This window comes from Artibeus jamaicensis, unplaced genomic scaffold (assembly GCF_021234435.1).
Source record: "Artibeus jamaicensis isolate MK-2021 breed Jamaican fruit bat unplaced genomic scaffold, CSHL_Jam_final contig_332, whole genome shotgun sequence".
Lineage (NCBI taxonomy): Eukaryota > Metazoa > Chordata > Mammalia > Chiroptera > Phyllostomidae > Artibeus > Artibeus jamaicensis.
Window position 1 is genome coordinate 30,510,133 of NW_026521788.1, and position 143,686 is coordinate 30,653,818.

General features: G+C 49.4%; 1 protein-coding gene and 1 non-coding gene across 2 annotated transcripts; one reads left to right on the top strand and one right to left on the bottom strand.

Moving 5' to 3' along the window:
- Positions 1-15,492: 15,492 nt before the first annotated feature.
- On the bottom strand, positions 15,493-73,739 carry ZCCHC24 (zinc finger CCHC-type containing 24). The gene is made up of 4 exons (XM_037155539.2): positions 73,218-73,739; positions 61,597-61,797; positions 27,167-27,331; positions 15,493-19,604 (listed from the first exon to the last, which is right to left on the bottom strand). Exons 1-4 carry the CDS (start codon positions 73,461-73,463, stop codon positions 19,491-19,493), a joined length of 726 nt encoding a protein of 241 aa, XP_037011434.2. The 5' UTR covers positions 73,464-73,739; the 3' UTR covers positions 15,493-19,490.
- Positions 73,740-89,053: 15,314 nt separating this feature from the next.
- Positions 89,054-89,157, top strand: LOC119056941 (U6 spliceosomal RNA). Its single transcript, XR_005083976.1, has one exon. It is a non-coding gene; the product is annotated as a U6 spliceosomal RNA (small nuclear RNA).
- Positions 89,158-143,686: the final 54,529 nt, after the last annotated feature.

Sequence of the window (143,686 nt, forward strand, 5' to 3'; positions counted from 1 at the left end):
GGAAATCCGGGAAAAGAGGACAAAAGTATGGAAAGATGAAACAGTAATAAAGTTTAAAAGAAATAACAGATTACTTTAAAAAAGCAAAAAGATATAGAAAAGGAATGGAGAAGGGAGAAAGGTAAATAAAAAAAAAAGAAAGAATAAAAATAAAATAAAGTAAAAACAAAAAACGCATCAAAATAATCTCTCAAAAACAACCTCAGAAAAAGGAATGTCACTTGTTGGCTTCAAACTAGCCGAACCGGTTTTTCTGGTTGCAGTTGACTGAGGGTCGATTGTTGTGATTTTTTCAGCCAGCCCCTCTCAGGATCCAGACACTTGGCACCTCTCCCCCAGCTCCCTACAATGGGGAGCTAGGACTTTCTCGCAGCGCTCCCCTCCCAGGAGTTACTGCCATAGTCTGGTTTGCTGTGTTTGCAGGCACCTGCACCGGACTAGTTGCCTGGTTCCCTCGGGATTGAGCACAGGCCTGTCCCCGTTCAGTTGGGAGGCCCCAGACCCTCTGCCCAATCCTGGGCTCGCTGCCAAGCTGGGTGTGAAGCAGACCAGGCTGCCGTGTCTACTGGATTCAGAGCCCCAGGCTGCACCTCTGAGTTCTCCTGGGCTGGCAACCACAGAGTCTTTGGTTGGGGCCCTTTGTCCTCCGCACCCTCTCTGTAAACTCTATCAATCAAGTCTCTCCTGGCCCCCCACCTTGCTTGGCCAGAAAGGGAGGGGGTTGAGGGTCTCAGCTCTTTTCCCAGGACCCCTCAGCCTCCCGGGCTTCCAGATAGTCTGAGGGGGTAGACTGGAAGCCGGGAGCCGATCTGAGGACTGGGCGCAGACCTAAAAACTCTGTGTGCTCGTCATGGCACGCTGCGTGGTGTGTATCCCTTCTGCTCCTGTGTTTGTCTGGGTCCCCTGGCCAAGCTCTGGCAAAACAAAAAAACAAACAAACAAAAAAAACAAAACCCAAATAAACAATAACAACAACAACAACAGAGAAACCTTTCCCTTGTTGGTTTCAAACTGTCCAGACTGGTTTTTCTCGTTGTAGCAGGATCTCCCTGTGTGCTGGGATGACGGCGCAAGTGCGCGCACCAGCCGGGCTACCAGCTTGGGGTGTGGGCGCCTGCACACTTGCTGGGAGCACCAGCCAGGCTACCGGATTGGGGTGTGGGCGCCTGTGCACCCGCCGCGCACACCAGCCAGGCTACCGGATTGGGGTGTGGGTGCCTGCGCACTTGCCGGGCACACTCCCGGGCTGTCCGGGACTGCGCAACCAGTGCTTCCTGGTCCGCGCCGGCCCCGAGCACTTCCCGATCCTAGTGGCATCAGCCTAGAGTTCTCTGCGCCCCCCCCCCCCATCCTAGTGGCGTCAGCCTAGAGTTCTCTGCGCCCCCGCTCGCTCGGGAAACCGTCTGGCGCTTCTAGGACCAGTAGCCCCGGCTCAAAGATCCCTGCGCCAGTGCGCACCAGAGTCCGGCTATGCGTGCGAGCAGGAAACCGTCAGGGAGCGTCCTTGTCCTGCGGCGCCTCTCTGAACTCTCTGTGCCCACAAGCTCGTCCTTCTGGGACTGGCGCAACCGGCAGCGGGCTTCCCAGTCCCCTGGTGGTGGCTCAGAGGCCTCCGCTTCCAACAGACCTTCTGGGACCCAGAGTAACCGGCAGGGCGCTTCCCATTCGTGTGGCTAGTCCCCAAATGCCTCCACTTTCCCCCTGGCTCACTGCAAGGCCGGATAGGAAACAAGCCAATCTGCCTTGGCAGGAGAACACCTCAGTCCACTTTCAATAAAACAAAACAAAACAAAACTTTCCGGACATCCTGTCTCTCATTCCTGCTCAGTCCCCAACCAAACCCGTGAGGCTAATGCGTCTCTGGATTCCTCCCAGGCTTGCAATCACAGAGTCTGCAGTTGAACCGGGCCCTGTGTCTTTGTACCCCTCCCCAAAAATGCAAGCCGGCAAGCAGACGGGTCTCTGCCTGGTGTTGTCCAGTTTTGCTTATACAGGATGCAGGGGGAGCTGCTGGCCCACGCTGGTGGCCACTGGAGCCGCTGGGTGCCCAAGCTCCTGTGGTAGACCTCTCTGGTGTTGGTCTCAGACCGATGGTTCTGGACCCCGGCTGTAGATGCAGCACCCGGGCCACCTGGCCTGGGGCGCCAGCCCCCGCCGCTGCTTTGTCTTTACTCTGGTCCCCAAAGCCCCACTGACCTGCTGCTTTCTGGTGTTTCAGCGTCCAACAGAGTCTCTGTTCTTTCAATTTCACAAATGCTGGATAACTGATGGATTAGTGCGCTGCTTTTCTATAGATCTGCCAGGATTTTCACCCACGAGTGCGGGAGCTAGAATCCGCTCCCTCTTACTCCGACGCCATCTTCCCCGGTCCCCCCAGATTTAATTCTTTATGTTAAGTTTTTAGTAGTTTCTCTGGGGTTTACAATACATAGCTTAATTGACAACAGGTTACCTACGAATGATATCATACCACTTTACACGGAATGTAAGAATTAGTGGGTCAAATGGCAACTCTATATTTAGTGTTTTGAGGAAATTTCAAATTGTTATCCGAAGTAGCTACAAATGTTTACGTTCCCAACAGCAATACATGAGAGTTTCAATTTCTCTACAACTATCTATCTTTTTTATTTTCGTCAGTGTAGCAGGTATGAGGTGGTGTCTCGTTACAGTTTTGATTTGTGTTTCTCTATGACTAATGATGTTAAGCATCTTCTCTTGTGTTTATTGGCCATTTGTATGTTTTCTTTGAAGAATGTCTATTCAGATCTTTTTGCCCATTTTTAAATTGGGTTGTCTATTGTTGAATTGTAAGAGCTCTTTATATATTCTAGATACAAGTCCCTTATCAGTACATGATCTGCAAATATTTTTCCCATTGTGTGAGTTAACTTTTCACTTATTAGTGTCCTTTGAAGCATAAAACTTGTAAATTTTGATGAAGTCCAATTGATCTATTTTTGAAATGACCATAGGCTTGAATAGCTCCACACTCTGTTTCAAAAATAAATCAGTGTCTTTGTGGCAAGTGGGAGCTCTCTTCTTTTATCTCTGGATAAAATCTATGAGCCACTACTCTGGAAGCTGGGCAGGGTGGTCGCCTCTGGTGCTCTGGGCTTACTTCTCCTGGTGTGGACCCTGTGCCTGAGAGTGAGCTGGGGGAGGGGAGATCAGGGCCCAGTATTCCTGACCTGCTCCACCTGGAGTTGAGCCTCCATCTTATGGGTGAGGGCTGGGTGTGTAGGAAAGAGCCACCACTCTCTCAGCCATAAACCTGCAGAATTTAGCCTCCTCAGCTTGAGGATCTTAGAAATTCCTTGGCCTGCCTCTCCCACTCATATGAGAGCTGCAGGGACAGAAAGCCTCATCTCCTTGGCCACTGCCCCCTGCAGAGAAGCCTCCACCAAGCCGAGCTGCAAGTAGGGGAGAAGGAAGCATATGCTAAATGCCGCAGATTCTTGTTGTTCTTACTGAATTAGTTTAGTGAATTTTTCTGAGTAACTGTTTCTTCATTTGCTGTGTGCTCTCAGGAAAAATTCCAGAGACGGTAAATGGTTTGGCTTTTAAAAATAGTTTTTATCATTTTCGCTTATTTCACAGGGAAGTAGGTGCGTGGAGCTCTTTGCCCTGCCTCTCCCGTGGAATGTCCCCTTTTTACTGTTAAGTTATTTGTATCTTTACAAATAAAGTGAGTGACTTGTACACAGTATATGATTGGCTCTTGGATTTTTCATTTAGTCTTTGCCTTTTAATTGGGATGTTTAGACCACTTATATTTAATGTAATTATACTGATATAATTGTGTATTTGCCATCTTGATATTTGTTATTTCTATTCATCCCATAGTTCTGTGATTCCCTTTTCCTCTTCTTTTGCCTCATTTTGAATTAATTGTGTTTTTATTGTTCCATTTTACCTCCTGTGTTAGGTTGTTAGCTATACTTTTGTTGTGTTGCTTTAGGTTTTCAGTATCCATCTTGTTTATTTTATTTTATTTATTTTTAGAGTGAGGGGAAGAGAGGGAGAGAAAAATCGATGCATGGTTGCCTCTCATGTGGCCCCCACTGGGGACCTGGCCTGCAACCCTGGCATGTGCCCTGACCAGGAATCGAACCAGCGATGCTTTGGTTCACAGGCCACACTCAATCCACTGAGCTACACCAGCCAAGGCGTAGTATACGTCTTAAACTGAACATAGTTGTCCTGCACGTGACATGGTGCCGCTTTGCATATAGTTTAGGGGTCTCACCACACATGCTTCTGTTTCTTCCCTTCATGGTCTTAGTGCTACTGCTGTCATGCCATTGCCATGTCATAACATAGACTGTGATTTTATCTTCTAAATAAATTTAAATTACAATTTAAAAACATATTTTGTATTTACTCACATTGTAACTATTTTTCCAACATCTTCATTCTTTTTTGCAGATGCAGATTACTATGGTATCATTTTTTTTCTGACCAAAAGACTTTCCTTTATATTTCTGATAAACATTTCCTTTACATGTCTGCTGCTAATGAATTATTTAATTCTTGAATATCTAAAATTTCTTCACTTTGCCTTCACTTCTGAAAAACTACTTTTGCTGAGTCGGAATTCCAGGTTGACAGTTTCTCCTTTCAGTACTTTAAAGATGGTGTTCCACGGTCTTCTGCCTTGAATTTCTTTTATCCTGCAGAGCAGAGTGTCACTGTTTTCATCTTCGTTCTTTCGGATGTAAGGTGTCCTTTTCTCCCCAATCTTCTCTTATCACTGATTTTTAAGCATTTTGATTCTGATGTTATGTGATGTGGTTTTCTTTGTTTCTTGTGTTTGGGTTCATTGAATTTCTGGGCTTATAGTTTTCATCAAGTTTTATCGATTATTTTTTGAATTATCTTTTTCTTGTATCTTACTCTATTTCCTCTCTGTTGGGGACTCCTAGCTCACTGACGCCCTGTTCTTTTGAGAGATTCTCTTTAGTCTTTTCATATTTGTGTGTTTCATTTTAAATAGTTTCTAGAACTACTTATTTAAGTTCATTAATCTTTTCATTTCCTGTTAATCTCATCCAGTGTATTTTTCATATTGAAAAAATTTTCTTCACCAATAAAGGTTTGATTTAGATCTTTAAAAAATAATTTCCAGGTTTCTTTTTAACATGTTCATGCTTCCCTCTACCTTCTTGAACCTATGAAATAGTTACAATGACTGTTTTAATATCCTCGTCTGTTTTTATTCATCTTTTCCTCCTCGTTATGGGTCTTACATTCTGTTTCTCCAGACACCTAACTTACATTTTAACTGGAGTACCGAACATTTTTTTTGTATTCCTATAAATATTCTTAAGCTTTGTTCTGGAAGGTAGATAAGTTCTTTGGAAAGCTCTTTTGTGGCTTCCTTTTGAGCTTTGTTAGAAGAGGCTGGAACACGTGAGTCCAGGACCAGTTCTGTCCCCCTGCAGAGCCCAGTTCGTCCTAAGTGCTCTCCCCTGTGCATTACCAGGCTTTGCTTTCGGGCTGGTGGGGACACACACCGTTTCTGGTCCCCGTGGGTTCTGGGGCGTTAGTCCTGCTTGTGCCTTTTTGAGGTCTCATCACCAGCTGTAGGTGATTTCCTCCCACAGGTGCTCATCAGTTCCCAGCCCAGCAGCTGAAGGAACCGCGAGCGCATGCCTGGAGCCTCTCTCTGGCTCTCCCTCCTCTCTGAGCCCTTCCTTATTCTTGACTCTGCTCTCCCCTTTCCTGTACTCTGTTCTGCAAAGTCTACCCAACCTTTGCCTTCCTAAATTCCCAACTCCGCCGCTGCTTTACTGGGCTCTGTGGCTTTCCCTTCCCTGCACGGTGACCTGGAAACTCTGTCCCGGCAGGACATCTGCAACTGTAGGGCTCACCTCATTGGTTTTCCTTTTCTCAAGAATTTCTCCTGTATGCTGTCATGCCCAATGTCTGCAAACCATTGTATCATGCATTTTGTCCATCAATTTAATTGTTCAAACAGGAGGGTAAACCCAGTCTCTTTTACACCATCTTAGCCAGAGCAGAAATCGCCTTCTGTATTGTTTAAGTGTTTGCAAGGAGAATACATTCTTTTATTACTTGGCATACACCGTCTTCACGGGGTTGGGGAGCCAGATATAGATGCCCCCATTCCCTTCCTAGGGGGGCAGCAAGCCCAGGGACCTCAGGGAGCACTGAAAGAGGAAGACAGGTCAGACCGCAGCCTCCCCCTCAGAGGCAGCCTCACTCCTGAGGGGCGGCAGGCCTTCTGGGGTCTGAACAGGCTGCAGTGCAGATGGTTTCTCTCCACATTTGTCCAAGTGCTCACAGGGCTCCAGGCCTCAAACAAGTCTTGGGGCTCACAAATCCGCTCCCTGCACCAGCCCCCAAACTGTATGGACGACCCCAGGGTAGCCTGTAGTCTCTGCCAACCCCACAGGAATCACAGATCAGAGGAGTTGCCAGGGCGAGGGATTCTGGATGACACCCAATGCCCCAGTGTGTGAATGGGGAAACTGAGGCCTGGGGGGCACAAGGATGTCATCAAAGACAGTGGCCTGAGCCCTGTCAACTTAGTCCCTGGCTTTCCTGACTCCAGATCTTCCTACTGCATTAAAGAAAAAAGTAATTTAAAAAAAAAGAGATTGCCTTTAAAAACAACAATGCCTCAGTAGAGAATTGACAAATATGTTACTCAGCAGAGGAATATAGCCAGCTGTTAGAGAAATGAGGGAGACTGATTTGCTAACGGGGAAAGATGATGAAAAAAGAGGTCACCAAACAGCATGTCAAGTGTAATCCTGTTACCATATATGAAGTTTGTCTGGAAAACGTCCAGCCATTGTTGATATAATGAGAACAGTTTGTACAGCATTGATGTAACCTGGCAGCCAAGCAGAATAGACTGGAATGTGCACGTGTGAAAAATGACTTTACTGTACTAGTCAGAGTGAGCATGTGCACTGTGTGGCTGCTGCGTTCTAAATGACTGAGCATGAAGAGCAACGAATCTGCATCATATTTTGTGTTAAGCTTAGTATTCCTATAGGCAGAAACTACCCAGATGATTCAGAAGGCTGCAGCTGTAGGTAACTGGTGACTGGCAGCTCCGTCACGACAACACGCCCACTCAGGCATCACGTCTCATGCAGAGTTTTTTGATGAAACATCAAATCGCCCAGGTGACTCAGCCCCCCACAGCATGGGTTTGGTGCCCTGTGACTTCTGGCTTTTCCCAAAACTAAAATCACCTTTGAAAGGAAAGAGATTTCAGGCTGACCATGATATTGAGGAAAATACAACAGTGCAGCTGATGGTGACTGGGAGAACTGTGTGAGGTTCCAAGGCGTCTACTTTGAGGGGACTGAGGCATCACTGCCTTATGTACAGTGGTTCTTGTATCTTGTTCAATAAGTGCCTTTACTTTTCACATTCCATGACTAGATACCTTCTGGACAGACTTTGTGTGTGTGTGTGAGTATGTAAGTTACACACACATCTATTTCGAATTATATTTTATTGATTATGCTATTATAGTTGTCCCAATTTTCCCTCACTTGCCCCCCACATCCCCCTACTCCCTCAGGCAATCCCCACACCACTGTTCATGTCCATGGGCCATGTGTATAAGTTCTTTGGCTGCTCCATTTCCTATACTGATTTACATCCCCATGGCTTTTCTGTAACTGTCTACTTGTACTTCTTAATTCCCTCACATCTTCATCCATTCCCCCACAACCCCCTCCTACTTGGCAACCATCAAAACACTCTTCATATCCATGATTCTGTCTCTGTTCTTCCGGTTTGCTCAGTTTGTTTTTTACCTTCAATTGTTCATAGCTATGTACTTATTGCCATTTCATTATTCCTAGTTTTGACTTTCTTCTTCTTAGATAAGTCCTTTTAACATTTCATATAATAATGGTTTGGTGATAATGAACTCCTTCAGGTTTTTCTTGTCTGGGAAGTTCTTTATCTGCCCTTTAATTCTAAATGATAGATTCACTGGGTAGAGCAATCTTGGCTGTAGGTCCCTATTTTTCATGACTTTGAATATTTCTTGCCAATCCCTTCTAGACTGTGAAGTTTCTTTTGAGACATCAGTTGACGGTCTTATAGAAACTCTTGTGTAGGTAACTAACCACTTTTCTCTTGATGCTTTTTAAGATTCTCTTTTTATCTTTAGCCTTTGGCATTTTAATTATGATGTGTTTTGAATTGGGCCTCTTTGCATCCATCTTGTTTGGAACTCTCTGTGCTTCCTGGACTTGCATATCTATTTTCTTCACCAAATTAGAGAAGTTTTATTATTTTTTTTAAATAGATTTTCAATGTCTTGTTCATTCTCTTCTCCTCCTGGCACCCCTCTGATGTGAATGTTGGACCTCTTGAATCTGTCCCAAAGGCTGCTTACACTTTCCTTGTTTTTTTATTCTTTTTTCTTCTTGTTGTTCTGATTGGTTGTGTTTTGCTTCTTTATGTTCCAAATCATTGATTTGATTCTTGACTTCATCCACTCTATTGTTGTTTCCCTGCAAATTGTTCTTTGTTTCAACTAGTGTGTCCTTCATTTCTGACTGGATCTTTTTAATGCTGTTGTTGTCCTCACTAAGTTCCTTGAACATCCTTAGAGCCACTGTTTTGAACTCTGCATCTGATAGATTGCTTATCTCCATTTTGTTTAGTTCTTTCTCTGGAGTTTTGTTCTATTCTTTTGTTTGGACCATGTTTCTTTGTCTCCACACTTTGGCAGCCTCCCTGTGTTTGTTTCTATGCAGGAAGAGCTGCTATGACTCCCTGTCTTAGTGTGGCCTAATGTAGTAGGTGTCCTGCAGGTTCCAGTGGCACAGCCTCCCCTATCACCCAAGCTGGGTACTCAGGATCGACCCCTCTTGTGGGCTGAGTACACTCTCCTCATATTGAGCCTTGATTGCTGTTGGCAGGTCCATGGGAGGGATTTGTCCAGGCCAGTCAGCTGCAATGACTGGCTTTCACCACTGACCACCATCCTCTGCCTTCCATGAAGGATCAACTGTGCAGTGCCAGGTGGTGATGCTCTGATGTAGCCTCTAACTGTCCACCAGGTGCACATTCTCTGGGGTTTCCCTGGTGGTGCAGGCCACGGTCAGCCCCACCTGTCTTTTTAACAGGGCCATCCTGCCTGGGCTGCACAGCAGTCTGAGATGGCTGCAACTTGTGCTGGACTTGGAGGTCCCCAGGCAAAGCCAAGCTGTGAATGGAGGCTGCCTACTGCCAGTGTCCTAGTGCTGGGCCTGGGGCCACTTGGCAAAAGGTGGGGGGCTGGGGACTCACTGAGTCCGGATGTTGATTGTTTTTGAGGATTTAGGAACTTGTGAAGCATAAGCCACGACCAGCCGTTCAAATGGAAAAGCAGCTTGGGTGGGCCAGTAATTCTGGTGGGTTGGAGTCTCTGAGGATGTCCAGGGCGGGGCACACACACACATATATTTACACAATCAAGAAGACTATGGAAGGATATTGCCAAACTCTGGACAGTAGTGATCTCTGGGTGGGGGGAGTTGGGCTGCTAGGAGTTTTTATATCCTACTTGTTTTTCTGTGTTGTTTCCACTTTATGTCGTGCATGCATTTTTTTTATAATTGGGTGAAGGGATCCAGATTCTACAATGTGACAGTTTTACCCAGAATAGGTGTATGGATGCCTGGGTAGCCCTGTGCTGCGAATGTCAGGACTCATCTGGGATCAGGGAGAAAAATACTTCTCTTTTGTCCACCCTACATACAAGTTTGTTGCCTACAGGAAAGTTGCAGTTCTCAGCTTCAGCCACCAGGGGGCAGCAGGGGATCAGCCAATCCCTGAAAGTGGGGAATTGCTGAGCTGGCAAGGATGTGGCTGAAGAGCGTGGCCACACTGAAGCAGTCTCCACTGTGGGGCAGGGCTGGGATCAGGTTCCCAGGGACGGGAGACCCAGTGAGGATCTTTTGCTTCAGCACAAGAGGGAAACTGAAGCAGAAGCCAGACAGATCTGAATAAACACAGCGTGGGTACCTGGGGAAGGAAGGGGAGTGGCCTACAGGCCAATCACCAGACAGATCCAAGTGTGTGTGTGGGGGGGAGAGGCTCCTCATCTTCTGCCACCTGGTCAGCGCGAAGGTTTCAGAATACATAGCTCACGGGGCTGACAGCTAAGAGGCTAAAGCAGAGGGGAAATCGTGGGGGGCAATTTCAGAGGCAGCACAGGCCCAGGTGACTTTACCACCTCTGTAACCAGAGCTGTAGCTAATAAGCTCTTGAGCATGTCCCAGGTGCCAAGTGCTTTGCTTCATAGTGTTTAGTCCTGACAACAACACTCAGGTAGATAGGTGGGCATTATCACACCCATTTCACAAGGGAGGGAACCTCAGCCTAGAGAGGGGAGGCAACTGGCTTAGGATGGCAGCTGGTAAGTAGTGAAGGTGTAGTTCAGTGTCCAGTCCATACGACCCCATAGTCCTCGCCAGGGTGAGAATGCTACTCAGCTCTCAGCATGGAGTGCTCAGGGTGGGGAGAAAGACCCCCTTCACTTCCCAGACCAGGATGGAGGACAGGGGAGCATGACTGACCTGGGTCCGGGGCTCCTGGAGGCCATGGGCCAGGCAAGGAGGGCAAGGACGAGCGAGTGCCCAGGAGAGAAGCCCAGGTGCTGGCCTGGTTCTCCCAGGAGGCAGTGGAGGCAGGAGCAGGTTCCCCCTACAACCGGGAAAGGGGCCCCTCTGGGAAGTTTCCAGGGACAGAGGTGGAGACAGGATTGGGGGCTGTGCTGGCGGCTTGGCGTGAGTTCCAGCTTCCATGCAGGCCTGCAGTAACTACCGTGGGGGCCTGTACTACTTGGTTATTGGCTCTGAGCAACAGCAGGAAGCTGGCAGGCCAGCTGGGCTGGTGTGAGGGGCCCAGGCAGAGTGCAGGGGCTGAGGGCAGGCACAGTGGCAGGAGGCAGGGAGTAAGCCCTGGGCCTGCCTTTCCCTGGGGGTGAGGGGTGAGAAGTGGCTCTGGGAGGGGGGTCCAAGGAGGGGCTGTGCGGTTGCTAGCTTGTATGACCTTGGACAGTCACTCCACCTGTTTGAACCTCAGCTTCCCATCTGTAAAATGGTACTCACTGTACCCCCACCTCACAGGGCTGTGTCAGGGATCAAAAACGGTGATGCATGCAAATCACATAGTGTGTCGGCTGGCACACAGAGGGCACCATGGATGCTCGGCTGGATGTTACCTACTGGTTTATTCCACATTGGACCTGCCACGTGCCAGACCACAGCAGCACTGTTGATGCACGGACAAAGGCTGAGCAGCCCCCCGAGGAATGTGGGGGCTCTGGGTGTGTCTGAGGACACATCTGGGGATCCCCACTTTGCCTGGTACATCTCCTAGGCCTGGCTCCCCCGTGAGCCCACCTCCTGCCCAGGAGTGGAGCACACACAGAAGTAGGGGTGCAACTGGTCTCCAGGTCCTGTCTCCCCTAAGCCATTGTCATCATTTTGCCGGTCCCATTTAAACCCCCCTCCCCATCCCACATTCTGGATTACTTGGAAACAGAGCACAGGCATTTTCACTTCTCTCATAAACACACAGGTGTCTAAACGACGAGGACATCTTCGCATGACCTCAGTGCTCCCATCACACCTGGCAAAACACGGATTCTCTCACTGCGTGAGCCACAAGGACTCGCTGTGTAGAGCCAAGTGGTGGGCGGATTCTCCCACCACTCAAGGGGTTCGGAGCCCCAGCTGTGGTAAGACTCACGGCCTATGGGAAGGAGGTGGGCAGGTTTGCAGAAGTCCACACCCTCCAGAGGGCTGGAGCTCCCTCCTCTGTAAAAGTGACTCTTAGCTAATAGGGGTGAGAGAGCGGTACCCAGGGTGTGTGGGCTTGTGGACACTGCACTGTTCTAGCTGGAGAGGGCGTCCCAGAGCTTCCCACCCCACAGGTGTTTGTGTGTGTGAAGGTGTGTATGTTTGAGTGTGTGTGTGAATATGCGAATGTATCAGTGTGTGTATGAGTGTGTTTGTATGAGTGTGTCTGTGTGAGACTGTGAGCATATGTGTGATGAGTGTGTATGTGCAAGTGTGTATGAGTATGTCTCTGTGTGTGTATGTGAGTATACATATGTGCATGTGTCTGTGTGACTGTGTAATGAGTGTGTCTGTGTATGATAAGTGTGTCTGCATGTGCAAGTATATGAAGTGTGTGTGCATGTGTGTGACTGTGATGAGTGTGTGTGAGTGTGTCTAAGTGTGTGTGGCAGAGGCAGCACGGGGCCTCTCACATCTCTGGATAAATGGGGAAGGGGGTTGTTTAGAAGGCCTTTGTCCCAAGAACAGGCTGTTCCTGGCTCCAGCCGGAGCTCTGGGGAACAGAAAGAGGCCTGACTGCAGGGGCAGCGAGCCTTCCCCAGCCCGTGTCCCTCTTTGTGTCAGCTCCTCCTGTCCCTTCTCCCCCTCCCAGGCCCTGGGGAACTAGGGTCAGGGCACCTGGCAGCAGAGGTGGCCGACGCCGCAGCCCACTGTGGGGCCCAGCCCTGGGCTGGCCCCAAGAAATGTCATAACGTGTTGCTAAAGGCCTGCACAGGCTCCCGGAAATCCTCTTGGAGTCATTGGGATCAAAATGGCCCAGCGTTTGAAGGCTGGAGGGTGCGGCAGAGGGCCCCACTGAGCACCAGGGCCCTCCTGGGCCTTAGTTTCTCCACCTATCACGTTGGCATATTGTTCCCTGCCCTGGCTCCTATGAGGACTGTTAGAAGGACACAGGGGAGACCTGGGCCTGTGGGTGGGACCCAGCACTCAAGGCAGATGGCCACCTGAGCTCAGCCTCAGGGTGTGAGGCTCAGGGTGGGCGGGCAGGGATGCAGCCACCATGGAATATGTGTTGGGCGCAGGAGATGCCCAGCATCCACTTCAGCTGGCAGGTGGGTCCTGACTGCCCCAGATTACAGATAAGGACACAGAGTAGGACACACAGCCTCCACATCACACATGCTGAGAAGGGGTGGTGCTAGGAGCCTTGCCTGGGTCACAGAAAGGGCCCTGAGCTCCAGCTGTTCTGGAGCTGAGGTGGGGAGGAGAGGGATTTGAGCACCGAGTCCTCTCTCCCTCCAGGCTTGGGACACTGGGGTGGTCTTCCTCCCCTGTGTCTGGAGTAAGTGCCAAGGGGGCTCCATATACCAAGGCCTCTGTGAATTGGAGCTGCCCGTCCCTCGGACCACCTCAGCCCCTGGGGCTTTCACTCCTTGCCTCACCTTTGCAAGTCTGGGTGCAGGTGCTGCCTGGGGCTCACCCCAGGTCTGCCTCTGAAGCACTGTACTGTGAGGGTTCAGAGCCTCTGCCACCTGCCCGCTGGCTGACCTCTGTGAGCCCTCCCTCACTGCGGACCTCAGCTTCAGTCCAGACAGAAATATGGGTGTGGGTGTCAGTTTAGAAGGAAGGCAGGGGTGGAGCCAGAGCTGGGCCGTCCTGTCTGGGTCCCCTGACACCCTTTTCTGCAGTGGACTTTGCTCCCTCTCAGCCCTCAGAAGCTGGCAGCCTCTGGACATGGACATTAAGTCCAACCGGAAATCCTTCCTGTCCAGGGGAATTACTGGTTTCCACGGCTCTGGGAGATGTCGAAAGGCAGACTATGTTTGCCTTGGGTTTATTTTCCTTCCACGGAAAACAAAACAAACACACAGGCGCATGCACACTAACACACAAGGACAGATGATGGAGTGTGTGCCTGGGCCTCCGCTGCAGCGCACAGAGGGCGCTTAGTGAGTCCCTGCCAGGGGCCCAAGTGGACATGGGTGCCAGGGTGGGGGCTGGCTTCCCCCCACCCCACTTCCTGTGTGACCTCTGGCAAGGCATTTATGCCTGAGACACAAACAGTGGGAGCAAGAGATCCACAGCCCTTGGGTCCTCAGGGTGCCAAGCCGTGCCCTGGGCCTCCTGTTCACTGGGCCTTCTCATCTGCGTGTTAACCCTGTAGAAGCTGGGGCTCAGAGAGGTAAGGATCTGTCCAACCTCACACAGCCCGGGGGCGGCAGGTCTTTGGGGGTCGGGGGCACTCTGAGACAGACCCGGCCCTGCGCCCCTTAGGTCTGCCAGGGAAGGGCAGCCTCCTCTATGGGCTGCTGGCAGAGTGTCTGCTGGGGAGCAAGCAGTCGCAGATCTCTCTTCCTTCCACTCTGTTCGGGCAGGGCCCCCACCCCCCTTCACCGGCTTGGTCAGCTGACATCCAGCTGTGTTCAGACGGAACCTGGCCCTGCTGCTTCTTCACACGCCCTGGGGAAAGGCATCAGAGGTGAATTCTCCCTTTGTGCCAGTAGTCAGGAAAGGGCTCGGTGGCTTCCCAGGATTCACTGTGCACCCCAAAGAAGACTCCTGCTTCTGGAGTAGGGGGCCTCGGTTCCTGCCTGTCCCTCTCCCCTCCTCCACCCATGGTCCCCGATCCCAAACACTCACATCTGATTTTCTCTGCCCTTGCTGCTTGCCGTCCAGAGCTGGGCCACAGATACATGGTGTACAAACATTCAAACATTTAGTAAACTAGTTGGCAAGATTTAAAAATTGGAATATTTCACATAAGAACCCGGATGTCCAAGCCCCCCAACTCGTGCCGCCCCCCCCCTGCACACACTCAGGCAGTGCACTCTCTCCAGTCACTGGCTGGAGCTGAGAACGTGGTGACGCCCTTGCAGCAGGGCTGGAGCCCCCAGCCCCCGGCCTCCTCACCGATGTCACTGTCACCACCACAAGGACCTCAAGGGACCATTGCAAAGTCCAGTGCTTCTCAACCTTGCACATGGGACTAATCTGGGGGCTTTAAGAACCTGAGGACACACCCAGGCCAACACTGCAAGCACCTTTGGGTGTGACTGGGCTCCCATAGGTGATCCTGGTGAGCAGCGAGGTTGAGGAGCAGAGTACCTGTCCCCCGCTGAGGGCTCCCATGCAGGTCCCTGTGCCACGGCTCCCTGGCCCTGCGAGCCCTGTCTCCTGTCTGTGGCCCTCAGCGAGCCCCACCATGTGACAGCCCAGGCCCACCCTGGGCTTGCTCAGAAGACAGACCCTCCGCTGCATTGCCTGGAGACTCGCCAGGACGCCCTGGACACTTTGCTTTGTTGACTGTGTGATGCCCAAACCCCAGCCTTGGCCAGAGAGCCAAGTGTAAGCAGGGGCAGCAAGGCCCGGGCTGCCGGCCCTGAGGAAGATTCACTGCTATATATGGTCACCCGGGAGTCCCATCGCTGAGCTAACGTGTGACCTAATGTGCTGACAATCTCGCCCAGTCTGGGCCCAACTTGGGGAAGGCTGTCACCCTGGAGAGAGTGCCCACTTGGGGGGGCACAGGGGCTGCGAAGAGGCCAGTTAACGATGTGGAAGCAGGGTGTGGACAGGCCGACCTAGGCCCCGGAGATCAGACGGGCACCCCGAGTCCCTCCCTTCTCGGTCAGCCCCGTGGATCTGTGAGAGAGTCCAGCTCCCACTGACGCTCTGTGTGAACAAGGAAAAACACGAGCCTCTCTTGTGTTTAAAGTCCTTTTAATACAGCATGAAAAGACTATACGTCTATAGGCAAGCCGTATACAGGTTCTCCAGGAATAAGGCACACAGCGGAATGCCATCCCTAGGGCCACACTCTGGAGAGGTCAGGAGCCTTTCCGTGCACCCTCCAAGCTGGGCCCACGGGCTGTTTGTCTCTTTAGCTGGACACACACACATTAACAGATACGGACATGGACAGGTCACCCCATAGGAGTGGAGGAGGTCAAACAGCGAGGTTGGCAGCAGATGGCAACCAGCCTGCTGCCACCAGCCCCCGGGGACGCCTCCCCTGCACACATACTTCAGTTAGTTGTTGGCGCTGGGCTACAATGTAGTGATGTTGGGTTAAACAGTCATTCAGGATAGATTCAAGTCCATAGATGCTGGAGGGCAGGTGAGGACTCTGGTTGACAAATCCAAGTTCAAAGAGCCTGGGGCCCGGAGGCATGGCTCAGACGGCATGTGCAGAGGGGTGCGAGGACCTCCGATTCCTCTTCCCCTCCTTGGGCCCTGCTGATGGGCCCCTTCACCAGGCCAAGGAGGCCATCCTTGGAGCTGGCCGGCCACAGAGGGGCTGGTCACAGTCCCCTTCTTCCCCTGGCCCACCTCCTTGCCTCCTGCAAAACTAATAACTACAATAAGATAAGAAGAAGGTGCGAGAGAGTAGATGACAATGCCGTGTTTGTTCTGATCCTCCGCTGAAGAGGCTCAGGGTTCACCATTCCCTTTTCACTATGTAGCCAATAACAGCTTCCCGTAGAAAGGCAATACTTTCCAAATACACACGTGTATAAATACAGGACAGAAACATATTAATAAGTCTAAGTACTTGAATAATATGCTGGCTACTTAATATTGATATTCTCATCCAAGGAAAAAACAACACAGAATAATATGGCTTAAAGAATTGTGAAGTTTTTTTTTTCCTCATCAGAATTATGTACCAACTTCATATAATATTCTATGTAGACAATATTTCCTTCTTAATGTAGTTCAGTTGCATACTTTTTACAGACCAAAGTATAGTAAAAAAAAAAAAAATCAAACCAAAAAAACCCCAAAAGAGAAAATTCTCACCATAAATATTTTCTTGCAGCTCAAGAAGATTTGCAAAATACTTCCAGAAATTCTCATTTGATATTCTATTGTCCTCCCGAAAGCTCTGAAGTTTTGAAAATGCCTCTGTTTGTTTTTTAATCTCAAAAATCAAACAATTCTCTTTTTCTTTTTCTTTTACTTTTTTTTAAAAAAGGCCTTCATATATATACAGACAAAAATCACTGTGAAGATTTTTCGGGAGAAGGTAACAAATTCAGTGTCATGAGAGTAATTGACAACCATGCAGAAATTTTAACATCCATGATTTTTTTCAAAATACACAAATAGTATTTTTCTTTAAAAAAAAAAGGAATTCTGTGTCAAGTATAACTCAAAATAAATACAAACTCACAAGTAGAACTACTGAATACTCCACACAGGGTAAACACTGCCACCTCCCAGCTAGACCCCCCGGTCTGCTGACTGCAGGCGACCGTCCCTTTCAACACGACTAACGCCACACCTGCTAGTCCCCCCCAGGCCCTCTGAGCACTTAGTTCTCACAGCATCCAGCCTGGACATCACTGGCTTTTGCCCACCACAGAGCACTCCCAATTCAGACAGAATACTACAGGAGTGGGGTGTACATAGGGGCTGCCTCGGGCAGAGGGCCCGGCCCCCGTGGCGGCCAGCTCTGCACACATGGCAGGGGCGATGGCTGCCAGCTGGACATGCCACTGAACATGTCACTGTGGGGCGACAGCCCATCTCCTGTTGGCCTGTGGAGGGCCTGGCCTCCAGCAGCCTGAGTCTGGGTTCTCTGTCGGGTCTGGGCTTCCCCCACCATTGCAGCACCACCGGCAGGCCCAGGGCATGCTGGGGCCAATGCCCCACGGCGGGGCGAGGTCTCTGGGAGGGTTGGGGCCTCATCCTGGCAGCCGGGCCAGGCACGCTGCCCAGCACTGAGCACAGGTATCTTGAGCCGCTCCCTAGGATGACAGACAGTAACAGCTTCTCCTCAGGAACAGAGTGTCTTCGGTCAGGGCGACTCCTGCTCACCTCGACACTGTGGAGAAGGCAGGGAACAGCCGGCCTAGGACTCCTCAGCAGCATCCCCAGGGGGTGGAGAGGGTGCTCACAGTCAGCAGCCAGGCGTCGCTGCTGCGGGCAGAGGGGGCGGCTCTAGGGCTCAGGCTGGGGGGCCAACACCTTCTTCTCAAGTGCTCAGAGCGCACGAGCCCCTGAAACCTACACCGCAGCACCCAGAACACTCACTCTGTCTTTTTGACTCGCTCCCTGGACCCCTAGCTAACACTTTACTGTAACTCCTCAGTTGTACAAACATTTTCATTTGAAAACAAAAGGCCACTAGGCACCGGGTGGGTGTCCTTGAGCCGTGGTAAACACTGAATTTCAGGCCCATTCATGGTCTGATTTTTTTTTTTTCCACAGAGGCATAATATCGGGGCAAAAATCAAGTGACTCAGTCCTGACAACCAGTTCTCTCCCTGTCCCTGGGAGAAAGGAAGAATGGTGTGAAGAGAAAACTAAGGCTTCTCACTGGGAAGACGGACGAGGAGAACGTGATCCCTCCCACCCGCCAGGACAGCGTCTCCCTGACCAATGTGACGAGCCAAGAGGCCTCCCCACTCCCTCAGGAGGTAGGAAATCATAGTCCCCGGTTTGCAAACGAGAGGTTCTGCAGCTTGTCTGGGGTTGCCCTGTGTGAGGTGGAGGGGGCTTCCTTCTCCTTCACTTTTGCAGGGGTGGGAGATGCCAGGCAGAGCTGGCACTGCAGGGGGGACATGGGAAGACTGGCTCCCTCAGCTTGACTTCTTAGGTGACCTGCTGACGGGTGACGGTGTGGAGTACAGAACCTAGTGGAACGCTCCAGACTGAGCCCTGTGCTCCAGGAGAGGGTGGCCGGCCAGGCTGAGTTCCAGATGAGACTTGAAACAGGCCTCTGCTCTCCAGTGTCACTCTCTCGCTTAACTAGTGGGGAAAGCGAGGCCCAGAGATGACAAGTCCTTCCCAAGTTCCACAGCCCGTCAGCGGCAGGGCCAGCCTTTGAACCCAGGACTCCGGTCCAACACGCCTGCATCCTTCCTGCCAGAGCAGCTCCCATGATGGGCCCAAAAACTCGACCAGGGACAGAGCGTGGGTGGGAGGCGAAGGAGAAGGGAAGGGAATGGGCCTGACAAGATCCAAACCAGTGGGGAAGTGTGTGGGGGTGGGTTGGGGGAGGAGATGCCCGATGTGCCCAGGTCACGCCGGGGGACACTGTCCGACATTCACCGCCTCCCCGTCCCTGACCTCTGGGTCTACAAGGAGAGGGGACAGGGACGTCAGAGGCGATCAGGTTTAGGGCTCAAAGAGGGGCGGGCAGAGATGCCCACTCCCAGCAGCTGCTCGGACAGGTGTCAGCTCCCCATGACCGCCAACTTAAACGGGACAGAAAAACAGGGCTTTCCGAGGGTGGCTGGGCACGCCAGGCAAGTTAGGTTCTGGGAGAAGGCGGCCTGGCTGGTCTCGGGGAAATAATCCCCCACAGGCTTTGGGATTCACAGTCAATTTAGTGCACTTGTGGCCAATAGAAGGCTGCTCAGCCCAAAGGGAGTCTTAGAGGAGGAGAGTCTGCAGAGGACCCCAAGGGCTTTGTGGGACCAGTCCTCAACCTCTGCTCACCCCCGTCCTCTCCACAGAGACACCAGGCCCGCCGAGAGAGTCTGAGACCCAGCCTTCGGCAGGGCAGCTACGTCAGTAACACTGTTTGTCAACGCACGTGAAGACAAGAACCTAGGACCCCCCCTGCCCTGCCAGATCCACATGCCTGTGAGGACACCCCCACGCACATGAGGACATGCGGCAACCCGGATGAACACGGGGAGGCGGCATCTTCTCTGGCTGGCAGGAGGGAGGCAGGCGCGGAGGATGGGCCAGTCATTGCACTCGGCGGCAGTAGTAGCCCAGCACTTTGCACTTCTCGCACAGGTGCTGGGGGTGCTCCTTGCTCTGGTCGGACACGTCCAGGCCGTCGGGCTTCTCCAGGGGTCTCTGCAGAGAGGAAGGAGGAAGAGGGCTCAAGGTGGGGAGAGGAGGGCGCAGCGAGAAAGACAGAAACGTGGAGTGAAGCACGGAGAGTGACAGACGCAGGGAGAGAAGGAGGGAGAGGGGAGGAGGGGCCAGACAGACACACAGGAAGGGCCCCAAGAGTGTGCACTACGTCACAGAGGTTGTTCCCAAGGCACCAGGGCCCTTCCTGCCTCTCACAGTCCCTCTCACAGCTGAGGCCTTGGGGTGAGGCCGGGGCTGAGGGAGGGGGCCCTATACCCACAGCCTGGGTCTGGACGCCACTTAGCCATCCCCAGCTCTCCATGAGCAGCCACCACCGACAGTTCACGAAAGCCCAGGGTAGAGACAGACAGGAGCTCAGACTTAGCCGGGTGAGGAATCCAAGGCCCAGAGCAAAGAAGACCCAAGACCACACCTCCCGACTCGCAGGACGCAGTACTGCTTCCCCGGGTACAGTTACGCCCATGCCTGTTTGTGTGGCCTCGGGACCCAAGGAGAGTCTAACCTAGACACGGTCACAGCTCCTCAGGCTTGTGGGAAGTGAGCCATCAGTTCTGTGAGGGGTTAGCAGCTGGTACTCTGAATGCCCCACTTGTCAGGGCGAGGCACACCGCCTGCCATGTTTGGTGAGTGGCCACGTGAGCAAAACCTCACTGTTACCTAATAGGAAACTGAGGCCGAGAGCAGGGAGGTGACTGGCCAGACCTGCGCTGCTGCTCTCTCACTGCGTGACCTCAGGGAGCATCAGTTTCCACAGCTATAAAGCCGGTCAAAATCACAACACGTCTGCAGAGCCCTGGGAGGATCTGGAGGTCTAGGAAACTGTAAACTGTTAGGCATGTTTCTGTTATAAAGGGAACTTGTTCCCTCTTTTTTTCCTCCCTGGCTCTCAAAAGCCAGCAAAGCCTTGTCCCCTTAGAAAACACAGGGATGCTATTAGGCACATGTCCTGAGGTGGTTAGCACAGCCCCAGCCCCGAATCCCTGCCTGTAGAAGGGTCCCCCGCAGGGACTCGAGGGACTCAGGGGAGGCTGGTCTGGGCCGGCAGGGAGCCTCAGTGCCAGTGACCATGACCCAGGATGGTCCTGGAAGGACACTAACAGGAAGCACTATCTCCCTGACTAAACCGCATGCTGCTCCAAAGTTGAATAGCAGCTTTTCTGCCCAGTGATGCAGCGCCTGGCCCAAGGCGACACTCAGAGGCCGCACTCTGGGAGTGCGGAGGCAGAGGGCTCTGGGACAGACGGGCAGTAGGGACTGTGCGCGGCGAGCCCGTGGCCCATCCCTGTGCTTCCAGGCCTGAAACCACACAGGGACAGACTGGAAGAAGGACAGCAGCCACAGCCTTGCCTCAAGGGGCTGGCAGAGGACCGGCCTTCCCGGCCGGAGGAGAGATAACAGCCTGGCTCCCTGTCAGACCTGGGCTGGAACGTCAGCTCTGCGACCACGAGCTGTGCGACCTTGGGCATGCCACCTGACCTCCAGGCCTCCATTTCCCTGTCTGTAAAAGGGGATGTTGATAACATTTTCCTCATGAGACTGCTGTTCCAACTCAATGAAGATCGGGAATAGAATGAGACAGCACGTAAATGGTACTCATGTTGATGGTGATGATTAATGGGAGGAGACATCAGCTGGTGTAGAATCAATAAAAGCTGAAGCCAGGATTCCCTGCTGGAAGGCCTAGGAAGGCCACACCCCCTGCTCTCCCAGACATCTCAGCAGACACCTGCAACATCCAAGGGCATGACCTACCAGCCCCAAGGCTGGGGAGCTAGCTCCCTGCCGGCCTGCCGAGCTCACTGGCTCAGCTCACCGCCTGAGCCGTACGAAGGGCTTCCCGGTCTGGACTGACATCCAGGTGTCTGTACCCCCATCCTACTGATCCCAGCCACACGGGGGGTCACATAGAAGCCTCCCCTCCACTGACTAAGCCCAGCCTACTTTCCACTCTCCTCCCACCTCTTCACGCTGGCCAGGGCCCCTTCCCTGAACCAGTCTTCCAGGTGGGGGCCAAAGAGCCAGAGTAAGCAGGCCTGGTACCCGGTTGCCCCCCCAGGGTTTATACTTTGTAAACTGCTGCCACATAAATCATAGCACCTAAACTCACACCTTCCTGAGAGGGATATAGTACTATCTGCCTTAGAGATGCGGCAACTGAGACTCTAAGACATGAAAGGTCTTACCCAGGGGGCTGCAGCTTCACTTATCTGCTGAAGGCTGGTGGGCAAGAACTTTCTCCTCTAGAACTTCAACATGCCCCTCTGTAACCTGGGTGGAAGGCTAATAACATTTGCTGTACATGTGACAGAGAAAGAACTAAATGAGATGACTGTCTTAAAATATTTTATAACCATAAAGAGCTCTGCAAGACTTATCATTGCTGTGTGGCCTTTAGCAAGTCACTTAACCTCTCTATGCCTCGATTTTCTCCTCTGTAAAACTAGGCTAATACCTCCTTGACAGAGTTGTTGTGAAGAGTAAATAAGCTAATATATGCAAAGTTGTTAAGACAGTGCCTGGCACATAAAAAGCAAAGTACTGGCTAGTATTAATACCATATATTATTACTATTAGTGTCATGTAGGGCTGGGGGCAGGCTGGGAGCAGGCGAACCAGCCGAGTCCCTGTGGAACCGCCTCTGCAACATCCTCTCCATCCCTTTTGGCTGTGACCCTATCAGTGCCTCTCCTCCCCGCCCTCCCATGGGCCCTGCCTCAGCTCTGCCTGCTCCTGGATGAAGCAGCTGGGGGAAGCTGTCAAGATGACTCCCCTCCTTGGAGGGAAAACAAGCAGCAGCTGGGACTGATCACCCCAGGGCCATCCCCACCCCTGCAGTGAGGCAAAGCCCTGTAGTGTTTTCTTCTGTGGGGGGCAGGGCCGGCGGGGGTGGGGCACTCAGCTGGAGCCTGACAGAAAACAGATGTGGCAGGGAAGGAAGGAGAGGGGCCGAGGAGGGTTCTCAGGAGATGGCCGCCCCAGAGGTCAGAGCTCGGGGGGCAGAAGAAATAAAGCAGCCTCTCCTCTCGGCCCTTCAAAAGCTCCTGACGCCATCCTCTCGCCCCTCCGCCCAGTGGGCTGCCCCCCCCCGAGGGAGAAGACCCCTGTGAAAGGAGACCGGGGGGCCGGCGCGGGGCGATGGGAGCTCTGGGTCCTGGGGGCCCTGCGTGCTGGCTGGCTGAATGACCTTGTTCAAGTTCTATGTCCTGTCTGGGCCTCAGTCTCCCTGCTACACACAGCAAGTGCTCAACGAACAAGGGCCGAGTGACTTGCCTGTGTGTGTGTGTGTGGGGGAGGGCAGCAGTGTCACGTGGTCTCAGAAGACCTTCCCAGACTGGGTCTGGGGGAATCTGATCTTGGGCACGCAGGTCGGGGAAGGGTGGTCAGGGAGGCTGTGCTGGGACTGAGGGTGGTGGTACAAGTCAGGGGTGGCCTGGCATTGAGGAAGGGGTGCTGAGGCTATATAGGGCCAGGGCCCCACGCCCGTCTGCTTAGGTCAAAGAGGGTGTGAAAGTCACAGCAACTAAGCCTCCCAGACCCCCAGCACAGAACCAAGCGCCTGTCCATCTGAGCCCCTATAGGAACTGGGCCATTCCAGAACCCTCTCATCCCCACCCAGGCCACTCCCCTGCCCCCTTCAGCCCCAAACTCGATCCCTGTTCATGATTCCCAGCTGCTCTACTAAACCTTGGGTAAAGTCACTTACACTCCTTGCCTCAAATTTCCTCCTCTGTAAAATGGAGAAGTAATAGCGCTGTCCTCGTGGGGCGGCTGAGAGGATGAAGGTATAAAATACTCAGAGGAGGGCCTAGCCACCACTCACTGCTGCCATAATTTCCGCTGCTGTCTTCTCTGGTCACTGAAATCTACCTGAGACCCCTCCTCTTCTCTCCCGCACCAGGAACATAGGACTTCGGTTCAGCACACGGGTCCCATTTGTGGGAGGCCAAGCTGGGACACCAGCGGGGCCCGTGTGCCGCAGGACCAGCATCCTGCCAGTGTCTCCAAACAGCAGCAAGTTCCACTCGGGGGCACACTTCCACCTGGGGGGCTGGGGAGGCTGCACGGCTCCTCGGCACCGCGGTCTGCCTCCCCGTTCAGTGGGGATGAACGGAACAGCTGTGGAGGGCACAGCGCACCCGAAGGGTGGGCGGGGCTTGGTGAATGGTACCTGGAGGGTGGCCACGCTTCTGATTTGAGCCAGGACTTCTCCGAATGCCAGTTGCTAACCTGTCTGATTGGATTCTGTCTGGGTGGAGGGGAAGCTCCTGGAACATCTAGCAGCCCCCCAACCTTATGTTCCCTCAGTGTCTGCACGGACCTGGAGTGAGCCCTCACGGAAGGCTCCAGGGAGGAGAAGAATGAACCCTTTGAACAGCACCAGCCACGCCCAAGGGCTGGGGAGAGCAGAGTTCAATGTGAAGGGTGAGTGTGCTGACCATCAGACATGGTGGGCTGGTATTTCTGGACTGAGGTACCAGACTTCTTCCTAGGAAAACTCCAGGAACTGGGACACAGTCTCCTTAAGATGGCCCACCAGCCTCACCCCAGGACACTGTGGTCCCGAAACACTGTGTGCATGCCACGTGCCCCGTGGCCCCCCACCCGCCGGGTCATCAGGCCCCTCTCGGCACTCCAGGGCCCTGGCCTCTCCCTCACCGCCATCAGCACGTGGGCCAGACCCTGCTCCGCGGGGCCGCCATGGCCACTTTCATGTCTCTGCCTGCGTGTGGCAGTGTGGGCGACCGGAACCATTCGAGTCTTTGCGGGTGGGGGAGCGGGAAGTCTGCGTGAGAGGAGGTGGAGGCCAGCACGAGGGGCATGAAATCACAGGACCTTTCAGCCACGAGGACCCTCTCCTCACTCTTCTAGTCCGGTAGAGACCAAAGTCTCCGCCGCGGCCTCCAACCAGCCTGATGCGGCCCCGTGCTCCATGCTCTGCCTCGCCGCCCTGTCCCCTACTCCACACAGGTTGTCCCCATACCAGCAGCGGCCCCCTCTGCCACTCCCACCCGGCCCCGTAGTCCAGGACCCTCCGCTCCCCCTCAGAGCCCGGCCTGACGGCACTGCCTGAGCAGAGCATTCATTCCCGAGTGCCCAGCGCTGCCGCCCCGCCTTCCCCTGCCCTGGGCCTCCCCCGCCCCTGCAGCTGCCTCTTCCTGTGACTCGGCCTACACTGGGAGACCCGCCCACCCCTGCTCCTCGGTGCCCCCACCACCTCATCAACGGTGACCTCCTCCCCTGTCAGCCCCTGCACTGGGTCCTCTTCAAAAATTCCTCTCTGTCCAGCTCACTGGCTCCCCGACCTCCACCCAGTCCCAGCCCCACTCTCCATCAGGGCCCTCTTGGCTCCCCTTCCTGCCATGTAGGGGAAGGACACCCCAGGATTGTGCATTAACACGTTTGTCCAAATATGCCCGACTCCTTGACCTCCTTCCCTCTGAAACACTCTGCCCACCCGCAAACCGCTGCCCTGTAGCACCGTTCACCGTCTCCTGCCCACTCTGCCCAGTGAGCTGGAGAGAGTCACGGGACTGGGCGGGCTGGTGGCTCTGGCTACAGGTATGAGGATGCTGTTTGGCAATCCAGCAGGCTTCTCTGGTAGGCCCACCCCTCAAACCCACCACACTCCTCCTCACCCTCATTCTCAGCTGAAAACCTTGTGTCCCATTTCACTGAGAAAACAGAAGCCTTAGAAGCGAAGTTCCTTACCTCTGCACTATCAGACCATCCGCCTTCCTTGTGGTCCCCACCCCCTCCGTCCCTCCTGTGCCCCGGCATCGTCAGCCTGTTGTTTTTCTCTGGGCCCCTCTCGTTTGCCTGAAACGTGCTCCAGGCTCTCCATCTCTGGAACAGCCACCCCAACGCCACCTCACAACTCCAGCCACTGTCCCATTTGTCTGCCTCTCTCCACGATCAAACCCCCTCCAGAGAGTGGACCAAGAAGTTACTCCCTCTGCAGGCCAGGCCAGCCCAGGAAGCCTCCCCCCGATGGCCCAGTGGCCTCAACCCTGCCAGCAGGTCCGCTGTTGGCCGTCATCCCCACTCTGCCTGAGCCTGACCTGCAGGACACCAGCTTCAGTGGGTCTCAAACCTTGGCTGTCATTCAAGTCCCCACGTAAAAGGGATGCCCCATGAAGCTTGAGGACCACCTCCCCATAGCCAAATCTCAAGGGCACCTTTCCATGGTCATTACACCTGACATCTCAGCACTGATCACCACTTGTCCCCTCGAACAGTGCTCCCCCTGATCCCCAGGACTCCACCTTCTCTGTCCCTCCCCCCCGGCTGGGTCCTTCTCCTGCACCCGAGCCCCGAACACTGTGGGGTTGCTGCATGTGGCCTGGGGGATCCCTTCTCCACTCTGCACATTCTCTGGGAAATCTCACCCGGTCCTTAACACCCGTAGGCCAGTGATCCCCAGTTACGCAGGGGCCACCCTGGCTTCTCCGCTGAGCTCCAGAATGACATGGCCAAAGGCCTTAACATTTCGGCTTGGATTTTTAGTAGCATCTCAAACGTGACATGTGCATCAGAGAACTCTTGTTTTTATCTCGAACACCTATGTCCCACCCCGGCCCACCCAAGCCCAGGCCACTCACCTCAGTCACGACCACGTCCACCCACTCAGGTGCTCAAGCCCAAAATGTGGCTGTTCTGGGTCCCCGCCCCTCCCGCCCCTCCCACGCCCAGTCCACTGACACTTTGTGTTGAACCCAGATCCAGAGCCACCTCCCCGACTCAGACCCCTCCCAGCTCACACAGGACATGACCATGGCTTTCCCACTCGCTTCCCCATTTTCAATCCTTTAGTATCCCTCCCCCTGCCCAAAACTCATCTCTACGCACGACCAGAGTAATTGTCTCAAAATGAAGCGGGGGCATGTTACTCAGGAGTTTCCTCCTGTGCCCCCGGGACTCCAGGAGCGCCATCCAGCTTCCGCTCCTTTCTTCCCCCTCCCCCCACCCCTCCCTCACTGAGCTTCAGGCCTGGAGCACCCCAAGTCCGTATGGCCTCAGGGCACCTGTACCTGCTATGGCCTCCCTCTTCCTAGGGAGGCGCCCCTACTGTGAGAGGTCTGGCTTCCTGCCCTCCCCCAGGTCCCCCCTTGCAGCCTGCAGTGAGTGAGGTCCTCCCTGGACCGGCTGCCTCAAGCCCTCCCTACCAGGCAGGCCTGTGGGCACCCGGGCCCCTAGCCCTGTGCACAGTGCCCGGCACAGCAGCTGCCGCGTACACAGGAGTCAACCCGGTGAACGGATGAACAAAATGCACACTTCCTACAGCAGCCCATCACCCTCCCGCCCCCCTCCGTCTTCCAGTAGCACCCAGCTCCTAACTTCCAAACTTCACCCGGGGTCTGCAGTCTCGGGGTCTTGGTACAGTTGCCTCTTTACCCTCCTCCCCTTCTCTCACTCCCATTTCAGACGAGACAAGAAAAGAGCTAATTCGGAGGGACCCGGTCTCATCCTTGTAAGAAGGACTGAAAGGGCAGATGTCACCCTCCCCGTCCCTTCAGGGGCCGCCGCCCGCCCTGCCCGCTCACCTGCTTGTGCGGGTACACGTTGATGTGGCACTTGATGCACTCCTGCCCCATGTTGGCCCAGGAGTTCCCGCTCATCCACTTTCTCTTGCACTTGGGGCACTTGTACTCGCCGAAGCAGCGCTTTTTGCCCTGGTATGGGGTCAGACCCTCGCCTTTGGGGCGTGCCTAGGGGACAGGAGGCAAACACAGGATTTGGGGTCAACCAGGCTAAAATGCTGCCCCCGCAGGGTCCCCACGGTCGCCCTCTTCAGCTTTCACGCCCGCTGTCCCTGAGGGCAAGCACTCTGTCCCCAATCCGGAGAACGCCAGGGTCCCTGCGGAGCACACACGGGAATCCAAGGCTGGGAGACAGAGAACAGAGGAGGCGGCAGGGCGGGGGTGCCCCTCTTTTCCAGATTTAAGGGACCAAAGTACTGGACGGTGGCTAAGAATTACTTCTTTAACAGATGTCACAGAGAGGTGGCAGGTGGCTGCAGGGACCCGTGCACAGGAGCCCGCTGGTCCACACCGTGGGGTGGTTTAAGTGGTTACTGAAGAGGCAGCACAGCCACCAGACGGCCGGTGCCCGTGCGGAGGAGGCGGGCCCCGCCTCACCCCGGCCCAGCCGGCCGCCCCCACCCGGAGGCAACCCTGGCCTCTTTTCCGCGCACCACCCTGAAGACACGCTCCGAGCTGACAAACACACGCAATGCACACACATGCACGCTTTCTTCCCCTCGCTCACGCAGCAACAGTATCCTGGCGCTGCACGTTTCTGCTTTTCTTTTTACTTAATAATGTATTTGGGACATAGTATCGTAAGGTAACTATAATAAATATCCTGTTCCTACACCAGTACAAACAGAGCTCTTGTCTTCTGTCCAACAGTTGCGAGTCCCAGTGTTCGCCAGTCACTGCTGCAGAACATCCCGGTGGTCTCCACGCTGCCACCGTCACAAACGACGCTCCAGGGGCTAACTCTGAGTGTGCACATGTGTGTGCACACACGTGTGTGTGTGTATGAGAGAGAGAGAGAGAAAACATGGGTGGGACAAATTCCTAGAAATAACATTGGTATGCGAAATTTTAATTTTAAAGGCAATGGCAAATTGCCACTGCCCTCCCCCAGGGGCACCAACTTAACATCCCCTCCCCTCCCCGAGAGAGCTTTCACGGTCACCAGTCTGAGAGGCAGTGGCCCGCTCAGAGGAGCTTCCACTTGTACGTCTTCCATTATGAGCACGAGAGATGTTCCCCATGCATTTAAGGACCATTTGTACTTCCTTTATGAACTGTTAGTTCGAATCCTTTGGAAAAATTTTCCCTGCTGGGGTCTGGGGTTTTTCTTGGTGATTTGTAACTGCGCTTTATATATTAAAGAGACAGGCTTTCTCCTACATGGTGTTTTATTTATTTATTTATTTTTAGACAGAGGGGAAGGGAGGGAGGAAGAGAAAGAAACATTAATGTGTGGTTGTCTCTCGCAAGCCCCTCCACTGGGGACCTGGCCCAAAGCCCTGGGATGAGCCCTGACTGCAGATAGAACCATCGACACGTTGGTTCACAGGCTGGCGCTCAATCCACTAAACCTCATCAGCCAGGGCCTCCTACATGGTGTTTTTAAATATAGTTTTACTGAGATACGGTTCTACATTTACCAATTTAAGGTGTGCAATTCAGTGTGTTCCAGTATAGTCACAGAGTTATACAACCATTACCACAATCTAATTTTAGAACACTTTTGTCACCTGCCCCCAAGAAACCTGCACCCATTAACAGTCACTCCCCACCCTGCCCCCAGCCCCTCATCCCACCCCGGCCTGGGCAACCCCTGGCCTGCTCTCTGACTCTCAAGGTCTCCCTGTCCTAAATATTTCATATCAGTGTCGTCCTTTTGTGTCTGAATTCTTTTAGTTAGTGTGATGTCTTTAAGGTTCAGTCGTATTGCAGCATGTATCAGTACATCATTCATTTTTGTTGCTGAAAAATATTCCCTTGTATGGACATGCCATGTTGTATGTAAATTCACTCATCAGATGACAGAGATTTGAGTTGTTTCAAATATTTGGCTGCATAGTGTCTTATAAAGTTGATTTAGTTGCCCCAGTACTTAAAAAATGAGAGATTTCACACAGAAACCTGACCACATTGGTGTCTATCAGCTGAGGTGGCAGTCGCCACCCCACCAGATGGATGCCACCTCTGCTCTGACCAGCCACTCCCTGCTGCGGTTTCTGTCACCTACCTGGCACGTGCAGGCTTTGAGTCCAAGACGGGCGGTAACACAGGTCCTACATGGTGGCCATTGAACTGGGGCCCCTAGACTGGCCTCAGCAGTATCCCTGGGAGCTTATGAGAAACGCAAAATCGCAGGCCCCATCTCAGATCTACGGGTTCAGAATCTGCATTTTAACAAGAGGCCCAGAGAATTCGCATGCCATTAAGTTTAAGAAACATTCGTTTCCATAGTACTGTTTGCCTGGGTAGTTGCCCGTTTGTGAAGCAAGGTTAAGAGCACAGACTCTGGATCCAAATCCTAGCTCTGGGATCTTGAGTGAGTCGCTTCACCAGGATAACAACAGGACTCCACGTAAGACTGTCATCAGGATTAAATGAGATAATGCATGCAAAACACTTGAAACAGCTCGCAAGTCACTCCACCTCTCTGTGCCTTGGTTTCCTCCTACGGAAAACCCAGGACGAGGACCAGGGGCCCGCCTCTCGGGGCAGCTGGAAGGGTGGGACGCATTCATGCACATTAAGGTCTCAGCTCCTCGGGGGGACACTGCACCTACTCAGTGCCCAACGGTGATTTCAGTGTGGTTCTCTCCCTGGGCCTTACCCAGGGAGAGGGAGCTGATGTGATCTAGCTGATGGGGAGGTTAGGACTGAGACCAGCGGGTGTACATTGTAAGAAGAAAGTTCCAAAGATGGGAGGGAGGCCCGGGTAGAGGTAGGCTTGCTATCCTTGGGTTGCAGGGGACGTGGCAAGTGAGAAAGGAACAGCATTAGGTATGTTCAGCTTCTGGAATTCCAGGCAAGGACAGAGATAGAGAAGGGCCGTGGAAACTGCAGATTCTGCTGGCAGAGGAAAGAGCAAAGAGAACAGAAGAGAACAGTCATTCATGAAGCACTGGGCTCTGTGTTGGCTTTGTGCTCAGGGCTCCATGTCCTGTCAGATCCCCATTCACCTTTTCCTACAACCCTGTGGGGCAGGGAATATCATCAACCCATTGGCCAGATGATAAAACGGAGGCCAGGGAAAGGAGCAGAGCTTGCCAAAGAGTTTCCAGTGTGTGAGGAGCAAGAGGCTAGGCCCAGCAGGCTTTTCCACAAGGTTACACTTGGCTCACCTTTTCCATCAACTCCCAAGTGTGTCCCCATCATGAAACTGAAGTCTGTGCTCAGGAGAAATTTCCCAGGTCCCCAGGCCCCCAGCTTAGTCCAGCCCAGCCCAGTGGCTTTGCCCTCCTGCAGGTCAAAGGAGCTGTGGCTGGCAGGCAGGAGTGATGGAGGCAAGGGGCCGCTTCCTGGAAGGGCTCAGTCCCCACACTGTTTACACTTACAAACCAGGGCAGGGCCAAAGAGAGCAGGAATTTTTGACAGAACAAAAGCTTCTCTACCCCCTACAGTGTTCCTCTGTCTCCTCACAGAAAGGCACAGCCTCTTCTCATAAACTTGAGCATGAAACACAGTTATTGCCCAAGGCTCTGCAGGGGCCACCCGCCTCTGCGGGGAAGGATGCCAGGCCCAGCCAGCTTCTCCTGACCCAGGCCCCTGCCACGTACCCCTCTGGGGAATCAGATCTGCCCGGAGCTTGGGCAAAGCTCACTGAGGTTCAGAAACCAGCTCTAATAGCACAGATGGGCCCTCTGGGGACCAGAGGGTCAAGAGACTTGCTGAAGGATACACAACAAATCGAGGACTGAGCAGGGAGGAGGGATTGGCCTCCAAAACTGGGCTAGAATTGCCATGGAGGGCAGCCTGGGAAGTGGGAGGCGGCAGCTGGCATGGGAGCAGGATGGAGGCCCTGTGCCAAGGAGCAGTGAAAGCAGAGCTGGGTGGGGAGGCAGGAGGAGCCATCCAGGCGAGTAAGCATCTGGGGAAGAGATGCAGGTAATGCTGACACGATCTGATCACTTCTTCAGAGTTTTCTTTCCACCAACTCATGAGATTTGTGGCCATTGGCTGTTAGGTAGTAAGCTCCACGTCACCGGGGGTATGTAAGCAGATGCTAGGTAGTTAGCTGTTCACTAACTACCAAGGAGGTTGCCAAGGGGACTTATGCCCTGGTCAGGCAGTTGAACCAGGTAACCTTGAGGGCACTTCTAACCCTATAGTCCTTCTAACTCTTGTTGCTGGTGAAAGCCAGGTGGGCAGATATGGGGAGGCAGCACTCTCAGATGGTGCTGGAGGTAAGGGCCAAACCGGTATACTTCCTACATATTTCTATAGTGCAACTTGGCAGTCAGCCTTCAAAGTTAAAAAAAAAGAAACAAAGAAAAAGGAAAAAAGTCCATTCCTTCTCCTCAGCAAATCTATTTCTGAGTGACCATCCTAAAAATGATCAGAGATTGAACCAAAGGGCTGTCCAAGGACACTCATTATAGCATTGTTCATGTCAGTGAAAAATTGGAACCAGCCAAACATTCGACACTGATGCTCTGATTCTCTAAATGGTGTTACACCCATTGGATGAATGACAACAGAGCCATTAAAATATTTATGAGGTTTTTTTTTTAAGGGTTTGGGAAAATGCTTATAAAGAAAGCAGGATAAGTGATCAAAAATAGACTACTTCCAGAGCAAAACTGTAAAAAAGAAAAACTGCAAGAAAAGGGTTGGCAGGAAATCAGCCAGAAGTGTTCAGAGGTTGCCTCCAGGACTCAGCTTGCTCTAATCTAATTAATGAACTGGCTTTAATGAGTATGACTCCCTGGCATGCAAGGCTCCGTCTGTCCACAAGGGGGCACCCTGCACTTTCCCAAAAGGGATGGTGGTTCTGTCCATACTCTTTCATGCTCCCCGCCCCTTGCTGCACCCCCCACCCCCAGCCCTTTACCCTTTGCTTATTGCGGTTGTGAAAACTGAGACCTGGGGTTGCTGATTCTGTTGGAATATGTTCGTGTCCAAAGAGCTGCTCCGCCCCCAGTCATGGACTGAGCTTCCTACCTCCTGGATCCCATCTATTTCCCTAATTTTGAGGATAGCCAGAGACATATCCACACCCGTCACAGGGCACTAGAGCCTAGCTATTCACTCTGCCCATTAATGTCCCTGCCCTGCTTCCCACAGTCCCGGCAGGAATGATCACGCTCTCCTCTTGGCCCCTTTTAGAGTGAGTCCCTTTTGCAGGGAGATGACGCTGTCACCTTTCGTAGCTTGAGCAAGCACCCCAGGAACCCTGGGCTCAGGAGGTGGCGGCCCAGCAGGGTTGCGGAGGACCTGCGGCTGTGCCCTGCACAGCACAGCTCCAGGCCAGCTCTGTCCGGGATGCACAGACTCTGCTCTTAGGGTCCTGCATCCCAGCTGTGCGCCCCAGAGGCAGGCCTCATCCTAGCCCTGGCCACACCACTTCTGCCTGTCCAGTAGAGCAGGCCATGCCTGGGCAAGCTCTGGCATAAACGGACAGACACATGAATTAGGTGTCTAGTCAGGGCCAGACCCTTTTTGAGTCACTTTATGAACCAGAGAGCATTAGGCCCAGGTTTCAGATGAGAATACTGCGGCATGAAGAGGTTAAATGACTTGCCCAAAGCTACACCACCCAGCAAGTAGGTTGGAACCCAGGCCATCGGACTCAAGTCCACTCTCTCAATTGTCCTGTAATGCCAGGATCGCACAGAGATGAGGAACCTGCCTGGCCAGGACGATGAGAAATGGGAAACTCTAGGCTGGCCCCACAGCGGGTCCAGCTGACAGGCACTGGCTGGAGCCAGAGGAGCAGGGGGAGGAAATAAGGAACAGATGGGCCCCTTGCTGGCTCACTGTCCTGCCTGCTCTGCCTGCTCTCCTGCAGCTGGGCCACTGAGGTGGTCCTGGCCACAAGGAAAGATAAGAAGAGCCTTGGGTCTCAGGAGTCTGTGATGCCCTCCATACAGATGACGACATGAAGGCTGAGAGGCAGGGGTATCTGGCCCACAGGCCCAGGACTCTTTGTGTGGCCTTGCCGGCCTTTCCTAGAGTGTCCAAGAGGGTTTTGAGGACCTTTCTGGAGGCTAGGGGCTCTCCCTTGGGGAGGTACTGCCCCGCACTCTTTGGAGGGACAATTAATCTTTTTGAGCGCCCTTTCTCGGCCCACAGGTGCCCCTCCGCCCTCCCTGTTGTGTCTCCTTGGGGCTGGGCCAGTGGAGAGGCTACGGCCAGAGCCCCAGATTTGGGCCCTGGTTGTCCTATGCTTGTCTCAGAGACTCCGTTTCTTCAGCGTCCAAGTGCGGGAGCTGCTCTGGAAGAGCTGGGATGCTGACCTTTAATAAGCACTTACTACGTGCCGTCCACTTCCCAGCCTCCCACCCCACAGCCCCTCCCTTGACGAGGGGGTAAACTGGGGCCCGGAGAAGCCAAGGGTCCCGCGTAGGGCCCCACAGCTGTGGGGCCCAGACCTGAATCCTATCTGCTGACTCCACAGCGACATTTCCCACCTCGGGCACGGCCTCTCCATGAAATAGTTACGAGGAAATTAGAGAACAAGCCTGCTCCTAGAACATGACTCACTTCTGACATCTGACCCCGACCCCTGATCACCACCTCAATTATTCCTTTGTTCAATTAACATTTATTGAGCACCCGCTCTGCACAAGACTCTGCGAAACGTTCCAGGAATAGGGAAATAAACAAGACAGATAAGGAGTGCTCCCAGGGCCCAGGGCCTCCCACAGGGACCGGTCCTCTGACCCTTCTGCCAGCCGTGCCCAAGCCGGGCACGAATGCCGCTGGCCGAGCACTCCCAGCGCCGGGCCAGAGGCAGACTCCCGCCTGCAGAAGCACGCGGACCCATGGCCTCAGGCAGAGGCTGTTCCTCACCCAGTCCTGCCCGGTGACAGGCGTGGGGCCAACGTGTAACACATGAAATGATCTCTAATCAGTGTAACAGCCCCAGGAAATGAACATTCTCAACCCTAATGGCAGATGAGGAAACCGAGGCTTGGGACAGGGGCAGTGACGTGTGGAAGTCACGAATTAGTGAACAGCAGGGCCAGTTTCTGAGCTCAAGTCTGTCCAGTGCCCAAACCCATGCTTTTTCTCCTCCTGTCCTCTGTGACACTGACTTAGGGGACACTCCAAACACTCCCACACTCGAGTGTCCACAGAGGTGGCCTCAGAAGACAGGCGGCAGGGCTGCCTCTGCCTCTGCAGCCTGGTCCAGGCAGCTGCAGACTCCACGGAGGCCCAGAGGAAGCAGGCGATCACAGGACAGGTGGGCTGGGCCTGGAGGCCTGCGGGCTGCTGGGAGGGCGGGAGGGCGCTGCACCAGGCCCCCCTGGGTCTCCTTCAGAGCCTCAAGGGCCCCCCTGTCTGACACAGACATCCTTGTCGTCTGCCCCTGGCCCCCTTCCCTCTTCTGGGTTCCTGCCGCAGCCCAGCATCGGCCCAGAAGGTCCAGCCTCCCGGGCACCCCTCCCACCCACTTCCCAGGCCAAAGCCACCGCAGAAATGCCATCCTGATTCCACAACACTGGGATTTGTCAAAGTGCAGGGAACAATGGAAGCTTTCACAGTGCCAGGAAAAGGTCTCAGGAAAACCCTGGGGAGGGGGCACAGAGTGGGGGTGTGAAGAGGAGGAAAAGGGCCAGTTAGGAGAGAACAAGGGGAGACAGAGAGATAGCGTGGAGAGGCAGAAGACGCCAGGAATGAGGGACAGGGAGGGAGGGGTGCGGGGAGAGCCAAGGGCGTGAGCAGGACCGAGGACAGTGTGGAAGACTGGGCACCACCACTGCGACAGGGGAGGTGAGAGAGAAGGTGGGCAGTGAAGCACAGGGAAAGAGGGACAGGCACAGTGAGACCAGAGAGGCCAAGGGAGCCCTTCCAGGGCCCCGAAGGAACCCTGGCCCAGGGGTCCAAAGAAACCCCTCTCTCCAAACCCTGCCCCGAGGCCAGACAATTTGAAGTTCTCTCTGGCAAAACTTTTTGGAAAGCAAAGACTTTTGAATCACGCGAACAGCCACTCCCTAAGTTATCTGTTTCCTGCTTCTGGCTTTTCCTCCATTAGCGAACCACACAGATCAGAGCTAAGGGGCGGGGAGGGAAAGAGGGGCCAGTCCGAAGGGGTGGAAAACATCCGAACCATAGTGATTGCAAAAGGCCTGGGTTTTCCTCTCCTCCGGGGACTGCTGCTGCTGGCCTAGGGGATGGACGTAAGATTTGTAACCCCCTGCGGCCGGCACACAGCTGGATGCTACTCCAAGTCTCAACACCATTTGTTGTCCCCGGTGGGACTCCAGGTCCCTGTTTGGGGGCCCGTTAGCTCAGTTAGCCCCCTCTTCTGACTGTGGTCCCTGTCTTGCTACAGCCAAGCAGAGTCTCCCCCACACATATGTCAGTGACCACTTTGGGCTCGAGGGCCCCTACCATCTACTGGACAGAGGCAAACGCTCAAGGCTCTGGCGCCGCTGCGCCGTCTGGCCCAGCTGAATTCTAACAGTTGCTGCTACTCCCTCCTATAAAACTGATACTCGAACTACAATAACAACAAAATTAACTCCTACAAAAATGCATCCCACCCCCCCTTTTGCTCTTGCTCTTCTCCATGTCCCCAAACACTTCCCAACGATGTAGGTCCACACAGCCGTCAAGGCCACACTCGAAGCATACCCTTCTGGCCCCCCACACCTCAGTCGAAATTAACTGCTCTTCTTTGGGTGTTCGCCTCATGCACTAGCTGTGAACCCCCCTGCTGCCTCCCCAGAGAAAGCCCTGGCTCCCCAAATGCCCAGGGGACTTTGTGGTCTGCACCAGTCACTCGGCTTTGGGTCATGTCCTGCTCTGACCCTGCCTCTGCCTGCCAGGGATTTCATCCCCAATTTACAGATTTCCACAAACTGCTGTCTCTGCCGTCCGGTTTCCTCTCAGCGTCTACGCGTGCGGTGGGCACACGAGGCCCTCCACACCCCCTGCTTGCCTTGGAGCACATCGGCGGCTGGAGGAGACACAGGCGTGAGTTCCCATGGTGGGTGAGGTGTGCAGGCCAGGGCCGGGGACATACGTGCAGGAGGTGATAATGACGTCCCTCCTGGGCTGCGCTGACAGGAGGGCCGCCTGAGGCCGGCATTTTCATTGGTAGGCTGGTCCCTGGCTCTGCATCTGAGGCCATCCCGGGCGAGGCCTGGTCAGACGTGCCCTGGCTAGATGTGGCCGTGACCAGCCCAACGCTACCTGGCTGGAGGGAGGCTCTGCCCAAATCCTGAGGGCAGGGCTGGGGGTAGGAAGGTGGTGAGTTAGGAGGAAGAAAGTCCTCAACCTGGGGTGAAACTATGGGTGTGAGAGCCAGGGCCCCAGGAAGAGGGGACAGGGGAACTCAGCTCAAAATAGCAATGGGGGAAGGGTATGGAGAGTGGCTAAGTGCCAGAAAAGAAATCTGATCTGCCCTGGCCGGTAAAACACTGAAGTCAGCAGTTTGGGGCCACTCTGGCAGGAGCCAGGGGCTGGGGCGGGGAGGCTGCAGGCCTGATTCCAGCTTGGGCTCTCTTCTCACATTAATCCCTCCCCTCTCGGGCCTTGAGTTCCTCATCTGGCCACTGAGGGAGCAGGAGATGCAAGCAATCTATTTTGGAGAACTTGCAGCAGGTGAGTGTCGGAACCACAGACACGATGCTGCATGCCATGCACCTGCCTTGTAGGTAGCTTCCTTGGGATCCACTCTCCAGATGAGAAAAAGAGGCCCAGAGAGGTTCAGTCACCTGTCCAAGGTCACAAAGCTGGTAAGTGGCAGGGCCTGACCCCTGGGCTTTCTGGCTGTGGTCCGATACCTTCATGGCTGAATGAGGTCCAGAAGGCTGTGGACCGGTTTCAAGGTCACCTGTGGCAAATGTAACGGGGGGCAGGGGTTAAGAGGTTCCTGGAGGTCAGTCCAGGCATCTGCCAGCTTTCACTGTCTTTCCACAGTGTCGACAGCTTTGGAAATCAGAGAGTGAGTCACAGGGAAGAAGGGGTGTGTGTGTGCGTGAACATGCAGGTGTATTTGTGGGTGTACATGTGCATGTGCGTGCCTCTCATGGTCACGGCAGGGCATCAGAGGCAGCACAAACCTCCCCACGTTCTTCCCCTTGGTTGGGGGTGGGGGCTGGTCTGGCAGTGTTAGAGCCATTCTGATGTGACTTTTCAGGGGGTCACAGGAAACCTGACACTTCCCACCGCCACAGCCCAGGCTGCAGCTGAGCTTGCCTCTCCACCCAGGGACTGGAAAAGTCTGCAAACTGTCCCTTCCACACTGTTCCAAAGGGTGAGGGTGCCCAGTGTGGCTCTGCAGCAGGCAGGATGATGGCGCCTTACTGGGTGCCCCAGATGCTCCATTCCCCTCCCTGGGCCCCGGGTTCCCCAGCCAGAAAATCCTCACAGCTGTTGCTATGTGCAGCATTACATCCATGCTTGATATAGCTTCTACAGATGAGAAATCCGAGGCACAGAGAGGCTGGGATTTGCCTGAGGTCACACAGCCAGAAAGTAGAAGAGCTGGGATCCAAACCCAGGCCTGGCTGACGGTCACAGGACCACATGCCTTCCACGTGGCCAGCAGCTCCCATCCTCTGGGGTGTCCTTGCTCTTGTCCATGGGCAGCCCCACAAGACTATAACCCTGCTGGCACCCTAAGAAGGGAGAACAGGGAGTGTGCGACCACTGCAGAATCGGGGGCTGGCGGGTGGTGCTCATTCTCACATGCACCCCACTGCCCGGCAGGCACTAGTCTCAGAGTGGAAGCCGCACTTTCCCCTGGAAGCTTCCCTTGACTGCTCCTGCCTGCAGGGGCCCTTCTGGTCTCTGTTCCCTACTGGGCTCGCCTTGTCGCTCTCTGTGCCTCAGGCCCCTCGGGCAGCACCGGGACCCTACATGCCAGTGGAGGGAAAGCCGCGTACACGCACCCTGTAACCTTGCACACAGCCCCTCAGCCAGGGTTCCCAGCCAGGTCCTTCAAAGTGGTGACACCGTGGCCAGAGCCAGACAGACCTGGGACCTGCCCTCATGGTGCATCTGTCCCAGAAGAGCTCTGGCACGGGTGCTGGGCTGACCAGGCTGTGTGCTGTCTCATTTACTCAGCACAGTGACCCTGCCACACACAGTGCTAGGAATACCAATCCATTTTCCTTACCAGAAAACTAAGGCTCATTTCCAAAGCCACACAGTTGCAAAGTCTGCATTCTCTTTTTCTGACTCCAGATGCCAAGGCTCTTAGTTCTAGAGCCCAGGCTGTTTCTCACTGCCCACTCCCCGAATGCTCATTCTACAGCCCAGGAAACAAAGACACAGAGAAGGCCAGGGGCCTAGTGCAAGCCATGGAGTTAGGGTCAGAGCCTGGAGTGGAACCCAGGGCTCCTCACTCCAGGAGCCGGGCTGGATGCAGGACCGTGAGGCTCCTAGGCTCGGGCGGGGCAACAGCCTGTGGTGGGAGGAGGAGCCGTTTCTTTAAAAGCCGGGGTGGTGGAGGTGAGGCAGGGTGCTGGGGGAGGACTGGCCTGGCTCTCCTGGACCAGCCCCAACCTGTGACTCCTCGGCATCTGGAAACTATCATGGCGAACAATGAAGGGAGCGGGGAGCCTGGCTGCTCAGGGATCGGGGCTCTCACCTTGTCTGTTCAGAGAGCAAAGAAACCTGCGGCCCGCAGGCATCTCCTGCCCATGCCTCCACCCCCACTTTTTGCCTTGGCACTGTATATACATATACGCTGGACATGCGTACAGGCCCCAAGGGGCCAGCTGTCAGGAAAGCCAGCCCCTGAGCTACAGTGGGGGCCGGTGGCGAGGTTGGGTGCCCAGAAGCCTGTCCAGAAGTCAGAAGATCCCAGCCGGCTTGGCTTCCTGCTTAGCCTGTAACACTCCAGGCTGATTATTGGGCCTCCTTAGGCCTTAGTTTCCCAAAAGGAAGCTCGGGTACCACCCCACATGAGCTGGCCGCTGACCAGGTACCAGCGTGTATCTGACCAGCTTGCTGCCTGGGCCCATGTTGCTGCCAGGGGTCCCACTGTCCTCTGAAGGTGGGCGTGTGGGGGGTGGGGGGTTCAAACAACCAGCCGAGGAGCAAGAAAGGGACTGAGAGATAGTCACCATGTAGACAGCACTCACACTGCCTGCCACCAGGTCCCCCACTTGTGCCCGGTACTCATGTACTGAGTACCTACTATCCACGAGGCATTGGAGCAGGGCAATGAACAAGACGGATGGGACCCCAGCCCCCAAGAACTTGCAGTCAGGTGAAAAAGAAAAAACAGTGTTTCATTCACATGAAGTTGTGACGAGCGCTACAAAGGAACGGGGCACGGCAACAGACACTAAGGGGGGTCCTTTCTTCAGAGAGGGCAGCCACGTGGCCGGGTCTGTCCCAGCCTCTGAAGTGTTACAACTGCTTTAAAGTAGGTGTTTCCGAACAGCCCCCCGCTCCCGACCCCCAGCCACAGCGCACTGTGGCCGAGACAGGTCCTTTCCCTGCCTGGACCAGTTTCCCCAGGTGTCGGCGAGGGGAGGGAATAGAACCAGGAAAGGCAGGTACTTCATCTTGAGTGTCCACACCAGTCACCTGCTACCAGAGCACTGTGCTGAGATTTCTGTAGCTGTGTCCTAGCTCAACAGGCCCAAAGGGTGTGATTTTGGTGATGTACGCCTCACCGTGGCTCTGGGCGGGGGTGGCAGGCACACGTGACCTGTGTTAGCCTCCTGGCCTAGGTGACTCCTAAAGATCCTCTGGTGCAAATGCTCCCCAAGTCGACAGCACACGGGCTGGAGATGCCGAGTTCCTGGCATGAGCCCTGGCTCGCCGTGAGAAAGGGGCCATCGCGTCCTTCACCTCTGGGCCTATCACAGGAGCTAATCCTTCCCTGCGTGTGTCACGTGACTGCTGTGCCTTCCAAACACGATCCTGGCTGCAGAAGCACTCTACAATCCTGACTCTTCCTCCAGGAAGCCTTCCCTCCCAGCCCTCCCAGCTGACATCCCCCAGGCCCCATGCGTCCCCGGTACTTTGTATGTCTCTGCAGGAAGCACACAGGATGCCCTACTCAGTTTGTCAGTGTTTTGCCTCCTCCCCGAGCCACTCCCCAGGAACAGAGGCCAGGCAGGACTCCCCTCGGAGCCCCAGGACCAGAACGGGTCTGGCACAGAGCAGGGGGCCTCTGGGGAGGAGGTGAAGGACAAAGTGACCATTCTGGACATTACTATCAGCATGAACTAAGTAGCTAGAGGATAAAGTCAGATAGAGTTGGGGTGGCATGGGGAGGGGGCAGGCAGCAGCCTGGTGACTTCCTGGACGAGCATGCCAGCCCATGTTCCTGGTCCTCAGTGTGGCTATTGTCCCTGCTGGTCCAGAGAGCAGGCTCAATAGGCCCTCTGTCCCTCCTTGGGCATGCCAGCCCGCTCCGTGGCGTCCCACCCAGGCAGCTGGGAAGCAAGGGCCGACACTTCCTGTCCCCACTGCTAGTGTTCAAGTGTTCTGAGGGGTGGGGGAGGGGAGGGGGCTCTCCACACAAGGCCCATCTATGTCCCCAGGAAGAGGGCTGCCCAGCTGGGGGCTGAACCAGGAGAAGGGACAGCGGCCCGGAAGATGTGCTGAGCCCTGAGCCTCCACCCCTCTCTCCCAACCAGCTCCCTCTCTGAGCTGGTGCTGTCGAGAGGGTTGCTCTGGCCCTCTCGCTCTTCCTCGAGCAGGCCCAGCACATCCTTGCCTCACACCTCAGGGCCTTTGCACTTGCTGTTCCCTCGGCCAGGAATTCCTTTCCCCCAGATCTCCACATCATCTGTTCCCTGCTTCATGTGTCTCTATTCAAGCTGCATTTCTTCAGAGAGGCCTGCCTGGCAACTCTGTCTGAAGATGACCTAACACCACAGCATACCTGTTTTTATTTCTTTGTTGTCTGTCGGACAACAGAACGCGAGCTGAATTCTCCCCTTCTCTTTCATGTTCACTATGGTACGTCCCCAGTGCCCAGAACAGTAGTATCTGGCAATTAGTAGGTGCTCAATAAATACATACTGAATGAACAGATACAGTAACACACTCAAACACTTCTCTACACACCCCACCCCTGTCCTCCAGTGATCGATTACCAGGGGCTCCGGGAGGTGAGGTGACTGCCCGCGTCACACAGCCTGTGCAGGGCAGGACCGAGCTCAGACCACCTGAAGCCAAGCCCGGTGCTCGGGGCCAGTCCGAAGCACATGGAGAGGGGAAGGAAGGGTGGCCCACCTCCACACAACTCTCCCCCTGCCTTCTGGAGCCACCTGCTCAGCCTGGGGAGACTGCCATGCTCCCTCAGAGTGTCTTCCAACCTCAGAGGGCTGCCTTGCTCCAGGAGAGGGCTATTCAACCCGACACACGTCATCGGGGGAGCACAATCCCCTCTCCAGGGGCAGTACTTGGTACAGGGGCCCAAGGCAAGCCCCTGGAAGCCCCCCATCCCCGGTCGTGGAGTCCGTCCACATGCACTCCTTCCTGGTCCCCAGCCACCTCTCCCATCCTCGCCTCGCTCCCAGCAGCCCAGAAGGCCACCACAGCAGGAGTGGAAGAAACTACCTGGATGGTGTGGGCAACCTGGGCTTGTGGAGGCCCCGGAGCAAAGCCTCCTTCTCTTGCCCACAAAGGGGCTCTGAACACAGCTGCAGACACACGCACTGGGCGGGCGAGACCCACGAGGAACGACGCACAGCCCCATTTTAGATGAACTGCCGGCCCCATTTTAAGTCAACCAACAGGGAAAGAAGTGGCCCAGAAGGCAGCAGAGGCTCCTCCTTACACCTGTTCCGCGGCCCTACGGGGGGCGTGTTGGCCGGGCTTCGCGGCTCCCTGGGGCTCCGCAGCATCGCGCGGTGGCATGGGCCCCTGTGCGCGTGCGCACCACTCATCAGACAGGGGTGTGCGTGCCCGCGTGCACACTCGGGGCTCCTTGTACAGGTGTGCCAGCCCTGGAGTTCTCAGAACGATTAAGAACAACTGAACGAAAAATTGGGAGAATCATGAGGAGGGAAGGAAAAATGCAACCACACGTATCTCTTCCAGAAAACGCCTTTCCATTCCCCCGCTGCGTGAGAAGGTGCCTGGTGCCCACCTCCTGACCTGCAGCCTCCCAGCTGCCCGAAAGCAAAGTGAAAGAGAGCGGCGGTGTGCAGCTCTGAGACCTGGGTCGAATCCTGACTCTGCCATTAGCAGCAGTTAGAGCTCGGGGTAGTTTCTGAATCTCTCTGAACCTCGGCTTCCCACCCCTCAAGTGGGGATAATACGATCTGTTGAGTGGGGAATTGAGAAGATTTAATGTGCCCATGAGTGCAAAGCACCTGGCACATGGTTGTAACTCAGTAAATAGAAGACCTCAGCCCTCATCATCAGTATGTGCACACTTGCCTGAAATTTCAGATGTCCAAGGCCTCTCTTTACGCTCTTTCTTCCCTAACTTGCCAGCCTTCTGAAAACCCAAGGAAGTCTCTGAAATCCAAAATGTCACCCTCTCAATACATATAAAGCCCACTGAGTCTCCGTCAACAAACATGAGGTGCCGGTCAGAGCTGGGCTCTGTGCTAGTGTGAGAAGCTGGCCCCTCCCAGCTTCTCAGGTGTAGGGTCTCATTTAATTCCCACAGTACCTGGGAGTCACAGTCCACCAGCAAGGAGGAGAAACTTTGTCCAGGTCTCCCAGGGAGTAAGTGGCGGGCCTCTCCCCACACCTGACTGTGCACAGCCCACCCTGGTCTCCTGATCTTCGAGCCTCGTGTGCACCGGCACCTGCAGCACCAGTCCTGGGGCAGTGAAACGGGAGCCTGTGGTGTGGCAAGCAGGGAATGGCCGGGGAGGTCACATGGGGCAGGGAGAGCTGTTCCTAGGCTTGGTGAAATCCAGCAGGCTACGGGCTTCTGTAACCCTGAGTCACAGGGCTGGTCCCTGTCACCTCGGGGAGGCCTAAGAGTCAGCTCAGTCCTATAGAAAGTTCTGTGCAAACAGCAAGGCCTGAGAAGGACTCTCTGGAAGACACCATGGTGTAGCCGGACACTCCGGCGACCTGGGTTTGGTCACCAGCTCTATCAGGCACATCCCTGTCTCCTTGTGGGCCTCGCTTTTCCCGTCTGGAACTGGGGTGTGTGTTTAGGGGAGATGCTTTGGATGCCATAGGCTCCCACGTCTAAGAGCCAGCACTGACACTCTGGGAACTGACAGTTCTGCTGTGAGTCGGGCCAGTGAACTGAGTGAGAGATGCTGCCCCACGTCTGGGCCGCTGCCCTTCCTTCCTGCTGTGCGGGCCGGCACGGCCCTCACACTGGCTCTGCCTTCCGCTCCTCTAGCGGCAGTGATGGAGCAAGAGTGAGCTCCAGTGATAGCGGCAGAGTGAGCTCTGGGGGGTCTCTGTTCTCCCCATCCCTGCTCTGCCGCCCAGGAGAGGCTGTCCGGGCCAAGCAGGGGAGGGGCGCGCATCCAAGCTCACACAATTGCCACCTTGTCTCCGGGAGACAAAGGCCGGGCTCCAGGCCTTGGTGGCCAATTGCCCAGATGGAATGAAGATCACAGAGTCACTGAATTTAGATTTTTAAGAATGTTAGCATCATAATAGCTTAGATTCATAGAATCTCTAAAATCCAAAATAATAATATGTTAGAATCATAGATGTGGAGAATCATCATTTCAAAGAATAAAGCACGTTGCAACTGAAATATGTGGAAGAGTTCAAAATCACAGAATTTAGATGTGGAATGATTACAGACCCTCGGACTCAAAAAACTCAGAGCAACCACCTGTCAGAACAGTCCAGTGTGAACCGTTTCTGATAAAATAGTTTCTCATAAAAATAAAACACTGTAATCCCAGGATTGAACATCGAACGCTGTCAGGCGGGGGATGCCGGAAGACCGGTTTTCAGGTCCCGTGCAACCTGTAACCTGGCATCCGCAGGCCCTCGGAGGGACAATGATGGTTTGCTGACCTGCAGGGGCTCTCTCCACACCTGCCTGAGCTCCACACCCTTCGGACATGGACAAGGGTGTATGAGAATCACCAGGAGAGCCAAAAAAGTGCTCAAGGCCAGGCTTACCTTGGATCTACTGAATCAGAACTTCTAGCACCAAGCTAAGAAAAAAAAAAATTCCTAGGAGAGTCTAATGTGAAGCCCCAGGCAAGAATCACTGCTCTGGTGACCCTCTCTTCTCGGGAGGAAGAAGGGGATGCGTGGACCTGGCCAAGGACACGCATGGTGGGCGCCAGCCTCTAGACCAAGGTCAGCCCCCTCAGACCTTTCTCTACTTGTTCCCCCTCCTTGGACCCCTCTGGGTCCAGGAGCACTTTCTCTTACTGCATCTGCCTCCGAAACCCCCTGCTCCAGGGGTATTGCCAGTGGTCTCGGGCACCATTCAGGCCGGGCCAGAGCGAGACGTCTGGGGGCTACTAAGCTCACAAAGCCACCCTCCCTCCCCCCACCCACATGCCCAAAGCCCTTCAGGTCATTTCAAAGCAGGGCTGAAGGGGCACTACGAAGGTCATCAAAATCAACCCCCAGCCTCTAAGGAGGCCTTCAGTGAAGAAAGAACCAAGGCCTCGGGAGTCATGAGCCGGCTGTCACTAGCTTTCTGTGTGGCCTTAGACAAATCACTCTGCCTCTCTGGGTCTAAACAGCCTCCAGGCAGAGGCTGGACAGGGAAACTCTGGGAGTCCCTTCCAGCTGTCTCCTGACTTCACACAGCAGAGCCACACATTTAAGGCAGTGGGGCACACAGCATCCTTTGCTGGCTTATTCCCAATCACTTAGGAAGTTCCTTCTTATGTCTAATGTGAAACACTCCAGCTGTAGTTTCAGCCCTTTGCCTTCCTGAATAAAGACAGAAACTACCTAGGCACAAACGCCCTTACTCGCTCAGAGGGACTCTCCAGCTCCTGCACCCTGGCTGAGGGACGATGGCCCTCTCTCCTGCCCTTGTTACCGGTCTGGTTGGCCTCGATGACTCCAGTAGGAGCTTCACTCCCAAACAGATGGGGCGGGGCCTCAGCAGGGGCTGCCACGGAGGCTGTCAGAGCCATGCCTGACCCTGGTTTTCATCCGATGTTCTCACAGCTCCTAAGCAGGGCAGGGGTCCTGCTGGGCTGGAGTGTTTCCTCCAGAGAGATGGGAATTTCCAGCCAAGAACCATCCGGGCTGTGGAAAGAAGGCCTAAGAGGTAGCGTCAGGAGTGGAGAAATAGAAGCCCAGATAGCCCTTAGACCAGCATTTCCCAAATTTCAGCGTGCCCACGAGTCACCTGGGAGTTTGTGGAAGTGCTGATTCTGATTCGGCAGGTCTGAGGTGGGGCCCGGGGATCTGCATTTCTGATAAGCTTCTGGTGATGTAGCTGCTGGCCCACGGACCACATTCTGGGAGCCTTTAGATGTTCATAAATAACAATCTATTTATCCCTAAGGACACGTACTTTCGTTCAGTTTGGCCTACAAGTCATTTCCAGCTCCGTTAGATCATGAGATCCACCCAGCAACCCCGAGGGGCAGACAAAATGCATGTTGCAGGGCCCACTGCACAGAAGAGCAAACTGAGATGGAGCAAGGGCAAGGGGCTTGTTCAAGACTACCCACCTGGCCGTGCTCCCTCCTCTAAACTACTCTTCTGTGGCTGGTTAGAGCCACACACCTTGGCAATGACTCAGCTAGCGACTCCGGGTCCTGCCTCCCACTCAACTTTGCAGGCAGGCCCGGAGGTATGGGCCAGCTCCTCTGCCCTGAGGCCTCCCAGGGGTCTCCAGGAAACCTGGCTGAACTGTACTGACCTGGCTCCCGGAGGGCCGAGTAGGTGAAATCAGCCAGGCTCATTGAGCTTAAATCCCGGTGGTGCCCTTGGCTCCTACGTGACCCTGGGGGAATTCCTTGATGTCTCTGAGAGCATCGGTGATGTGCGAGGACTCAGCGTGGACCCTGGCACACAGGGTACCCAGCCAGCGTCAGCTCCCTGCCTTCCTTCCCTTCCCCACATCCCATTTAGCCCTTGTTCATTTTTTCCTTCCTTCTTTACATATTCGGTATTTATGATCGCATGGCCTCTGAAGCGAGACTGCTGGGGGTTATATCTGAGCTGTGTGACCCTGGTCAAGTCACTCACCTTCTCTGTGCCTCAGTTTCTTCCTCTATGCAGTGGGGGGTAATAGTGCACAGAGGGCTGTTGTGAGGATCCGATGAGTCAATATGTATAAAGTGCTCGGAGCAGTACGGGAACTCGGCCAACCCTCCCGGAGAGTGTGAGCTGCTGCGCTGTTAACACCTCCTCCACACGATGGCCCAGCTCTGCAGCAGGTGCCGCAGCAGACACTGGGGCTACAGTATCGAAGCAGCAGCACTAGCTCACATCTGCCGAGCACTCGAGATGCGCCAGGCACTGTGCTAGTGATTTTGTGGACTTCCTGGCCCCACCCCGACCCTGCCCCAAGATCATAGTCAAAGAAAAATACCAAATACTCAGCTGGTTGTGCAAGTTTCTTTTGGGAACACAGAGTGACTGACAGCGGGGAGAGCTCGGAAGGCCTGTGGGGGGAGAGGACGCACAGCCTTCTGACTCAAGGCTCAAGTCTGAGCCTCAAGTTCCCAAGCAAGAAGCAGAGGAACTTGGGTTCCTATCAGCTTTTACCCCTTATCATCATGTCTACTGCCTTGGGGGCAGCCCCATCCTACCACTACCCTAACCTGTGAAATGAGAGACCCAAAGTTTCTGCACAAAGCCTCCCTCCCTAGCCTAAGCCAGGGACGCACTTTCTCCTGCAGCCTGATATTTGCCTGGGCCAGAGCACAGCAGGTGCAGTGTGTCCTGGTGGATGGATCTGTCCCTGTGGGCAGAGAGGGGTGGTGGGAAATGCCTGATATTAACAGTTATGGGACCACGGGCAAGATGCTTAACCTCTCTGTGCTACTTTGTGGCGGAAGAAAAGAAGAAAGGAAGCCAGGGAGAGATGAATAGAGAGAAAGTGGGTATGAGAGGGAGCTGCTTCACAGGTCACGTATGAGGGAGGTCTCATTTCTCTGGCCTCTCCACACCATGGGAGCCCCTTCCCTGTGTCTGTGCTCTGATTTCTCTGCAGCCTCAACCTTAGAATGGGGGGACCTGAGGGAAAGGAAGCCCGGCTCTTACAGGCAGGGCAGGGTGGTGGTGCCAAGTTTTCAAACCAGGAGGCTGCACCACCTCCTGCTCCAAAGCCATAAGATACGGGGGGGGCTTGGTGCAGGCTTCAGTCCCGTCCTGGGAAGGGGGGCACCTCAGATGCTGTGAGTGGTTTCTCTAAACACTGCCATCACAACTGTGCTTTGGAGAACCCCTGGTGGACAAGGGCAGGGGCCGAGGCAGCCCCCTGGCTCACACGCACCCAGAAGCCCATAAACCTTCCCTTGCTCCCCTCATTTCAGCAAACGCTTTGTGAGCACCTACTGCATGCAGGCCTGCACCCGGCTGCTCACTGGACAGTGGGGCACACAGTACAACTGGATGGTTTTCAAAGCTCATTTGCTCGTCTGGTCACCTCTGGTATCACAGAGGCCCTGAGAGATGGGTGTCCTGGGTGACCCCACTTCACACACTAGGGGACATGGGGCTCAGGGCCAAGGTCGACTTGACCAAGCTACTGAGGAGCAGGCCTTGGACAAGAACTTGGGTCTTCTGACTCCTAGGCCCAGGCCCCCTCTGCCAGCTGAGTGAACACAGACCCGACCAGAGACGGGCCCTCGGGAAGTAGGAGAAAGGATCAGCCCCAGGCGAGGCCGGGCTGAGCAAGATGGTGTGGGAGCGCAGGGGACCCTCCACGGGAGAGCGTGCCTTTGAGCTGGGCTTGGAGGAGGTGCAGACGACACTGAATTACTGGCTAAGGGCGCAGCACAGGCGAAGTCCTGGGGCTCGAGGAGGCTCGGCCGAACTCAAATGGCAAACAGCTGAGAGCAGCTCCCGACGCCTGGGCTGGGGCCACAGTCCAGGACCAGGGCAGAGCGGAGCGGAAATCACATAATGAGGGGGGAACTCCTGTCCTTCAGGTTTTAGATGGGGAGGTAGGAGAGGTGAGAAGCCATGAAAGGGGAACTGGGTCGGGGTGCTAGTCATGAAAGTGGGGTTCAGAGAGGAGAGCCCACGGGCCTGGGATGGCTGGGGAAGGTGTCTTGAAGGTGGGGGTTGGGGGGGTTCAAGCTGGGCTCTGAAGGTGGGTAAGGAGGGAAAAGAGTAGGGGAAGGCACTGCAGGCCAGAGGGGTTGATTGAGCAAAGGCCCGGAGGCTGGAAAGGCCCGGTGTGCGTGCTGCTGCGTGTGCACCTGTGTGTGGGGGTAAGCTGCCTGGCCGGGATGGGGCAGGGGAAAGGAAAGGGGAGGCTTCAGTGCCCTGGTGTCTCAGGCAGATTCTCACCTACCTCACACCAACCCTGCAAAGCCAAGCTCCAGGTTCTCACTTTACAAACATGGCAGATGAGGCTCAGGGACCCAGCAACCTGACAAGTATTGCTATGTTAACCAGAGAGCGGCCACTTACTGAGTGCTATTGGGCACCAAGCACTGAATCAGCTGCTCTGCCCACCCACTGCACACAAACACCCACGAGGTGGTGAGCCCATGTCACAGATGCCGAGGTGGAACTGTGCAATGTTCCCAGGACACAGGTACGACAGGGCAGAAGTAAGGTCTCAAGGAGACTTGGCTGCCCTGTACTCTCACATCCTTTGAGGTTGAGGGGAGCAGAAACTGACCCTGTCAGAACCTTCCATGGGGCCTACAGAAAAGAACCGCCCTGGCTACTCCAAGAGAAAAACAAGTGAGAGGTTCAGGTCAGGAGTGTGGCCTGCAGGAGGCCATGGGCAGGGGTTGTTAACAAGTGCGTGAGTGAATGGGGTCCTTCCAGCGTTCAGAGGAGGGCAATCCTTTCGAGCTTGAGGACAGGTGAAATCAGAGAAGGCTGCCAGAAGAAAGTGACACCAGGCAGCTACTCAGCGCAAGGATGCAAGTGCTCCCCTCCAGGTCTCCATCCACTAAGCCTTGCAGGTGGCTCAAGAAGCAGGGATAGGTCCTAGCTCCCAGGCTCTGCCGATATCCCTGTCCCTCGAGGCCCACGGGCAGAGGGTTAAGAAGGTGAAGCCAACTGATACGGCAAGATTCCTGGGGGCTCCAGTAAGTATGGGGAGACAGCAGCCCCGAGTCACCAGCTATGGTCTATTTAAAAGGAGAACTGGCAGCGAGGATGTGAAACTGGCCCTCGGGGCTCTTTCCTGCTCATTTGGGGCAGCAGGAAGGATATCCAAGTGACTGTCCTGTATGCCCCCATGGCCTGTGCCCCGCCCTCCACCCCCCACAGCTGCTCTCACTCGTCTGTGCCAGGGTGAGCACTTGGCAAGCCCATCCCTCTGCCTGGCCGGAGGGGAGCTGACAGCCCACAGGTGGCAATGGGCATCTTCCAGCCGTGCCCACCACCCCTCCTCCTGGAGCACCCGCACGCGGAGCATCCAGAACCCAGTCCCTGCCTGTCCACCCTTCCAGCCAACGTGGGTGACCCAAAGTCACTGGAGCCTCCCCCTACCTCCACCCTAAGGCGCCTGAGAAAGCACAGCCTTGCCACATGGCCTCCCTGCAGTCCATCGCCACGACAGCCCTCCTCTGTGGGATGAGGGTGGGATGAAGGACCAGACCCCCCTCTGGTGACCCCCCACAGCCCCGAAGCACCTCTGGAATGCCTCAGACCAGCTGAGCTGAGGTATAATAATAATGATGACGGTCATTAACATAGTCACAACAGCATATAGCAGTGCCAGGGCGCACAGGAGGTGCCAGGCTCTCTGTTCCGCATTTTGTATAAAATAACTCATTTATCCTCACAACTTCCCACGGGGAAGGTTATTATTATTTTCATCTTACAAAGGAGAGAACTGAGGCCTAGAGACAATTAATTTTCCCAAAGGCCCCCAGCTGGTCCGAGGCAGAGGAGGGGGTTCAACCCAGGTGGGCTGGCTTCTGAGGCCGTGCTCCCCTCAGTGAGGCACAGGGAGAAGGCCTTGGTTTGGGGACTTCGCCAGTGTCAGCAGTCGTCACACCATCCCCGGCAACAACCACCCCAGCTAACATTCTCTGGGCACTCGCGACATTCCAGGGTCCGTGCCAAGCCCTGGAACGGCAGGGCGCAGGCCGCTCCGCCGTGCGCCAGCCCAGGTTCCCGAGGAAGGAAGGCCCTCGCAGGGACCCTTGTCCTGCACACAGGCGCTGGCCCAGGTCCCCCTCAGTGCAGTCATGTCACCACGCTGTTAGTCTTCGCACCCTGCCTTCTTCTCTCCCCATCTGTTCCCTTCCTCCCTCTATTGATCTTTCATAACACGTAATCCTTGCCCTGTGCAGTGAGAAAACATGTTTCCCCAACCAGTACACTGATGGGTCTGAGCCAACCAATGGCCCTGGGCTCCAGGTTCTACGGGGAAAGTCTTACATAGTCTCAGCCCCTCTGCCTGACCCCTCCCCAGGACTCAGCCACTCAGGCCCGATGAAACCAGGCCTGCAGTGAGGTCAGCACCCGAATGGCGGATCGGAAGCCCCGGGCAGGGGTCAGACACTGGCTGGTGGCCCAGGCCCTCCCTGCCTCCTTAGGACACCCTACAGGGACCAGCCTGCTCTGACCTGGGGAGAGGTGCAAGGAGTGGGGTCCAGAGTGCTACAAAGACGGGGGTCTGGGCCAGTCTCTGCTTTCCCCCTGCCCCCTGTCCCTCCCCGCAGCAGGACCCCGAAGCTATTTACACCCCTCCTCTAAGGTTTCAGCTGTTCTAGGATTCGATTCTTTCCCTGCTCTATTTTTCTTCTTTTGCAATCTCCAAGAAACACGAGCTGCCAGATGGGTGGGGGTGCCGATTGTTTTCTGTCTGACATCTGGATTTCGTTAGCAGCCCTGGGCATGCTGACTCAGGAATGGCAGCTCCCCTAGGCTCAGGCGCTCCCCAGACCCCTCGCAGAGCCCCGTCCTCGGCTGGACACAGGAGGCCCAGGTGACAACACCCCTCCAGCTTCCCTCACACGAGTAACCTGCCCCCCGAGGGTATCTTGGGAGCGGTGGAGGCTGCAGGCTTAGAGAATTTCTGCTTTCAGCTCAGCGCCCGATGGACAGTTGCCAGGCTGGGTGCGGCTGGGCCTGACCACTCTGAAGGGTGGACAGAGGGCTTAGGGAAAGGACGCCAGGTCCTGGATGTCCTGCCCCCATCTGCACCCCAGTCTCTATTCGTACAGAAGCGATGAGTGGACTATCAGGGCAGGAAGCTCTGCACTGACCCCAAATGACAGATACATTTCGGAAATGAGGAAAGGTGCCCCCAAATTACAGATACATTTCGGAAATGAGGAAAGGTTAAATGGCTTGTCAAGGTTGCATAGGAGGTAAGTAGCAGAGTTGGAACTTGAACTCTGGTCTTTGGGTTAAAAACTCGAAGCTACTCCCTTGACCTCCACAAGACGTCCCTTCACTAAGATCAGAGTCCTTGTGTTGGCTCATGGACCCTGAACCCTATCTGGCCTTGAGATAGAAGGGAAGGTCTGGAGTCCCCACATCCTGTCATCGGAGAGGCCGTGGCGGCCGCCCAGTAAAGCAGCCTGCAGATGTGCTTCAGGCCGCAGGATGAGTCTAGGGGCCCATTCCTCCACAAAACGTTGTTAAAAATGATGTTTGATGACTGCATTGGTATAAAGACAAACATTATCCAGGCTGGATAATCATCATTATTATTTTTAATTTTTATATTTTTATCCTCACCTAAGGACATTTTTCTCATTGCTCTGAGAGAGGGAGCGAGAGAGGATGAAAGAAAGAAGTGTCCACTGGCTGCCTCCTCCTGTATGGGCCCAGACCGGGGTTTCTGTGTGCCAGGACTGGGGATCGAACCCGCAACCCTGGTATGTGCCCCCACAGGCAATCAAACCCACAACCTTTCCATGAGGCTAGTTTCCACAATGCTCCAACTAGCTGAGCCACACTGGCCAGGGCTGCATTCATTATTATTACATTTATTCTCTCTTTTGGCTTTAAAGTAAATAAACATTAAAACATTTTTGTGGGCACTTAAGAAATCACAGGCCTGCCGTTTGTCCTGGAGAAGTCAACCTGGAGTTCTCTGTCAAACCACTCAGCTCCTGCCGCACACTTCTTGCTGTCTGATATCTCCTTACCTTATTAACTGGTGCTTACTGTCTAACTTCACCAACTAGAAGGTAAATTCCAGGACAGCAGAAACCTTTTCTGGTGTGTTCACTGTGGCATCTGTAAATGCTTAGCCCATTAGAGGTGCTCCACAAATACTTGCTGAATGAATAAATGAAGGAGAGCCTGTATTTTCAGGTAGGTAAATGTGTATCCCAGTTAGGAGCACCCCACTCGCCCAGGTGGCCACCTCAAAGAGCTGGTAGCCTCCATTGACACCTTATCCCTCTTCCCCTCACCCTCATGGTCACCGTACCCCACAGATGCTACATTCTTGTGGAGTCCAGAATTCGTCCCTCATCTCCAACCTTGGCTCGCCCTTGCCCTATATCTGGTTTTACCCTGTATCCACATTCCTGGACTGGCTTTGCTAGCAGTCTGGCCTCCTACAGCCCAGCTTCTAACCTGCCACTAGCGTGATATTTCAAAATGCCAATCTGAGCATGTCACCTGAAACGCTTGCATGGCTTTCCCTTCCCTCCAGATAAAGTCCAAGTTTGTGCAGCCTGGTACACAGGCCTTTCACCACCTGTTGCAGCCACACCTCCTCCTCCTCCCCCTAGGCACCCAGAGTGCCAGCTGTCACCAAGGGCCTGCAATGCTCGGAAAGCAAACTCCCGTTATGTACACAATTGCTTGGAAGCCTTCCCTGCCTCAGGCCCAGACTCCTCCTCTCGGAGGCCTCCCTTGAAGCCCAGGCAGAGCTGGTTTCTCACTGCAAACCTCAGCTGTAGCCCTGATCACCCTGAATGGCCAACCGTGTCTCAGTCCGATAGAGGACAGGGGTAGGGCCATATCTAGCATAGGCCGGGCACACTGTAGGAGCTCAGGAAGGGTTGGGGGATTGTAGTAGGTCCTGGGCCTGGCTCTCCTAGACAGGCTGTGTGTCCTGGGCACGATGTGACACCGAGCCAAATCCCCGCCACAAACCCACATACCTACGCAGGCAAGTGCAGCTGGCTTGGAGCAAGGTGCTGCTGCTTAGGTGGTCACGGTCCTGCCACACTGGTGTGCAGAGGCCAGTATGAGATGCCCAGGCAGGTGGGTAGCAACTGTGACTCTTCTACAGCCACCTGGGATCTCTGCAGCCACTCCAGTGGGCAGCCCCCACCCACCCCTAGCCTCCCGGCCTGCACTGAGACAGCAGACTCCCTGGGGCTGGACCAGAAGTAGAATCTACTGGACACACCAAGTTGCCCAGACCAAACCTAGTATGTCCTCTGCCCACATTGTCCTTGTCCCTCTTTATTTCCAGCAGCCCAACTTTTTAAAAAAACTCTGACATTCTGAGGATGATAGTGGAGATCAAAGTGTGGATGCAAAGGCAGATAGTAGAACCTAGTTTGAAAAGCATGGGCTCTTGAATCAGGAAGACCCAGGTACCAATTCCAGCTTTGTTGTTCACTAGCTGCGTAACTTTAGGCAAGTCACTTAACTTCTCTGGGCCTCAGTTTTATGATCTGGCAATTGACTGATAAGACTTTTTTAAAGCATTAAATGAGCTGATGCACAAAATATGGTAAACTCAATGCTTAGAAACTATTATCATTGTTGTTAATGTTATTATTACCCTTCAACTAGAGGCCTAGCACAACAGTAAAAGCGGGATTTTCAAGAACAGCATGGTAGACATTCTTGACTCCCTAGACTTCTTGAGCCAGTCCTGGCATTGGCTGGAGATGGACCCTAGTCCAGGCACAGCCTCACCCTATGAGAGGGGCTGCCCTTCAGCAGAATTGAAAACTGGTCTCCAGCACCTTGCATTTCTGCTTCAGGTCTCCCAGTCTTCCTGCAAAACCCGATCCCCCACACTGACCCAGGGATCTATGAGAAGCCCCACTGGTCTGATGAGCTGAGCTCTTGATACCTTTATCACATGCTTAAGATCGGAAAAACACAGGCTTCCATCCCCTGGTTCCTGTGTTATACCACCTGGGGCATTGGCAGTGAGTGCTTTAATAGCATTTTCACTGTGCCTTCCTGAGGGCCCTGGGGCTGCATGAATAAATTCAGGAGCTAGGAAGGGCTAGCTAGGGTTCTGCACATTCTACTCCCAGTTAGGCCATTTTTAAGATATTTAGACCATTTAAAACTCACTTCACGGGAGAGGAGAAAGAAGTGGAAAAAATATTCAAAGAAGTAATGGCTGAAAACTTCCCAAATCTGATGAAAAACTTTAATCAACACATTCAAGCAACTCAAGAGACTCCAAGTAAAAATAAAAATGAAGAGACCCACAATGAACACATAATAATAACTGCTGAAAGCTAAATGAGGAGGAAATCTTGAAAGCAATGAGAGAAAAATGACATCATTTGTAATGGAATTCCAATAATATTAACGACTGGCTTCTCATCAGAAATAAAGGAGGTCAAAGGGAAGTAGGGTAACATATTCAATGTGCTGAAAGAAAAATAAAACCTGTCAGCCAAAAATTCTATACCAAGCAAAGCTATCTTTTTGAAAAGTGAAAGTGAGATAGCAGGCAAACAAAAACAGAGGTTTCATTGATAGCTCACCAACCTTTCAAGAAATACTAAAGGAAGTTCTTCAGGCTGATAGCAAGTGACCCAAACAGCAATGCAAATCAACGGGAATAAAAACAAGGAGTACTGATAAGGGGATTATGTAATGTGAAAGACAGTATAAATAAACATTTCCTTTTGTTTCTTCTATTAGCTAATGTAAAAAGCAATTATATAAAAGAGTATGCAAAAAATTATACCATTTGTCCTATAACATATATCAATGCATTTGCTAATAAAAGCACAAAAGAGGCAGTGGGTGCAAATCTGTCTTGGGCTAAGAAAATGACTCCAGATGGTAAGTAACTTGAATCTGCACAGTAACAAGTGAAGAGAACCAGGAATGGGAAGTAAGAAGGCTAATCTGACAAATAGTCCAGTGTGGTCGTTTGCTTTCTTTCTCCCTCTCTCTTTTTCAATACAGCAATTATATAACTGCTTTCCTTTCTTTTTCTACCTTCTTTAAAACACATAAAATAATAGTTATAACAAGTATTGTTGAGTTTTTAACATATATAGATGTAAAATGTATGAACAATAATGCTACAAAAACCAAAAAACCAATAATGCTACAAAAACAAGGAAAAAAGCTAGAGCTATGTAAGTGTACTAGTCTCTAGAGTTAAGTTAGTATAAATTGGGAGTAGACTCTGATAAGTTAAGATGTATCAGATAAGTCCTGGAGCAATCACTAAGGAAATAGCTTTAACAATAGTAAAAAAAATAATTAAAGAAATTTAAATGTTACATTAAGAATCATCATTTAATGCATAAGGAAACAGTAAAAGAGTAATAAGATGAGAAAAAAACCGGGAATAATTTACAAACCAAAAAGTAAAACGGCAGACCTAAATCCAACTATATCAATAATAGCATTAATAATAGCATTATCAATAATGTGAAAGGATTAAACAATCCAAATAAAAGGCAGAGATTGTCAGATTGAATAAAAAGTAAACCAAGATCCAACTGTATGTTACCTACAAGATGTGCACTTTAGGTTCAAAGATTGAAAGAAAAAAAATGAAAAAAGATCTATCATGTAAATAGCATTCATTTAAAAAGTTAGCTCTGCTGATATCAGAAAAAATAAACTTTAAAACAAAAAATGTTACCAGAGATAAGGAGGGCATTTTCATGATGACAAAAAGGTTGGCCCTGGCCAGGTAGTTCAGTTGCTTGGACCATCATCCCAATGAGCCAGGGTTGCAGATTCGATCTCCAGGCAGGGCACATGCAAGAGGCAGCCAATACATATGTGAGTGGGTGGGTCAGTGAATGGATCCCTGGCTCTCAATCAATTAAAAATGAAAAGATCAACCAATCAGGGCAATACAACTATGAACACAGATGAACCTGATAACAAAGCATCAGAATACATACAGCAAAAATGAACAGAATTGAAGGGAAACTGGTCAATTAAACAATAATAGCCCTGGCTGGTGTGGCTCAGTGGATTGAGTGCTGGCCTGCAAACCGAAGGGTTGTTGGTGTGATTCCTAGTCAGGGCACATGCCTGGGTTGTGGGCCAGGTCCCCAGTAGAGGATGCATGAAAGGCAACCATACACTGATGTTTCTCTCCCTCTCTTTCTCCCTCCCTTCCCCTCTGACTAAAATGAATAAATAATAATCTCTAAAATAACAATAATAGAGATTTTCAACACCCCTACTTACTATAATGAACAGAAGAACTAGGCAGAACATCAACAAGGATTCAGAAGACCCTAACAACACTTTAAACCAAATAGATCTAACAGACATCTATTAGAACACTCCACCCAAATCAGCAGATTAGTCTTTTTAAGTGCTTGTGAACCATTCTCTAGGTTAGGCCACATGCTAGGCTATATAAAACAATTCACAATAAAGTTAGAAGCGTTGAAATAATATAATGTATGTTCTGTGACCCCCAGTAGAATAAAATTAGAAATTATTTTTAAAAGATATCTTGGAATCTCATACATATGTGGATACTGAAAACATACTTTTATATAACTAGTGGGTCAAAGAAGAAAAAGGAATATCAGAAAACAACATGTGATAAGTTAAAAAGAAGATATGACATACCAAAACTTATAGGGTGCAGCTCAGAGGAAGACGTATAGTTGTAAAAATCTATAGTACGTTCTCAGTTAACATTGTTGATGAATTCTATAACCTTAAGTGAAACAATGAATAATGAAACCAATTTTGCCATAGGATAATTGATATAAATAGCAGTTAACTTCCAACAGTACCTCATCAATGTTGTAATGAAGCAACACTCACTGATAATATGCTGTATATATAAAAAGAAACTAGAAAAAGAAAACTAAATTCAAATCAAGCTGAATGAAGGAAATAATAAAGATTAGAGTGAAGAATTGGAAGCAAAGACTCAGAGGAATATTTGTACACCCATGTTCATTGAAGCATTATTCACAATATCCAAAAGGTGGAAGCAGTAGTTGCCTGTTGGTGAATAAATGCATAAAACAAAATGTGGTGGTTGCACACACGCACACAGATGAATATTACTCAGCCCTGAAAAAGGAAGGAGATCCTGTCAGATGCTACAACATGAATGAACCTTGAAGACATTTTAAGTGAAATAAGCCAATTACAAAAGGACAAATAGTGTGTGACTCTGCTTATAAGTGGCCCCTAGAGTAGTGAAATTCATAGAGAAAGAAAGTAAAATGGTGGTTGCCAGGGTCTAGGGGAGTAAAGAAGAGGGAGTTTTGCTTAATGGGAACAGAGTTTCCATTTTACAAGATAAAAAAAAGTTCTGTGGGTGGATGGAAGTGACAATGGCATGACAATACGAATGCGCTTACTGTCCCCGAACACTTAAAAACAGTTAAGATGGTATGTTGCATGTTATACGAATTTTGCCACAATTTCTTAATAGATTAGAATGTTAAGTAATAAAATGGAAAAATAGTAGAGGAAATTAACTACACCCTACAGTTGGTTCTTTGAAAAGGCCAATGAAATTGACAAAACTTTTGCTAGACTTTAAGGAGAAAAAAAGAGAAAAGAGTCAAATTACAAGAATCAGGAATAAAAGAGGGGAACATTATACCAAGCTTACAGAGATAAATACAATTACAACAGAATATTATAAAGAACTGCATGCCAATAAATTAGATAACAAATGAAATGTACAAATTCCCAGAAAGACACAAATTACAGAAACTGACACAAGAAGAAATAGAAAATCTGAATAGACCTATCACAAGTAAAGAGACGGAACTAGTAATTTTAAAAATCTACCCACAAAAGAAAGCCCAAGCTCAGATGGTTTTGCAGATAAATTTTACCAAACATTTCAAAATTCTTCACAAAAATCTTCCAGAAAATAGAACAGAATGGAACACTTCCAAAACTGTGGCACTGATATGTGATAATACATGAATGAAGCATGAAAACAATATGTTAAGCAAAAGAATCTAGGCACACAAGACCATGTATTATATGATTCCATTTACATGAAATGTCTAGAATAAGTAAATTTATAGAGATAGAAAATAAATTAGTGGCTGCCTAGAGGCCGAGGAATAGGGGGTGACAGCTAAAGAATGTGAGGTTTCTTCCTGAGGTGATAAAAGTGTTCCATACTGTTGTAGTGATGGTTACATAACTCTGTGAATATACTAAAAATCATTGAATTGTACACTTTTAATAGGTAAATTATATGGTATGTAAATTAGGTCTCATTAAGCTATTACCAAAATAAGCACTCCACTTTTAAATATTATATATTCTGAGCTTTTTGTAATATTTTATTCAAAGCTGTTTTCCATGCCTTAAAAACCCTTGTCCATGCATCTGTTCACCCAGGGAGGCTTGCACTGAGCACCTGCTGTGTGTGGTTCCTTGAGCTGGCGTGGGGGGGTGGACAGTGAGAGGTACAGAGGTGAATCCAGCCCAGCACTGCCCCTGAGCTTGTGGTCAGGTGAGGGGTAGGGGGCATCCAATTAAATTCCAGCCTGCCAAAACACCTAGTACCTTGCCAGGAGGGCGCACTCTCCACTGTGACCCAAGGGAGAAAAAAATAATGCTAGCCAACATTTACTGAGTGCCCACTGTGTGCCAGGCACTGTGCTAAGCACTTGCCATGCATTATTTCAACCGACCTTCACAATCCCGTGAGTCCCCATTAGCCTCATTTTACCGATGGCGAAACTGATTATTTCGAGCCCTTGCCCTCCCACCTCTCGTGAAGGCTGGAGGGAGATGCCCGGGCCTGCAGGGGACCCAGACAGAATCAGGTTTGTGACGGGGCCAGAAGACGGTTTCTACCCATTCAAGGGAGAAACTGAGGCTCTGCAGGCTGCAGGTGCCTCACTTGGAGTGGCATGGGTGCTCCAGGAGGCCAAGAGCGTGGAGGCCCCAGGACCGGGGTGCTCGTGTTCGTCTGCCCTCTCCACAGCACTCCACCTTCCAGAGACTCTGTTTCTTCAACTGTAAAGTAGGGCTATGACTCCTGCTTCTCCAGAGAGTTACGAGCCCTGCACAAGGCAAGTGAACACGCTGTATAATCCATAAGAAGGAAGAACCAGGGTTAGCCCCATGCTGGAAAGTGAGAGGCACCAACGGCAAGGGACCCTCTGTGTCCACATTTAGAAGAGCTCTGGCTCTGTCTGGAGAGAGGGCACACACTCACACACTCTTCCACTAGCCTGCCACCTCTGGCTCACCATCTGTTGCCTTTGGATAGTGGTCACACCGCGGGAGGCACAGCCACCCTTCTCCCATCACTCCGCCAGCCCCGCTCAAGCCCTCCTTCCCCTGGAAGCCTTCCCAGGCTGTGAGCCCAGTGTGAGCACACCTCCTCAGAGCCCCCGGAGCCCCTGACGGCGTCTGAGTGTCACCTGCCTAGTGGGGTGGATGGGTAATATCCCAGCTCTTCCACTGATGAGCTCAATGATCCTGTGTAGTTCCTGACTCACACAAAGCATCATGTAACATGGGCTAATAAGAGCACTCTACACATATGGCAGTTGCGTGATGAATGAAATAATGCTTCAAGACACTTATCACAGTGCCCGTGTCCTTCAGTGGGGCCAAGTCCTGCTCTGCAACCTCACAGAAGACGGTGGGCAGGAGAGGATGGAGGGAGGTTTTCCAGGCAGCGCTGTGAACGACTGAGAGCAGAGTCCGTCTGCTTGGGCGCCCAGCCGGGGAGGGCACAGGGAGGTGCTGACCCGGTGGGCTATGACTCGGCTCTCAAGACCACCTGGATCCTTGGTTGCTCGTTTGTCCCTTGTGCTATTCAGACACCCTCGGGGGGTAGGGCCTCACCTTTTGCTGAGATGTGCCCAGGGCCCCTGCTCACTACATATTGAGGGATAGACAGGGCCCACTGGAGTGTGGGTCTGGAGAACAGCTGCCCGTGGGTCAGCTCCCACTGCTCAGGAACCAGGGAGGGCCTCCCTTGCCCAGGGGTAGGGGGAGGCCAGATAACTGGTGTGCATGAATCACTGGGTGGGCAGGTCTTACTAAAATGCAGCTCTGGGGTGGGCCTGAGATTCTGTATTTCTGACAAGTTCCCAGGCAACGACGGATTCAGCTATGCCTGGCTGTACTTTAAGTAGCAAGGACCAAAAGCACAGCATGACCATTTGTGTTGGGAGTGGTGAGCGGGAAGCACATCTCAGCCTCCCGCTGGTCCTGGCGGGACCCAGCCACACCCAGCCAGGCCCTCGGCTTCCAACATCTGGAGGGTGAGACAACATGGATTTTCTGAGTTTACAGGATTCCGTTTCTATTACATACATAAAATAAAGTAGTACCACATCATAAAAGCCTAGGAAAATATGAAAAAATAGTAAGGAAGAAAATCACTGATAATCTCCTACCATATTTAAAACAACCGTTAACCTCTCTTCCCAGGATTCCAAAGCCACGTCTGTCAGAGAGCCAGGGGTCATCTCACGAGTGGGGTCAGCCTCAGAAGTCCCACTCAGTCACGGCAAAGCATTTGATGAGAGGCAGGGGTTGCTCCCCGCAGCCTTGACCTCTCGGTCCCCTTTCCTCCCCAGCCCCACAGCGCCTTCACCCAGACCCACTGTGGCAGCACAGAATTACAGCAGGCCCTGCTCCGTCCTCCCAGGCAGCAGGTCGAGGAGCCCACTGCAGAGGAGGCAGAGGTGGGGCTTGGGGGAGGGGGTGCACATCTGGATTCCTGGCCCAGGGCCCACATTCTTTCCCTGTGAGTGTGAGGAGATGGGGTCTCGGGAGAGAGCCGTGAGGAGGCTGCTGGCCTCCATCCCGCTTCCCTGTAACAAGACCCACCCTGGCAGAAAGACGGGTAGGGCCTCAAGGCCCAAAACCTCATTTGGGGGTACCTACCCAGATTGCTTAGACCTGCCTAACCGGTGCAGGTCTAAGCTGAGCCTTTGTCCCATTCATACCAACCAGACTTATCTCAGAAATATCAGAGGGACAAAAAGGTGGGCACCAGAGAAAGCCACAGGGCCACTTGCTCATGGGAGGGGACAGGGGACAGGTAGGGAGCAGATCCACCCATTCTACCCATCTACCTATAGAAACTATTACACAGGGAGCCCACGAGCCCCACCTGGGCCAGGCTGCCTTACCTGGGGGCAGTCCTTGATGTAGTGTCCTTTGTTGAAGCACAGGTGGCACAGGTAGTTGGGTGGGGGCCTCTTGCTGGGCTTCCGGGTCTCGGAGGTGAGGGTCAAGTCAGAGAAGTGCTCGGTGAGGGAGCTGAGGCCATCGGCAATGTTGTTGAGGGAGCCATAGGGCGAGGTGCTCTTGTACACGCTGCTGCCCAGCGCCTGCGGGGACAGAGGCTGTGAGGGCTCCAGACAGCCTGGACACACGCATTCGCAGCTCTGACCTTGGGGAAGTTTCCATGGGTGGGCACGCACTCACACATAGGTACACACATGTAAATTCATGACCCGGCATCTACCGTGGGCTCTGGCCTCCTGGAGCCTGAGTTCTCATCCAACTCTGGTTGTGTGTCCATGGCATGCCAGTTAACCACTCCAGGCCACAGTGGCCCCGTCTGGAAAACAGGAATGGTAACTACCTCCCAGGGTTTCTGTAAGACTAACGGGAAGTCACAAACACATAGCACTTCTCCCCTGCCTGACACTCAGGAACCACTCAGGAAGCAGTGAAGATCATCGTAATGATGATGATGATGACGATGATCATTAGTTCTTTACACTCTGCCAGGAGATAAGCAAGTATAGCAGAAAACCACCTGCTAGGTTTGGGGCTCTGTCGCTTACTGGCAGAGTGACTGTACACAAGTCACTTATCTCAGTTTCCTCAGCTTGTAAGGAAGAGGAGTGTCAGATGCTGCACGGTTTCCATTGAACAGAAGAGCAGACTGCAAGTCAGTGCTTTGCCTGGTCTCCTGCGCAACAGGCCTGTGCAGACTGTGTCCGGGGAGCCCTCGCCCAGCCGGCCAGCTCTCCGGGAGCCCAGGGAGGAAGTTGCCCACCTCTCCCACCTCCAGTTGACAGGAACCAGATGTCTTGCCTGGCTTCAAAGCAGACTCGGCCCAGGCCCCCTCCTGGTGTATACACCCTCTATTTATAGGAGTCACAGGCTCCACAGCCAGGCACAGTGGAATTTAGCGAAGGCGGGCCTGCGGTGAGGCCATGGGCCCCCTTTCCTGAGGCGAGGCCAAGGCAGGAAAGAGGCAGCTTCCTCAGGAGGGTCCATGGCAAACCTCGCCATGGGCTTGGGCGTCCCCGGACCCCAGCTCAGGTGCCCGAGAACTCGAGGAATGAACTACAGGCCTTGGCGAGCCTTGGGTCTAAATGGAGCGACATGGCCTTGTTCGTGAGAGTCCCCAAGCTGATGGGTGAGAAGAGCCTGAGAGACAGCTGCCTCAGTCTCCCTTACAAAAATAGGGCAGACAGGGGCCCAGGGCGGTGACAGTTCTTTGTGTCCCCTCAGTGTGAGAAAGGGATGAAGGTGAGCTAAGAGCTGGCCCCAAGGGACCAGGCGTGCCCCACAACCAGGATAAAGCCCACCCTTCACACATGTTTGCCTCGGCCTCCCTACTCACTCCATCTCTGGGGAGCTGGCACTCACCCTCTGGAGGACACAGCCCTTACTGTCTGGGTGCCAACCCTCCCCCTGGCTCCCTGGACTCCCTGCTACATGACCCAGGGCCAGCTCCTTCCCTCTCTGGACCTCTGTTCCCTCTCGTGCAGGTGTAAATTAGCGCCTAGGATCGGGAAGGAAATCCACAGACAGCACATCCAGGGCGGCCCAGGCCCAACACACAGCTGGCCTCCAGCAACGGGGCACAGAACTCGAAGGCACCCAAGACCATCTCTGCTCTACCACAGACCAAGGCCACCATGAAGCCCAGGGCCAGTAGAAGCTACCACACAAACCTGCACTCAGTCTGAGGGCAACTCCAACTCTCCGGTGGCCCAAAATGGGGTGGCCCATCCTGAGAGGCAGAGGATCCCCATCCCTGAATGTATGGGAGACACACTGAACAACCCTAAGGGGTATGGGAGGGTTCTGATGGAAATGAGATTAATGACAGCTGAGCACCTACTATGTACTAGGCCCTGAAAACTTTACACATAGTAAGATAGTTGATGCGCGCAACGGGGAACAATGAGACACTGTCCCATCGGACAGACTGCTGATGCTCCAACTTGCACTGAGTGACCTGGGAAACTCCTAACAAATAGTTTTGTGGACCCCACTTCAGACCCGCCAAAGCAGCCACCTGGGACTGAGGACCTGGAGTCCACACTTTGTACTGTGGTAAACTTTACCTGCATGAAATCTACCAGTTTAACCATTGTTACGTGTACAGTTCAGTGGCATCACATACACTCACACTGCTGTGCACCCACCCCCGCTGTCCATCTCCAGAAACTTTTCATCGTCCCAAGTGGAAGCTCTGTCCCCATTAAACACCGATTCCCCCTCCCCCACCCCAAGTTCAAGTAGGCATTTGTAAAGCTCTCCCAGGCAGTTCGGGTACAACCACCAGGCAGAGCCCCTGGACTTCTCAACTGCCAAGGTCTCTCAGTAGATGGACTCTAGGCCTCTCCCCACCCCACTGGCCTGAGGGAGGGCAGCATAGCCCCAGCCTCCCAGAGAAAAGTTCATCCAAACACGAAACTTGAAGCTCTAAATGCGTGACTCACCCTCATGGCTGGGAAATGCAATTTCACAAATAACAACCCTCTTTTCCCCCCTTTTTCTTTCTTTTTTCCCTTTTTCTTTTCTGGATGAGATAGAAGCAAGTTCACAGGAATCAGGACTGTTTTGGCAGCTAACTGTCGAGAGGAAGGGGAAGTTTCGTGGGTGCCAGAAAGTACGCTAACTACACCCTGAAAACCCTTCCCCTCTCCGTGCAGCCACAGTCTCCTGCCCACGGCAGCCCTGCTGGCATCCCCAGGCAGCCCGAGGCCTCTGAGCAGGCTGCCCTCTCCCTGGCAGCTCAACACCCCGAGAGGGTCCCAGCTTTGCCCCTGTCACACAGGCAGCTCCAGATCAGAGAAGGGAGGCCAGAGCTCCTCTCCTCATTGCTGCTTCCACCTCCAGCGTCCTCTGGCCTGTCCCCCATGGCTGTTCCAGCCCCAATTCAAGAGGATGCCACCTTAGAGTTGAAAGGAAGGAGAGTGGTGAGCTGCTACATCCTCACTCTCACAGATGGAGACATCGACACCCAGAGAGGACCAGGGGCACAGACCAGGGCACACAGCCAGGCCCAAGGGCCAGTCCTGCCTGCCAGTGTCGCAAAAGGTGGGTGGGGCAGCAAGCTGTTTCCTCTCTGAAAAAGTCCGAGGAGGAGCTCAGGCTATGGAGGTGAAAGGTGAGTCGGCCTCTCAGATGTTTCCATGATGGCCTGTGGCAACTGGACAGAGCAAAAGCCGGGACACACAGAGTTTCCTCCCCTCTGGCTGCAGAGCTGAGGCCTGGCCACTTGGGTTTCCCAGGTGCAAAATATAAAATGGAGCAGGGAAGGTGGGCAAACTTGATGATTCCTGCAGCCCTACTTTCTTAAGGTCCGACACCCAGTTACTGAAAGACACCTCCAGGCTCCAGCATGCAGACTGCACTTAATCAACAAGGGAGCTATCTGTTCCAGGTCCTGCCATCTGTAGCCAAGGGCAAGGTTGGGGAGAAGCTCCCTTTATCAGGCAGCCCCTAACTCTGCAAGAGCAGAGCTGTTCCTCTCTGCATCCCATGGAACAAGTGCTTTTCTGCCTGCAGTTCTGCACTTGCTGTCCACCTCCAGGAGGCCTTCTCTATGTCCATCCCGACTTCCTCTGGGCCCCGGCTCCTGGTCTGGTTCTAACTCTAGTGGTGGGGCCTCGAAGCCCTCTTCCTCTTACTCAGGCCTCAGACTCCACAGGACAATGTGACAGCACAGATTCAGGAGCTCCTGAGGTCTTGCTGGACGTGGAGGCCCCAGCCTCCTCCGGGGGTCTCCTGGACCTTCTTGCCATAGCCCTGTCCCTCAGTGCTATGGGTGGGGTGGGTGGGGTGGGTGGGGTGGGCCCACCCCACGACTCCTCTGTCCTTGCCTGAAGGAGCTCTGAAGTCTCTCTCTCATCTCTTTGCCATGTGACGCCTCCTCATGTCTCCACAAGGCTGGACATCCTGAAGGCAAAGACTCTGCCATGCTTGTCACCCCAGAGCCTCTCCTTACACCCGTGGTGGTCCTAGGTACAGATAATCCCAGGCGGGGAAGGGCCTGGGAGCCCCACTTGACAGAAGAGAGAATGGATGCTTTAACACCTTGAAGGAGTTAGGTTGAGGTCACCAGGTTCCTATGGACCAAATCAGAGGGTGCTCTCCCCCCAGATTAAGCTGCTCTGGGTACTGGTTGAGAGCAGCCCACTAAAGTGATGGTGGAAGCCTCTGGGCCATCAAGGCCCAAATCACCAGCCTGGGGGAAAAAAGCCACCTGTCCTTCCTCCTTAGGTCAGTGACCCAAGCAGCCAGCAGGAAGTGTGGGAGCCTCACACCATAACTGGGGAACAGAGTATCAGACTCCTGTCCATCACTGGAACTTCTCCAAGGTTCTGGCTTGGTGGCCGGGGAAAGTTAGATGGGAAGACACTAAGTTTATTCTGATATTAGTTGTGTCACATACTTGACTAGATCCTTTTTTCCCTTTCTTAGTCCTCGGCACTATTTTTCCACAGAGAGGCTGAGGAACTTGCCCAAGTGTGCAGCTGAGAGGAGATTCACACTCACCCAGATCTGCTGGCCTATTATATTCTAGCCACAGTGCGGCCTCCAAGGCTTGGCTCCCCCTCCAGGAAGGGGGGCCGGAGGAAAACGCCAGGGGTGAACCACTCTTCTTGGCACAGAGGCCTTGTGACATTATATTACCAAGCCCCTCAGCACTGGCAAGATGAGGCACTGGCTTTTCTGGGCTATGTGAGGGACTTGGGCCCTGGGGTTGGCGGCTCTGCTGAGGGATTTGGGGTACAGAGGCAGACACTTCCAGGGCTGACTCGGCCTGCCAAGCTGTGTGCCTCCTCTCCCTCAACCCTCGCCCCACACCAGGACAGTAAGAGGGCACAGTAGGTGGGGAGGAGGCCAGAGTTCGGGCAGGTGGACAGCAGCTTCCAAGACTAGCCTAGAGGGAGAAGACACCAGTGCAGAGTGCAGAGGCAGGGACAGCGGGCAGACATGAAGCAACACCTGCAGGGAAGGACACGGCAGTGGGTAAGGCAATGAGAAGGGCAGCATCAAGGAGCCCTGGCCGAAGCAAAGGATGAGCCCTGCCCTGCAGGCCTGAGATGAACCCGGAGGGAAAAATCTCTGATCCTAGTCCCCAGCTATGTGGGGGTTCTTTCATCAGTTGAACACAACTGCTCTCTTATCCCAAAAATCTCCCCTGTACCCCCCCCACAGACATGCATACACGCATACACACACTTGCACATACATATACACCGATACTTCTGTCTTTGAGACAAGAAACTACTTATTTCACAAATGACTCCACCCCTTCTCCAAGGAATCTGCACTTCCACCCTTAGGGTCTATCTGGGGCTTCAGCAGAGGTGGACGTGGGTTGGGCTCAGGGAGAGGAGGAGACAACCTGTTGTCAAGGCAAGGAGTTGGCCAATGGGAAAATGAAGCCACACCTGGAGGGAAGGTTTCCTAGCCACACTCAGATTCCAGCTCTGCTCCTGTTTGTTTCCATGGTCCAAAGCTGACTTGTAGGTCAGAAGGTGGCAGAACCAGCACCTTCACCCCGGCAACACTTTGCCCAGGACCACCAAGGGCACCATTGCCTCCTGGAAGTCCATTCACCCAGGCCATGCAAAACATGATTTCCCAAACACAGCCAGTGCTCAGTGATACATTCTAATTTAAATAAGCAGTCCATGTTCTTTTTGGTAGAGGAGCAGGGAGAGTGAAATGGAGAAAGGACCAGAAGATGGAGGACAGTGGCAGCAGGGCAAGGCATAGAGGACACAGAGGAGACAACCCCCTCCCCACTCACATCCTCCTGCTCCTACCCGAGTCACCAATCACATGACAGGTGCTCACGGTTCACAGCAATGAAGCCCTCTGCCCAGCTACAGCATAGGCACTGAGGATCAGGATGTTTCTCCTAGAATGCATTCGTTGAATGAAAGCAGAAGGCATGAATCAAAATCTGAGGACTAGTTGGGACTCTAATACTGGCAGTCTGGGCTACTGCTGAGGCTTGCAGCTTCAGTAGAAGACCTTGATCAGGACTCCACTGCTGACATGTGGGCACCATGATCCCCTTGAAATCGTGCACAACCATGTGCACCTGCATGTGCATGTATGCTGTGCTGGGTGCGTTGTGGAAAGGAGAGAAGCTTTAGGCATCTTCAGATTCTCAAAGAAGGTCACGAACCGTCAGCACACCTAAGTTTCTGCTGGGACTCCTCTAGGGACAAGGTTTCATCAACTCCCAAATCCTCTTTCCAATGAACCAAGATCCCATCAAACATTCCTTCTGTGAGATAAAACGAGGGGTTAAGAGACTGAGGAGGGTATTCACATAATTGCAAGTCTGGGGGAGGAAAAGAGGAGAAGGTTCAATTCGAGTCATCCTCCCATCCATCCACCTAGTAAACATTAACTGAACACCTAGTGCATCCTGGGCACTGACTAGTGGTCAGATGCGAGGACTGCAAACACACACACACACACACACACACACACACACACACACACACAGAGGACAGTTCAAACATCCTGAGAGCTAGGCTGAAGCCCTGGTCTACCACTGATTTCCTGACTGTTTCATCCTCCTCTTGAAGAGCCTTAGTTTCCCCATCCAGACAATGCGGATGCTACACACAGGCTATAATATGAGACAAAAAGTTAGGAAGTGCTCAGTGTCCATCTCCCAAGCGAGGCTACCCTTGGACTCACATCCCATGGAGCCCCATGCTGAGTGTCTGAGTAGTGGCTGGAGCAGGGGCACAGCAGGGAACCCAGAACCCATGACCAGTGCTACCGCTCCTCAAAAGGTCTGGGATCAAGAAGACAAAGTCAGAGGCACTGAGGCTTGACAGAATGCTCCTAGTTGCGGCCTGCCCTGCACTGGCACCCACAAGAATGATCCAGGTGAGAGCTACCCTGGAGACCAGAAGGACGAGCCGCCGAGACTATTGCAATTGGACTACAGTAGAGTTCTAGATCTGGCTCTGCCACTGACTTGCTGGCTGACCAGCCAGATCTCTGCTCTCTCTTCTGAAGGTAGAGGCTATGAAGAAAGAGAGGCCAAGATTAAAGCACCACTGGAAAGTAAGTGACTGCTACTCAAGAGCATCTTTCTCCACAGGGCCCTCCTCCTGGTGCTGACAGAGCCTGGCTCTCTGTCGCTGCTAATTAGTAATTACTAATGCTGCTTGCTTTCCTCACTACCACCTGACTCATAAGTTCTCTGAGGTGCGGTCTCAACTCTCAGGCTAGGCCCACCCAGTTAATTTCATTCGATGTAGGGTGGATCAGGCCACCTCAGCCAAGAGGCCCTCGAATGACAGTCCTCCTGTTTTGAGTCACAGCTCAGCTTCCTGGGGGTGGCCGAAGGGAGCCAGGCATCCTCTCAAACTCCGATCTGGGCCAGAGCGGTCATTCCTCCCAGGACCTGGGTCTGTACCCCACCCCACTCCATATAGACTACAAAGGCTGGTGAGAACAAATTCAGCTCCTAAAACCCACTCTTAGCCCCAGCGAGGCAAACTCCCATCCTCATACAGGCATGTGGCTTTGTTCTACACATCCACACTGGTGATGTAACTCCTTCGTTCACCTGTCCCTGTGGAAGGCACAGAGGACACATCAAAACCTTCAGAAGAATTGTCAAGACTTGGGGCCCTTTTAAAATAGGACCCCATGTTCGCTCCTCCTAGGGTTCTAAGAGTCCTGTCCATGCAGAATTGCTGAAGCCCCACCTGTTAAGCCTTGTGACACCCTTGCCACTTTTCTCAAATCTCCCACAGGCAGGTCAGACTGGTAAAGGAGTGGAGAAGGGGGTCCTTCAATGCTGCAGAAGATGGTGCCAGGAGCCGGGGAGGGCCCCTGGGTTCACAGCTCCAGGAGGAGCCTCCTGAGGGTTGGAACTATCCAACAAGGCAGTCGTCTGCCTCGATGGAGTGTTCCCTGGGTCTGGAGATGTTTCAAAGAACACTGCTAGGTGTTCTGTGCCAAAAATGCGCTCCAGTCAAATAGGTATGGAAAATGTTGGGTTGAAGGAAGGTTCATAGGTTTTGCACTGCAGGACTTTTCAGACCCTTTACAGTGCTAGAGGGCATTGTGTGTCTCTGAAGGAGGGACAATATGCTAGACTTTCCAGATGCATTTGACCCCAAAGCCTTTCCCCACAATCCCCATAAAGAATTATTTGACCATATGGCCACATCTGCAAGCCACACCTGTCCCTGGAGGAAGAGGAAAAAAAAGGGGCTTCCCTAATCTGACCTGGGGTGGCATGGCCACCTCTCTCCCCTTAAGAAGGTACAGGGACTCCCCAGGAGGGTCTCTGGGCATGACTCTGAGGGGCACAAGAGCTAATGCTCTACAAGGTCATAATTCTATTTTTCTGGAAGTGGGGTCCCATTGTACATACACAGCTATGAATTTAAATCCCCAACAAAACTTGGCAGGGAAGACCCCATGCCTCCCACCTCCCGCTCCAAGAGCTGCCTTCCTTGAGTACCTGGAGATAGTGCTAAGCCAAGGGCCTCAGGAGTCTCCCTCCAAAGACATATAGTTGTCACAAACCATGGGTCGAAAGAGGGTTCACAGGGCCCAGTTTCTAGACCTAGATACCTTTTTTAAAAATTGCACAAAGTGCCTATGCCTGCTTTGGACTGGTACCCTCACCACAAGCTGAGAAGCTGAGGGGCACCTCCAAGCATCCAAGTCACCTCCTAATGCTTGCTCCTACACTTGCACATGAACTCTGCCATATTTCTCTCTGCTTCCAGGGCCAGTGTTCCACTCAGAACCCTTGGCTTATCTTCAGCTTCCAGAGCTGAGGTTCCAGGGGCACAATGGACTTCTGTGCCCCCATGTTCTCAACATCCCCACCCCCCGCCCAAATCCCAGCTGCATTCATGGTGTTTTGCTATTGTGGTGGGAGCAGCCTGGGGGTGGTGCAGGAGGGGGTGGGCTCTTGGCACAGGGACTGGCGCAGACAGGCTGTGGTCAGCAGTCAGCATGCAAGTCACATTCGCAGGCACTGCCACTGGGACTGCCAGGCCTCGCACAGAATGGCAACGCTCCTGGGTCCCTGCGTGCCTTCATAGAGTCCTCTCCTGTCCACACACAACCTGCTTCCTTTCCAACTGGCCCTTTGGTAGCATTCAGTTGTAGGGTATTTTTCTTGCCTTCTCAGCCAGTGGCTATTTTGGATCCACATTAGATCACTGACTAAGTCCTAGATGCAGGAGAAGTCTGTCCCCAGGAGCACAGCTACGGCTCCAAGACGGTTTAGGAGGTGAAGTGGCTGGTAGGTGAGAGTGAGCTTGAAGCCAAGAGAGCCTTCTGGAAGTCAGCAAGCACAGTCCTCCAGCCCCTCCAAGGAAGCCACTGGCCTAGGAGCACAGGAGAAGCCGTTGTTACCTCCCTAACACAGCCTGTGTGTAGGCACATCCTCTCCTGTTTGTACAGCCCTCTGATCCCATGCACACCACTGAGACTACATTTAACAGATAGGTGAACTGAGGCCCAGAGATGGGTGTTCCCCAAAGTTAGGCCATGAAAGACTTTTTTACACTGCTCCAGACAACCTTGGCTAGCTCCTTCTACACCTACCCCAGCAAAGGAATGTGCCTCTTTATGGGGAAACTGAGGTAAGCAGCAGTGAAGTGACAGGACGCAGACCCTGCTAGGATTCTGGATGCCAGAAATTTCCAAGATGAGGCACACCATCCTCCTCCCAAGGGACGCCTGAGAGCCAAAACTCCCAGGCCCTCTCAGCAGAGACCCACCTTTGGGTAACAGGCCACCATAGGATGGGAGCAGAGGAAGGCTAGTAGGGGTGATTAGGGCCCCCGCTTAACCTGTAGGCCACTCACCCTCCTCCCTTATGGCTTCCACAGGACCTCCATGAAATCACCCAGTCATTTACACAGTATCATCCTGCCTGTCTTCTAATCTGGGCCCTACGAGTCCATGAATGAATCCCTAGAGGCCCACACAAAGCTCAACAAATTTTTGGTAAGACAACTAAAAAGACCCACTCACTGAAAAAACGCCTCACGAACTGTCCTCCAAAGTCACTGATCCCTAAAGCCAGTTCCCTGAAGAAGCAGCAAATTCCCTTACAAGAAAGAAAGATTCCCAGCCAAAAACAATTCCTCGTGTGGAGAGTGCTTTACAGTCTACAAAGAGCTCTGGCATACAAATTCTCCTGGCACCAAAGGCTGCCTCTCCGTGCTCCTCTCCTTCAACTGTGCCCAACCAGCCCAACATGGGTCAACCGATCCTTCTCTCAGCTCACCTGGTGTTGACACACCTCTAGCCTGAGCATTTTATATGTCCATGTCTCCCCTAGTCAACAATGGCAGAGTTAAACACATGATGGGGCCAGAAAGGGCGACCCTCTGTCTCACCCAGCTCACTGGTGCCTACACAGGCCTTCTCCCCCAAACGTTCAGGCCTCGGACTCTCCTAAAACTAGCTGGTGTGCTCAAGTCTAGAAGGAAAATGACCCTCACATGTGTCCTCTCCCTCACCCCTTCCCCCTGAACTTTTACAGAGAGAGCTGCCAGAAGGGGAGTGAATGAAGGCCACGGAAGGGTGTCTGCAGTTCACAAATGAAGCAGGAGTAAGTGGGAGTGGGAGGAGGAGTCCAGCTGAAGAGAGAGAGGAGTGGTATACTGGAAGACTCTGAAGACCCTCAAAAGGGGCTGTGAGTTCCTGGCAGTCTGTGTGTTTATCTAGCTGGGGAAGAAGATGCCCTCTTCCACTATGTAACTGAATCCACCCAACAGCAGACTTTGTAAGCAGCGGGCCCAGGTTTCTAGAGAAGGCATTGGGCAGCTGGAATCTTCCCCCCTACTAGCCCCCCTCCCAAGAGCTCAGAAGGATTTCCCTTTCATTTCCTTCCAGGCTGGGAGGGCGGGGGACAGCGCAGTCTGTGGGGTCAAGCCCTCAAAAACCACTTCCTATGTGGCTGCGGGAGGCCGAGCAGCTGGAGGATGTATCTGGGGGTCCCAGTGTGCGAACAGCAGGAAAAGCCCTCTGGGGGAGTCACTGCTCTCCAGAGTGCACTTCGGGTCGGAAACCACCGAAGTCGAAGGAGAACAGATTTTAGGCCCCTCCAGAAGAGATCGGAGTAGAATCTTCTCCGTCGGTCCCAGCTAGCGGTGGCCAAGAGGGGGATGGGGCTGGGTGTGGGAAGGACGCTTGGAAGGGGCTCCCCGCCCTGGCCGCGCCCTGGCTGTCTGGAGAGAATCCGGAGCCCCCCAACCAGCTGGCCCGCCCCTGACCCCTTTGAGCTGGGTGCCCCGGGCTAGGAGAGGGGGTGGGAGAGCCCCGCCCGCGCCTGAGCTGCTCCCGGCTGGGCTCAGCCGGGAGGTGACGCGCTCCCGGCGCCCCGGGGACTTCGGGCAGCGAGCTTGGCAGAGCTGAGCAAAGCCAAGCCAAGCGGGGCCGGGCAATACCGAGCCAGCCAGGCCAGGAAGAGCGAGCCAGATAGGAAAAGGCCCCATGCCGTCGACGGAGGGCGGGGGCGCGCAGGGGCACCCACCTCTCCGCGCTGCAGCTGGAAGAAGCTGTTGAGATAGCTGGAGTGCAGGGGCGAGCCCAGCTGCTCCGGGCGGCCCTTGCCGAAGGCCAGCTCTGGAGGCGCAGCGCCAGGGGGAGGCTCGGGCCGGAAAGCATCGAAGGCGCTCGCCTGGTGCGTGTCCTGCAGCGACAGGTAGACCCAGTTGAGCAGCTGGGCTGGCTGGTAAACCGAGGCGGCGCTCGTGTCGATGGCCGACAGCAGGCTCATTTTGCGGCTGCGGTGCCGGCCCCTCCCCGGCAGCCCGCTTGCGCCCCCCACCTCCAGCGGAGGGGCGGGCACCGGGGAGCCTGCGCCCACTGCTTGCCGCCCGCGCCCCGACGGCGATCGCCTGCGCCCTGCGCCCTGCGCGCTGCCCGCAGCCGCCGCCGCTGCCGCCGCCTCCCCGGACTGCGGCTGCAGCGCGCGCGGGCGGAGGAAGGAGGCAGCGAAAGTTGGGCAGGAAACTTTTGGGCCCTCCCACTTCGCTCTGCCCGTCCGTCCCGCCCCGCGCGGCGATCCGCTATCTGCCTCAATGCTGACCCCTTCGGCGACTGCTCTCGGGATGGGGCCCACAGAGGCCGTCCCCTTCTAGCACCGTCCTCAACCCCCATTGGTCGTTTTCTTGAATATAAAGTAGTGGGGCGGGGTGAACGGGGAATAGCGTTTATTTAAATAAGTAGCTCAGTGTAGGGCCGCCCCTGGGCGGCCCCCTTCCAGGCCCCACCCCTCCCCCCCCCGGAGCCCCGAGTCTTACTCCGGAGTGTGCGGGAACTCAGTACAGCAGCGTATCGATCAAGCTCGTCTTGTGCTACTCTTGGCTCTCTTCTGTCTCTCGTTCCTTCCAGAATCCTCTCCAATAACTTCACTTTCACTCGGTTTTCTTTTTATATTTTCCCAACCTGTCTCACACTCTGCCTTCTCTCTCAGATTGTTATATCCCGTGTCCCTCGTCTCTCCGCGGGTCTTTCTCTGTGTCTCTCTCTGTGTCTCTTCGTTCCGTTTCCGTTTCGTCTGAATCGTCTCTGTCTCCCCCACCCCTCCCAGATCCGGGCGCGCGCGCGCACACACACACACACACACACACACACACACACACACACACTTCTCCCCTCTTTCTCTCCCTATCACTGTAGGACCCTCCCCCTCCCACTTAATTCCTTCCATCTGCAGAATCGCTTTGCGTGCCGACTCTGCCAAGGGGGGCCCGGGTTCCTGCCCCAGGAAGGACTCCCCGCCTCCTTCCCTCGCCTTCTCCCCACCCCCTCTCCCTCTCCCGTTTCTGCTCTGGGCCAGCCTCACTTCTCGTCCCTTTCTTTCCCCCAGATCTGCGGGGTCCTGCGAGTCGCCAAGACCCCAGATGGGTCCGAGTGAGCTTGGAAGACGACTGCCACCCCCACCCCCACGCCTCCCAGGACAACCCAGCTAGTCCAAGTATGCCTGGAGTGAGCCCCCGCCCCCACCTGACTCACTCCCTCTCGGTCTGAGGTGGTCACCCGCTGCCTGCACTGCACCAGCACCAGGAACCTAGCGTCAAGGCTCCTGGAGGGGACTTGAGTCACTTCTCCCACCTCGAACCTGGTTCTGGTGCCATTCCACCAACGTATAAATGCCAGCTCTGCCACCTTCCTGCTAACTAACCTGGGCCTGGCGCCTAAGCTCTGAGAGTGAACCTGTAAAATGGGGACAGTCACGGTCCAATCTCTGGGGATATTTGTGAATTTACCAATTTGAGCTTGGTAATCAGAAGATACCCCATAAAAGTCAGCTCTCTGTCACCCACCTCCACGAAGATTTCTCCCATGATCTACATCCATCCACATCTGTGGGTACTTGGACCTGAAAGGACTTCAGTGAAGACCAATGAAGCTCTTTTCCACCATGTCACTAACCAAGAGCCCCTTCAATTTTGTTCAGTCTCATTTGGTCATGTTTTTAAAGATTTTGTCTATCAAATGATTTGCAATTATTGATACAAACCATAGCTCATATACCAATCATATCTTAATATTTTATTTATCAGAGAAACTTCTATACAGAACCTTTATATTTTAAAATAGTGTTAACCTATTTGTTTAAAGAAAAGGTACACGCACACACCATTAAGAATACATGTGATAACCATTTCACTCTTGAAAATATTTGGGGTCATCCTCTGGAACTCTGCTACTATCTTTGAGGTCCCAGAGTGGGGCATGGTGGTGGAGAGAATTTGGAACCACTGACCCAGACTTTCCCTGGAGTTTATTAAAAAAACTTCTGTTCAGAGAGGGGACATCCTCAAATTGCACAGGCAGGTAGTTGGGGAGCCCAGAGAAGACCCTAAAACACCCACCTCCAGCTAGTGCTCTCTGTCTCTGCCTCCCACTCTTCTCCCGCACAAGGGTAGTCCTGTTGGTTTGGAGGTGGTTTTAGTGTGACTTGCAAATTCAAATCGCTTTAGGGGTCAGGCCATTACCACCAGGTATAAAGCAATAAACGAGCAGTGAAGCATGTGAACTATATTGCTAGCCACACAAAACCCTTCTGTCATGGTTCTCAGCCTAAGACGGTTGAGTCTGACACCTGCTAGAGACACGTGGTTTGGATTCCTTGTCCTTCAGAGTGATCTGATGCTGCAAGGGTGCTTATCATACCTGGTGAACACACTGATGGCCTTTATCCCTTTCACAACCCCCGCCACCCCCACACCTTACACAGGACCTGGTGCATACATAGGTAGTAGATGATACAAAGCTGTTTGCTAAGTCAATGGTTAAATAGCGGGATGGAAGGATGGCCAGATTATGCTCCCCTTTGAAGACTGAATGCTGCTTTCGTATTTTATTTTTCTCCCTCCCCTTGCCCACAGCACACCTGCTTAACACGTGGGCTCTGTAACCAGTGGGTGATCAATAAATTTGAGCAACTGACAGGCAGTTTGACTAGAGAGCAGCTGACTGACCTGAGGTCAACTTCTCAGCTGACCTCTCAGGATTCCCTGAGACAGCACCTCCTGTAGGATGGGGGTGGGGTAAAATACAAGGGTGACCTGATGGGTGTCAGAGGCCACGGTACTAGGCCCAGAAGACTGGGCCATAGCTAAACTCTGTACCTCCCAATTCCCCATCACATACACATTAAGCCTGGCATTTAAAATGTCAGAGGTTGTAGCCAGAGCCTTTGCTTTATAGAGGAGGAGGCACCATGGCCAGAGAAGGAAAGAGGCTCACCCACGCTCGCACAGAAAGCCTGGTGGCTAAGCCACCTGCTCCTAATCCACTCCACATCCTAACTTTCCCTTCATTGGTCCTGGTTTGGCAGTCTCCTGATGTGGTGGCACTGTCCTCAGAACTGCTGGTAGAGGAAAGTCCAAGGTGAGACTTGGGTTCCTGCCCCCTTCCCTTTGTGGTGACTCTGTCTACCCTGTGGTCTTCAGAATGGGACAACGGAGGGAAGACAGAATTTGGAGAAAAGAAGTGTGGCTGAGTGGCCTCAGGGAAGTCTTTGCCCTCTCTGTAAACCTCAGTTTTCTCAATTAGTGGCTGATGGGGTCAGATGAGGGCGTGAACAAGAAGGTGCTTTGCTAGCTGTGAATAAGCAATCATGTGACAGGGATACATAGCATTAATGATCTTAGTAAGAGTAATATTCAATTTATCTGGAGTGGTGGTGGGGAGGAGGAGAGTGTATGTAGAGAAGTGTTTGCCCCTAAAGTTGCCCAGGCAACAGGTCTGATAGCTATTTGTTGGTTTTAAGAGCTTTGAGCTCAGAGAAGCAGGAAAAAGCTTAGAAAGAAGAGCAAATGGGTCTTCGTGGGAGAACCAGCTTTGAATTTGGGCTTGAAAAGCAGGCAGAGATGAGCAGAAGAAGAGGGGACTTCACAATCCTATGCAAATTGGTGGTGCTTATTTTTCTAAAACATGTCTCATAGTGATCTATTGTACAAATGAATCCCTAGCCCTCTGGAATTTGTCCACACTTCATGCCTCAGAAATAAACAGCAAAAGCTAAGGTTCCCCTCTCCTCTGGGCCAGGACTGGGCATTGGGTTCCTTTGGGCTGTGTGTTGACACAGAAGGTGTCAGTTTACAGCAGTGATAGCAAAATGGCAAATACTCTCCCTGCAAGCGCCTCTGCCCATCCCCTACCCAGGCCAGAAATCACTATGCACAGAGCCCCTTCCCAGAGATAAGTTCAGATTCCTTCTCAACACAGCCATCTGTGTCATCACTAAGGGTGGAGTTGACCCAGAAGATGAAAACAATTTACTATCTCTGACTTATATCCGCCTTCCCAGGACACTTTCCAACCTATATGGTGATTTCGTACAGATTAGAAAAGAGGATGCCCTCAGTGCCAGTGGGCTCAGATGCTGTGTAGAAATCACTTTGGAATGCCCATTCATGTGCATGCACACACAAACAAAAGATACCTCCTCCACCCGTGGATAAGGCCCTCTTGTTGCCAGGCATACAACTTGGTGGATGCTGGCTTCCTTTCAGCACCACTAGCCCCAAATATCTTTGTGCAGGGCTATGGTAATAAAACCTTAGGGGCAGCCTGACTATTCTAGCCCCACCCCTAGACTCTTGACCATAAGAGAACTACAAAAGTTGGAGAGACCTATGAATCTTAAACTCAGCCAGCCACTCCATATTGGTTCTGAGTTGTGTAAAGCACTGGGCTTTTGGAGACTGTCTCCTCCCTAGCTGTGTGACATTGGCAACTTGAATATCCTTTGCTCTACAGTTTCCTCACATATAAGAATTTCGCACTGTTGCCTGAATGCCAGGACACAGGAAGGCACTGGGTGCTCAGAAGGCCCTGGCCTCTGGAAGGCTCTTGGAGAGTGTTTGCTTGGTTTCAAGACTAGACTCCTCACAGAGGTGGTCATGAGGGGTGCCAACCTGGATGTCGGAAGCCTAGGGTTCTCCTCCCAGCCTTTTATGCATGGCTCGGGGCAACTGGGCAGAAGCCTTTGGACCTCTAGTTCCTCGGAGTCATAGGAATAGGCCTAGCAGCCCTACCTTGACCCCCATCACCCAAGAAACAGCCCTCAGAAAAGTGGTGGTGTGGAGATGGTCCCTTCCTCACACAGAAGCTACAGGCAGCAATGACTTTTCTCCTCTCCTCCTGATTTTATACCCACTTTCATTAAAAAGGAAAATACATACATTTTATCAATAGTCTCAGCTTGCAGAAGGACCCCAGAACTTTAGGGCCGCAAAGATGCCTAGACACTCAGGACCAGTGGTCAAAAGTAAACATGTCCTCTTGCGGCTGACAAGGAAGAGTGGCTTCGAAGTATGTATATATTTAGGCTTATGGGACATCTGTTTGGAAGATGAGGATAAGATACTCACCCTAAATTTAAGTGTGCAGAGCTCTTTACATTGGAAGAAGTCTTACACACATCAAAGAATGGAAGGTAAGTTGGCTAACAGAGACTTTGGAAGGAGCTGAAACTGCCCTTCAAGTTCCTCTTTCGTCTTTCTTGCCTACTTAGAATCTTTTTATGGCTGCTCATTGGATAAAGTTCAAACATCTACTGAACATGATGTTCAAGCCCTTTTGTTCTCTGACTCCAGTCCACCTCTCTATACCAACTGCAAGTGCAACCTACCCTTCAACCCCAATACCATCTTGGTGCCCTACCTTCTAATGGTGCCCTACCTTCGAACCCCTCTCAAGCAAGGCCTTCCTTGCCTCCATGCTCTTGCACAGAGTGTTCTCTGACAGGAAGAGTCTTCTTTTTTCGTTTTCCTGGCAGTCTGCTCTCACTCTTTAAGACCTAGCATAAAAAATTCTTTTCTCAAAGAAGTCTTTTGTCATCACAACTTGGACATCCGCTCTCACACACACCCATTAGTCTATCTTTTATTCTCAACTACAGGGTGTTCATATGGTATTATATTTATAAAATGGTCAGTCATCCCTTCTCACCCTCTTCTCTCCAAGCCCCACCACTAGACTGAGCTTCTATGCCTGGCCCAATGCTGAATCAGAGCAGGCCCTCTGTTTACTTAATTCATGAGTTAAACTAGAAAGCCACTGTGGTTTGCATTCTCAGACACATAAAATTGTTCAATCTGATCTCAGGGACTCCGAGGATTATAGACATGCAGAGGGCTGTGGCAATGAGAGCTACTGTTTGCTCTGTTTCCCAGCCTCCCTTGCAGCAGGCTGGGCCCACGGGACTCATTTTTTGGCCAGAGATGGTGGCAGAAACACTGTGTCTCTAGTGAGACAGCAAGAGTAGTTGTGGGTTCTCCACATTTTCAATCTCCCAGTGGAAGGTAGGGAGTGAAAGACTTCAAGATGGTAGAGGCCAGAACCCTAAGTCAGAATTGCGGGAGGGCTACCAGGAGGACCTCTCAGACTGCTGGGTAAGCTAGAAACAAACCCTCTGGTTGTCAGCCACTGAGGTTGGGGCTTATTTGTTACAGCAGCAGAGCCTGCTCTAGCTCAGAAAATAGAGGTGCCCAAAGATGATCTGGTCTAAAAAACTCATTTTACTGAATGAAAGCTGATGCACAGAAGAGGAAAATTACATGGCTTCTGGTTCTATGATTTTGAATTGTTCCTTTGGACACTACTTGGTGGCAGCTGCCGAGTCTTCTGATTTCCAGTGCCAACCTTCTCCCTCTCCCTCAGCCCACACTCACAGAAGGACATTAGCCATAATCCCTGCTTGGTAATATTTTTATTAACTTAATTGTTTGTTTATTAATATGTAAGTTTCTGTGAACAAACCAGCCAACATAAAAACTCAGACCTTGGCAATGGCATATCTACCTACGAAGTCTGCCCTTAACCAATTCCCCAGGCTCCCCCAATCAGAGATAATCACCACGTGAGTCATTCTCTTGCTTTCTTATTTGTGTAGTTTTGTTTTGCATACATGTTTTCTAAAAGTACCATACTTTGCTATATATAATGAGCACTTTTTTGCCCAAATTTTTTAGGGAGAAGTAAGGCTGTACATTATACATGGATAGTACCTGCAATACCTTGTATCTGTTCTTATGTTTTGTAATTATTTATTACATAAAATTTCTTATACCATAATATGTTAAAAAATAAATGCTAAAATTCTTTTATAATACAAAAAACAAGTATCTGAATGTAAATAAGTAAATAATTGAATTAAAAAATTAAGATGAAAGATATTTTTTCTGAAAGTTTGGGCCAAAAATGTGGGTGCACATTATACATGGCAAAATATAGTATATATCTTTGATTTGTTGTTTAACTTTATTAAAAAATTATCATGATATTTGATGTCATTGTAACTCACTTTTTCCACTTAATATAGTACTGATAAATTTTAGTCATTATCTGAGGATAGATATGTGTATTGATTTTATTATTGTTATTATTTTAACCTCACCCAAGGACATTCCTTCATTCCTTTTAGAGAGAGAGGAAGGGAGAGAGAGAAACATGAGTGTGAGAGATAAGTATTGATTAATTGTTTCTCATACACACCCTGACCAGGAATTGAATCTGCAAACCCTTCAGTTACAGGATGGTGCTCCAACCAACTGAGCCGCACTGGCCAGGGCATACTGATTTTTTTAAGAGAGGAAAGAGGAGGCAGAGAGAAAGAGAGAAACATTGATGTGAAAGCAAAACATTGATCAACTGCCTCCTGCAGGTGCCCTGACCAGGGACCAAACCCACAGCCTAGGTATGTTCTCTGACCAACAATCAAATCTTCAGCCTTTTGGTGTATGAGACAATGCTCCAACCAATTGAGCCACCTGGCCAGCGAAGTACTGCTAAATTTTAATATTAAGGTATACCACTATAATTCATTCATTTAGATAGTTATAGTCTCTTCCAGTGTGTGACTGCAGTGCAGTTCATTCAACCATTCTCCCCTTGATGATTCTGCAACACTGTAGCTCAGGCTCTTCCTGACATGCATTTGCAAGAGTATCTCTTGAGTATATGCATTTGCTGCATCATAGGATATGTAATTGTTCACCTTTACAAGATACACCTAAATGATTTCTAGCACAAGAGGTGCTGTGGGTCCACTCTGTCCCCCACACTTGATTTGACTTTTTTATTTTGCCAAATGTGTGCGCAGGTACTCCTGTTAACAATATGGCAGGTGCCTTGACCTCCCTGGACCTGTCTCCAATCTGCTAAAGGGAAGTGATATGCTCAGCACCTACACAGCTTCTGAAGTGAAGATGACATGGAGAGTAGAAGATATCCATGTAGGACGCCTGAAGCCAAAGAACCAGAAGACTGGCCTTGCTTCTGCTACGGTCTTCACAGTGAAGGACAGGCAGCTACTCCCTCCAGCGTCTCCAGGACCTGGCACATTAGGCCAATTCAGAGAAGGGGAAGCTGAGCCTCAGAGCCATATAATCAACATGATGGAAGATGGAAAGCAGAGGCAGGCAGAACGTGAGAGCTCAGGCTTGGGAAAGGACTCCAGTCCCACCCAGTCTGGACAGCTCATCACAGACCCACACTTGGAGGGTTTTCCTCTTGGCTCATGGAGTGATAAAGCCAGGGTATTGTTTTCCCTGGCCTCTGCCACTGATAAGACAGAGAAAAACAGCTCCCGTGATTACATTGATGCTTCTAGCCTTTCCTGCTGCTTGTCTTCCTGCTTGGAGACCTTTTCTCCTGTGCCCCTTCCTTTCTCTCCTTCCGGAGACTGTGATTCAGGCCAAGATGCCTTGTGGGGCCAAGGAGCAGGGCTCAGTTCCCACGTTTACTGCCCTCAATGGGCTCACAGCTCCTTCTAATCTTGGACCTTCAGCCTGTCTGAGCCCAAAAGACACCTGGACAATGGTATGTTGGATTCATGAGAGCTGATTACTAAACTTTTGTGAATTTTTGTCTGCCAATTGTTAAACACAGTCATTATTAAAAATTAGTTCATCACATCCCAGTAATTGGATTATGTTTTGCTGTTATCCATGCCCTTGAAGTGGTTGAGGTACGACTCTACGTTCATGGCAGAAAAGCAGCTAGATAACAGTGGGCTGCCTGCATCCTTCCCAATCTGTGCTTGTCACAAGTACAAATGTGAAACTCGTGAGAGCATTTGTATCATGGAAATCAGCTAATGCCATGATCAAGAACTTTTTTTCTTTGAGCTGGGTACTAGACATTAACTAGGACGCCGCTACTCCTAGGCACTTTTCTTAAGATTCTCCTCTGAGGAATCTGTGGCCCAGGGGGCTTGAGATCTGCCCAAGGCCGCGCAGTGAATCACAGGTAGTACTGAGGTGAGAGTCCAGGTCTTCTGGGGACTCCACACAACACGCACCACATCTGTCCACATCTGTTGTCTGTATCACATACACTAGATGCACAGAACACTCTCAATTTTTCCCTATTTTTAAAAGAAATTATTTTGAATGGCTGTATATTATCATTGTCAAAAACTTAAACCACCTATAATCCCATCAGTTAGTGATAACTAGTGTTGGCTTTTTTATAGGCATCATTCTGGGCTTTTATCTGTACATATATACATACGTAATTTTTACCACAAAAGCAGATCAAAAATTGCATGCACTATTTGTGATATGAATCACGCTTTTGTTTTTGAACTCCGTAATATAATGCGGTCATCCTTCTGAGTCAAGATTTCTTCTCCAGAGATTGAGTACCTCTTTCCTTGACAGAGCTATATTTTGCAATCAGGCGGACTAGTTTATATCTCAGCTCTGGCATGTATTTGCTGTGTGACAAAAATCAAGTAACTTCTTCGTGTCTCTTCTGTAAAATGGAGATAATGATAGCACCTATTTCATAACATTATCTTGAGAATTGAATGGATACGTGTTATGGTCTTAACATTGAGTAGCACAGAGTAAGCCTTGAGTAGATATAACTAAGTTTTTCATTTTGCCTTAACATTTCACTGTGGTGTTGCTTTCTACCTATTGTGTAGAAAAATTGTGTTGGGACATACTTATACTATACTATTTGCTGTTTCACTTTCTCTGGAACTGACTCTAAGTCTAGAACAGAATTAAGAGGAATAAAGTTGCACTGAGATTGACATACCCCAAACAGAACTCTTGGTTACCTGCAATCTGCTCCTTTCCCAGGGTAACCCATGTCAGTAATCAGTACTGCTGTTCCTGCAAAACCCAAGCCAAAAACGAAGTCATTATTAATTCCTCCCACTCCTCCCCTTTGCATCTAACTCACTATTCAGTCCCATCCTTGGTGATTCTAAGATATGTAGTCCACGTCTGCCCACCTGCTTCCATCCTCATCTCCAACAGCCCAGTCCAGTCCTCTGTCTTCTTGAGCCTGGATCTGTATGACCCCCTCCTCACTGCTTTTCCTACTGCTTCTCTTAACCCACTGAACTCTCCCACAATGCATTTTACGGCCAAGAGCCAGGGTAATATTCTAAAAGCAGTGCAACATGTAAGTGACAATCAATGAGTAGATTGTGGCTTGGTTTTTATTTTATTGAAACAGAAGAATTAAGACTATCAGAATACATCACACAAAATATCTATTATTTTGTGATACTTTTGTTCCATTTATTTAAAAAAATACATTGTATACATCACTGGTGTCCCTGGTCATGATATAACATTTTATTCTTTTTTTCTTGTGTGTGTGTATGGTGGCAGGGAGGGAGGGAAGGAGAAAGAGAGAGAGAGGGAGAGAAGGGGGGAGAGAGGGAGAAAGAGAAGAACACTTAACCTAAGATCTACTTTCTTAATGTATTTTTAAGTGTACAATACAATATTGCTACTTATAAGGACTTTGATGTACAGTAGATCTTTAGTCACTTTGTATACCTGAAAATTTGTGCCCTTCAACTAATACCTCCCCCATTTCCCTGTCCTCCCAGCTCTGGCAATCATTGTTCCACTCTCTGCTTCTCAGAGTTTAACTCCGTTGGATTTCTTGTATAAGTGGTAGCATGTCGTATTTGTTTTCTGAGCCCGGCTTAGCACAGTGTCCTCAACAAGGACATCTTGTTGATTTTTGAGACCGGGGAAGAGAGGGAGAGAAACAGCAATGTGAGAGAGAAACATCAGTCAGTTGCCTCTCACATATGCCTCAACTAGGGACCAAACCTGTAACCCAGGAATGTGCCCTGACCAGGAATAGGACCAGTGAACTTTTGGTTTACAGAACCAACAGAGCCAATCTGGCCAGAGATAAACATGCACTTCTTAAGCTACTTTTAAAAACATCTATCAGCTGCTATTGCACTGCTGTTCGAACCCTTCAAAGAGCTTCCACCACACTCAGAAAAAGCCCAGAGTCCTTAGCTTGGGCATGGTGCTGCAGAACCTGCCCCTCCCTCTCACTTCGCCCGCTTTCTCCCTAGTCACTGGCCTTATTTCTGTTCTTCTAACACTCTCAGCTTAGTTGCCCCTGCAGATCTTTGTATTGGCCGTCTCCACGGCTGGGACTACTCAGCCCCAGTGTTTGCCTGGCTGCACAGATCATTGAGTTCGGGCTTCAACTCAAACATTGCTTTCCTGCTTGTTTATATATTGATTTACTTATTTATTGCTTGTCTTTCCCCACTCCCCTGAAACAAGCTTTGTTTCGAACTGAGCCCCGCACCTGCGGCAACAGTCGTCTGACAATTAGAAACAAGCTTGAAGGTCTTTCAAGCTCCTCTGAAGAACCCAGGCTGTGAATTGCTATTTAGCTCAGCACTGGGCTTTATGGCAGAGGAAAGTGAGGCCCAGAGAGACGAGAGATGCCAGAAGGTCACTGAGAGCTTCAGCTGCCTGACGCCACTGTCCCTTGCTGCCCCTGGGCTTCCTAGTCTGTACCCAAAGGCTTTGTGCCTACCTCAGGCCCTGAGAGAGTTCAAGTTGCCTGAACCTTTATCAGAGGGCTTGATGCCTTTATTCTTTTTAGTTTTGCTCGTTTATTTTGCTTTATTGTATTTTCTTTTTTCTGTATTTTATTCATTTCATTTGTTTATAATAACAGCCCACAGCTTCTGTGTTCTGTGAAGGCTAATGATTTACCAGTGGGTCCTGAGCTTTGGTCATTCGTCCTCTCCCTGCCTGCTCCTGCCTCTCCCTGCTGGCTCTCAGGCTGAGCCCTTTCCCTGCCCTCTACCTGCCCCTTTAGCGTCACCACACTCCCCAGGGCCTTTTCAGGGTTTTCTGTGGTTCCTGTATGAGCTGGTGCCCTCTCCCAAGACCCCCTCCTTTGTGAGTCCAGCTCTAGAACCTCAGCAAAACCTCTCTGAACCTCAATGTCCTGGTCAGTGCTCTAGGCAGGGGTATCTGTGTGGTGCTTACTTCCAAAGCTGGAGGATCCAATTAAAATAACAGATGTGAGCACTGTTTGTGGGCTCCAAGGCTCTATCCGATATGAGTGAGTATGCAGAAAGCCATTCATATTCATGCAGTGGCCTTCAAGTCCACGGGGTGACTCTGCCAGTTTAGAGTACTCTACCCATGTTAACCGGCCGCCTCTGACATTCTTCTCTCAGGCATATTCAGATCTGGCCCTGTTCTTCCAGCCTCCTGGGCCACTAACAAGATTCTCTAAATCACACTGCCACTCTGGCCTACTACCCTTCCTTTTGGGTTGCCAGATTTAGCAAAAACAAAACAAACAAACAAACAAACAAAAACAAGGTTGCCTAGATAAATTTGAATTTCAGGTAAATAATGATTTCTCATGCAATATTTGGGACATACTTATACTATACCATTTGCCATTTATCTGAAGTTCAGATTTAATTTGGTGCCCAGTCTCTTATGTGGCAACCCTACTTGAGGGGCTTCCTTGACTCGCCTTGGATCAGTCACTTAAATCACACTCTACCTTGGTTTCACTTTCTGAAAACAGGAAGCACAATAGCTAACTCTCAGGAAAGTTATGAGGCTGAAAAAAAGTTTGGAAAAGTTTAAAAAGCTATGATTTGTGCATGAGGTTGAACAAATCTCGTTGTCTAGCTTAACAATCCCCACCCAGGCTTTTCTCACTTGGTGAGCTTCTTGGCCATGACACCTTTCCTCACTCCATGCTCAACTTTGTAAATGCCCATTCAGTCCCTGGTGACATCATACCAGGGCACTGTCTGTTTTTCCACCCTGAGGCCTGCCTGCTATCAGCCTGAGTGGCTAAGGATGACCACCTGTCTCAGTTTACTCAGGACAGTCCAGGTTCATGCCAGTTATTCCTGTGTCAATTGTAAATTAATGATGTTTTCTTTTCCCAGAGGGGACCAGAAATAATACAATGGTTTGTCACTACCTGCCCTCTCAGTTCCTTGATGGCTTCATTTTCAAAGATTACCCCTTCCACTGTACTCTAGTCCTCACATTTCCCGTGGCCACATGCTGGCTGTGCCACTCAGAATCACCCTCCTCAGCACTGAAAATGCAAACATCTCTTTTTGACCATAATTCCTCTCCTTCCAACTTCATCACCCACCTTCTCTTACTCTTGTCTTTTTTTCTTTCCTCATGTACTTCACCTGTTTTGGTATATCTTGTCTATTATTCTTGTCAGCATTTCATTGGCCCCATTGGCCAGGCATCTCACCTGCCCAGAAAATTTCTGGTGTAGATTCATCTATCATCAGCTTTCTCTAGATTGGCTTGGAAGGTCAAGGGTTGCTGAACAACCTCATACAATCACACAGTCTGAGGCCACTAGATTCTTGGTCAAAGAGATGGCATGATAGAATATGTGCTTCCGACAGGACACCTTAGCTACAATGTGGAGAGTATCCTGGAAGGGAGGACCTAACAAGCAGAGACCAGAGAGGAGCTGTTAATTCACCAGAACTTTACTGAATACCTCCTTTGTGCAGGCCCTGTTTTAGGTACTAGAGATAAAATAGTCCAAAAAACTACAAAAAACCTTTGCTCTCAGTAAACTTACATTTTAGTGAAGGAATTTAGACAATAGATAACTGAATTAGTCTAGGTTCTCCAGAGAAACAGAATCGATAGGAGATCTCTCTCTGTCTCTCTCCACACACACACATACACACACACACACACACACACACACACACACTGTCTCTCTCTCTCTCTCTCTCTACACACACACACACACACACACACACACACACACACTCTAGTCTAAGTCTGAGTCCGAAGGCAGGAGAAGACCAATGTCCCAGCAGAGAGAGAATTATTACTCACATAGACTTTTATTCTATTCAGGCCTTCAACAGACTGGATGAGGTCTATCCACATAGGAAGGGCAATCTGCTTTACTCAGGCCACTGACTTAAATGTTATTTTCATGCAAAAATCAACCCCTCACAGACATGCCCAGACTATTATTTTACAAGTATCTGGACACCCAGTCAGATTGACACCCAAAACTAACCATCACAACAAGTAAGTAAATAAGTAACATGTTATGACGTATAAATGCTGTGAAGAAAAAAATAAAGGAGAATAAGAAAAGCCGGCAGTTGATGTTTTAGATGGGGTAGTTAAGGCAGCCCTCTCTGAGAAAGTGATAAGTAAAAACTTGAATGAAATGAGGGGGTAAAACCTTGGAGATATTAGGAGGAGCAGCATTCTAGGGAAAGGAAACAAGTTCAAAGACTTTGAAGTTGGACTAGGCTGGCCATATTCAAGGCATGGAGTAGGACCCAGGACAGCAAGGGGGAAAGTAGAAGTTGATAAGGTTTGGAGAGGAAACAGGGTCCCACATAGAGCCTTGTGAGTCATTGTAAGGAGAGCGGCTAACACTGGGTGTGCCATGAGGGTTAAGAGTGGAGTGATATGACCCAAATTACACTTAGAAGCAGGCTGGGGCAGAAGCAGGGACAGTAGTCGGAAACCACTGGTAATCCAGGCAAGAGACGATGGTGGCTGGGACCAGCTTGTTGGCTGGCAGGGTGGTGGGAAGTGGTTGGACTCAGGATATATTCTGAAAGTAGAGCTGGCAGACTTTCTGACAGATTTATGGTGGAGTGTGAGAGAGAATACCAAGCGTTTTTTACCTAAGCAACTAGAAAAAAACAGAGCTGCCATGAACAAATAGAAAGGACAGACTGCAGGAGAGCAGGTTTATGGGAAAGATTAGGAGCTCAGTGTTGGATATGGTTCATTTGAGATGTCTGTTAGACATTCTAATGGTGATGTCAAGTAGGCATGTTGAGATAAAATTAAAGATAGAGGTCTGAAATAGGGCTGAGAATAATCAACATAGAGATGGTACTGAAATCCATGGGAATATGATGAGATCTCCCATGGAGTAAGTACAGGAAGAAAATAGGAATTAAGGCCCTGGCTGGTGTGGCTCAGTGGATTAAGCACCAGAAGGCAAAGCAAAGGGTCGCTGGTTTGATTCCCAGTCAGGGTACATGCCTGGGTTGCCGGTCAGATCCCCAGAAGGGGGATGTATGAAAGGCAGCCACACATTGATGTATCTCTCCCATTCTTTCTCTGTCTCTTTCCCTCTCTCTAAAAATAAATAAATAAATAAAAAATCTTCTAAAAAATAAACTAGGAATTAAGAAATGAGACTTCTGGTCAAGAATGGAGATGTAGGTAGATATACTTTGCCTCCTCACACAACCAAAAGAAGGACAACAGTCCATTTTAACACACAAAAAAAACAACTAGAACTGCCAGAAAATCAAACTGTATGAAAGTCCAACAACCAAGGAGTTAAAGAAGAAACATTCATCCAGACTGGTAAGAGGGGCAGAGATGGGCAGCCAGGGTGGAGAGGATGCGTGGCAAGGTGGTAGCTGGAGAACCGGGCAGGGGAGGCTGGTGGTCCTACATTAGCATGCGGATAAACTGGGAGAAACAAGTCAGGAGCAAGACAGGCTAAGATGCCCAGGGTTCCAGCACAAGAAAAGAAAGCCTCAAAACCTCTGGCTGTGTGCTCACTTCAGCAGCACATATACTAAAATTGGCCTGATACAGAGATTAGCAAGGTCCCTAGGCAAGGATGACATGCAAATTCTTGAAGCATTCCATATTTTTAGGACACATGGACAAAACCAAAGGGGGATAGGATCAAGGGTGAGAAGTGGGGATGGTTGGGATTGGAGGAAATGGTGGTGGTGAGGAAAATGAAGACAACTGTACTTGAACAACAATTTAAAAAAAAGGTAAAAACAGGACTTCCGCCAAGACAGAGGCATAGGTGGAGACTCTGTGCTTTCTCACACAGCCAAGTTTAGAGACAACAAAATATTAGCAACAGAAAACACAGCCAGAACACAGAAAATTGAACTTTTTGGAAGTCTGATAACAACAAATTCTTCAGCCTGACCACGTCACAACCCAGTGACCTGAGCGACCCTGCCCTGGTGAACACCTAAGGCTCTGCTCCTCATACTTAACGGGCCGGAACAGACCAAAAATGGCTCAGGAAGATCTCAAAGCCCCAGAGCCCTTAACTCTAAGTGACGAAGAAATGGCAAAACTTTCAGATGCACAGTTCAAAACACTGATGATCAGGATGCTCACAGAACTGGTTGATTTTAGTCACAAATTAGAGGAACGTATGAAGGCTAAATTAATTGAAATGAAGGGAATTGCACAGAAAAGCAATAGTGATGAAAAGGAAACTGGGACTCAAATCAAGGGAGTGAACCAGAACGAAGGAAGAAATGACAAAACAGGAAAATATGAAGAAACAAGAATTCAAAAAAATGAGGAGAGACTTAGGAACCTCCAGGACATCTTTAAATGCTCCAACATCCAAATTATAGGGGTACCAGAAGGGGGAAAGGAACAGCCACCAGTGGAAAACTTATTTGAACAAATAACAAAAGAGAACTTCCCCAATCTGGCAAAGGCAATAGACTTCCAGGAAATCCAGGAAGCTCAGAGAGCTTGGACCCAAGAAGAAACACACAAGGCACATCATCATTACATTAGCCAAAATTAAAATGAAGGAGAGAATCCTAGAAGCAGCAAGAGATAAGGGGACAGTCATCTACAAAGGGGTCCCCATCAGACTGTCAGCGGATTTCTCAGAAGAGACCTTACAGGCAAGAAGGGGCTGGAAAGAGGTATTCCAAGTCATAAAATCTAAAGACCTACATTCAAGATTACTCTATCCAGTAAAACTTTCATTTAGAACGGAAGGGCAGATAAAGTGCTTATCAGATAAGATCAAATTCAAGGAGTTCATCATCACCAAGCCCTTATTATATGAAATGTTAAAGGGACTTATCTAAGAAAAAGAAGTTAAAGAAATAGGAACAGTGAAAGGACAGCAAACTCACAGATATTAACAACCACACCTAAAACAAACGCAAACTAAAAGGACAGCTAGATCAGGAGTGAAAACATAGAAATGAAGATCTCATGGAGGGTTAGCAACAGGGGAGTGGGAGGAGGAGAAGGGGGGAGAAGGTACAGAAAATAAGTAGCATACACAGTAGATAGAAAATAGATGGGGGGGGCAAGAATAGCATGGGAAATATAGAATCTAAAGAACTTGAGGCACATGGTCATAAACTAAAGGGGGGGAATGGGGGGGTGCAGTGGGGGGTGCAGGGTGGAGGAGAATGAAAGGGGGAATAGAACAACTGTAATGGCATAACCAATAAAATAAAAAATTAAAAAAAGGTAAAAACAAAACAGAACAAAAATCTGGCTGTAAAAATCTGTGGGGGTTGCAACAGGGGAAGAAACTCCCAGCCTCACAGGAGAGTTCAATGGAGAGACCCATAGGGTCCTAGAATGTACACAAACTCACCCACCCACCCAGTAATCAGCATCAGAAGGGCCCGATTTGCTTGTGGGTAGTGGGGAAAGTGACTGAAAGCCAGCCAAGAGCTGAGCAAGTGGCATTGTTCCCTCTCAGACCCCTCCCCACATACAGCACCACAATGCAGCAAAGTGCCTTTCAATCATTTCTGTGAGCATCCTGATTACCAGTATTTTGAATTCTGCAGGTATTTTGAATTCTGATAGGTTCGTTATCTCCTCATCACTTAGTTCTTTTTTTGGAGTTTTGATCTGTTCTTTCATGTGGGCCACATTTCTTTGTCTCAGCACACCTGTTACTTTTATAAGGGGTGGAGCCTTAGGAATTTGCCAGGCAGGGCAATCCACTTCGCTGCATTGTGGTGCTGTATGTGGGGGAGACATCAGAGAGGGAACAATGAAACTTGCTCAGCTTTTGCCCCACTTTCAGTCACTTCCTCCACTACCTGCAAGCGAATTTGGCCCTTCTGGTGTTGATTCCAGGCAGGGGAGGTTGTGTGCGTTCTAGGACCCAGTGGGTCCCTCCAATGATTCTCCTGTGAAACTGGGAGTTTCTCATGCCACTGCACCCCCCACAGACTTTTGCAGTCAGAGGCTTTGAGGCTTTATTTCCTTACGCTGAAACCCTGGATTGCATGGTCTTCTTACTCCCCAGTTGTTCCTCCTGGTTTAGCCACAAATGACTGTGGGACTGCCAGTCCACCAGCCACTGCCTTGCCATGCATCCTCTCCACCCTGCCCGCCCATCTCCATCCTGGTCTGGATGAATGTTTCTTCTCTTAACTCTTTGGTTGTTTGTCTTCCATACACTTCAATTTTTTGGCAGTTCTGGTTGCTTTTTGTTTTTAAATTGTTTGTTGTTCTTTTTTTGGTTGTGCTAGGAAGCAAAGCATATCTACCTATGCCTCCATCATGGCCAGAATTCCTTGGACATAAATTTTCAAATTAGTTGGGAAATTAAACAGGCTTTTGACCAATCATTCCTCTTCTTGGCTCTACCTTCACACTTACTTCCAGAGGAAAGGAATGTCACCTGTTCCCATGCCTTTTGGGCTTCTGCACTGTAAATTAACTTGTTTCATGGCTTTTTACCTGTACTGTTATGATTCAGCTTTCTCTATTGTACTAAGACTAGTAACACTGTTACATGAGCTTTCCAGACTAGAAAATTATGTTGCGTAATTCCCTCTCTTAATCCTGTTATTTTTGTTGGTTTACCTTTTCCTCTCATTTTAGAAAATGATGGAGTGAAAGCTAATGTCAATGTTCAACCCACCAAATTCAACCAGAAGTACCTTCTCTTCCTTTCCCAAAGGCTGAGATTTGATCTCCCTGGGGATGTAGCAGGGAGAGCCAGTGTTTGTTAATTCCTGGATGCTGTGACTCCAGTCATGTGACAAGACCCTCTGCTTCAAATCTCTGTCCCAGAGAGGGTCTAAGTCCTAAGCCCCTGCCCTTGATGAGTCCTTCCTGAGGGCTTTGAAGACCTGAACCTATTGAGAAGGGAAGGGCATTGGCTCAACATTTTGACCTGGAGGTCTCAGAGCAAGGTTATGTCTGGCTATGGCTCAGCCCAAGGAAATAACACAAATGATGGGTGGGGTTAGGGACAGAGAGCAAGAATCTCACCAGTAAACTTGTCTCTCTGGCATATCCATTCTCAAATTCCTAAGAAGGTTTTGCAGCAAACCTTCTGGGGGGAGTGATAAAGATGCTGATATTCAGGATTAGAGTAAAGGAACTGAATGATTGGTCATTGAGTAGAATCACTTCCCTCTGACTACCCTCTAATAACCTTTGCCTTCATCTCATTCACACTATTGAGAATGTCCTCTCCCTGGGCGATTCCATCCATTCAGTGCCCTCAATGGCAGGCTCCAGGCAGATCCGTCCCAAAGACTCCCCAGGTTGTATCTCTAACCACAGTCCTTTTCCTCACCACTAGCTGAGCACAGATGCTTTTCCCTGGATGTACCACAGATATTATAGCCATTTGTACTCTGTATCACACTTTATTTTTAAGATCCAAGCCCATCATCTGTTTTGGGTTTCTTAAGGATTCTCCACATTTCTGGTTCACTTCTATATCTTCTCCTCGTTTCTAAGAACTGTTATGTATTTATTTGGTAACTTTTAAATATCTTTGCTATAATTTTTTAGGTCTTTGGGTGGGGGGCAAGATAGCTGTGTGACTTCAAACCTAAAAGAACATGTGCGTCCTTTACTGGGGTTTATTTTTAAAGGGTCTTATGGTATTCTTTCAACCTCAACAGTCTCAAGATGAGTAAGAGTCTGCCTTCCTTAGAGAATGATGTTTCCCAACCTCTTGAACATTTTAAGGTACATGTGGTAGTTTTTCTTAGTTTATTTTGACCATCATTCTTTTTCCTCCATCATTAGCTCATCTCTTACTGGGGTAAGAATAGCTTCCCAGATCTCTGGATTTCCCTTTAGAAAACACACTGGAAGTTTTGTTCCCATGGGAAGGATAGAATGAAAATCTGCTTCCTAGGATGACTCCATAGCTATTTAACCAATTACCAGGGGTTTATGCAATGTTCTCACTGTCCTGAGGCCTGTACCAGTAAACATTTATTGCCTACTAGATAGAGCCCAAATGCCTTATCCTGTAATGAAAGCCACTCAGCATGTGCAGTATTATTACTCTTATCTCAAGGCTGCAAAGAATCAGTGGAGTGAGGTCAAAAGTGTGGGCTCTGAAGCTAGACCACTTAGGTTCCAAGCTGACTCTGCCATATACTTTCTCTGAGACCTTGAGCAAGTTACTTAACCTTTTCATGCTGCAGTTTCCTTCTCTGTAAAGTGGTGATAGTAATAATAGTGTGTGTTTCATAGAGTTTTGTGAAGATTAAATGAATTAATAAGTGAAAAGGGCTCAGAACAATGTCTGGTGCTCAGACAGTGCTACATAACTGTCCACTACTACCTTTGCCTCTCTGCATCCCAAGACAGACCCTCCTCTCCAGTTAGACTGGGCCATTCCCTGTTTCTCTCCCCAACTACTCTGAACCTCTGTTTGACAGAGTCTTCAAGGGCACAGATTAAATCCTCCTCTCCCTTCTCCTTTCTTTCTCCTTCTTCTATTATCAGTGATAACTACCATTTATTAAATATTTGCTATGTGCTAGTCACGTTTCAAGTGTTTTTTTAAACTCCCAATAATCCTGAAAGACTGGTAACTTGGCTCCTGTTTTATAGATAAAAACACCAAGTCTGACAGAGGAAAAGTAAGCAGCTCTTTTGAGCAGCAGGGCTGACAGTTTAACTGCGTCCATCTGACTCTGTCTACCACACAAGCTGTCTCTCCCTTTCTTATTACCAAGCATCTACTGTCTCCCATCCCTACTTGCAAGGACATGCCTGGGGTTCTCCATGTTGTGAATGAAATCACTCACAATGATTTTGGTCCCAAGTACTAGAAAGCCCAACTCAAGTTGGCTTAGACCAGGAAGGGAATTTGTTGTTCATATAAGTGAAGTGTTGAGAGGAAAAGAAATGTTTAGACTTCAAGCAAGGATGGATCCAATGGCTCATCAATGTCCCTGAGGACCCACTTTTATTGTTCTCTTGGCCTGCCTTCTTCCATGGCTCCTCAACCTACTGCTGGCTCCCCTGGGGCTTCAGCATGGCTGCCAACAACAATCTAGGTACTTTAGGTTAGATTCCCCCACATCCTGAGATGGGGATGTAAGAATAAATAGTTTATTTGGGAGGTAATCCCAGGAAACATTTGTAAAAAAAAAAAAACAAAGGGCAATTGTGACTTCTGGCCAAGATGGAGGCATAGGTAGACACACTGTGCCTCCTCACACAACCAAAATAAGGACAACAAAAATTTAAAAACAAAATAACAATCAGAACTGACAGAAAATTGAACTGTATGGAAGTCAGACAGCCAAGGAGCTGAAATAAACATATTCATCCAGACCAGTAGGCGGGGCAGAGTCAGGTGGCCAAGAGGAGAGGGTTCGCAGCACAAGAAGCGGTGACACCAGGCGCACAAGGTACCCCAGGTGCGCAAGACAGCAGTGGGCAGACCCTGGGTGCCCAGGCAGGAGTTGGAAGAACCCGAGTGTGGGGTGGAAAATTAAGGCAGACCCAGCGAGGGGGAGAGTGTGAAGCAAGGCACTGCGCTCAAGGCAGCTGGCTGACCAGGCAGTCCCACATTCACATGCATATGACTGGGGAGCAAGACAGACAGTGCAACCCAGGGTCCGAGTTGGCAAATAAAGCCTCAAAACACCAATTGAAAACACTTGTGGGGGTTGACTCACAGGGAAAGACTCCCAGCCTCACAGGAGAGTTTGTTGGAGAGACCCACAGGGTCCTAGAATGCACACAAGCCCACCCACCAGGGAACCAGCACCAGAAGGGCCCAGTTTGCTTGGGCAGAAGAGACTGAAATCAGAGAGAGAGCAGAGCAAGTGCCATTGTTCCCTCTCTTACCCCACCCCCACATACACCATCACAACCTAGACACTGAGTTGTCCTGCCCAGGTGAACACCTAAGGCTGTACGCATCAGTATATAACAGGCTTGACAAGACAAAAAAAAAATGGCCGAAAGAGGACAGATCAAAGCTCCAGAAATAATACAACTAAGTGAACAAGAGATAGCCAACCTATCAGATGCACAGTTCAAAGCACTGGTGATCAGGATGCCCACAGAACTGGTTGAATTTGGTCTCAAGTTAGATGAAAAAAATGAAGGCTATGCTAAGTGAAATGAAGGAAAATGCACAGGGAACCAATAGTGATGGGAAGAAAACTGGGACTGAAATCAATGGAGTGGACCACAAGAGAGAAAGAAACAACCAAACAGAAAAGAATGAAGAAACAAGGATACTAAAAAATGAGGAGAAGCTCAGGAACCTCCAGGACATCTTTAAATGTTCCAACATCCAAATTATAGGGGTACCAGAAGGGGAAGAGGAAGAGGGACAAGTGGAAAACTTATTTAAACAAATAATAAAGGAGAACTTCCCCAATCTGGCAAAGGCAATAGACTTCCAGGAAGTCCAGGAAGCTCAGAGAGTCCCAAAGAAGGTGGATCCAAGGAGGAACATACCAAGGCACATCATAATTACATTATCCAAGATTAAAATGAAAGAGAGAATCCTAGAAGCAGCAAGAGAAAAGGAGAGAGTTACCTATGAAGGAGTTCCCATCAGACTGTCAGCTGATTTCTCAAAAGAGACCTTACAGGCAAGAAGGGGCTGGAAAGAAGTATTCCAAGTCATGAAAGACAAGGACCTACAACCAAGATTGTTCTATCCAGCAAAGCTTTCATTTAGAATGGAAGGACAGATAAAGTGCTTCTCAGATAAGGCCAAGTTAAAGGAGCTCATCATCACCAAGCCCTTATTATATGAAATGTTAAGGAAATTTATCTAAGAAAAAGAAGATAAAAAACATGTATAGTAAAATGATAGCAAACTCACAATTATTAACAACCACACCTAAAAAAAACAAACTAAGCAAACAACTAGAACAGGAACAGAACACAGAAATGGAGATCACATGGAGGGCTAGTGGGAAGGAGGAGAGAGGGAGAAAAGGTACAGAGAATAAGTAGCATAGATGGTAGATAGAAAATGAACAGGGGGAGGATAAGAACAGTATAGGAAATATAGAAGCCAAAGAACTTATAAGCATGACACATGGACATGAACTAAAGGTGGGAACTGTGTGTGGGAGAGGGTGTGCAAAGTGAAGGGGAATGAAGGAGGGGGGGAATGGGACAACTCTAATAGCATAATCAATAAAATATATTTTTTAAATGGGAAACTTTGATAGAGAAGGGAAATAGTTCCTAAACGGTCATCTAGAAAATAATCTTTGAAAACTAGAGCAATCCCACTGTGGAATGGGGGGAATGACATAGAACTGTGTGCCAGAGTTATCCCAACAACCTTAGGAGCAGGCAGAGTGGGCTCCAGAAGCCTCAGAAAAAGCCTGAGGCAAAACAAAAAACAAAAAACACAAAACGCCCAAGAGCTAACAATTGGAAATAAGACAGGGAGTATGGGAAGGGCACCAAGTACATCTGTTACACTGGGCATGTGCTTCCTCAGCCATGCCCATTGGGCGAAGGAGCAATCCTTCCCATAGTAGTCACACTGTAGTCTTGGACTGCACTCTGGTTGGTCTTGCTGTGGTCCTGTGCCCACACCTGAAGCAAAACCTATGTGCAGGTGAATACTGCGCCTGATTGTCTTAGTCTTCAGTTACTGCCCACCCAGCAACCCTTCACTGGGGCAAGCTATCGGGGCATGCTGACTGGGAGACTAACCAGGGCCTCCCCACACTCTTCTAGGGCTGGAGGTGGGGCCAGTCCACCAGAAGTGCATGGCAGCTGTCCCGGAATGTTGGGAGGGTGCAAAAATGCCGGGAAGCAAATGGCAACGTTCATCCCATAAGTATTCCCTAGAACAAAAGGAATGGGATGGAAATAAAGCTTAGGAGAGGAATACAGAAGCCTGGAAGCCCTGCATTGGGAGAGGACTTTGAAGGACACATAGACTGACTCACCGGTGCTACTGCAGTTCCCTCCTCATCTATCCTTCAAAGTGACATTTGATCTCAGCTCATACACCTCCAATGATAAGAACCCACTACTCACAGAGTAACCCACATTTGTCGTGCAGACATCTCTCCCACCATTAGAAGTCTCTTTACATGGGTTGGAATCTTCCTCTCTGTGTCTTCTCTGGGGTTTCTAGGACACATCTGCTTCATCTGCCCTAAATCTCAGTCTAATCGGGAAGTGTAAACAGTGATTGCATTTCCCCCAAGACTTCTCTGGAACAAACAGACACCTCCCAGGCCTTTCTCCTCAGAGGTGGTAGCCACAGAAGGACCCCAACATCTGTATTGGAGGTCTGGGGGAGGCCCTCAGGGCAAGCACCTTGGAGTCCGCGGAGCATCGATGAGTTGCTCATCATTCCCTGGAATCATCAGCCTGTCTCTAGGTCAGCCACAGTTTACTGCTTGGAAACAAATGGCCTCAGTCATGGGGAGGAGCCCCAGTTTCCTCATAAACGTGTTTATTTGGAGGATGTGATCTCACAGACATACTAACTCTCTGCCTGTCTCCTACCCCAGCAGCTCCCACAGGAGCTCTGAAGTGTCTGGCAATGGCCACAAGCTCTGTGGCTGTGGTTTCTGAGAACTAGGCTGCTCACATCTGGCCACACACATCTAGACTCCATATCCAGCCCCAGCCCTGACTTCCCGGCCACCTTGGAGGTCTGCAAAGGGGAGGTGTGCACAACTATGGAAGGGGTCCAAGCTGGAGTCAGAAGTCCTTCAGTGAATCTTGCTTCTCTGAGATGGATGACTTTGCCTCTCAGAGCCTCAGTTTTCCTTTTCTAAAAAAACAGGGAAAGAATTTATTTGCATAGGTGCTCTGGAAATGTGAAAGGACTGAGCATACACTGGGTTCTTAACAGATATGTGGCTTATGGTGCTTCGTTGATGAAGGCCTCCCTGACACTCCCCTGATTATCAGAATCTGTTGAGATAGTTACCAATCTTTTGTTGTAGTAACTGCAACTTTGAAGGCAGCAGATGGTAACTCTTCTGTCATGGAAACACTTCTCCACTTCTGCCTTCCTCCAAGATGCCCTCACATATTGATCAGATAAGGTAGTGTTCTTATACTGTCCCAATCTCCAACTTTTATAGACCCTAGGGAAGACAACTGTAGTTCTGTCTTCTCTCCTTCTTGGGAACTGTCCTTACCCTATTCACGTGTCTATAGAGGGAGCACCTTGCTGGATTATTACCCATCCCTAGGTCTCTGTTGACCTCATGTTCTCCCATCCAAGTACTAACCAGGCCTGACCCTGCTTAGCTTCCAAGATCAGACAAGATCGGGCGCGTTCAGAGTGGTATGGCTGTAGACGACCTCATGTTCTTTTCCATGACCTAAGCTGGGCTAAACAGAGTTCTCTGATAGTCTTCATGTTGGGAGTGGAAGAATCCTTCCTCTCCATGGTGTGTAGATCTGTGACTCCTGGAAGCCATGTGGAAAACACCAGTTTGCAGTGAGGGAACAAGGCTGACACCCAGAGAGAAGCAGAGACAAATGACACAGCATGTTGGAGTCCAGGGGTCAGGTGGTCTTCAGCCTATCTGTCCCACCACTTAGCGGCACAAACTATCCTTAGAGTACAATAGGAAAGGCCCAGTTTTTCTCAGCCTCTCCTGAGGTTTAGCCAATCGGAAATCTATCCAAAAATAGGACTGGTCCCATCAGACTGTATGTATCCTAGAACTGGAGCATCGTGTGTCAAGGTCAGATTTTAGCCAGTGCTGAGCTCTGGAGGTAAACAGACGGGACCTTCGGGGCAGTCATGTGGATTCTTACATAAGCAGAGACAGAGCCTAGAGCAGAGACAAGAGGGAGGCTGGAAAAGGGCTGCCTTGGTTCCTGACAGCGTTCCCTCCCTGTTTCCACTTCCCCAGTCCTGCCCTGCCTGCCCTCAGGCATCATGAACTATTCCTGCATCTACCTGGTAAATCTTCCCTTTTGCTCAAGCTACTTTAAGAGGGCTCCTTTTCCATGTCCTCACACTTACTGTTTCTTCAGCACAGCCTGAGATGGAGGCAACAAACAAGAGTCTGTGCTCACACATTGGGGGTGCTAGAGAATGTCCCTACATGAGCTAAGAATTTACTCTTTGCTTTTAAAAGACATTAAGGTGTCCATTAAGGTCTCCCCTATTGGCAGCTTTTCTTTCCACTGTTTCGATTACCTGTAGTCAACTCAAGTCTGAAGATATTAAAAGGAAAATTCCAAAAATAAACATTTATAAGTTTTAAATTGCATGCTATTCTGACTGAGTAGCCTGATGAAATCTTTTACCATTCAGTTGTGTCCTGTCGGGGACATGAGTCGTCCTTTTGCCTGGTGTTTCTACGCTGTATATGCTATCTGCCCATTAGTCACTTAGTAGCGATCTTGCTTATTAAATCGACTGTCATGGTATCTCAGTGCTTGAGTTCTGGTCACCCTTGTTTTACTTAATAATGCCTCCAAAGTGCAAGAGTGGTGGTGCTGGCAATTTGGATGTGCCAGAGAAGCCGCAAAGTGCTTCCTGTAAGTGAAAAGGTAAGCAGGTATATGAAAAAACACAGTATATATAGGGCTTGGTACTATCCACAGTTTCGGGCAATCAGTAGGGATCTTGGGTTGTATCAGATAAAGGTGGGCGACTGTAATTCACATGCATAAATTCATCCATTTAAAGTGTACAATTTAAGAAATCCGCTGACAGTCTGATGGGGACTCCTTTCTTAAATTGTACGGATTTCTCAAAAGAGACCTTACAGGCAAGAAGGGGCTGGAAAGAAGTATTCCAAGTCATGAAATCCAAAGACCTACATCCAAGATTGATCTATCCAGCAAAGCTTTCATTTAGAATGGAAGGACAGATAAAATGCTTCTCAGATAAGATCAAATTCAAGGAGTTCATCATCACCAAGCCCTTATTATATGAAATGTTAAAGGGACTTATCTAAGAAAAAGAAGTTAAAGAAACATGAACAGTGAAAGGAAAACAAACTCACAATTATTAACAACCACACCTAAAACAAAAGCAAACTAAAAGGACAGCTAGATCAGGAGTGGAAACATAGAAATGAAGATCTCAAGGAGGGTTAGCAACAGGGGAGTGGGAGGAGGAGAAGGGGGGAGAAGGTACAGAAAATAAGTAGCATAGACAGTAGATAGAAAATAGATGGGGGGCAAGAATAGCATGGGAAATATAGAATCTAAAGGACTTGAGACACATGGTCATAAACTAAAAGGGGAGTAATGATGGGGATGGGGGGAAGGGTGGAGGGGAATGAAGGGGGGAATAGAACAACTGTAACAGCATAATCAATAAAAAAATTTAAAAAAATAAAGTGTACAATTTAGGCTTCTTAATGTATTCATAGAGTTGTGCAATCATCACCACTAATTCCAGAACATTTTCATCACTGCAAAAAGAAACCCATACCAATTTTTCCTCCTGCTAGCTCCAGCCCTTGGTAACCCCTAAACTGCCTACTCTATGTATGTAGATTTGCCTGTTCTGGACATTTCACATAAATGGAGTAATCCAAAATGAGGTCTTTTTTTGTATGGCTTTTTTTTACTTGGTGAAATGTTTCTAAGGTTTATGTTGTAGCTGTATTATTATTTCATTTCTTTTTATAGCTGAATGGTATCACATTTTGCCGATTCATTCATTAGTTGATGGACATATGGGTTGTCTCCATGTTCTGGTTATTGTGATAGTGCTGCTATAAGCACATACATACACAAATTTGTTCGAGTACCTGTTTTCAGTTCTTTTGGGTGTATACCTAGGAGTGGAATTGCTGGGTCATGTGATAATTCTATCTTTAACTCTTTCAGGAACCACCGCCTTGCCCACTCCAGGAGAGAAAACTGTGCCGCCTGGGCAAGATCAGGTCCCTAGGACTGGCAGCTGTGGCTAAGGTAGTAACCCAGGCAAGGCAGGCAGATGCAGGGAAACGGGGAGGGTGGCTGCTCAGCTCCTAGTCTCCAGAGACACTCTCTGTGGGCTGTAGCTCTTTTTGGTCAACTCTTCCTTGTGGGGAGCTTGTTTCTGGGAATTTTCCTAGGTTCTGCCAGGGCAACCAGCCCTGAACCAGGCACACCTTCTGCTAGTGGACAAGGACAACTGATCAGCTTCAGATTCCAAGCTGCCCATACTCCTGGACTTTGGCAGAACTCACTAGCACATTTCAATCCAGCATCATTTAGAGAGCTCCTACTGTGTGCCTGTGCCACCACAGGGCCCTCATCCAGGACCTCAGCACCAGGCCTGGCATACTGTGTGGTTTGGGTGGGAAGTCCAATGCCCCTTCTATACTCAAAGGCCCTGGAAAGAGCCTGGGTTTTGGTGTCAAGACAGTTTGTACGTTGAAATACCATTTAATTTGAGTGTGATTTGGATAAGTCACTTAACACTGTCAAGCATTTATACCACATCTGGGAAAATGATGTTGCTGATGTCACAGGGTGGCTGCGAGAGCAAACAAGTGAGACATCTTGTGTCTTCTATCAGACGCATCTAATGTCTGATAGAATGGGCTTGATAAATGGAAGATACTTGTGATCATTTACTACTGAGCCAGCTTTCAGCCTTGGTGTTGCTTTAATCTCCCAAATCTGCATCTCAGCCCAGACCTCTCTCGTGAAGTCTTGAATATCCAACGCACCCCAGCTCTGCCTACTTGAAGTCTTTGGGTGCCCCAGCTCATTATGCCATGCTGAACTCCTCAACCACCCTTGAAGACTTGCTACTCTTCCTATGTTTGCAATCTCAGAAAGGTCAGAATATCCAGCCAGGGACCCAAGTCAGAATGCTGAGTGGCAGCTAGAGCTTTGCTCTACCACATTCCACATATTCACACAGTCGCAAACCTTCTTTGACATCTTCTGATTGCATCCTCCCCTGTCCTACGGTCCATGTGCAGTGAAGGAATCCATCAGTTTCCTGGGACATTGTGACATCACACACTCCCTCTCCATCTTCCTAGTGTCTCCTGCCAACTTCAGCAGGCTTCTGCCTCCCTTACTTCCCCCAGACAGCTCCCGTCAAGATCTCCAGTGTCCTTACCAAGCTGAATCCAACAATTCCCAGAGTTCATCTTCCCTTGCCCACTGGCTGCATTTCATACAAGAGACCTCTGCTTGTCCTGAGATACCTTCTTCTTTTGTCTCCAGGACACTTCTCTTTGCCTGACTTCTCTCCTGCCCCTCAGGCTGTGTTCCCTCAGTCTCCCTCAGTGGGTCACCCTCATCTCACTAACTTCTAACTGTTGGTGTTCACTGGAGCTCATTTGTTCTTCTTTTAAGTATATCTTATTGATTATGCTATTACAGTTATCCCAGTTTTTAAAACCTTATTCCCCTCTGTCTTGCACCCTCACTCCCACCAGCATTCCCCCACTTTAGTTCATGTCCATGGGTCGTACATATAAGTTCTTTGGCTTTTCTACATTTCCTATACTATTCTTAACCTCCCCTGTCTATTTTGTACATACCATTTATGTTTCTTATTCCCTGTACCTTTTCCCCTCTTCTTCCCCCTTCCCTGATAAACCCTCCATGTGATCTTCATTTCTGTGATTCTGTTGCTGTTCTAGTTGTTTGCTTACTATGTTTTTGGTTTTGTTTTTAGGTTCAGTTGTTGAATCAGAAGCACCTAAAAATGCACAATCTGCTTGTGGGAAGCAAGGGAAGTGATGGAAAGTGAGACCAGAGCGGAGCAAGAGGCACTGTTCCCTCTCTTGCCCCTCCCACACAGACAGAGCCACAACCCAGCAAAGAGGGCTGCCCCGCCCTGGCGAATACTTAAGGCTCCACCCCTTACCACATAACAGGTGTGCAGAGACAAAGAAATATGGCCCAAATGCAAGAATGTATCAAAACTCCAGAAAAAGAACTAAGTGACGAAGACATAGCCAACCTATCAGCTGCAGAATTCAAAACATTAGTAATCAGGATGCTCACAGAATTGATTGAATTTGGTCACAAAATAAAGGAAGAAGTGAAGGCTACACAAAGTGAAATAAAGAAAAATATGCAGGGAACCAACTGTGAAGGGAAGGAAACTGGGACTCAAATCAATGATTTGGAACAAAAGGAAGAAATAAGCATACAACCAGAACAGAATGAAGAAACAAGAATGCAAAAAAAATGAGGAGAGGCTTAGAAACTTCTGGGATAACTTTAAGCATTCCAACATCTGAATTATAGGGGTGCCATAAGGAAAAAAAGAAGAGCAAGATATTAAAAATTTATTTGAGTAAACAATGAAGAAGAACTTTCCCACTGTGGCAAAAGAAAAAGACTTCCAGGAAGTCCAGGAAGCCCAGAGAGTCCCAAAGAAATTGGACCCAAGGGGGAACATACCAAGACAATCATAATTAAATTATCCAATATTAAAAATAAGGAAAGAATCTTAAAAGCAGCAAGAGAAAAGGAGACAGTTACCTACAAAGGAGTTCCCATAAAACTATCAACTGATTTCTTCAAAGAAGCCTTACAGGAAAAAAGAGGCCCAAAAGAAGTATTCAAAGTCATAAAAGGCAAGGACCTATAACCTAGATTACTCTATCCAGCAAAGTTTTCATTTAGAATGGAAGGGCAGATAAAGTGCTTCCCAGATAAGGTCAAATTAAAGGAGTTCATCATCAACAAGCCCATATTATATGAAATGTTAAAGGGACTTATCTAAGAAAAAGAAGATGAGCAAAAATATGAACAGTAGCCCTAGCTGGTGTAGCTCAGTGGATTGAGCACGGGCCTGTGAAGCAAAGGGTCACCGGTTCAGTTCCCAGTCAGGGCACATGCCTGGGTTGCAGGCCAGGTCCCCAGTAGGGGACACATGAGAGGCAACCACACATTGATGTTTCTCTCCCACTTTTTCTCCTTCCCTTTCCCTCTCTTTAAAAATAAATAAACAAAATATTTAAAATACATATATATATATATTTTTTTAGTGAACAGTAAAATGACAGTAAACTCACAACAACCAATAACTGAACCTAAAAAACAAACACAAACTAAGCAAACAACTAGAACAGGAACAGAATCACAAAAATGGAGATCATATGAGTGTTATCAGTGGGAAGGAAGACAGGGGAATGTGGGGGAAAGGTACAGGGAATAAGAAGCATAAATGGTAGATACAAAGCAGACAGGGGGAGGTTAAGAATAGTATAGGAAATGGAGAAGCCGAAGAATTTATAGGTACAACCCATGGACGTGAGCTAAAGTGGGGAAATGCTGGAGGATGGGGGTCAGTGCAGGGAGGAGGGGGAGAAAAGGGAGAGAAGAACTGGGACAACTGTAATAGCATAATCATTAAAATATACTTTAAAAATAAATTTAAAAGAAAGTAAGGAAGTGCATTCACACACACACACAGTTCACCCACAAGGGTGTAGTCTTGTCAGAGGACACTGAAAGAGCTCCTCATAGCCAAAGCTGGAACAATTTGAACAACTAAATAAAATAGTATTGGATTATAACTCAAAGAAGAAAATAAATATCCATGTGTCCATACTGATATAAATAATAATTAAATAAGTAAATGGAGAAATTCAAATTTTCTGTGCAGAAGAATTCCAAATTATTTATGTAAATACTCTGCCTTCAAGGAGAGGGACCATAATGCCCAAGTCTTGAAATATGGGCTGTAAATAGTGACTTTCTTCCAAAGAGAACAGTGTGGAAGGGGAGGGGAAGGTGGAGAGAGTCAAACAGTACCTCAGTCAGCTGATCAAAGTTAACATCATTGGTGATAAAACGCGCCGATGTTCTATCTTGGCAATGTGATGAGAATGGCATTATATCTCTGTGGTCTGTCTCTCAAGAACACACACCTCAGTCTAATCACAAGAGAGACATCAGCATATCCCAACTGAAGGCCATTCTACAGAACACCTGACCGATCCTCTACCAGAGGATTAAGGCCATCAAAAACAAGGGAAGTCGCAGACATTCAGATCCAAGAAGAACCCAAGGAGACAGGACTTCTAAATAGAAAGTTTATTTTTAATAAATAAATGGAAATAATAAATAGATAATGCTAGCCAGAATACTTTGAAGAATCTACTGAACTAAAATCTATAAAAATATTTTTTGATAGGAATGTTTTGTCCAACTTCCTTTATTATAAGTAGAGATTAAGGATAATAAAACTGGATCTTTGGACGAAGAAATGACAAAAAAATATGAATTTTAGTAAAGTCTTATCTTAAGATGACAGAAAAATAACTTCATCATGTTTTTTCCAAAAGATTATTGAAAATTAGTGTAAATACATATACATTTAGTACCACCATTTCTGATCTTAAAATGTAAGTTCACAAGTAAATTAAAAGACATTAGATGTTATCCTCATAGAATACTAAAACACTTGGGAAAAATGAAGTTTTCTCTTTGGAATAAACTCAATCTATTATACCAAAAAATTTTGAAAACAAGTTTAATCCACATTCATTCTCTCTGTCACTACACAGGGGGCAGAATCTCTGTTTTCTACCTAAGCAGAAGCTTGAAGCTTCATTATCTAGAGAGGATAAAATAAGGCTATCCAGACAGAAAGACACCAGGCACAGATGAGTGCGGAGTATTAAAAGTAGGGATTAAGTGGAAGTGCATGTACAAGACACTAAAACCTCCGGTCTTCTTCCCCCACTCGAATCCTAAACCACGAGCAGTGGCGGGTCCAGGCAAGGACTGTGTAGGCAGGTTCCCTAACAAAACGCTTGGCTCCTCTACCCTAGAAAGGAGCCCGCAGTCAGGAAGCACACCCCCAGACACACACACACACAGAGAGCATCCAGTCAGATCTTCGATGTCTTCTTCAGACAAGAGGACAGCCAAAAATCACCTATTGTTTAAAGAACGCCTGTACTAAGAAATAAAAGCAACTTGGAAGAAACAGAAGCTGTACATGGAAGAGTAAACTTCAGAAAAAAATTGTCATGAATATCTTCGGAGAGATAAGAAGTACTGCATCCATGAAACAGAGAGGAAGGAACTCAAAGAAAGAATCTCCAGAGAACAAAAATGAACTCTTTGAAATCAATCACATAATAAGACTAAAAGTTCAGTAGATGAAGAGAATGAAAGGACATGCTGACGACTGAGAGAAAATATCTGAAAACCACACATTCAATAAAGGCTTGTATCTAAAATATAGAAAGAACTCTTGCCCTGTGGCCAGGTGGCTCAGTTGGTTGGAATCTTGTCCCACACACCAAAAAGTTGCAGGTTGAGTCCTAGTCAGGGCACGTACCCAGGTCGTGGGTTCCATCCCCATTTGGGGTGCATATGGGAGGCAACCAATCAACGTTTCTCTCACACCAATGTTTTTCTCTTTCTTTTGTTCTCTCTCCTTCCCTCTCTCACTAAGATCAATTTTTCAAAAAGTAAAATATATAACAAACCCTTAAAACTGAACAATAAGAAAACAAACAACCTAATTAAAAATAGGCAAAAGGTCTGAACAGTTACCTCCTCAAAAAAGATATACAGTCTATCTGGTGTGGCTTAGTGGATTCAGCGCAGGTCTGCGGTTCAATTCCCAGTCAGGGCACATGCCTGGGTTGTGGGCCAGGTCCCCAGTGGGGGATGCATGAGAGGCAACCACACATTGATGTTTCTCTTCCTCTCTTTCTCCCTCCCTTCCCTTCTCTCTAAAAATTAAGTGAAATCTTTAAAAAATATATGTAGTTGACAAATATGAAAAGAAGTTTGACATCATATGTCATTAGGAATTATAAATTAAAATAACAAGATAAGCCGTGGCTGGTATAGCTCAGTGGATTGAGCGCGGGCCTGTGAACCAAAGGATCGAGGTTCGATTTCCAGTCAGGGCACATGCCTGGGTTTCAGGCCAGTTCTTGACAGGGGACAAACGAGAGGCAACCATACATTGATATTTCTCTCCCTCTCTCCTTCCCTTCCCCTCTGAAGATAAATGAGTAAAATCTTTAATTTTTTTTAATTATTAAAAAAATTAAAATAAAATAAAATAACAAGATACCACTATATACCTCTTAGAATGGCTAAAGTCCAAAACACTGATACCAAATGCCAGTGAGGATATGGATCAACAGAAACTTTCACTTATTTCTGCTGGAAATGCAAAATTTTACAGCAACTCTAGAACACAGTCTGGAAGTTTCTTACAAAGCTAAACGTACTCTTACCATATGATCCAGAAATCATGCCCCTCAGTATTCAACTAAATGAGTTGAAAGCTTATGTTTACAAAAAAACCTGCACACATATGTTTATAGCAACTTTATTCATAGCTGCTAAAAAGTAAAAGCAACCAAAATGTCTTTCAGTAGATGGATTTTTAAAGTATCAACACAAGCAAGTTATTTTGCAATGCAGAAGTACATACCAAAAGAATTGTTAAAAAGAATTGAAAGTGGTTGCTTCCCCACGCCTCTGTAGTCAATTAATATTTGACAAAGGAGGCAAAAACATTCAATGGGATAAAGATGGTCTATTCAAAAAACAGTGATGGGAAAACTGAACAGATACATGGAAAAAGTCAGACTAGACCACCTTCTTGCACCACACACAAGAATAAACTCAAAATGCATTAAAGACTTAAATGTTACTCTAAATCATAAAAATCTGTGAAGAAAATATAGGCGGTAAAATCTCAGCCATTTCTTGTAGCAATATTTTTTTCTGAGATATTGCCCCAGGCAAGAGAAACAAAAGAAAAAATAAAGAAATGGGACTAAGTCAAACTAAAAAGATTTTGCACAGCAAAGGAAATCATCAACAAAATTAAAACACAACCTACCGAATGGGAGAACATATTCACCAATGATACATCTGATAAGAGGTTAATACCCAAAATTTATAAATAACTTACAAAACTCAACACCAAAAAAGCAAAAAATGGGCAGAAGACCTGAATAGACACTTCTCCAAAGAGGACATACACATGGCTCATAGACATATGAAAAGATGCTCGAGTCACTAATTATCAGAGAAATGCAAATCAAAACCACAATAAGCCCTGGCAGGTGTGGCTCAGTGGGTTGGGTGCTGGCCTGCCAACTGAAATGTTGCTGGTTCAATTCTGATCAGGGCGCATGCCTGGACTGCAGGCCAGGTCCCCAGCTGAGGGCATGCTAGAGGCAACAAAACAATGTTTCTCTCACACATCCATGTTTCTCTCCCTCTTTCTCTCTCCCTTCTGTTCTCTCCAGAAATAAATAAGTAAAATTTTTTTAAAAACACAATGAGATATCATCTCTCTTCCTGTCAGAATGGCCACCATTAATAAGTCAACAAACGAGTGCTGGCAAGGATGTGGAGAGAAGGGAACCCTCATGCACTGTTGGTGGGACTGCAGACTGATGCAGCCACTGTGGAAGGCAGTACGGAGATACCTCGAAAAATTAAAAATGGCACTGACTTATGACCCAGCAATTCCACTTCTGAGAATATACCTGAAGAAACCCAAAACACTAATTCAAAGACTTTATGCACTCTATGTGCATCACAGAATTATTTATAATAGCCAAGATTTGGAAGCAACCCAAGTGTCCATCAGTAGCTGAGTGGACTAAGATGGAATACTACTCGGCCATAAAAAAGAAGAAAATCTTACCCTCTGTGACAATGTGAAAGGACCTAAAGAGCACTAAGCTAAGTGAAATAAGCCAGTGAGAGAAAAACAAATACTACTCATATGTGGAATCTAATGAACTAAATAAACAAATAAGGAAAATAGAGACAGACTCATAGACAGAGAGCAGGCTGACGACTGTCAAGGGGGAGATGTCAGGGAGCTGGGGGGTAGAGGGATTGAGGAAAAGGGGAAAAGAGAGAAAAAACTCAGGGACATGGTGGTTGCTGGGAGGTGGGGGAGGTGATGGAGCGTATAGTAGGCACTAGGATGGTGAACGCACAGTACAGTGTTCAGATGCTGTGTTATGGAATCATGTGCCTCAAACCTGTATAATTTTGTTAACCAGCATCACTCCAATAAATTCAGAGAAAAAGAAGTGGTTGCCTCTAGGGAAAGTATACTGAGGACAGGGCGAGAAACTAACTGGTTTTTGTTGTAACAAAAGAATAATTTGTCTCTTTACCTATGTCCATGGATAACTGTGATAAAAAATAAAAGGCAAAAATAAAGAAAAAGAAAAGAACTCGAGAGGAAGGGAAACTGAGCACCCACTTGGAGCCAGCATTGTTCCAGACCCTCCCGGCCCCTGCTCATGCTTTGTCTCATTTCTTGGTCCCCACCACAATGGAGATGTATCACCCCTCCTGTGGTCAGGTGAGGACACAGAGGCCCAGAGACACTGAGAACCTGCCCAGATACACACGCGGAGTGAGGACTGCTCAATCTGTCCATCTCCCTACTCCCAGCCCTTCGGGCAACAATTTATGGGTGCATTATTTTTCTTCTGATTTAGTTCCTTTAAGGAGAAAAAGCCTGAGCCCTTCCTTAAAGCCTCCCTCTAGCCCCTGCTGACTTGGGAACATAACTCTGTCAGTTATTTAATTCAGTCCAGATGGAGGCTCCACTTGGGAGTGCTGAGATGTGCTGATAAGCCTGGGGGTGCAGAAGAACAAGAAAACAGGAGGGTGACAGAGTATGAAGGCTGGCAGTAGGGGAGTCATTTAGGGGTGAGTATGAACCTAATAAAGCAGCCTCCTCCACAGATGTCAGGCTTGTGGCCAGGGTGTGGGGCCTTGGGCCACCAGTCCAGAATCTTAGAGGCAAAGACACGTGCACTCCACCCATTCACAAACTCCCCAGACACTTTCCAATGCCCAGTGGCAAGCATTGGGGTGGAAGCTGGGGTACAGTGTTGAAACAGACTAAACCTCTGCCTTGAGGGTTTCACAGTCTGGCAAATAAGACAGTAAGATAGACAGACCAATGAATGGATAACCAAATATTTAAATAAATATTATAGCAGAGGCAGGGACAGAATACAGAGGAAGGACAAAAGAAAGGATCAGAGTTATGAAGGAATGTGTGGTGAATCAGAGGAGCAGGCTCAGGGTTATTTGGAGCAGCCACGCACGGCTCAGAGGAACTGGTGTCATACCATACAGGGTCTGTTCTTGGTGCTTCCTCAGTTTCTGTTTAATGGAGAAGGTAGATTTTCAATTTGAAAATGTGGCCCATCCCTAACCTCACAGTAGACACTAGGTGTACACAGTTGGTATCATTTTCTTTAACTCTCAACCCTTGGAATAGCATGAGGACCACATATAGAAAACAATAGCAATGATACCTCCTTTTCATTTAAAGCGACAGGTCTTAATATTTTATAAAGTGTGTACTGGAAGCCAGGTACTGGCACCACCTCTGTATCACAATCACAGCACAGACAGAGCTCTGCTGAAACCAGACGCTCACACCAGTTGGCTTCCCAAACCCTGGCCCAAGAGCACAGGCTTCTGTGTGGTCAGTTGTTGACTTGTTTGCGCAAAATAGAAAAACTGAAGGCAATATAAATGAATGTTTCACAAAGTTAAATTTATTAACTTGGAAAACTTTTTTTATTTGGACAGTCTGTTTCTCTTTCTTGTTTTGCTATTAAAGTAAAAATGTTGATATTAAAATTTGTAATAAAATTATTTTATAAAATGATGACATTCCCATTCAAAGGCTCCAAGAACTACATTTTGGGGAAAAAAAAAGAAGTGCAGATCAGATAATATTTTAATGGGCTTCCTGGCAAACTTAAAAGTTGGGAACTTGATTTGGCGTTGCAAATATAGAGTTACTTATAAAAGTCTGGGAGCCACATGGCTAGATGGATGGAGAGTAGAAACTCATGTGGTCTCTGACTTCAGCTGCAGTGACTTTTGGGTCCCTCTGAGCACATGCACTTACCTTTGCTGCTCTGGAGATCAGCCCAGGGCAGTGATAAGCAAGCCAGTGCCCCACATGGAGCAGCACGATGGATGATGAGATGCTGAACTGAGAAGGAACCAGGCTAACATGCCGGGGCCCAGGCTGTGGAATGGGTTCAACTTGTGGGAGACCGGAATGATCTTGTCTTTCTTTCTCTTAGAGATGTCTAGAGGGGCTTGGGTCTATACTTTTCCTCAAGAATAAAGGGAAGGAAGAAGTTTTGTAATATTAAGACTTATAACTACATAATATTTACAACGTAATCAATAGTATGTTATAATTACATTGCCTTTATTGTTGTTGTTCTTTTTTTTTCTAGGAGGGTGAAGGGCGGAAACCCTCATGGTGAGGGGAATAAAGGGAGGAGCTGGAAGTATGCTGTACAGAAGATGAGCCCCAAGAAGGCTGTGATTGGCCATCCTATCTCTGAAGGACTGGCCTGGGAAGAGTGAGCTGTCTGTCACTCTGAGACCCTAGAAAAAAGAGCTAGTCCCAAAAGAGCAAGAAAATACAGAGAGGCAAATTTAATCTTAATAGAATAAAGAAGTTCTAGGAATCAGAGATGCCTAAATATAGGAAGTGAGCTTCTCATTCATCGCTGGGCACAGAGGTTAGAGCTGAGTATTCAAGAAGTAACCAAAAAAATGCAATTTAAGGGAGGCGGATATTGAGGCTGTAGCCCTGAAAAGCCCTGGGCATCCTATAGAGATCTAGGAACCCTTTTGGGGGGAAGGGTTAGTTCAGGTCTGTGTGCCCAGGGGAGAGTTAGGGCGTGGTGCAGAAGTGGCAAAGTGCCTGATGTTTGCAGGGACCATGGAGGTAACAGGCCTGATGGTAGTCAGGGTGACCTTTCTCAAGGTGTGCTACATGTGATGTAAGTAGGTATTAAACATGGAAAAAGGGGGTTCCCTGTCAATTAATTGGGAAAATGCTGCATTTAACAAAGTCATACAGCCTTCTTCATTACAGGGCTTTTGACATGTGGTTTGCACTATAACTGCAGGAATCAGATATGCAGTGTTGCCCCCAAATTACAGATCCTTTCCCTGAACACTGCTATGGAAAATAGTGGAGAAAAGGGTGAAGAGGTTTGATGGGCTAAAATCATGGAAAGCCTTGAACTTGAGGTTGTCAGTCTCTCCTGTGTATGAGAGGAACAGGGACTGAGTACTAAACATGCAGATTCCCGGGCCCCATCTCCTGACAAGAGGTCTAGAGCAGGGCCCAGGAACCTACATGTCAACAAACCAATTTGCATACAGGGGGTCTAGGGTCCACAGTTTGAGAAGTTGGAGTGCAATTGAGTCAGTATCAATGGACATAAGGCCTGGAAACTACAGTTTATTTTTAGACCATATTCATGAATTCAAGCCTCTGTCTGTCAGGCTAGAGGACTGAAGGCAGAGAACCTAGTCAGCTTCTCCTCCCCGCGCTCAAAGGTGTGTGTAAAGGTAAAGAGAGCCCCGTGGGCCTTCTTTCCATCTGAGCATAGGGGTCCCAGCAGAGCCACTTGTCTTCCCCCTGGTGTCTGGATGAGGTACTGCAGGTCAAGGCTTACAGACCCAGAGGGCAGGTTGACCAGCAGCTGACCTGTGAAGAGTGGATGAGACTCAGCTCAAACCTTGCCTCTTCCAGACAGCCTCTCTTAACTTCCTTCTCCTCTCTAAGCTCCTGCAGCACTCATTTCTGAAACACATCGCCCCACTTTGCCATACCCACTCCTGAAGGTTCTAAAGTGGTCATTTTAGAGCTTTTGGAGACACTGATCACTTTATCTCAGATAACTTTATCTCAGAAACTGTCTACAGCTAAAGGTCACACACATTGATTACAGTTACAGCAATAACGACCAAGGAACAAATACCCGTGATCTAACTGGACAGGGAGAAAGCTGGAGGAGAGGTAGAGTCATCTCCCAGCTAATGTGGCAAACCTTATTAAAGCAGATGAATCAAGAGATAACAGAGAGGCTACATAAAGACTTCATTTATATGACATTGTGGAAAAGGCTTTTAAAATCATGGAGACTATAATTACATCAATTGTTGTCAAGGAAGATTTAGGGATGAACTGAAGAAGGTAATTCCTTTCAGGCAGGCTTGGGGGCAAGAAGAAAGGGAAACATACAGGGGGTGGAGTTAGAGACAATCCCAGAAAGCACCCTGCTTCTGTAGACTCTGTGACAATGGCAGAAAAAGCAGCCTGCTTGTGCAGTGCATAAAACTCTCCCAGCTCTGCCCTGGCTGCTGACTAACACCTTAGGGATGTGAGAGGCTCAAGAAGGGATGCAGCCAGGATTTCAGGAGAGGCAGATCACAGGATCTTGGGTAGGAATGAGAACAACAAAAGCAACTGACTTGATTAGACCTTCCCACGTGCCAGCATGGTGTGCCATCGGTTTTACATATAGTATCTCATTTGATCCTCACAACAGTCCTATGGTGTTATTATTACCGCCACATAACAGAGGATGAGACTGGAGCCCAGAGATTTAGATAATCTGCACAAAGTAACAGCTAATAAGAGAACAGGATTTGAACACTAGCACCTCTGGCTCCACAGTCCTTGCCCTTATCCACCGCTGCCCTTTACTGCTACACAGGCCATGTCCCACCACTCCAGTGAGGGCAGAGACTCTCCCACCACCTCCCTGCAATATATCCACCCTGCCTTGGGGGGTCCACCTCTGTTGACAAGTACTCACTATGTCCCTGGGAAGCTCATGCTTAAATGGACTTAAGAGTCAAACATTGTAACACATTCACCCATAGCCTGAGTTACCTCTTTGGGCCCTGACATAGTCATTAGTGCTGCCCATCAAACACATCTGGCTGCTCCTGGGCACTGTATGGGATTGAGTTTCATGGCCCCCTGAAGTTCAGTGTTCCCATGTGACTTCCTTCAGCTAGTGAAATGTGAAGCTCCAAAAGCCAGTGCATAGTTCAACTCTTTCCTATGCACAGTGTTTGAGGAACTCATGTATGGAGAAGACCCCACTTGGACTGGATCCCTGAGTTATTTGAACAAACAGAGCTTTCTCCTGATCTGTACTGAACAGGCAATATGGGCAAGAAATAAGCCCTAGTGGTGTAAGCCACTAAGATTTGGGGATTGTACACTATTGCAGCAAAACTTAACCTATCTTGGATGAATCAGTCCCACAAAATAAGTCTGCTTGGAACTCACAACAACACAGCCTCCTCTGAGTCTTCTCTCAGCTACAGAGCCCCAGTTTTTTCAGCCAAGCCTCCTAAAGCCTGGTTAGTTGACTTCTCGCCTGATCTTTTCTTCTGGACAGAATGAAATGTGAGAACTGGATGTGATAGCGTGGGAGCCACTCGCAAAGCCTGTTGTCGCCCCTTCCCTGCTTTTCAGTGATGCTCTACCTCAGTGAGACAGCCAATGACTGCCGTTAGCCCTGCACAGACTGGCCCGGCATCCATTCCGACTTGCCTTGTTCTAGTAATTCTTTGGGGCCCAGATAAAGATGGGGCTCAGGATTTTGAATTAGATTGGCCTGGGTTTTTTTATTTTGGCTCTAATACTAACTTATTGGGTCACTGTGAGCAAGTTCCTTAATGTCTTTGAGCCTGTTTTCTCAAGTGAAGGATGGAAATAATAAGGCTAACCTTGAGATAGGTAAAAATAGTAGGTAACGTAGCCAGCGCCTCCCTGGTATCCAATGGACCTTTCTTTCTCGTCCCATCTCTTTCAAGCTCCCAAAATGGGGAAAGGGGAGGCATGTCTGGAATGAGGCCCAGGCAGCTTCTGTACCATTGCTGTGTCCTAATCCCCTAGTCTTAGGCCGTTTGGGGCCCCTCCTACCCGCCTCCTTGTGGCAGCTGTCTGTCCCCCCTCCTCCCATCACAGGGGGCTGCCCTGTGGGGCTGTGAGAGAGGGAAGTAGACTCCAGGCTGCAGATGTTCAGAGCTCAGAGAAGGCTGCTGAGCTAATCTCAGGACTGCTGGTGAGGCTGGGCCAGCGCCTCAGAAGTCGGCTTCCAAGAGGCCCTCTCTTAGCTCTAGCAGCCTATGGCTGGCTCAAATTTCGGAGGCCCCCGGCTCAGGAACAGCTGCATGCCTTCCCCTCCCCTGCCTCTGTTTTTTCTCCTCTCTTCCCCCAACATGAGTCACATAGACAGAGGAGCAGGGCCAGCCAGGGGTCTGGACAGAATCCAGAAGGCTCCCAGCCTCTTGGTCCAGGTCTCTGAAGCTGCAGGGAGTTCAGACACACACGGTTTCTTAGGCCTTTCAACTCAGAGACACATTTCCTGCTGTTCTCCATTTGGCCGAAAGCTCGGCCACAGCTTTGATGTTTGGATTCTTGTCCATCTCTTTGCTCCCTGGCTGGCTGGGTTTCCCAAGACACCTCTACCTTGTGTCGGGGTGAGACGGGACTTGGGATGGGCCCTCTTGGTTCAGTAGCACCCCACCTATCAGTCTTCCAGCTTCGCTCCCACCCCAGACCCTAAGTGTTTTTTTCAGCTGCCTTCCTACATAAAGGTACATAAATGTGTGACCTTCCAGGGTGTTGGACCTCTGACCTCCCTTTCCATGTCCTCATTGACACCTGCCACCTAACAGAGGTGTGTCTGTGTACACACATACATGCAGAATGCTTGTTACATGAAAAGCTTGTTTCATTTTATCCTCAACTATCCCACTTTTTCTCTTTAATAAATAAGGAAATACAGAATCAGAGAGGACAAGAAACTTGATTTACTCACAGAAATATGATACAGCTAAGCCCAGTTCCCATGATCTGATGGCTTTTGAGCCCTTGCTCTTTCTCCCCTGTACCACATGGCCTGGTAGAGACAGACCAGCCATCTATCTGCCCAGGAACACTAGAGTAGCTGTATAATTCACTCCCACCTGGACATCAAACATCACATGAGCCATGGACATAAGCTATTTCAGCTGAACATGTTTGGCCAGGAGTGAGAATGATTTAGCCCATGCCGGAGACCCCATGATCTCAGTGTGCTGGGAGGAAGTGTGCAGTGGGAGGATCGAATCTGTTGCCTCCTGCCTCCGGCTGGATCCCCACCCTCTGGCACCATATATGTTCCTTTTCGTTATGGGAGTGATTCTGGGTGAGCATAAATGTACTGTTACGTCTGACGCTGAGACACAAGTCAGCTACTTTATCTGGTGCCCACCAAAGAAAGAGTGAATGAATGGGGTCGGGGGGCATGATCTGCCCTTGTGGGTTTGTCGAGGGACGGAGTGGATAGGTCTGCCTGGTGTCTTCCTATGATGTTTTTAAGAATAATCTTTTTACTCTACACAGTCTCTGCCAGTGCTTAGAAACTAATCCCAAATGTTGAATAGTTGTCCCTTACCACCAGGGAAATCACCTCTAATGATGGCATCCCAGGACTGAAGTAAAGTCTGGGGAAACACGGGGGACCTAGGGCCTTGTGGCACCTTAATCTGGTGCCATGAGGTCCCAGAAGCTTCCTGTTGTCCCTCCCCGTTTAGGTCTTCAGCGTGGTGCAATGAGGGTGTTCTGGATGGGGAGTGAGATCTGGGTCCCAATGCAGCTGTGTACTGGGACACTACAAGTCACTCATACCTCCTCTGGGCCCCAGTTACCTCATCTGTCAGATGTGGCTGTTGGACAGCCATCCTGACGAGATGCTACAGGCACCCCATCTGGGCCAGGGAAGGCTCAGGACTCAGGCCCAGGGGCCAGTGCTGACTCCAGTACCAGCTCTATGTTGCCTCGGGTCCCTTGCAACCTCTGCCCACCACTGGTGGTTACTTTGGGTTCAGGGCTGGCCACTAGACCTGTTTGCTAGGACTGTGTCATCTCGCTTTCCAGGTGAGAAGAGCAACTGTGCTGCCTGCGGGGCCTGTGCAGCTTCCCTTCACTTTCCCAACAACCCCACCTTCCCTCTGTCCCCCTGTTTTGGGTCCCCACTGTCCCGGCATTTTTCTACCCAGGCCCGCTCTGCTGTTGAATGTATGGCTCAGGCCTCACTGGTCTCCCCCAAAGCAACTCGATGTCCCCAACCCCCGAAGAACTGCTCCTTGCTCTTTTCTCCTGCTTCAAAAGTTTGTTTGGGCTTGAAATAATCATGGTCCCAATTGCCCGTTAGCACCAACTGGGTGACTGCAGCTCTCTGGGCCTTAGCTTTGACATCCGTGAAACAGGGGCTGCGATAATAACAGCAATTCAGGAAGCAACCTCGTGTCAGGTGCATCTCATAAAACAGGCTAAAACCAAGTTGTCACCACAAGCCAGTGAAATTAGAGCAGTTGTCTTTGCAGTGAAGAACTTGAGGTTCAGAGAAGTTAAGCAACTTGTTTAAGGTCATAGAATGACTAAGTCATGGAACTGGGAGTAAACCCAGGAACTCAAGTGGCAGAGGTTGCCTATTGGATCTTGATGTCACACTGCACTTTTGGGACCTCGGTGAGGCTGCAGTGAGATGACAGTGCAGAAGGACTTGCAAAGGAGTGGCAGATCTTTCCCCATAATCTTATGGTATCAAAATTATTGTATCTGGTGGATCTTCCTGGTGAAACTGGGAGCAACAGGTCATCTCTAAAGCCCTGGGGACTCTGCCTTAAAGTGAAGAGAGTCATGCCCTGAAACCTTAGGTGGGTGTCCCAGGAAGGCCTGGCCTTGCCCAAAGGTTGGGACATGCTCATGTTACAGATAGATGGGTGCGGGCTGGGGGCTGTTGTTATGTGACCCCCTGAGTCTAGGCCTGTGCCCACAGGGGCTGGCACATGGCAGCAAGCTGAGAGCAAAGCTGAGGGAGTAGGACAGAAGGGAAGCTTGTACTGGGGTATCCAGGGTGGTTTTAGGGGGTTACAGGCCTTGTGTGGCAGTGCAAGAGGCCTGGCCTGAGGTCTAGCCACCTATGAGGGAGCTGCAGTGTATCAGCATTGGGCACCTTGCACCTCACTGTCAGATGGGGAGAAAATGCCTGCTTCTTGGGCATGTATACTCAGCAGGACCCGACGTACAGAGTACGGCGGGTGCTAGCTAAAGGGGGACTGCTGCGTCGAGTTTAGTGGACCCCTGGGGGAGTGCTGGCCTGGAGTAGGAGAAGGGTGGGAGCAGGGCTGGTGAGAGGAGAGGAGAGGTGTTCATGGTGCTGGAATCTGGAGGCCCCGAGGCTGGGGTAGGCGGGGAGGTGCAGGCACCAGGGACTAGTGATTAGCCCCACTTTTTAAATTGAAGTAAAATTCATGTAACGTACAATTAACAATTTGAGAGTTATAATTTAGTGGCATTTGGTGTACCCACCACCTTTATCTAGTTCCGGAACATCTTCATCACAACAAAAAGAGGCCCCATACTCGGTGAACACTCACTCCCTATTCTCCCCTCTCCCCAAGTCATATCTTATTTTCTGTTTCTTGGATTTGCCTGTTCTGCATATTTCAGATACATGGATTCACACAGTATGTGACTATTTGTGACTGGCTTCTTTCATTTAGCATAATGTTTTCAAGGCTCACACGCATTGCAGAACGAATCAGTATTCCCGTCTTTTTTTTATGGCTGGATAACATTCCATTGGGTGGATATGCTAAACTTGTTTATCCACTCATCTGTCAGTGGGCACTTGATTGTTTTCATTGGCCCCACTTTGAAGAGAAAGTTTTGAAAGCCTGGGACCACCCCATCACCACTCAAACCTTGGGGTGAGCAAAAACCACCTACCCTGACACTGCTCCCCCTCCCCAATAAAGTGTCAGTTCTGTCATGAGGACCACACTAGAATAGTGACACTTTGGGTACCTGCCAGCCCAGGCAGCTGCTGTGGTGGCCACAGTGGCTTACCGGAGGGGCTGCCGGGCACTGGCCCTGAAGAACAGCTCTGAGGTGCTCTGGCCTCTACTCAAATTACATGGCCCAGGGCACAGGGACAAGAGGATGGGAAGAGAAAGGGAAGGTGGGGGGAAAGAGAAAGGGTGAACTCCTATGGAAGCTTCTGGAAGCTTCTGTTCAGTGAGTGGAGTCCATAGGGTACTAAGCCTAATGTTGTCTGAGTCTCACTGAAGCACACCTGGGCACCATCAGTGAGACAGGCCTTGGGTTGTCCAGGTAGGGAAACTGAATCCCAGGGAGCAGTGGTGGCTTGTCCAATCTGCAGCTAAACTAAGGATCAAACCCAGATACTCTGATGCCCAGCCTTCCTGACATCAGCATGGGGCTTGGGTGCTGGCTTAGAGGGGCTGTCCCACCTCCCCAGTGGGCCCACTCCACACCCCGGAAAGTAGAGGAGTGTGTCAGTCTCCCTCCATCACAGGGGCCGGTGACAAAAGAGGGAGGCTGGATCTGGAGTCCTGGCTTCCATCTGCCACCAGCTGCTCCTATAATAGGCCTCCTGCACCCTCACACTTCTCTCTCCTTACCTGTAAAGTGGAAACTTCAGATCCCAAGTGACTATGGGACCCAAATGAGACCATACCTGTGATTGGGGTTTGTAGGCTGTAAAGCCCTAAACCTGCTCTTTTGACTCACTGTGGCCCAGGCAGGTGAGGCCCAGCTGTCCTGCTCTCCTGGAGGAAGGACGGTCCCTCTGGGCCTGCCTTCAGGTGTCTTTGGCCCAGAGGACACTTGAACCAAACGCGGGTGTCCAGCCACAGCCTCCAGCCCAGCAGAAGAACTGCACCGACCTACACTAACCCACCGACCTCGCCGGACTCCGGCTGAACTAAGTCTATTCTAGGCCAGGAGTTTCATCCCCCGAACTGAACACATTCTTCCTCCTGCTGCCTTCCCATCCACAGCTGTGCCCTCCCATCAGGCTTGTGGCGGGGAAGTTGACAGCCCCCCCCTGCTGCCCCCACACTCTGCAGCCCTCCTCCTGGCTGTCCCCAGATGGTGAGTGGACCCTCCCCTCTAACATGAGTGCCTCCTAAATGTTATGCACGTACTCCTCTAGGAACATGAAAAACAAAACCCAGATCCCTGCCCTCAAGGAGCTTACATTCTAGTGAGGAGGGACAAATAATTATTAACATGTGAAGTAAATTACACAGAAGGATAAAGGCTATTTTAAAAAGAGAAAAAGGGATTGGCTGGTGCGGTTCAGTGGACTGAGTGCAAGCCTGTGAACCAAAGGGTTGCTGGTTCAATTCCCAGTCAGGGCACATGCCTGGGTTGCCGGCCAGGTTTCCAGTAGGGGGTGCACAAGATGCAACCACACACTGATGTTTCCCTCCCTCTCTTTCTCCTTCTCTTCCCCTCTCTCTAAAAATAAATAACATCTTTAAAAATAAAAAAGAGAGAGAGAAAAGGGGCCACCAAGAGGGGGGCAGGTGGGTGGAGAGGCAGGGGTAGCACCTCGGGTCTGAAAGAGGGAGGTCATGGCCTCCCTGACAGGGTGACAGCTGAGGAGGCCACCAGACCTCTGCTACCAAAGGATTTAGGTGTTTAGAATGCTGGCGTCAGACACTCGTTGTGACTTTTTTTAGAGGGAGGGAGGACAAAGAGTTGTTGACATGGCTCTTCTGGGTCAGGCTAGAGAAAGGATTCTCACCGTCCTGCCCTGCGCAGAGAGAGGCCCTTCTGTGGGGGGAGGTCCCCCTGGAGCTCGCGGCAGCTGGTGCGGCCCAGACGGCGTCAGCAGGCAGGGATGGGGCCAGTGTGAAATCACAGTCTGTGCCAAGAAGTTGGTCCCGTTGAAAACAAAAGAACATGCAGTCGACACATGGAAACAGGCCTCAGCTGGGCGTGCGGACTTAGCCAGGCGGTGAGGCTGGTTTCAGCACCTGGGGGCCTGAGCCAGGACACATGTGCTGCTGGGGTCACAGGTGTCCTGTCCCAGCTCCCACCGTTCCAGACCTGGCCTGTGCCCACACACACGCATACTCACCCACTCCACACTGCACGGACTCACACGTCACACATCAGACATCTGTATGCACTCATGAGAACACACCCGCCACACACACACACACACACACACACACTAATCAGCAGACTCAAAAAGACCCACCATGTGCACTCACACATACTAATTATCGCACAGCACACGTACATACCTGAGCTGCCCACACACAATATTATCACATACACCGACCATTACGTCACACACATTACACACCCACCCACACATACCCTCTAGTGAACAACACACATACTAGTGCACGCAGACACACAGATATATCCACCCACCGTCGCATACATAACACATGCACCAAACATACCCCACACTGTCATAAAACACAAGCATCTAGACAAGCTCTCAGAACCAGCTCTTTCACTTATAAAGTTAGGTGGATTCCAACTTCCTGAGCTGGTCCCTAGGAGGTGTCCACCTGATGACCACTTTACCTCTGTCCCAGGGCAAGGAGGACAGAAAAGGTCAGAATTTCCTAAGTGTTGCTTCATAAAATGCTCAGTGAGGAAGGACAGTGCTTCTTTAACCATGTGGAGCCCTCTGGGACCAGGGGAAGACTCTCTGGCGTGCATATCAGAACATGGGTGTTGCATATGCCTGGGTAAGTTTTCTGCCCCACTGAACCTCAGCCCTTTTCATCTACAAAATGGGAGTGAAAACTGCTTTTTCCAAACTTTTCAGATGGCACGAAACACTGTGTGAAATTGCTTTGCAACCTGAAGAAACACTACTACAAAATAGGGTTGTTGTAATTCCTGCAAATGTTGTGTGCCTTCTTGCTCATCCCTCATCCCCCCTCCCCTGTCTCCACTTCCTGTTCCTGCATCCTACACTCCCAGAGGTATGAGCAGGGACCCCTGCTGGAGTGGGATGGCGCTGCACATCTGGCCTTTGCTTCTCGCCTGCGACCCTACAGGAAGTGATTCTTGCCACGGGCTGGCTGGAGCAGGGAGTGGCAGTCGTGGTGAGGAGAACACCAGTGCAGGACACAGAGACGCAGAGCACAGCCCCTGTCACCCAGCCCCTGCCTGCCTGCCCTGCTCAGGGCTGACTCCTGTACTGAGGGAGCAGTTCCCTGAACAAGGTGACAGCAGCTCTGAGCAATGGCAGGGTTGGAGGTCCTGGTAAGGAGAAAACTAAACCCCGTGGACCACTGGATTTACTGCATGTTAAATGCAGTAACACCTCAAAGCCTCCTGAGAGTTGGCTTCATCCTCCTCAAAATCTACAAGAGGCTGTGATAGATGGAGTGGGCACACTTTGGCAGTTCCAGCCACTGCTGCTTTGAGTCTTTCTCATAACAATCCTAATAGCACCCGTCTGGGGCCAAGACAACAGCCCCATGGGGCCAGGCAGAATTTCCCTGCCCCGTTGGGGATTTGCCCTCATCTTCATGATCCCAAATGCCCCTCGCCATGTGTCTGCGTTCCAGGCAGCAGACATTGTGGGGCAGGCTGCGGCGTCTGTCACAAAGGGCAAGGGAAGGAGCCCTTCGCTGGTCCTTCTGTTTGTCACGCCTTCCCCACTTCACCTGCCTGTCTGCTCTGTGCTAGGGAACACTCATCCTGGAGACTGAGTTCGGCTCCTTTGCCTCTGGAGTCCAGTGGGTTAACCAACAGGAGGTGCAGCGGGGCTCTGAAAGGTGGGAGAAGAGAAGGCTGGGAGTATTTCTTCCCTGCTTCCTGCAGTCTTCACCATCCTGTCTCCGTCTGCAGGTGTGGCCTTCGTGATCATGATGGCAGTTCCTTCAGGAGGCCCCTCCTCCATGGCTCTGGCTCTCAAGGAGCCCAGAACACAATTTCCTCTCTTCATCCCTTTAGCCTGGGGGCTGTGAAGTCTCTCCATTGTTGCCAGCCTCTTGGGGCCTCTCCCTTCCTAGTGTGTCCCCTTAACCTGCCCACACCTCTGTCATTAGTCTCTGTAGCATCTTCACAGGAACCACCTAAGGTGATTTTGTATCCTGTAGAAGCCCCAATGAATATAGCTCTCGGGGAAAATGATGTATAAACATCTGGCCCAGATGGAATGGTCTGCACTCCTGGAGTCAGAGCTCTGAGTCATCAGCAACAACCTTTCTTCCTCCTCTCTTCTTGCAAATTCTGCCTTCTCCTGCTACATTTCTTTATAGACCTGCCATGGGTAACCCAAGCCTTGCTCTGAGCACATAAATGGAGTTTAGCACCTCCAGGGAATGAAAGATGACTGTCTCCATGCCTGAAAGACTTGTAGGAGAATGGAGGATCCAATGGGATGAGACTGTCTTTCTCAGCCTCAATCAAAAGCTTAGGGACCTCAGAGTCACCAGTCAACGTCCCACCTCATCCAGGACTCATGTGAGCAACCTCTATGGCACATGGCCAGCCAATCTTTGCTAGTGTATTTCCAGTAGTGGCGGGGCTGGGGCGTGGTCAGTTCTTCTTGAAGCAGTTTATCCTATTTCTAAATGGCTTGTTCTAATAATTAATTAGAAGCAAAATCTGGCTTCTTCTATTTCTACCCACAGGACAGAGTCTGTGACCTTCGCACAAGTCTGTTCCTCCTTCTACACAAGAGCCCTTTAAAGACTTCTTCTCCAGGCATTCCATGCCTAACCCAGCTTCCATGTGGCTTCCCTCTCTCCTTCCCTTCTTATCTGGAGATGGATCGTTTGTAGCATGTTTTCTGGGGAGGCCGATGGAGCATCACATCTCACCTCACACAGCAGAAACTTGACAACACTTCCCTTTGAGCATTTTTAATTTCCCCTCCAAAGTTCTTTTAAAACCCTTTGCTACTTTACCTTCCTCCTCCTCCCCCTCCAGAATGATCCTGTCAACTGCCTACCCAGAATCCCTCAGTAGCCTCCAGGCCCACAGTGGAGTGTAGGAGCCGGTGCACCCTTCTCCAATCACCACCTGCAGTCTCCCTGCTCAAATCTGGTATGTTCCAGTCCTGACTGCCCTGCTCCTCTGACTCTGTGGTTTTGCACACACAGTGTTTCCTCTCAGGACTACACTGGTCCCTCCCATCCATTTTTGGCTATCTGGATTAAAATGTCCATCTATAGAGCTCCTGATTAGCTTACAGATACCAACCGACACGGGGTCTCTGGGGAGCTCTCCTGACTGCCCTCCCTTACCACTCTAGCCCTGCAGAGTTCAGGTGACTTTGTCTCAGCACTATCTGCCCCCCCCCCCAGAGCACTCACTACATGGTGTTCTCAGTGTAATTGCTTTCTTATCCTTGAACATAAGCTTCATACATTTCATACCCTCAACACCAAATACAAGCCTGTATAATACACTGACCAGTGTAGTGGGGGACTATTACCTCCCCTTTTCTTGTTTTCATGACTTTATCAATCTTGCTAAAGATGGCCATAGTTTATTGGCCTTGTTTTCATCTTGGAGCCAACCAAAACTCCTAGACTTATCCCCTAGGACCCTTTCTGAGTCAGTCTCCATTCCTGAAATCTTTTAAAAAGATTTTATTTTTATATTTATTTTTAGAGAGAGGGGAAGGGAAGGAGAAAGAGAGGGAAAGAAACATCAGTGTGTGTTTGCCTCTCACACGCTCCCTACTGGGGACCTGAGCCACAACCCAGGCATGTGTCCCGACTGGGAACCCAACCAGCGAACCTTTGCTTCTCAGGCTGGCACTCAATCCACTGAGCCCATCCAGCCAGGGCCTGAATTTTTTAAATTAGTTACTTGAACCCAAGGAGAGAATGTTAACATGAAACTGTAGGAAATTTCTCCTAGCTCGTTTCAACCTTCCACCCATCTTATCAAGACTGGGATCTTGATCACGTGTATGAGCACAACTCCCAGGATTTTTGTTCATTAGTCCCACAGCAGACCAGCAAAGGATGCCCCTTACCCATCACTCCCAACTGTAGCACCTGGCCAGCAAAATGCAGCAGCTTCCTCTCTTTGAAGCTCAACTCTGAACATTTCTGAAACCTGTCTTTATCCTCAGTCAACCAAATTGCCAGACACTGCCCCAAACTGCCCCAGGGTAACCACGTGAGACTGAAAGTCCTCTGTCAGTGGGGTAGGATGGGGGAGAAAGATTGTTCTTAACAGCAGCTAGCTCTGTGTTTGCCAAGCTATATTAGCCTGAAAAAAAAAATGCTAAAATAACTCAGATACACAGCCCCGGGTCCTGGGGAGGACTCCGGTATTCTAGGGCAGGGGTCCCCAACCTCTGGGCTGTGGACTGGTGCCAGTGTGGGCCTGTTAGAAACCCGAGCTGCACAGCAGGGGGTGAGCTTGCATGTAATGCGCCTGAATCATCCCAAATCCATCCCCGCCACCCCAGTCCATGGAAAAATGGTCTTCCGTGAGAACTGTCCCTGGTGCCAAAAAGGTTGGGGACGGCTGCTCTCATCCCCAGTGACTGTCTTACAAATACCTAGTTGAGGAAGAATTATCTCATTTCCAGATAAGTAAAAATCAAAGAGAAACATGGCATGTATGAAGAGATACTCCATAAAGATAGGAAAACGACAGAATATTTGAGAAATGAATGCCAGAATGGTAGAAAAATATCACTGCATAGCAGTTGAAAATCGTGTTCAAATACATCACCATCAATTTTACAAATATAACCCTGGCTGGTGTGGCTCAGTGAATTGAGTGGTGGCCTGTGAACCAAAAGGTCACAGGTTTGATTCCCAGTCAGGGCACACGCCTGGGTGCAGGCCAGGCCCCTGGTTGGGGGCGTGTGAGAGGCAATCACACATTGATGTTTCTCACCCTCTCTTCCTCCCCCTCTTCCTCTCTCTTTAAAAATAAATAAATATATTTTTTAAAAATTCAATAAAACTTGCAACTAGAAAATGAATGTGCGGAGATCTGACACAGAGCATAGTGATTACAGTCAACGATGCATAGATTTCAAAGCTGCGATGAGACTAGATTTTAAATGTTCTCATCACAAAAAAGCGATAATTATGTGACACGATGCAGGTGTTGGCTAAGCTACAGTGGTAACCATATGACATTATATAAATGATGTAAATGTATCAAAGTAGCACGTGGTACAGCTTAAACTTAAACAGTGTTATATGTCAATTACATCTCTATCTAAAAAAGAAAAAGGGAGCAGGGAATACAGGGAAACCTGTAGTGACTATAAACAATCAAACAAACAAACAAATAGAAATTGTAAGATTGAAAAGAATCCTTGGGATGAAGAATCCAACAGATCGGTTTAACAGCTCGTTAGACAGAATGAAAGAGATTAGGGAAGAGGAAGTCAGGTCAGTAGAAAACACTGCAGCTGAAGCTCAGAAACGATGGGGAAAAAGGATGGAAAATAAAGGAAAGTGAATGAAAGATAAGGGACGTGTTGCAGAGATCTCAGGTATGAATGATGTCACAAAGTTAGCAGCTCAAAACATTTGTTTGCTCAAACAGGTGAGCTGGAGTAGGCCAGAATCCCAAAGATGGTGTGACTGGCCTCCCTGCTCAGGGCCTCACAGGCTGAGGTCAAGGTGCTGGCTGGATTGTGGTTTTCTCTGTATCTCTGGGTCCTCTTCCCAGCTCATGGGGTTGTGGCAGATTTAGCTCTTCTAGGTTGTGGGACTGAGGTTTCCAGGTCCTTGTTCATGGATATAACTAGGATTACTCATCCACTGAGTATGAGTTCATCAAGAGGGAGATTATCCAGATGGGCCTGACCAAGTGACATGATCCCCTCAGACCTGGGTTTAGAGATCAGAATCAGAAAAAGTCAAAGAGATTCAAAGCGTGAGAAAGAAAGAGTTGGTCGACATGCCACTTGCTGGCTTTGAAGCGGGAGGGGGCTCCGTGGCACTGCAGTCTGCCTCCAGGGACCGAGAGCAGATCCGGACCAGCAGCCAACAGCATGATCAAGAATGATACCTGTCGTGTTCACAGGTTCAGGCCACTTTCCAGGGGGGCAGAGATAATGTACCAGGGTGCGGATCATGGAGGTCATCTTAGAATTTTGTCTACCACAATTATATTATAATTAATAGCTTCTCTTCCTCAAGAGACACTTCTAACAAACCAGACAAGTAAACTATAGAATGGGATAAAAACTTTACAATATTCACAAATAACAAAAGACTTGGGTTCAGAATATATTTTAAAACTCTTACATATTAATAAGATAAAAGACAAAACAATAGAAAAATAAACAAAAGGAATAAATAAGTATTTCACAGAAGGAAATCAAAATATCAGCAAACATGGAAACATGCTCATTACTAATTGAGAAAAAGTAAATGGAAATCCATTTCATCGTACCGAATGAGTAAAACGTTAAACTATCTGACAGTAAGTACTTGTAGTGAATTTGGAGTTATCAGGACTCACACACATTTCAGACGTGATGTTAAGTTGGTGCAACCTCTTGCGGTAATAAATTGTAACCATCTCAAAGTTGAAAATGCACATGCTCCACAACCCAGCAATTCCACCTCCTGGTGCGTACTTGACAGAAGTGCATGCGCATGGATGTACAAGGCAGCAAACACTGGAAACAGTGGGAAACAATTCAAATGTCCATTCATAGTAGATGTGCAAATAAATTATAGTATATTCGTAAAACAGAATGCTTCTAAGATCACAATATGATTCTAATCCTTAAAGTTGGTGGGGACTACACAGGTGTTTATTTCACTCTTCCTTCCAGAAGTCTTTCAAAGCCTCTGTCCCTTCCCCCGAGCAGATGTACTTAGAGCTCTGGAGTCCAACCTGCAGCTCCACAAACAAGGAGACAAGGGAAGGGGACGCATGTCAAGCTTTCCAAGGGCACGCCTTGAAGCCCTTCTTTTAGTCTGCCTAGGACACCTTCCTCCTCCCCTTCTCAGTACCCACCAGAAACATCCTCTTTACCTTTCAAGGCCCTCCCCCTGGCTCCTTGCAGATCATGCTGATCCATCCACCTGGTCCTCTCCTCCTGAAGCTAAGTTTAAGTAAGAGCTTTACAGAACTATTAAAATTTGATGCTGCTACACAGTAAATGACCAGCAGGTGACAGCATATAGCTTTCCCAGCTCCTAACTTCCCAGTTGCAGGTCTCAGGGGAGAAAAGTCGGGTTTTCTTTACTGTTCTCCCAGCTCTGCAGTTAGTGCCTCCGTAATGCCCATTGCTCCCATCTGCAGCGCTCACCCTCCCACTGCTTTGCTGAGAAAATGTACTGACCTTTGCAGAACCTCCAGTCTTAAACATGGTGGCAGAGGACAACATGGGCATGTACCACGGATGGACTGATTCCCCCAGCAGCCCTGGGGGATGGTGGTGGGGAAGGCATTTTAAGATTCCCCATTTTCAGTTGGGAAACTGAGGCTCAGAAAGACAAGATAATATGTTCAAGGTCATTCAACAAGATCAGATTTTCTGACTCCTAACCTAGTGCACTTTCTGCTTTACCATGTTAGGTCTATGGAAGAAAAGGGGCCACAGCCCTGGCTGTTGTGGCTCAGTGGATTAAGCGTCAGCCTGTGAACCAAAGGGTTACTGGTTTGATTCCCAGTCAGGGCACATGCCTGGGTTCCCGGCCAGGTCCCCAGTGAGAGGCGTGCAAGAGGCAACCACACAGTGATGTTTCTCTCCCTCTCTTCTCCCTCCTTTCCCCTCTGTCTAAAAAGAAATAAATAAAATCTTTAAAAAAAGAAAAGGGGGTCACATACTAACCCTGACAACCTCAGGGGAGGCCTGCATGGTGGCCTTACAGACTTAGAGGCCTGAAGCCACCACATAGGATGGTCTGAAATTAAAATTTTCTAACTAAAAACAGTTCAAGGTGAGTAGTCATGTCCTAGGACAATATTTTTTCCTAACAAAGGTCAATCTTTACCTTAACTGAGCCTGTCTGTTGTCTTTTTGCATCTATGATAACACACCTTTGGAAAGTCAAATTTTCTTTTTCAGACCCCTCAAAGCACAGGCGCCATGCCAGGGGGAAGGTCACAAGTCCCCTCATTGTCACTGTTATTGTTATCATGTTAATTGTTGACCCATGTCCACCTGTGTAAAAGTAAGTGCCTATCATTTTACTTCTTATCCAATCTGAGGTTTCCTGCTATTCCCTGGAATATTTTCTCAACTCGTTGAGCTTTTGCTTCCCAGTAATTATCATCAGTTTGGCTCAAGTAAACTCATCAAAATTCTTACAGGTTTGTTCGTTTCTTACACTGACAGGTATTAAAGGCAAAATCTACCCTGAAGGCATGGTCAGCCTATAAATGCAGACAAGAGGCCTGAAAGTTTAAAAATAAGCAAAAACACTACATTGTGACTAGTACAGGAACAACATAAAAAAGGAGGCTGGGGCTCAGAAGAGCAGGGAGAGGGGTGTGTGTGTGTGTGTGTGTGTGTGTGTGTGTGTGTGTGTAGGCCTGTGAGGTCAGGGGAGAAAGCATTGCAGGCAAGAGAGGAGCTCTTACCTTTGCAAATTGTCAAGGTGTGCGAAGGAAATGGAGCCGCAGTGGAAAGTCTAGATCAGGATGATGAATGTGTAGCCCCGGTTCCCTTCCTCCCTCCCTCCCTCCCTCCCTCCCTCCCTTTTAACACTTTTATTTATTTACTTTTAGAGAGAGGGGAAGGGAAGGAGAGAAACATCCACCGGTTGCCTCTCACACGTGTCGGACCAGGGACTGAACCCACAACTCAGGCATGTGCCCTGACCGAGAATCGAACTGGCCACCTTTCGCCCCACAGGACGATGCCCATCCAACTGAACCATATCAGTCAGGGCTACTACTTTCTTTCCTCTCTCATCCCCAGCACCCCTCATGCCCCCCTATGAAGTCTTCCTTAATCATCTGTGGGACTCTTTCCCCCCCAGCCCTGAGCACAGGGCCTGCCCAGGGTCCACGTCAGCACAATGCTCAGGCCTCCCTACCAACCGGCAGCCGATGGCATGCCAGAGGCAGCTGTTGGCTCTCCCTCACCCTGCTCGGTTGCTGCTCTAACGGCTGTTGTTTATTGTGCACTTACTATGTGCCAGCAGGTGTGCAGAGCTCTTCATACTCACCTTCCATTTAATCCACTTGACAACAAATTCCCAATTTTACAAATAAAGGAAACTGAGGCACAGAAGTGTTATAAACCTCATGTTAGTAGAGTCTGGACCAAACCAAAGCCTGTCTCTAAAGTCCATGCTCTGAAACTGCTAGGTCAGCAATTTTCAACCTTTTACATCTCACAGCACACATAAGCTAATTATTAAAATTCTGTGTCACACCAAGAAAATATATGACAGGACCTGGCTGGTGTGCCTCAGCAGATTGGGCGTGGGTCTGTGAACCAAAGGGTCACCAGTTCAATTCCCAGTCAGCGCACATGCCTGGGTTGTGGGCCAGGTCCCCAGGAAGCGGTGCACGAGAGGCAACTACGCATTGATGTTTCTATCCCTGTCTTTCTTCCTCCATTCCCCTCTGCCTATAAAAATAAATAATATCTTTTAAAAATTAAAAATGTATATTATATTTTTTGCTACTCTAACAAAAAATATTTGGTATAATTTTGATTCATTCATACCAGATGACTATTGTGTTGGCTGTTGTCATTTTTTGACAATCCAAGGGAAAAGGGGTCAGTGCCCTTGACTAAATAGTCAGGTATCACATGTTTCATTTTTTAAATTATTTTATTTATTTATTTTTAGAGAGAGGGGAAAGGAGGGAGAAAGGGGGAGAGAGGGACTTCCAGCCAAGATGGAGGTGTAGGTGGAAACGCTGTACCTCCTTGCACAACCAAATTTAAGGACAACAAAGATTTAGAAACAAAAACACAACCAGAACAGACAGAAAATTGAGCTATACCAAAGTCTGACAACAACAAACCATTCATCCAGACCGGTAAGAGGGGCAAAGTCGGTGGCCAGTAGAGAGGGGTCCTGGCAGGAAAAGGTGGTGGTTAGCACAGGTGGGCACAGGGACGAAAACCCAGTAAGGTGCACAAGGCAGTTGGCTGACTGAGGACACACATTCCCGTTCAGATAAACCAGGCAGGTTTAAAAACAGGCAGTGAGACAGACCCGCGCAACACAGGGCCCCAGTGATGGGAAATAAAGCCTAAAAGCACAGATTGGAAAAACTTTCAGAGGCTGAGGTGCTGAGAGAGGCTCCAAGCTTCACAGGAGAGTTTGTTAGGGAGACCCACAGGGTACTAGAATGTACACAAGCCCAGCCACCTGGGAACCAGCACCAGAAGAGCCCAATTTGCTTGCGGGAAGAGGCAGAGGGGACTGAAATCCGAGAGAAAGAGAGAGAGTGGAACAATTGCCATCGCTCCCTCTGACCCCGCCCCCACATACAGCATCACAACCCAGACACTGGGTTGCCCCACCCTGGCGAACACCTAGGCTTCACCCCTAGGCTTCACCCCTCATACAAAACAGGTGCGAACAGACCAAAACATTATTACTGAAACAGAAGAACAGCTCAAAGCCCCAGAGTCAATACTTTTAAGTGACAAAGAGATAGCCAACCTATCAGATAGATGCACAGTTCAAAACACTGGTGATCAGGATGCTCACAGAACTGGTTGATTTTAGTCGCAAATTAGATGAACAAATGAAGACTGCACTAAGTGAAATAAAAGAAAATGTACAGGGAACCAATAGTAACGGGAAGGAAACTGGGACTCAAATCAATGAAGTGGACCAGAAGGAAGAAAGAAACAACCAAACAGAAAAGAATGAAGAAACAAGAATACTAAAAAATGAGGAGAGGCTTAGGAACCTCCAGGACATCTTTAAATGTTCCAACATCCAAATTATAGGGGTACCAGAAGGGGAAGAGGAAGAACAAGTGGAAAACTTATTTGAACAACAAAGGAGAACAAATAACAAAGGAGAACTTCCCCAATCTGCCAAAGGAAATAGACTTCCAGGAAGTCTAGGAAGCTCAGAGAGTCCCAAAGAAGATGCGCCCAAGGAGGAACACACCAAGGCACATCATCATTACATTACCCAAGATTAAAGATGAGAAGAGAATCCTAGAAGCAGCAAGAGAAAAGAAGACAGTTACCTACTAAGGAATTCCCATAAGGCTATTAGCTGATTTCACAAAACAAATCTTGCAGGCAAGAAGGGCCTGGAAAAAAGTATTCCAAGTCATGAAATCCGAAGACCTACATCCAAGATGGCTCTATCCAGCAAAGCTTTCATTTAGAATGGAAGGGCAGATAAAGTGCTTCTCAGATAAGATCAAATTCAAAGAGTTCATCAACACCAAGCCCTTATTATATGAAATGTTAAAAAGACTTACCTAAGAAAAAGAAGATAAAAGTATGAACAGTGAAAGGACAGCAAACTCACAGTTATTAACAACCACACCTAAAACAAAAGCAAACTAAGTGGACAGCTAGATCAGGAGTGGAGCCATAGAAATGGAGATCACATGGAGGGTTAGCAACAGGAGAGTGGGAGGAGGAGAAGGGGGGAGAAGGTACAGAGACTAAGTAGCATAGATGGTAGGTAGAAAATAAGGGAGGGTAAGAATAGTATGGGAAATGTAGAAGCTAAAGAACTTGTGACACATGGACATGAACTAAACGGGGGAATGTGGGGGGAGGGGTCTGCAGGGTAGAGAGGAATGAAGGGGGGACATGGGACAACTGTAATGTCATAATCAATAAAATATATATTTTTTAAATTTTTTTAAAAGAGAGGGAGAGAAACATCAATTCATTGCCTCTTGCATACCCCTAACCGAGGACTTGGCCCACAACCCAAGCATGTGCCCCGACTGGGAATGGAACCAGCAACCCTTTAGTCCATAGGCCAGCACTCGATCCACTGAGCCACACCAACCAGGGCAGGCATTGCATGTTTTAAAAATCTCTCGGGCACACTAGTGTACCATGGCACACTGTTGAAATCACCGTGCTGGAAAAGTGGGATAAGCCCGTGTGGGAGAAGGCCTGTGTTTTAGGTCCTTGATGAGAAGGCTGCAGTAGAGACTGAGTCCCAGAGAATAAAGGGCGTTAAAGATGCTTCGTTTACTCATTCATTCCTTCTCTGTATGTTTATTAAGTACCTGCTACATGCCAGATACCTTCTAGATGTTGGAGTATAGGGGTTAACAAAAGAGACAAAACACCCCACGCTTCATCGAGGGAGACAAACAGGTCAGGCAATTGTATTACATGTCAGGCAATGCTCTGTGCTATGAGGGAAAAATCAAGGCTGGGGGAGGGGATGGAGAGAATCATATAGACCCAGTCCAGGGGATAAGGGATGGCGTGGGGCCTGAGCTTCAGAGGCTCTCTCCACTCTGCCAGAGGTGATGTGGCAGGGAGGGGTAGTCTTACCCAGAACACACTCATCTTCTGGTGAGTGTACACTACACTCCCTCCCTGACTCCAGCAGATGTGGGACGAAGGCAGAGAGTCCTATTTGTGCATCATACATTCTTCGAGCATTGATGGAATTGATTGCATTCTTCAGGACTCTCTGACTACTGCCAACATCCAGCTCCATTGATGAGGTTGAGGGAGGTAGGAGAGAAGTTTTTAGCCCTCACACCCAGCAGGGCCAAGAGCAGATACTTACTGTGCCAGAGCAGGAGAAACTGTGGAGACTGACATTTGCCACTACCAACAAGGAACGTGGTGTCTCGTTGGGGAAGCACAACAACTGTCTGTGAGTCGGAGTGATAACCCAGGAAGCCCGTTGTTCTTGGCGCAGTGCCCACTGTGTGCTCCAGCTGATAGATCAGCGAGGCTGGGGAATGAATATGCAAAAAGAAAATGGCCTTGACCTGCTAGTCTTTTTTTATTATCTTCATCTGAGGAAATTTTTTTCATTGCTTTCAGAGAGAGAGAGAGAGGAAGGGAGAGAGAAAAAAGCATCAGCACGAGAGAGAAACATAGATTGGTTGCCCCCCATTTGCATCTGGACTGGGAATTTTATGAATCCAGACCAGGGATCAAGCCTGCAACCCGGGCATGTGCCCTGACCAGGAATTGAACCTACAACATTTTGGCCACAGGATGACGTCAAACCAACTGAGCTACACCGGCCAAGGCCTGCTAGAGTCTTTAGGCCTCCCCTTGGGTGCATGAGGAGTGGAAAGGAATAGAGGAAGAGGCAGAGAAGTCACATCCATAACTCAGACAGGGTTGCCAAACTTGCGTGACCATTTTCTTCATACCACCTTGCTGCACCTCCCTCAGAGAGTTCAATGCTTTGTGAGCTTTTTTGTGGCTGCTCTGGAACCATGAACAGGCCAGCCTTTGAATACCTTCTCCTCTAGGTGCTCTCACGTGGGATCTGTGAACACCCTAGGAGTAGTATCCCTCGTGAGCAAGGTGGATCATTATATACATGTGCACATGCATGAATATATGGATCCACGCATGTTCCCAGTTTCCTTCAAATGTCTCTGAGGTGTATGTGCTAGTTATTAATTTATACTCCTCAGCTCCAGGTTCACCCACCAATGCCTGCTCTGTGATAATGGGCAGAATTCCCATAAGCTTCTTTCCCTTACAGTGAGCATAATGCTAAGTTTTCTCAGGAAAAATTGCTAGAACACAGCAAGAGGAAGGGGCTCCTCTTGCTCATTTTGGTGGGTGCAGGATGTCCTGTGGTGCTCTGCCCCAGTCATGTGCCCAGAATTCCCTCGGAAACCTCGCAGTCCTGCTTGGCCTAGTGATTGCCTTCCCATGACCCACCCAACACAGACACTGTGCTCCGTGCCACCCGACTCCCTCTACCTACCCACACACCCACCCACTGGAGACTTGCCTCCTGCTCGTCCAGCAACTACAGACCAGCTCTGGGTTGGACACCATCAAGTTTCCCTGCCACCCAGGAGAATGCCATGACATCTTCTCCAATGACGGACTCTCTTCTTGGGTTGTCCTTCCATGGGTACCCTTGCTCAGGTGCAGGGATAGTAGCCCTGTGATGTTTGCCTTACATCCTATGGTTACTCTTTATCATACCCTATTAAATTTTTAAAGTTTCATTACTTAAACCCTGGCGGTTTCTATCTCCTGATTAGACCCAGACTGTGTAGTACTTGTGGCCCCCAAACTGTTAAGACCCAGCATAACCAGTCCCAGATAAGCCAGAAATACAAAAATTCTCAGTACATCACCTAGGACATAGAAAAGAGTACATCTAAGCAGCTGTGTTACAACCATATGTTGGAGGTAGAATCAGTTTCCTGTTAGCACACAGCTCTGGAGAACCTCCCCCAGGGGGTCCCTCTGGCATGTTTAGCTAGAGCTAAACAACAAGCAGTGAGAATTATCATTTATGAAGCACACACTTCATAGCAAGCAGTATGCCAAGAGCTCTCTATGTATTATGAGCCCCATTTTACAGAACAAAAAACTGAGAAATAAAGAAGTTAGAAATGACCAAAGTTTCACAGATGGCCAGGGAAGAGCTGGAACTTGAACTCAGGTACATTCAATTCCAAGGCCCACCAGAATGTGTTTCTTCATAGCAAACAGCCATTGCTGTGTCAAGATCTGTGCCACATGGTTCACAGTAGTTCTATCACATGTCTCTAAGAACTGCGTTTGGTAAGGAATGTTTTTGTTCCTGTTTTACAGGTGAAGGGACTAAACCTCTTACCCATAGCCACTCGTCTAGTGAGTGTGGAGGCAGGATTTGAAATTGGCCCTCTGACTCCCAGGCCCACACTTTGAATGTCTACAGCATTCTTTTTCCCTGGCTTACATAATAGAAGTGAACTTGAGAATGAGAATGCACATTCTATTGTGCCTGGGGACTGTGATGGGTGAAATGACAGAAAGCACACAACATTTGACTTCACCCACGGTGCCCATCGATGACCAGCAGTTCTGCGTTTGTTAGAAGAGAGAAAGCAGGAGAGGGAGAATGGTGTGGGACCAGACATGCCTGCCTCCCCATGTGCTTGCCCTACCATAGCTGAGCCTAACCCTCACGCCAAGGGAGAGGGATGATCTGCAGTCACCTCCATAAGACTGGTTCGGAGGAAGCTATGGTCATCTCCAGTCCTTGTCCAGGGAGGGAATTCCCTGACACTCAGCATGGCAGGCACAGCCCTTAGAGGATCTTGCCAACACCCCATGCTCTGAGTCCATACTCACCAATGGTGCCAACCTGAGTGATTTAGTCCCCCTTTGTGTGGTCTCATGGTTACTCACCAACTTAGCCCTAAGACCCTAGAAGCTGTTGGGGAGGGGGAAAATCTGACCCATTATATAAGATCCAGAGTATATCCAGGTTGCTAAGAAAAAGCAACTATTCCACATAGTGAGACCAAAGAGCAAATTCACTTCTCTGAGTGGTCCTCATAGAGAGGCCACTGAGGACATAAGTAACATCTTCAATATCTATTACAGTGTCAATGTTACAAACCATATTTTGTACCATGTCCCTCAGTGAAGGTTGAGGGCCACCAACAAAAGCCCAAAGCATTAAAAGTAATTCCTCAAGAAGCCACGGGAGGCAGTCAAGCACACAACTCTGCTGCTCTGGGTAACCTGGTAACATTGACAAATATGTGTCTAGAGAGGGAATCCAACACGCACTTTGCAGGCACTCATCCACAAACAGCATTTCTCTCAGCCAAGCTTTCCAAGAGTACACTTTGGCTGTGAGGTTGAGATTCTTCTTGGAGGTTTGTACCTTTCATTGCCAATTAAGAAATGAGCCCTGGCTTATGTGACTCAGTGGATTGAGCACTGGCCTATGAAGTAAAGGGTCATTGGTTCAATTCCCAGTCAGGGCACAATCCTGGGATATGAGCCAGGTCCCCAGTAGGGGGCGAGTGAGAGGCAACTACACATTGATGTTTCTCTCCCTCACTTTCTTCCTCCCTTCCCCTCTCTAAAAATAAATTTTAAAGGGGGGAGGGACTATAAGAGGACTGAATGGTAATGGAAAAAATAATAAAGATAAAAATTTCTAAAAAAAAAAAAGAAATGAGCCACAAGACTTAATAATAAACTGAGCTGGGACTTTAATTAGGTCCTCTTATGAAAAGTCGGGCACCAGCAAATGCACGTTCTTAATGAGAAGAGCAACCCACATCCCCTCTAAAGTGTGTCTAACATGCATCTAAAGTGTGACAGGGGAATCTCTGCTGGCAGAGCCAAGACTTGCTTTGAGAGGAACTTTGAGGTAACAATGCCACAAATGGGTAACTGAGGCTCCGCAGTTCCACATCTGAATGTGCTGTGCCACATTCTGGAAATTAGCCTGGAAAAACTGTATTGCAGGCATGTAACCATATACCCTATTTGGCCCCACACAAAAAACCAGCCGCATATCTCATTTTGCAAAATGGGCCCTGCTAGCTAAACTGCTCGCAAAATGACTTACAAAGTAACTAAATAAAGTAACTTACTATTTATAGTTATCTTCTTTTCTGTTTAAAATAATTTTTAATTTTTCAATTACTTTTGACATACATTACTATATTAGTTTCAGGTGATTAGACACCCCAGTGACTGGACTAAGTGATCAACCAGATAAATCTTATACCCACTTAACACCATATATGGCTAGTAAAATATTATTGACTATGTTCCCTACACTGTAGTTACGTCCTCATGACTATTCTGTAACAACCAACATGTACTTCTTTTTTTTAATATATTTTTTTATTTTATTGATTATGCCAGTACATTTGTTCTATTCCCCCCCTTCATTCCCCTCCACCCTGCACTCCCCTCCCCAACCATTCCCCCCCTTTAGTTCATGAACACGTGTCTCAACTTCTTTAGATTCTATATTTCCCATATATTCTTACCCTCCCCCCTATCTATTTTTTATCTACTGTCTATGCTACTTATTTCCTGCACCTTCTCCCCCCTTCTCCTCCTCCCACTCCCCTGTTGCTAACCCTCCATGTAATCTTCATTTCTATGGTTCGCTCCTGATCTAGCTGTCCTCTTAATTTGCTTTTGTTTTAAATGTGGTTGTTAATAACTGTGAGTTTGCTGTCCTTTCACTGTTCATCTTTTTTATCTTCTTTTTCTTAGGTAAGTCCCTTTAACATTTCATATAATAAGGGCTTGGTGCTGATGAACTCTGTGGGGGCAACTTCTTTCTTGAGGTCCCCCCGGTGACACAGACACATGTGAATGAGTAAATGTGGCCAAGACAAGATGAGATCTGTTTGGGGATGGAGGAGTGGGCTGTGGCCAGTTTCTCCAAGGAGAAAAAGGTCCAGAGCACCTTTCTCCATAGCCTTTTATTGGGTTGTAATACACAGGAATACAGGGGGACAAGGATCAAACTGTAGATAACATTACAAAGAGATCTGAGTCAGCTTCTGTCAGGAAGAGAGTTGCAGAAACTTTGGGAGACAAACTCATTTCCTCTCGAACCCTTATCACATGAATGAAAGCACTCTTAGCAGAGCAGATTTCACAGGTTTATCAGCAAGTCTTTGTGATGCCAGATTTTTCCCCAGGGCATGCTCTGGCCAGGCAAGGAGCTGCACCCCTCCCCATCAGGTATTCAGGCTTAAGGGGATTAGAGCCAGGAAGTGCTTCTCCCAGAGACCTTGGGGACTCAGGCTTTGTCAAAGCCGGGGGGGGGGGGGAGGGGGCAAGAGTCTATTGCTCTTTGTTGCAGCCCCCAGAATCCTTCCATGAAGGCCTCCCAGGTGACTGAGTCTGGCTTAGGTTGCCCCCTGCCGTGAGGGGTCTTACCCGTCATTGACTTCCGACCAAGCTCTGGGGGCAGGGAGAGGAACTGAGGCGGCATTTGCTACCAGAGACAAGCGTTGTCTCCTGCGGCTGGCATTCCAAAGGTCGTCTCTTGCCCTTAGCCACAAGGGGTAGAGATACAATTCCTAAAATCAGGCAGAGCAGTCTACAACAGAACTCCTTGAATTTGATCTTATCTTAGAAGCACTTTAACTGTCCTTCCATTCTAAATGAAAGTTTTGCTGGATAGAGCAATCTTGAACGTAGGTCTTTGGTTTTCATAACTTGGAATACTTCTTTCCAGCCCTTCTTGCCTGTAAGGTCTCTTTTGAGAAATCAGCTGACAGTCTGATGGGAACTCCTTTGTAGGTAACTGTCCCCTTATCTCTTGCTGCTTCTAGAATTCTCTCCTTCATTTTAATCTTGGCTAATATAATGATGATGTGCCTTGGTGTGTTCCTTCTTGGGTCCAACTTGTTTGGGGCTCTCTGAGCTTCCTGGATTTACTGGAAGTCTATTTCCTTTGCCAGAATGGGGAAGTTCTCTTTTATTATTTGTTCAAATAAGGTTTCTACTCGCAGCTGTTCTTCTTCCCCTTCTAGTATCCCTATGATTAGGATGTTGGAGTGTTTAAAGATGTCCTGGTGGTTCCTAAGCTTCTCCTCATTTTTTTGCATTCTTGTTTTTTCATATTTTTCTGTTTCGTCTTTTTTTTCCTTCCTTCTGGTCTACTCCCTTGATTTGAGTCCCAGTTTCCCTTCCATTACCTTGGGTTTCCTGTGCATTACCATTCATTTCAATTAGTTTAGCCTTCGTATGTTCCTCTAATTTGTGACTAAAATCAACCAGTTCTGTGAGCATCCTGATCACTAGTGTTTTGAACTGTGCATCTGAAAGTTTGGCTATTTCTTCATTGCTTAGATTTATTGGCTTTGGGGCTCTGAGTTGTTCTTGAGCCATGTTTTGATCTGTCTGTGCCTATTACGTATGAGGAGAGGCACCTTAGGTGTTCACTAGGGCGGGGCAACCCAGGTTGCTGGTTTGTGATGCTGTATGTGGGGGTGGGGTCAGAGAGGGAGCAATGGTGGTCCTCACCACTCGCCCCCGCCTGTTTATCTGAGGGCAAATGTGTGAGCCTGCTGCCCTGCACCACCGGGGCCTGTGCAATCTGTCTCAATGCTCATCTCTTCACTGGTTTATCTGAGCGCAAATGCACGATTGACCGCAGACAGCCAGCTGCGCCTCTTCCCTGGGTCCACCTGTAGCTAGCCCGCACCAGGGATCCATGCCCTCGGCTGCCTGCACACTGCCCAGGTTGGGGGATCTTTTTTGTCCAACTCACTCCGCTGCTGGCTTCGCCCCTCTCACCAGTTTAGCTGTGTGGTTCGTTGTGTTTGGACTCCGTATTGTTTGATTTTCTGTGTGGTTTGGTTGCGTTTATTGTTGTCAAAACTTTATTGTTTTTAGATTTGGTTGTGCGAGGACGCAAAGCGTTTCCACCTACGCCTCCATCTTGGCGGAAGTCCCAACCAACATGTATTTCTTAATCCCTTCAACTTTTTCACCCATCTCCCCCAACCCCCTCCCATTTGGTAACCATCAAAATGCTCTATCTATCTATGAGTCCATTTCTCTTCTGACTTTATTTATTTTGGTTTTTAGATTTAATTGTTGATAGATATATATTTATTAACACTCTATTATTCATATCTTAAGTATATTTTATTGATGTTATTACACTTGTCCCAATCTTTTTCTCTCCTCTATCCCCCTCCTCTGTGTACTCCCCACATTGTTTATATTTTTTATATCTTTATTTTCTTCTTCTTAAAGAAGACTGTTTACCATTTCATATAATATTGGCTTGGTGGTGATAAATTTCTTTAGCTTTTTCTTGTCTGGAAAGGTCTTTATCTGTGCTTTGATACTAAATGACAGCTTTACTGGATAGAGTAATCTTGGTTGTAAACCCTTGCTTTTCATTACTTTAAATATTTCTTGCCATTCCCTTCTAGCCTGCAAAGTTTCTTTTGAGAAATCAGCTGACAGTCGTATGGGAGCTCACTTGTAGGTAACTAACTGCTTTTCTATTGCTGCTTTTAAGATTCTCTCTTTGTCCTTAACCTTTGGTATTTTATTTATTATTTTCTTTTTTTAAAATATATTCTATTGATTATGCCATTACAGTTGTCCTATTTCCCCCCTTCATTGCCCTCCACCCTGCACACCTTCTCCCCCACCATTCCCCCCATTTAGTTTATGACCACGTGTCTCAAGTTCTTTAGATTCTATATTTCCCATACTATTCTTGCCCTCCCCCTATTTTCTACCTACTGTCTATGCTACTTATTTCCTGCACCCTTCACCCATTCTCCTCCTCCCACTCCCCTGTTGCTAACACTCCATGTAATCTTCATTTGTATGGTTCTGCTCCTGATCTAGCTGTCCTCTTACATTGCTTTTGTTTTATATGTGGTTGTTAATAATTGTGAGTTTGCTGTCCTTTCACTGTTCATATTTTTTATCTTCTTTTTCTTAGGTAAGTCCCTTTAACATTTCATATAATAAGGGCTTGGTGATGATGAACTCCTTGAATTTGAACTTATCTGAGAAGCACTTTATCTGCCCTTCCATTCTAAGTGAAAGCTTTACTGGATAGAGCAATCTTGGTTGTAGGTCTTTGGATTTCATGACTTGGAATACTTCTTTCCAGCCTCTTCTTGCCTGTAAGGTCTCTTTTGAGAACTCAGCTGACAGTCTGATGGGAACTCCTTTGTAGGTGACTGTCCCCTTAGCTCTTGCTGCTTCTAGGATTCTCTCCTTCATTTTAATCTTGGCTAATATAATGATGATGTGCCTTGGTTTGTTTCTTCTTGGGTCCAACTTGTTTGGGACTCTCTGAGCTTCCTGGATTTCCTGGAAGTCTATTTCCTTTGCCAGAATGGGGAAGTTCTCCTTTATTATTTGTTCAAATAAGGTTTCCACTCATAACTGTTCCTCTTCCCCTTCTGGTACCCCTATAATTCGGATGTTGGAGTGTTTAAAGATGTTCTGGAGGTTCCTAAGCCTGTCCTCATTTTTTTGAATTCTTGTTTCTTCATCCTTTTCTTTTTGGTCATTTTTTTTCTTCCATCTCATCCACTCCCTTGATTTGAGTCCCAGTTTCCTTTCCATCACTATTGGTTTCCTGTGCATTTCCCTTCATTTCAATTAGATTAGCCTTCATTTGTTCCTCTGATTTGTGACTAAAATCAACCAGTTCTGTGAGCATCCTGATCACTAGTGTTTTGAACTGTGCATCTGATATATTGGCTATTTCTTGGTCACTTAGATTTATTGGCTCTGGGGCTTTGAGTTCTTTTTGAGCCATAATGTTTTTGTCTGTTCTCACCTGTTACTTATGAGGGGCAGAGCTCTAGGTGTTCACTAGGGCGGGGCAACTCAGTCGCTGGTTTGTGATGCTGTATGTGGGGGTGGGGTCAAAGAGGGGCAATAGCGGTACCCACTGCTGCTTCCCGCCCCTGGGGCCTGCACAGTCTGTCACTCCTTCGCCTGGTTTATCTGCGCACGAATGTGTGACCACGGTCAGCCTGCTGCCTTGTGCTCTCACTGGCTCTGCCTGTTGCAACCCCACACCTGGGATCTGCCAACTGCCACTCACATACCTGGGTTGGTCTGACCAAGTTTTCCTGTACAACCCCACTCCTCCAGTCTCTGGCTCAGCCCCTCTTACTGGTCTGGCTGAATGGTTCATTGTTGTTGGACTTCTGTATAGTTCAATTTTCTATGTTTTGGTTGCATTTTTTTTTACTAAAACTTTGTTGTCTTTAAAGTTGGTTGTGCGAGGAGGCACAATGTTTCCACCTACGCCTCCACTTTGTCCGGAGGTCTTAACCCTTGGTATTTTAATTATGATGTGTCTTGGTGTGTGCTTCTTTGGGTTTGTCTTATTTGGGACTCTCTGCGCTTCCTAGACTTGTATGTCTACTTTCTTCACCAAGTTAGAGAAGTGTTCTGTCATTATTTTTAAAAATAGGTTTTCGATTTCTTGCCCTCTCTTTCCTCCTTCCAGCACCCCCATGATGTAGATGTTGGACCTCTTGAAGTTGTCCCAGAGTCTTCTTACACTATCATCATTTTTTGGATTCTTTTTTCTTTTTGCTGTCCTGATTGGATGTTTCATGCTTTCTTATATTCCAAATCACTGATTTTATTCTTGGTTTCATCCACTCTACTGTTGATTCTCTGTAAATTGTTCTTCATTTCACTTAGTGTATACTTCATTTTTATACTGGTTCTTTTTTTATGCTTTCATGTCCTTTTTTAATGCCATTGAGGTTCTCTCTGAGTTCATGTGCTCTTCCCCTCAGTTCATGGAGCACCCTTATAACCAGTGTTTTGAACTCTGTATCTCATAGATTGCTTGTCTCTATTTTACTTAGTAATTTTTCTGGAGTTTTTTTCTGTTCTTTAATTTGAGCCATGTGTCTTTTTTTCCTCATTTTGGCAGCCTCCCTGTGTTTGTTTTTATGTATTAGGTAGAGTTGTTATATCTCCTAGGCTTGGTAGAGTGGCCCAATGTAGTAGGTGTCCTGCAGGGTCTAATGGCACAACCTTCCCCTATCACCCAAACTGGGTACTCTAAGTGTTCCCACCATGCAGGCTGTGTAGACCCTCCTCTTATAGTTGATCCTTGATTGCTGTTGATACTTCAATGGGATGAATTTACCCACAGACCAATTTGCTACGAGGACTGGCTGTGACTACCAACAGCAACCTACAAAAACTGTGGAGGATCAGATGTGAACTAGCCCACTCCACAGAGC

Excerpts from the sequence above, each read along its gene's own strand:
- ZCCHC24 (XM_037155539.2), bottom strand. The coding sequence starts at position 73,463 with ATGAGCCTGCTGTCGGCCATCGACACGAGCGCCGCCTCGGTTTACCAG. Across the intron at positions 61,798-73,217 it reads TCCAGCTGCAGCGCGGAGAG|GCGCTGGGCAGCAGCGTGTA; the intron begins GTGGGTGCCCCT and ends CTGTCCCCGCAG. Across the intron at positions 19,605-27,166 it reads ACGTGTACCCGCACAAGCAG|AGACCCCTGGAGAAGCCCGA; the intron begins GTGAGCGGGCAG and ends TCCTCTCTGCAG.